At 48.4% G+C, this 144179-nt stretch overlaps 3 protein-coding genes across 6 annotated transcripts; all 3 read right to left on the bottom strand.

Moving 5' to 3' along the window:
* Nucleotides 1-46576: 46576 nt before the first annotated feature.
* LOC122380806 lies at nucleotides 46577-62167 on the bottom strand. Of its 4 annotated transcripts, XM_043364279.1 has the most exons (4): nucleotides 56788-56988; nucleotides 54531-54705; nucleotides 47555-47870; nucleotides 46577-47183 (listed from the first exon to the last, which is right to left on the bottom strand). In XM_043364279.1, the coding sequence occupies exons 3-4, from the start codon at nucleotides 47802-47804 to the stop codon at nucleotides 46957-46959; spliced, it is 477 nt and encodes a 158-aa protein (XP_043220214.1). In that variant the 5' UTR covers nucleotides 47805-47870; nucleotides 54531-54705; nucleotides 56788-56988; the 3' UTR covers nucleotides 46577-46956. The 4 variants fall into 4 exon arrangements, with proteins under 4 accessions (XP_043220214.1, XP_043220215.1, XP_043220217.1 ...); XM_043364280.1 differs by lacking the exons at nucleotides 54531-54705; nucleotides 56788-56988 and adding an exon at nucleotides 61967-62167; XM_043364282.1 differs by lacking the exon at nucleotides 56788-56988 and having other exon boundaries at nucleotides 54531-56049.
* A 12401-nt stretch (nucleotides 62168-74568) lies between these two features.
* On the bottom strand, nucleotides 74569-79703 carry LOC122380801. The gene is made up of 4 exons (XM_043364272.1): nucleotides 79210-79703; nucleotides 78871-78946; nucleotides 75807-78543; nucleotides 74569-75143 (listed from the first exon to the last, which is right to left on the bottom strand). Exons 1-4 carry the CDS (start codon nucleotides 79701-79703, stop codon nucleotides 74569-74571), a joined length of 3882 nt encoding a protein of 1293 aa, XP_043220207.1.
* A 3653-nt stretch (nucleotides 79704-83356) lies between these two features.
* Nucleotides 83357-127108, bottom strand: LOC122380800 (cuticle collagen 2-like). The gene is made up of 2 exons (XM_043364271.1): nucleotides 126824-127108; nucleotides 83357-83539 (listed from the first exon to the last, which is right to left on the bottom strand). The coding sequence occupies exons 1-2, from the start codon at nucleotides 127106-127108 to the stop codon at nucleotides 83357-83359; spliced, it is 468 nt and encodes a 155-aa protein (XP_043220206.1).
* Between the last annotated feature and the right edge of the window lie 17071 nt (nucleotides 127109-144179).

The raw sequence follows: 144179 nt of genomic DNA, 5'->3' as shown, positions 1-144179 counted from the left end.
CAAAAATGTTTTTTTTATTTTGGGGTCAAAATCACAAAATTTCGAAAATCTGAGATAGCAGTTTTGTAGCGCCGTCTTTTGTGACTGCATACTGTGACTGTATTCTTTATGTTGTCTACACGACAACATAGAGAACTTTGAAAATTGCTTGTTAACTGTAGCTTTTGTGAGCATTTCAAGATTTCATGTTTTTTTGCTCATTTTTGATCGAACATGACCTCAGTTTGACCTGAATAACTCCCGACCTAAGGTGACCTAAGACTTGCAATTTTGTGTGAAGGTGTCAAATTGATGGCCGGGAAGATACTGAAGTGCCGTTTTCTTGCTATTCAGGAAAAACCACAGGGGGGGGGGGCATATCCCCCCAACGGGGCGAGGGTTAATCAAATCTATAATTGTTACGGAGCGAGCGAAGCGAGCGGCGTCTTTCCTTAGATTAACGGGAATTTCTGAGTATGAACGGCCGGCCGTGCGGACGCTTTTTTGCTTATATCTCAGCAACCACTTGACCGATTTACATGCGGTAATTTTTGTAGGGTAGCTTCTTTACCACATGCCGAGATATCCCTTTAACACGCGCACCGACGGGGGGGGGGCGGATATCCGCCCCCCCCTGAGGTTTTTCGCGAATAGCGGGAAAACCGCGGCGCGTAGCGCCGCGAAATTTGATACGACTATTTTCTCATCAATTTTACACATGGTGTGCAAGTTTGAACCTCCTACCTTTTAACCCTCGCCGGACCTATTGGTTTTCTACATACGCGCCGGCCGAGGGGGGGGGGGGGCGGGTACGACCCCCCCCCTCGCCGTTTCGCCCCTGGTGGAGCTAGCGCGTCGCGGAAAAAACGAGCGTGTGCGCCGTTACGAGACGCAGAGATTGGTACCCGATTTTAAGGTCCTAGGTCAACCGGTGACCTCTGAGGTCAGGTCAAGTGCCCCAGGGTACGGTTCAGTTTTTGGTGAATAACTTTGCAAAAAACGGCCGCAGAGCCGCGATTTTGGCAGCATCGTGTTCGCCTCGCTAAGGCGCGTCGAATGATATACTTTTTGTCCGGGTTAGGTCAACTTGGGGTGTTGACCTCAGGTCAAGGTCAGGTCAGCACCCCAAGGTCATGAAGTTGGTCGAAAGAGGTCATGTCGCATATCATTCGATTCGGCAGGTATTCCTGAGTCCATTGGTGGCTTTCCCGACTCGCTAGCTCAATTTGATCAAGAGTTATTGACGAAAAACTAATATGACCTTGATGACGTCATAAATGACGTCACGCAAGGTCAACATTGCAAAAGTGACGCATCTAACCTTGCAAGGAGTGCATCAAATCACGATTCTGTGTGCTTGAGATAGTTGGAGATCGTTCCCGGCGCCAGAATAGCAGTTTTCATTTTCCCCCATTGACTTATAATGGTGAGGTCACGAAAATGACCTGACCTCATATGACCTTTAGGAAAAATCCGAGATATACAAGTTGTGAGACTCATAATGGATACTAGATCCTGCAAGTTTCATTTCCCTGTGACATCTCCTCTGGCAGTGAGGGCGTTGCGAAGTTGCGACATCTGAAGACCGTGCAGAGGTTCACTTATGACGTCATAGGTCAGTGACCTGACCTGACCCAAAAATGCGGTTGGTGTCAAAAGATGCGGCTTGGATCAAAGGTCAGGTATGCCAAGTTTCAGCTCTCTATCGCCAGCGTGTTCGGAGCTATCGCGAAAAAAACCCTATGGGGGGGCGGCACCCGCCCCCCCCCCCCTCGGCCGGCGAGGGTTAAGGTCAGGTCACCAGGTCACCTTGAATGACCCAACCTCAAGTTACCTTTTTGCAGCTTTGTCACCGTGCCAGAGCTACAGTAGATGTCGGAGGCCTTTGAAAGTCGCAGGGTGTTATAAGGTCATTAGTAGCTACGATTTGTATATCTCGGAATTTTGATATCGATGACCTAAGGTCAGGTCAATTTCTCGACCTCCCCATTATAAGTCAATGGGGGAAAAATCAATTCCCTGTTTTTACCACTAAAACGGGTCGGAATGGCCCCATAAACCATATATAACCTCATATACGATCAACCTTCGCTACCTTGAGGTCTGTTTTGCTGTTGGGCAGCTGTAAGGTCATGTGACGTCATCAAAGGTCACCAGCGGTTTTTTGACGATAACTCCGTACAGGAACAAGATACAGCCACGCGGATGGTCTCATTGTGTTTAGCTCGTCAAGGCGCAGCGAATGATATACTTGATGACCTCGAGGTCACGTGACCTGAGGTCAACTTTTGACTTTGACCTTTCGAGGTCAACATATATATCATTCGATGCGGATTGACGAGAGGATCACGATGATGCCCTTCGTTTGTTCCTATATTGACTAGTTCGAAAGTTATTCGAGAAAAACTCTCCCTATACCTAGCGCCGCCATTTTGACTTTTTTGACCCCTGTGACGTCATCTTTGACCTGACCTGAAAATGACCTCAGTAAAAATTGTAGACCTTGTCCGTGCGTATCCCTTGCCGTTTACCGCTTGTCGCTATCTTGCTTCGTGCTTCGTTCTCGAGATCTCAGGGGGGGGGGGGGGGGCGGTCATCCGCCCCCCCCCCCCCGTCGGTACGAAGTTGGCGCAGACCCCCGTCGGTGCGCGGGTTAACATTAGCACGTGCATTTGGGAAATGGCTGCGGCCCGCCTCGGCTAATGTTGAAGGTATTTGGGAAACGATTCGGCCCTAGGGCTTTTTGATTTTCCCAGACAAAGTTTTACTGAATATTCTGAGCGGAAGAACCAATTCCAAAGAAGATATTTACGGATTGTGTGTTCACTAACAGCAACAGCAAAAGTGAGCAAAATTAAGTGACTGCGTGTTCACTTACTTTTGCTGTCAACGTGATTAAACTAAACAAGGGTAGATATCGTTCCAATGCCAATGTATTTAATGCTGCAGGACATGGTCAGAGTACTCATTATTACTACATAATGCACGCGAAAAACGAACATTTTAAATGCACGGAGCATCTTAACGAGCCACAATGAAACATTTGATACCTATTGTTCCAGCTGCGATCCAAGACGCGTTTGATTCAGCGTTTCACCTAATTTTCAGTTTTCCTCACGGTTTCTTCACTCCTGCTGGACTTCATATCTTTATTCTAACTTCTGGCGCTTCATCATCTTCATCCTCAGCTTTTTCAAACCCTAAATAAGGGGGACGTAGGGAATTTTATCTTTCATACTCAACGCAGCCCAATAATAAGAAAACACAAAAAATAACCACGGTGACTATAATATGAACATAGTATTGAAAAATATTAACTTAATATTAAGAATATAACATATAATATCAAATGAATAGGTATGATATTAACTGTTGCGCCGGTACGGCCAAGGGTACGGCATGTGGCAAGCATGTGGTAAATCTCTTCCCAACCTTGGGCTGTAAAAATGCATTCACCTCGGTTTTTTGCTACGAACCTCGTGCCTACCGGCACTCGGTCCTCCGCACAAAAACCTCGGTGAATAAAACCCTTGAATAAAACGCATTTTCCCAGCCCCGGTCGGGAATTTAAATTCCTTCTACCAAGTATTGGATTATTCGCGATGCATGTGGGTGACCCCTTATGCACGTGCCACGTGCAAAACGAAGAGGTGTCAGTTTTGTAATTGTTACAATATCTCGGTAACTACTTGGCCGATTGCGCTCAAAGTTGGCATGTAGGTAGGCACCCACTAGGCACTGCATATCAATGTGCCAGAGTTGGGGTGCTGCTGCACGTGCGCACGTGCAGGGGTCGTTTCCAGACCTCGAGAACGGTTTGACCGATTGCGCTCAAATTTGGTACACAGTTAGGGATCGGTTAGTAGGGTGCCGTGCACAAGTCATTTGGGACCCATTTTGCACGCGCGCACGTGCAGGGTGCCGCTTCCAGATCTCGAGAACGGCTGGCCCGATTGTGCCCAAATTTGGCACATCGCTAGAGACCGGTTAGTAGGGTGCCGTGCACAAGTCAGTTGGAGGTACCCCCTCGCAATTTCGCACGTGCAAGGCCCACCCTCTCGCTCGCTCCGTTAGTCGCCCCCAAAAGGCGTTATACTGGTTAATAAATATACTTTGCGGTGCGTTCACTGGGGATTCGAAGTTGTCGAATTTGGGAGAGCCAGTGCGTTATTGCCACGAGCGTGCTCTAATGAAATTCAGCGTGCGTTAATCGAAATCAGTGGCGGATCCAAGGGGGGGGGGTCACATGGGTCATGGCCCCCCCTTGAGGCCCGGGGGCCCAAAGACCTGCCAGGGGCACCACCGGCCTATCAGGGGTATCACAGTCCTGACAGGGGCACCACAGGACCGCCAGGGGCACCACAGGCCTAGCAGGGACACCACGGGCCTGGTGCCCCTGGGCCCTGACAGGACTGTAACGCCCCTGACAAGCCTGAAGTGTCCCCGGCAGGCACGTGGTGCCCCTGACAGGCCTGAGGCGCCCCTGCAAGGCCGGTGGTGCCCCTGGCAGGCCTGTGGTGTCCATGGCAGGCCTGTGGTGCCCTTGCTAGGCCTCTGGTGCCCCTGACAGGCTTGTAATGCCCCTGGAAGGACTGTGGTGCCCCTGGGCCCTGACAAGCCTGAGGTGCCCCTGACAGGCCAGTGGTGCCCTTGCTAGACCTGTGGTGCCCCTGGCAGGCCTCTGGTGCCCCTGACAGGCTTGCGGTGCCCTTGGAAGGACTGTGGTGTCCCTGGGCCCTGACAAGCCTGAGGTGCCCCTGACAGGCCCGTGGTGCCCTTGTTAGGCCTGTGGTGCCCCTGGCAGACCTCTGGTGCCCTTGCTAGGCCGCTGGTGCCCCTGGCAGGCCTCTGGTGCCCTTGCTAGGCCACTGGTACCCCTGCGCCCGGAGAGGACTGGTGCCCCTGAAAAGTCTGAAGTGCCCCTCGGCAGGCCCGTGGTGCCCCTGACAGGCCCAAGGTCCCCCTGCGAGGCCGGTGGTGCCCCTGGCAGACCTCTGGTGCCCCTGGCAGGTCTGTGACGCCCCTGGCAGACCTGTGTTGACTGGTGCCCCTGCTAGGTCGCTGGTGCCCCTCACAGACCTGTGGTGCCCCTGGGCCTTGACAAGCCTGAGATGCCTGGCTATGACAGGCTCGTGGTGCCCCTGATAGACCAGTGGTGCCCTTGCTAGGCCTGTAGTGCCCCTGGCAGGCCTCTGGCGCCCCTGCTACCCCTGCGCCCGGAGAGGACTATGGTGCCCCTGAAAAGCCTGAAGTGCCTCTCGACAGGCCCGTGGTGCCCCTGGGCCCTGACAGGCCCAAGTTACCCCTGCGAGGTCGGTGGTGCTCCTGGCAGGCCTCTGGTGCCCCTGGCAGGTCTGTGGTGCCCCTGGCAGGCCTGTGTTGACTGGTGCCCCTGCTAGGCCGCTGGTGCCCCTCACAGGCCTGCGGTGCCCCTGGAAGGACTGTGGTGCCCCTGCCCCTAGGGGTGCTCATGGGCCCAACAGGCCCGTTGTGCCCCTGACAGGCTTGTCGTGTATACTTGCTAGACCTGTGGTGCCCCTGCTTCCTGGCAGGCCTGTGGTGCCCCTGGCGGGCCTGTGGCGCCCCTACAAGGCCGTAGGTGCCCCTGACAGGTTTGTGGTGTCCCTGGAAGGACTTTGGTGCCCCTGACAAGCCTGAAGTGTCAAGGACAGACCCTTTAGACGCCAGGGTCAAGTTCGTCGGACTGACAACGATTTGCTTACCTGATAACGTTCCTGGTAAGTACTCACTACTCAGCGTCCACAACATATATACACATAGCACATTCATATATACTTACTTACAATTGGTAAATGTGGTTGTGGCTAAGAGTTAAGATACTGACTAAAAATAAAAAATAAAAAGAAAAAACTGAAAATGGGGGCACCACCAAAATGAAGTGGACGAAATCCGTTGAGTTTTTAATTTTGGGTATAGGTAGGGGCACCACTTCGATTCATGACCCTCCCCTTGGAGTTTTCCTGGATCCGCCCCTGATCGAAATTAACGCACGCCTATATTAAACAAATGGATATATTCTCGTTATCGAAATTCGTCAATAATGAGATGATTTATCGCATAACCATACACTTAATGCACAAAAATGATTTAACGTTTCAGAGTGCTGCTATCGTGTAAGCATGCGTTCACAAGTTTCTATATCCCTAAAACCAGACATGTGCATGGATCCGAGAAAATGGATCTGGGATCTGATCCCACGGATCCTGATTTCGGATCCGACGGGATCATAGATCCAGCTCTGTAATTTATCGAGAGATCCGTAGGGATCACAGATCCGAGTCTCATGTTTTGCTTGAGATCCAGTGACATCATAGATCCTCACTTATTTTTTGTCAACACATATATCCCCCCCAAAAAAAACACTTGTTTCAACTCACAAATGTTCTTTTTTAGTGATTTTATGTGATTGCACGTCATAATCCATACTTTTGTATCACTTATTGGCATAAAAACCCTTCAAAGCATGGTTTTGATGTTGTGCATGTTAGGATCCACTCAGATCATAGATCCATGTTCTTAATTTGTCGTTAGATCATATGAGATCATAGATCCAAGATGTATTTTTCACACCGGATCCGGTGGGATCATAGATCCTAACCTGTACTTTGCTTCGAGATCCACTGAGATCATAGATCCGTCACTCGGATCCATGCACATGTCTGCCTAAAACACTAAGCCTCTGTGGCCCCAAAATAAAAGCCCTTTAGCATGGCGATTGCCTGGAATCGCACCTTAAAGCATATATTAATATTTTTAATACCGTAAAGTGGGGCTATTTGAGACAGTGGGGCTATTTGAGACAGTACGGCAGTGGCTTAGTAAAATTGCTGTAAAATTAAAGCCGTTTGATATTTTTGAGCAATTTTTGCTCAAGCTGATGTGGAATTTAACAATGAATTCCATGGATAGGGTTTTTTGAAAATTTTGAAATTTTTTGAAAGAAATTTGGCATTAAATGAGAAATACAGAAAAACCACAACTTAAGTTATACGAAAAGCACCCCTACCTGCAGCTTAACATGGTTGAAGTTTTAAAAACTTTTCAACCAAATCTATCGTAACTATCGTTCTACTTATGGGCTAAGCACATTTTACATGAAGACATTATATATTGTTAGCGGTAGTGACAATTGTGTAACCCGATGCCTCAGAATCCCGATGATACTCACCTCGTCAAACCTCAACGTATACCAAATTCAGCTGATGGTTGTGATGCCAAGGCCCTAAAACAGGTGATATGATGCATCCTAAAAACTTACCGCCATCTGCCTAAGGTGTATCAAACGTTCGACCTAAGGAACACCGATGAATCGGCCATGGGTTCATGGTACTTTTAGCAGCAAGCAATATTTACACATTATAAGGTAATACGACCATCCAGTTTGTGACGATATTAGTTACCTTTATGAATATGTGCAATGTGCATAGAATGTGTTTCATCAGTCACTGACGTGGTCGGTAATCGACCCCGTGTCTACTCTGGTTGACCATAAGCACCATTGAAGGTTATTTATCATACATACATACTGTTAGGTGAGCCTTCAGCATCCGTACTTGATGCAGTGCGGTAACCGGCCATTCGATACAACATGCAGTGATCTAGGAAAATCGGTATAAAATCAAAACCGTTTGACCTTTTTCTGTTATTTCTTCACAGGTTGATGTGCAATGGAACAGTGGATCATGCATATCATTCATTCAACCATTTTGGAAACTGTTTTCCCTTTTTTAATGCATTACGGTGCGTTAAATGCAGTAGCGAGCCTGTCTCAAATAGCCCCACCAACTTTCGGCCTATATGTTTTACGCTGCCAGATATAAACACAACAACTTTATTTGAAAATTTCACTATCGTTTACTAAGAAATAGTACTAGATAATCATCCTGTGAATTTTAGAGCTTAGGATCACATCATATTATGACAGCTCTAGCATAAAGTAATGCAATTTTTTAGCAGACCGAAGTGCTATGTCCAACGAAAAATGAAAAATTTGATTATAAGGGTTATATAACTGTAGTTGAATGAAATACTTTTTGCCAGAAGTATCAAAATCTAATTTCCAATCGCATGGCATTAAAAGAATTATCCCTAGCTTGACCAATTTTCTTCAATATCCTTGCAACTAAAACTGTCTCAAATAGCCCCACACTATGGGGCTATTTGAAACAGGCTTCAATTAGAAAAATAACTTTATTTATGGTTACTAGCTGAACCAAAACTGACCTATCTGAAAGCGGTTACAGAGAACTACGTTTTTGCAATTTACATGCTATAGGAAATATCAACCGTTTTGAAGGGAGAGGCCAAAAACAGTAAAATCCGTTTCAAATAGCCCCACTTTACGGTACACAGTTTCCCTGTCCATAAATAGTTTTAACACACTCGATGAGTGATTAGAGCACTCGTGCGTTAATGCACTCGTTTCACTCGTGCATTAACCAGTGGCGGATCCAAGGGGGGTCACATGGGTCATGGCCCCCCCCTTGAGGCCCGGGGGCCCAAAGACCTGCCAGGGGCACCACCGGCCTATCAAGGGTATCACAGTCCTGACAGCGGCACCACAGGACCGCCAGGGGCACCACAGGCCTAGCAGGGACACCACGGGCCTGGTGCCCCTGGGCCCTGACAGGACTGTAACGCCCCTGACAAGCCTGAAGTGTCCCCGGCAGGCACGTGGTGCCCCTGACAGGCCTGAGGCGTCCCTGCAAGGCCGGTGGTGCCCCTGGCAGGCCTGTGGTGTCCATGGCAGGCCTGTGGTGCCCTTGCTAGGCCTCTGGTGCCCCTGACAGGCTTGTAATGCCCCTGGAAGGACTGTGGTGCCCCTGGGCCCTGACAAGCCTGAGGTGCCCCTGACAGGCCAGTGGTGCCCTTGCTAGGCCTGTGGTGCCCCTGGCAGGCCTCTGGTGCCCCTGACAGGCTTGCGGTGCCCTTGGAAGGACTGTGGTGCCCCTGGGCTCTGACAAGCCTGAGGTGCCCCTGACAGGCCCGTGGTGCCCTTGTTAGGCCTGTGGTGCCCCTGGCAGGCCTCTGGTGCCCTTGCTAGGCCGCTGGTGCCCCTGGCAGACCTCTGGTGCCCTTGCTAGGCCGCTGGTACCCCTGCGCCCGGAGAGGACTGGTGCCCCTGAAAAGTCTGAAGTGCCCCTCGGCAGGCCCGTGGTGCCCCTGACAGGCCCAAGGTGCCCCTGCGAGGCCGGTGGTGCCCCTGGCAGACCTCTGGTGCCCCTGGCAGGTCTTTGGTGCCCCTGGCAGGTCTGTGGCGCCCCTGGCAGACCTGTGTTGACTGGTGCCCCTGCTAGGTCGCTGGTGCCCCTCACAGACCTGTGGTGCCCCTGGGCCTTGACAAGCCTGAGATGCCTGGCTATGACAGGCTCGTGGTGCCCCTGATAGACCAGTGGTGCCCTTGCTAGGCCTGTAGTGCCCCTGGCAGGCCTCTGGTGCCCCTGCTACCCCTGCGCCCGGAGAGGACTATGGTTCCCCTGAAAAGCCTGAAGTGCCTCTCGACAGGCCCGTGGTGCCCCTGGGCCCTGACAGGCCCAAGTTAACCATGCGAGGTCGGTGGTGCTCCTGGCAGGCCTCTGGTGCCCCTGGCAGGTCTGTGGTGCCCCTGGCAGGCCTGTGTTGACTGGTGCCCCTGCTAGGCCGCTGGTGCCCCTCACAGGCCTGCGGTGTCCCTGGAAGGACTGTGGTGCCCCTGCCCCTAGGGGTGCTCATGGGCCCAACAGGCCCGTTGTGCCCCTGACAGGCCTGTCGTGTATACTTGCTAGACCTGTGGTGCCCCTGCTTCCTGGCAGGCCTGTGGTGCCCCTGGCGGGCCTGTGGCGCCCCTACAAGGCCGTAGGTGCCCCTGACAGGTTTGTGGTGTCCCTGGAAGGACTTTGGTGCCCCTGACAAGCCTGAAGTGTCAAGGACAGACCCTTTAGACGCCAGGGTCAAGTTCGTCGGACTGACAACGATTTGCTTACCTGATAACGTTCCTGGTAAGTACTCACTACTCAGCGTCCACAACATATATACACATAGCACATTCATATATACTTGCTTACAATTGGTAAATGTGGTTGTGGCTAAGAGTTAAGATACTGACTAAAAATAAAAAAAATAATAAAAAAACTGAAAATGGGGGCACCACCAAAATGAAGTGGACGAAATCCGTTGAGTTTTTAATTTTGGGTATAGGTAGGGGCACCACTTCGATTCATGACCCTCCCCTTGGAATTTTCCTGGATCCGCCCCTGGCATTAACACACTCGTGCTCTAATCACTCATCTCGTGCGTTAAAACCATTTATGCACGGGAAACCGTGTATTAAGTATAATTAATGTTAGTCTCCACATAACGATTGCCACGCACCGAATTCTGTTTTTATTGAAGGGCTTCACCGAGTTGCACGCCAGTGTGATTGCTTATTTGACCGTTGTCCCTGACAGTGCGCGGTTGAGCAGCACTGTTTGGGCGTCGTCACAATTTGTCGTCCTGTGCGCACCCCTGCCCCGTGCGCCGGTGGCGCCCCCCACGCCGGGCGGCCGGCCGGCGCCCTGCAACAGTGCCCCGGCTCACCCCATCCGCCTCCATTTTGCCGTGCCGCGTGCTTGGTCCGGGCAGCGCGCCGCTCGGAAAGTAGGCCATCGATTCGAGCGGCACCGGCGCCCACAAGCGGGCCGATCCGCCCGTCGGCGGCGCTCTGCTGACTTCCCGCCCGCAGTCGTCCCTCGGGGAGACGCCGCTCCCGAGCCCCTCACAGGTCGCGGAATGTAAGTGGCCGGGTCAGGGCCGAACGGAGGGCAAACGGGGCTGCCACGACTGCCGTACGCGCGGTAGGTCATGTCTGTTTAACGGGGAACTGGTAATGAACGGCGTGGAAAGCCAAACATAGCTAGCAGCTCGAGTGGGAGCGCCTGAGAGGCTGTTATTCGTGGTGCTGGGAAGTTTTTGCAGCCGTGGCGAAAGTGAAGTGAAGCTTAGTCACGTCACGCGCCCGCTGAGTGTCACAACGATGACAAAGCACGAGAGTCAAGTGGGAAAAAGTGGTGTATTGATAGAGATAATGCCACGTTTTCCTTCGCGATCGACAGAGCAAATGTCGCAGTTCACACAACGATCAAAGATGACAAACTTAGATGGATACCGATAAACGTTCCTGGCCATCGGCGCCGTCATCCCGAATGACCAGTCCACCGCAAGAGCTAGTGCACCAGTACGTTTGTTACCAATAGCTTGCTCGGTATACATTGTACATTTATCTGTTGATAGAGCGGGCGGTTGGCCTGCTATCTGAAGCCCGGCAGCCCGATGCGGCCTGGCGCGGTGCCAGCCGGGCCGGTAGCCGGAATATCCTGCCGCTCTACATCCGCCTGCCGCAGTCCAGCGACCGCCCGCGCACTGGCAATGCCCCCGTGACCTTTTACGGAGCTCGCACGAAACTGTCACCTCTGTTGCCATGGCGTGCCACAGGAGTGCTTGTAGCGACCTACTTACACAATCTTTTGTTAGTTGCAAATCTCTGACACTGTGTGACGGGGTCGATTGGACGCCGCTGCAGCTATCATGGACTATCATGGTGCAGGTCGCGATGGTTACGGGCTGGGGAGATCACTGGTGGGGTGAGGTCAGAGGGTTGTTTGTCGATAGTCCTGTCAGCGTCGTGTCACAGCGAGGCGCCAGGCGGCCGCGGCTTGACGCCACACAGCTTTTGCGAAATCATTTTTGCATCCTGTTTTTGTTGCAGAGCGTCTTGCACGCTGCACGCCGACGGGGCGTTCCAAAACCGGTCCTGCTATTTCGGTCGTGGTGGTGGTGGCGGCGGGCGGCCGCTCGCCCCCCGGCTGAGCCCCTGCCCCAAGGTCCGCGCACCGCCGCCGCCGCCGCCGCCCGGCCGATCGACCTCCCCCGGCCCGGCCGCCGCGCCGCCGCCATGTTGGGTAGGCCTCCCAGGACTGGCGGCATTTTTTCCGCTCGGCGCCGGCGCATAGCCATTGGTGGATCAGCGCCGCGCCCATGGGGCTCGCATGGCCATTGGACAGACGCGCAGGCGACCGGCGGCGGCCGCGGCGTCCTGCGCTCCCGGAAAACTGACGCCGTTGCGCCGCTATTCGCCGCTGCTGTGCCGCTGCTCGCCGCGTTTCCCGAGCTGATCGACGTTCGTTAGCGCGGGATATGCACACTGCACAGTGCTTAGTGCACAGCACCACTTGCATCGACGAACTGCAGCCGCGTCGCAGAGCCACGGACGTGGGCGTTCAGACGGCAGGAGTTGCAGTTCATTGCCAGCATGAGTTGGCCATAAAGTGCTCATCACCAGCAGCGCTAATTGTATTTGTTATTTCTGTCGAGCCACACGGTACACTGGCCCGCGGCGTCAGTGAACGAACCCAGTGTATTCGGCGATGAAAGCGTTACCTTGACACAGTTTTGCACTGAGCTCGCGGTCATGTTTGCCTACTTTATCAATTACTGGTTCGTTGTGACCCATACTTCCGATTTCGGCATGGAGAGATAAGCTGGTGTTAGCCTGCATGACGTCAGGTTCGGAGAGGGTGAAGAGAACGGATTGACCCGACTATCAGTCATAAAATTCCATTATCTTGACGGGACGTGCATGCGCCATTAAAATTGCGACCACAACGCATGATCGAGGCGAATTCCTAAAAGTGTGCAATGCGCATGCATGCGGCAGCACGGAAAAATTAATTGATGATTAACTTATTAGATATTACTTAATATACTTATATACGCCGCCGATCATACATCATTAGGCATGTCAATTGCAGATTTTGTTTCAACGCCACCGTTTCCAAATGCCAGTAAACTTAGGTAGGTAGAAATACCAAAAAAAAAAACGTCTTGAAATAACAATAATCTTTTGTGCCAAAACCAGAGCATCTGATACATGGGTGAAGCTTCATGAAACCACCAAAACGCACAAAACTTAACGTTCGAAATACTAAGTCGATATTAGTTCGTCAAAGGTAAGTGCAAAAAAGAAATGTTATTCGATTGACATATCAATGTAGTTAATAGGTCAGATGGAAGGAGGGGATTTTCCTCAAATCAATGAATTATTCACAAAAACGAGGCAAACGTATATCTCAATTATGTTGATTCCTTGCATTTGTTCCTTCCGACTCGAGCTATACTGGGGTAAGGAAGTTATTTTGAACTAATATTTTGATTGCATTGATTAATTTTGTTTACTGGTTTGAACTATGAAAATGCGAAGAGATATGCAAACATCAATGCTGCCAAAGTGAAGATTGAATTGACATTTTGTGTATAATTAAATTTCACAAGCATTTGGAAATGTTTAGGGTAAGGGCGGGTAAGAGGACGCAGGCGACAAGAGTACGCAGCAGCTGTTTCGGTTGCTTAGCAACGCCTCATCAGCGTCATCTCGAGTCCTAGGGAAGCCATGTCTCTCACGCGGCTTCGATGGTGGAAGGTGGGCGCGCTACGGGTTCACTTGTCTTTTTTAGAGGCTTAGACGTGTTTTTCACATCGCTTTTAGACTTTTTGGGGTGCAGGAAAAGGTGTGACCTTCCTCAGGGAGCGGCAATAGAATTTTCATTTTTTCCTATCAAGATACCAGGGGAATCTGGTGTGTGTGTCAAGTCCCAATTGTTTACGCGACGACTGTGGCGCCAGCTCTCAGCCCGCTTTGTGTCTACCGTATGTGTCGGCCATGAGTACGCATTGCCGTGGCGGACAAGAGTACGCAGTTTTCCGAGTGCGTGGTTGTGTTGCATTAATCAACTTAGTGCATCAGGCGTGCAACCCCTCAGCAGATTCACGGGATTGGCCAACAAGGTGGATGACACTCGGGGGGACGCCGAGCAGTTGGGGAAACCACGAAGAGCATCACTGTTTCTGGTAGACCAGGGGGCATTTGCACGACCACAGCGGGGCGCCTCGACTCTGTTAAGAGTGACCGTTTTAGTGGCTGCGGCAATAAAGATAACAATAGTTTAATTACTTGCATGAATGCATCGAATCCAGCGAGTAGGAATGCATACACGTAGTGCGTACTCCACCCGCACGAAGTGCGTACTCTTGTACTGCCTATCGGGCAAGAGTACGCAAATGCAGGGTGTTAGAAAATTGCTTACGGTCACGCTTTAAATTGGACGTAGGCCGCTGTGGTCATGACAGTTTGTGGACAAATGATCAGGCTTTATCGGAATATACTGATCGTAGCCGTAAACCAAAACCGAACGGCGTGAGACGACAAAATGCATTAGGTGCGTACTCTTGTACGGTCCTCCCCTATTTTTATACGTTTACGAAAAGTAATATAAAAAATGCAGCAATCAAACAGCTAGCAAAAGATTAATAATTAATAACTGCATTAACATGCCCATATTTCATCGATGTTCGTAATACATTTTCCTTCATTCGTAGCAGGTGGCCTTTCTATCGACACCCAACAAGGCAGCAGTCATCACCTTGTAGCATTTATCACGGTTCAGTTATCAGTAGTGAGCCTCGTCAGCCGCGTCATCCTGCACAGTGCACATGCTCAGCTATCTTGCTGGTTTCGTTACCCTACGCGCTTCTCTGTTACCGTTTCCGACTTTTTTTTTTCTCTCTCTCTCTCTCTCTCTCTCTCTCTCTCTCTCTCTCTTCTGTTTCTACCTGCCTACTTGGGTACCTTTTTCTGTCTCCACCGTTCCCTTTCTCTGTCTTTATACTGTTTTTTTTTTAATTCTACTTCTGCCACTTATATCTGTCTCTGTCTCATCTGTGCTGTTCTATGCCTCGGCTCTGTCTCTGTATATGTCCTCGTTTCCGTCTCTATTTCTGTCTTTGTCTCTGTATTTTTATTTAACTCTGTTTCCGTCACTGTTTCTCTTTCTCTACTTCTGTCTTTGTCTCTGTATTTTTTTAGCTCTGTTTTCATTACTGTTTCTCTTTCTCTATTTCTTCCTCCATCACTGTCTCCGTCACCATCTCCGTCTCCATATGTGTCCCCATCGTCTCCATCTGTATCTGCATATGTCTCTGCCTATGTTCTATGTCTCTGTCTCTGTTTCCGTCTCCGTCTCCGTCCCCAACCCGTCTCTGTTTCCGTCTCCGTCTCCGTCTCCGTCTCCGTCTCCGTCTCCGTCTCCGTCTCCGTCTCCGTCTCCGTCTCCGTCTCCTCCGAAGCGGCAGGTGACTGACCGGCCGGCTGGCCGGTCACGTGACCCCTAGTGGCCTCGGTCGTCGGACAAAGGAGCAGCGCCCTGCAACAACCGGTTAGAGCCGCGAGCCGCGCCGTGCCGCGCTGCACCGCGCCGAGAACGCCGCGAGTGCTGCGCCGCCGGTCTTTGTCCGAGTGACAGCGCACTGGCGGCGAATGGCGGCGCAGCGGCGACGGACGCGCCGCGCCGGTCTAGCCGCCTTCCTCGATTGTGTGCCTATCTGATGGCATCAACTGGAAACTAGATGTGCCGATACGGTCGCCACGGCAGCCATTTTGCACTGGGGCGTGACGCCGTTGCCAGATTCGCAGAAAGCCGTGCTGTCAGTTGGCTGGCTGGTTCCTTTCACTTTGAGACGCTGCAGTGAGGAACAGAGCCTCTTGTAAAAGGTTTATCGTGACTCGAATTAGACGGCTACAGGAATATTGCGTCATAGAGTCTGAGCTCTTTTTGAAAATTGCTCTGACGGAATGGGTTATCTTCAAAGTGGATTTCAGGTTGTGAAACTGGGCTAGGTATGCACTCTTGGGTGATATGGTGTAGGCTTGTAGGGATTATTCGATGATATGATAGAAGATCATGATAGCAGATTTTGATGTAAGACAGTTTATTAATTTGTAAGGCTATTGATTTTTAGAAACTCTCAAACACTTCCTTACAAAAATGGTCGCTAGCATGCGTCTAAGTGGACTAAAATTTGATGAGCCAGAAATAATGCCACATTTTAGGTAAGCTTTATAAACTGCACAATAAGATTTGAATAGAAATATTTGTGTATATATCATCTCTAACTCACCAAATAAAAAGGTTGCCTTCTTGAAATACAAGGAAGGAAGCAGAAGGAAGTACATAGACAATGAATGGTTGGAAGATTTATGTTATCTGATATATGCTGACCAAAGCTGAGTTTTATATGACTTAGCAGCAGAGGAAATAAGGCATGCCTATAGGCTGAAAAACATGTATTACCATATTATCTGTGGAATGTGGATATTTGTCTCCTTAAATTACGAAAAAAACATAAACACAAAAATGAGACCAAAGGAAAATAATCAGATAGTCAAAGAATGAAAAATGATAAGACATCAATAGTAAAATAATCAAAATAACAAAATAAATACTAACAGCAAACTACAGCAAACAATACACACCCACACCCACATAAATATGCAATTGCTGCTGCAAGAGAAAGGTTTATTTCATTTCCAGACGGCTGATAGCAATCCCATCCTCCTAATCATTATTCTGCATTGTCCTATTGTTCGATAGTTCTCTTTGTGTTTCTACGATCAACATTCGACAACCAACAGCCTATCTTCTCCCAGACTCACGAGCTCCACAGTGCGTCGGTCAGTCTTGAGCTGCATCAACGTTGTCCTCTTGCCCCGTTCGTGGCCTCTGCTTGTCTTTGTGACGTCACAAGTGTTGCCTTGGTGACGTCATAGCGGCCGATGCGGCGTCGGTAGGCCACGTGGTGTGACCGACCAATGACAGGGGTCAAGTGGGGTCAGCAGGTCGTGCGCGGTCGGAACGGGGGGGGGGCGGGGGGTGACATGCCATTGTCACCGTGCCACCCCGGATGGACGGAGACAAAGATGAGTGCCAGAACAGAGACGATGACCTCAGATGGGAGGGCGGGGGGGGGGGGGGAAGTTGCGTGGGGTGACACGGATAGATCGACCCGATTCTGTTGGAAGGGGTCGACCAAGACAGCTGGTGGGCAGAAGTGTTGGCAGATGTCAGGAACTCAGGAATCCATGAACAGGGGAGCCATTAGTTGCAATATAGACACCGGAAGACGGTAACACTGCCAAAGAAAACTCAGAGGCCTTGAGCGAAATCAGCCAGAGACAGAGAGCGTCCTTGTTTACAGTCTTCGGACTTTCCTCCTTTATTGGGTAAGTTTTGCTTCAAAGGGTCGTTAATTGAACAGAATCATGCCACTTCCTTGTTCGTTTACCTGGCCTTCTGGATAAGGAGGGCGCTGGAAAACACGAGGAAAATTCTGACTGTGGCTGTAGTTGTTACCACGGTTACTATTTCCATTTATACTTCACTGTTAATGGAGCATTTTAAGTTGCATTCGTTTTACCAAATGACTGAAGGCTGTTGTACCTAATTAATGCAATTAATCTTTTTTAGCTTTTTCAGGCAAAAGCTTAATTGGTAAGCCGAATAAGCACTAAGCAGTTTAAAATTGAATAAACCGAGTACTCTCAATAAGCGTGTGTAATTTAGCCGTCAATCACACGTGTAGGTTGTATCAAATGTCAAACATTAATTAATAATAACAAAAAATAAAACAACAACACTTCATAAACTGCCTCGCCCTCTTATAACAAATCACCAACGATGCTTGAAATAAAAGAAAAATGCAACTCCGTCAATTGCCTTATTCGTATTCAAAACAATCCTAAAGGCGGTATAAAATGGGAAATAATGTTCTATGCTTTCAAACCGGCAGCGTTGGGCCATTTTTATGCATTGTGCTACCAAATGAAATAAAAACTTGACTTATTATTCTTCCCTGATGGGATGCGTTTAATTAAACTAGTGTTTAATTACAACGTTTATCTAATAAACTTAAACAATACCAATGAATTATGTAGTTAGTTCGTGAGGTAACTTCAGAAGATTCTAAAAATGAGAAACTATTAACATAAGAGCTGAAGATTTGTGTTCAGCGTGTTTTAGCTATCCATCAGACAAAAACAATTGTGTGTGTGAGTTTTCATGCATAACAACCTTTTCATGTTTTTTCAACATATCAGCTTGAGAAAAAACACATAAGGGGGATTGAACTTACATTTAGATACGAAATCTAATTCAACTACTTCATTGTTTTAATAATGGAAAATGCTAGAAAGTACACACGAAAGGAAAAGCAAAACTCTGCCAACAAATTAGAGCATCCTCATCGAATTTAAATTGATTGAATAACGTTTTTGATTTAATTTTAAACGTGCTCGAGATCAAGTAAAATATTTCAATAATCCGCAATCGACACCCATTTATCAGGCGCCACTCGAACACAAAGCGAATACACGATAAGTGATTCTGGCTGGACTGACAATTAAGACTGACACTGGACTAACAATTGCTCTCCGCTGTTCGTCAGATGACTCGGCCGGTCCGTGCCTCCACCCAGTCCTGAAAGCCTTAGCTGTGACGTCTGTCATCTCACAAGTAAGGGTCTCAGGGAATGGGAGGAGGCCGGTAGTGGTGCGATGATCTGTGTTCCTCCTGAAGTCCTCCAAACGCCGCCGCCACCACCACCGTTACATAGCTCGTCACAAAGTCACCGGCACCGCGTCACTCCGCATCGCGGCACGTGCCGGTCGTCGGCCCCACCCACCGTCGCATCGGTGCCGACGCGCCGCCGCCGCCGCCGCTCCACCACGCAGGGCCACGCAGCAGCGGGCGGCGGCCGTTGCACTTGCAGGCGGCCGTCCGCGGCGCTGGGCGCGATCAATATTTGAAGCGGGCGCGGTGAGAAAGGGCGCTGGTCGACGCCGCGCCGCCGCGCGCAGGTCGTCGACCGCCGCCGCCGTTTTTGCGCCGCCGACCGACACAAAAACGACGGGATCGATGCAGGTTTTTGGTGGCGCGCCGCGGGCTCCGGCGTGTCGCCGCTCGGAGACAGGGCCGCCGCCGGAGAGCTCTGAGGACGTGCGCCGGTCCGCCGTCCACCAGCACCTGAAGGAGCGGCTCCACCGGCGCCACGGCCGCCGCGGCCGGGCCGTTGCAGGACCGGTGTCACCGGCCGCCGCCAGGTGTCGGAAACCCGCCCGGTCCACCGCGCTCCTGTTGCAGGTGCCCGGGCGCCCCTCGGCGCCCCGGCGTCGGTGCCACTACGTCGGCCAGCCGTTGAGAGGCCGGCGTGCACTGGTCGTTCTTTGGACCCGGTGGTTCCCGTGGATTGATTGCACGTTATCGGCACTGGCACACGTGGACGACAGGGCCGACAGGGGCTGCGGTCCGGCCGGCCACGGCGCCCCTCCTGTACCGTGCCCCACTGCACACCGCCCGGTGCACACGTCAGAGGCCGACGGTCAAAATGGCGCCACTGCGTCCGCCGGTCGCCGTTTGCCGCCAAATTCCGACAGAGCGGCGGGGCAAAAACGGCGCGGCGGCGGCGGCGGCGGCGGCGGCGGCGAGGGGCGGTGGCCGCCGGTCAGGTCACTGGCCTGGCACGCCAGCCAGTCAGGACGCACGGTGAACACACTGGCCTGGTGGGGTGGCGGCTCCTGTCCGAGGGGATGCCAGTGGGGTGGGTTAGAACGATTTAAGAATTTAGTGAAATAGACCACAGACAGAGTGAGGTGGCTTCCTAGAAGCAGAACCGATAAATACTCAGAAACACGCGAGGTGTTCTGATTCAAGCCTGCTTGATGATATAGATACTCGGTGATAAACGATGATAGAATTATGCAGCACTGCGTAAGAAGCCGAAAATTGAAGACTACGCCCATATCAAAGCTAAATAAGAGTGACGCGTGAACAAAATAATAACAAGTAGTGGAAGCAGGACCGCACTACAAATAATAAAACACTGACTATCTAAGCAAATATATCGATGCAGGCTGGATATTTCAAGTCAAACAACTAAATAAGATACAAGTATGAAACAGCCGAACATTGTAATCACGTTTTGGTATGTGCAATTCATTAGGAATGATTTGCAAAAATTAATGAGTTATCAACCAATACAACCTTCACCACCGGATATAACACCGCTCTAGATGACTCACAGGAAAATCCTGATTAGCAACGTCTTTGTTTCCTTATCAACGAGAGAGTCTGATTCACACTCGATCTTACCCGGTTGGCTCTCCTGGCTGGCCGACTGCCGCCCGATTCACCACTGCACCGCGCGCCGCCGCGGCCGCCGCTCGCCCTCCGCCACTACCCTCCGAGCACTGGAGTGGCGCCGGCCGCCGGCTGCCTTCTCATTGTGCGCCGCGCGCGCGGCTCACTAGGTCAGCGTTTTTGCCGGCACACTCGCTCTCCTTCAGCGATGTTCTTGCAGCTCGCGCCGCGCGGCCGTCTGCAACAGCGCTCGAGCGCCAGTGAGCGGCCGGCCGGCGCGCAGCTGCCGAGTCCGGCCGCCGGCGGCGCCACCGTCGCCGCCCCGTCCGCCCGGAACGGCGAGCTGCCGTTTTTGCGGCTCCGGCAGCGTGCGCGGCCGAAGTGGGTCACTTTTTGCCGGCTGCCACAGATATTGATTTCAATGTTGCGCGCAGAAGAAGCGAGGCCCCGCCCAGCGGCCTCAATCCGCTGACAAGGCCGCCCGGAGAGCCGGGGCCGGATCAGGTCAGCGGGACACGCGCCAGGTCAGGTCACGGGGCCCTCTGCCGCCGTGGGGCGTCGGGAGAGCCGGTCAGGTCACAGCGGATGGCTGGGCTGTCGCCGATGCTTCTCCATGCACAGAAGTGAAAGGGTTTGACCAGTGAAAGGCCCGCCTGCTCAGTGAAAGGAACTCCATTGCATAAGTAGGTAGGTATCGAGCTTTCACTTTTCAGATGCGCACGTTTCAGTTATTCTCATACCATTTTGTGCGGCCAGGCACGCAGTGCAATTGTCATCTAGGATGAAATGTGATCCGTTGCCTAACTAGTGGAATGGTGCGGCAAAATCACGACCTCCTTGCAGGAACTAACTCTCGATACGACCTCCGTTGGTAATCAGCAGAGAATCAGCGTCCCGAGTTGAACCGACGCACTCGTTATGCACGACTCTTGTTGCAGAAGGCGTGGTTGTAATTATTGTACTTACGTGCTACCAACAATGCGATTTATGGATGCAGCTGAGATGATTGGTCCTCAGCTTTGCTTCTGACTGATCGGTCAGCTCAGCATGGCATGACCGGTAGCTAAATCTGATAAATCATGTACATCAGTAACACTAAAGATGACTTGTCACGCTCTGCTGGGTATGAATGATCAAGTGATGTCTCTTGCAGAGTAACTCAGAGCCACTCAATTTTGAATTTAATAGTAGAGTTCATCCTCGGTGCCACATTTACGTCGTATCGCAGATTGTTTATGGTAAGTGCCTACTGCCTATAGTGAAAAGGGTACAGGTATGAAGTGCGAATGCAAGGAAATAAGACAGCAGAAAAAAGGGAACGTGTTGTCAACCGAATGCTTTGTATTCTATTTCTAGGCAAGTATTTGAATTATTTACTTTACAGCTGTATGCATCACATCCAGAATTGACCCTCATGTAATTGCTCCTCCTTCTAGCTAAATATTTATAACTCGCGTTGAATAATTATTGTGGGTTCCCTAACAAGTGTAGTAAAACACAACCATTCTAGATCATTAAGTGCATAAAAGAAATTGCTGACATTTTCTTCAGGCATTGTATACATACTTACTGGATTGTTCAGCTGGAGATATGGGATCGTAGGGTAAACGTTCCTCCCGCAACGTCCAAACCTTGTGAAAATGTAGTACTTTTCTGGCAGGTCAATCATCAAGGGAAGAAACCTAAACAAATATCATTGAAAAAAGAAATATAATTACTGCAGCTCAACATAAAAAGAAACGGAAACCCAGGATGAGTTTGTTTAAGCGCCACCAGAAAACACCAGAAAGCCCTAATAAGAATCATAATCCTCCAGTCAGCGTTCCAGCGCCACCAACAAGTACTAGCAAGCTCTAGACAAGTCACCAGAAACCACCAGTAGCCAGTAGCGGCGGAACACCTTCAATTAAAGGGGGGCACTGCCGACTTTTGGTCCCATTCTTTCCATGCAACGCCCATAGGGCTAATGTTAAAATGCCAAAATCAAAGGGAGGCACGGTGCCCCGGTGCCCTCCCCGTTCCGCCGCCTATGCCAGTAGCCTACAATCATTTGTGAGGTGCACCTTTGACTGGTCACTGGTCTACAATTACATCTCGCATGCTTGATGTTACATTACAAATGTAAACACAGGACTTCCGACGGGTAATGTTATTATTCAAATGTAAAGGAAATCAATAAAGGAAATCAAAAATCCCTCATTTATTTTGAATCTGTTTTTTATTCTATAAAATAAAAAACATTTCCGATTTTTAAGAGTGAATAGGTATTCATCGCTTTGTTTGTGTTCCAGATATCGATCACCACAAATCTCCAAACTGCGTTCCAGCGCTTCCAGCAAAACTTACTAGAAGAACCACCAATAATGAATTTCGACTGGAGGCCCTGGAAGAGGCCCTTATATTAGTTCGAGAAGTTCCTTGGAGGAAATGCTCTCACGACCAACGATGAATTGGGGATACACTGCTCAGAGAAGAGCAGCATTGGATATCGAAATCCGAGGGATATTTGAGGACGCCCATTTAGCGCCTTTAGTACCCCCCCCCCCCCCCTTTCTTACTCTCCATTTCGTATATCTAAAACGGGAGCCAATGAAACTAAGCGTCGTCCCCACCGTTTGCATGTTCTGCGGTACAGCATACCCTAAGGGGCACATTACTAGTGCCATCTAGTGGTGAAGATTAACAACACGGTCACGGTAAAGTTGTTACTCTCTGGCAAATATTGCGAGTTGCTTTCTGTAGAGAAATACAGCGTTAGACTGCATCTATGTATGCGCATCTACAGCTTTGCAAAAAGTAAGGTTATGCTTTCGTTTACAGGTGCACATACAGACATAATGTTTATTAACCCACGCCGTGCTGGTGGTTAGTTTTCTGTGGGATTCCCATCTATCTTGGCTCCTGGGCCACGTAACGACACGCAGTAGGCGGCAATTGAAAGAGCGCTAAAAATAATGGAGTAAATAATTCAGTCATTTTTAGGTCATGTCAAAGGTCATGTCGCCAGAGCTCACCAAAGGTCAAATTTTGTCTATTTCAGCAATTTTCGAAACATCGGCAAATAACTTGGGAACCAATAGAGCTACAGCGCCGCGGAAAAACGCATTCGATAGCCCTTCTAACGATCTTTCCAAAATGTGCTCCCAGATTTGATCTCAGGTTAACGGTGTAGCCTCGACTAGAGGGCAATAACTCCAAAATAGCAATTTTAGGAAAAAGGTTTTTCTGTAATAGCTTTTGGCTCAAGAGAGTCATGACATTACTTTTGCTAGCATCGTGTTCCTCTCGTCAAGACGCGTCGAATAAACTATACGTTGACATTGAAAGGTCATTTTGAAGACATGACCTCAGGTCAAGATCATGACCTGGCCGAAAAGGGTCGTGTTGCATATCAGCCGATTCGTGTCGTCGAGCTGAACATATCTGAGGTGTTTCACCGCTCTAGCACGTCTCTATCACAAATTATAGTATAAAAAACATTGCTGGGGACCTTGCATGACCTGCGATGACCTCAGGGGCGCACAGAGGGGTCACGGTGCAATTTTCCGTTTCAATGTGTCATATTTACCTATAAACTAATGTTTAAAAGTGTTTAGAACGTCATTGGTCCAAAAGAAACGCATTTCATTTTTTTCCTGCCGTTGACTTATAACCCATTTATGCCCAGGAATATTGACCATCATGAAAATCGATGAAATCAAGATATGTTACGCTTCTACCAGGGCCTTGCATGGAATCGAAAATAATTTTTGCCGGCAGCAAAAGTTTTTCGAGAAAAACGTAAAAAACGTGCGTTGCGAAATCGCAACGAAGGGCACACCGGGCGCCATCAGCGTTGCGAAAACGCAACGACGGGCACATCAGACGGACATAAAGTACACTAAACCGCCGTATATGCTAGTTTGTTTTAACATATATTTCACCAACTGTTGAAAAATATTGCTTGAGAATGCGGAACCCACATCCCTCATGCTTTATTACCCGCCTAAGAGCCTCAATGAGGGAGCATAACTTAAGGGTTCGCGAACGGGGAGATGGCAACAAACGGTCATTATCAACAACAATTGTCCATTTAAAGTACCTAGTGGTCGGCACGTACCCTGGGCGGTGCTTTCTTTTTGGAAGTTAGACAGAGCCATTAGCCCATTACCCTATCATATGAGAACCCCAAACTGAAAACAATTTAACCGAGGATTGGGAGTCAGCCAGTGCCTCGCCTAAGCGCCTATCCGCAATACCTTTGTTAACCACCCTCCTAGGAGTAAAGACAAATTCAAATGCAGGGTAGTCGTGCACACTCTTATCAAAAAATGAACCTATCCGGCTTTCACAAATTACCTGCGCAAGGCGTAGAGCGTCATAACAACTCGGCTTAAAGTGTCTCCCAGGACCCATTTTATCACTTTTACACCTAATCCAAAATTTTCATTGTCCCACTCTCAGCGACCTTCACACTTGTAACCTCTTTCTCGAGACAATGCCAGGGCAGACTGGTGATTCGACGCAGTTCACACTTTCCAAGTGTTTCGTCAATCCATCCTTCCCATCTTCAGGATAGTAGAATCCTTCTCCATGCCTCAACCTTTGTTTCGAGCTGGACGGGCAACTAGGTATATCGCATTCGAGCAGCTCCCATAGGAGCACAGGTCTGTAGCCGGATACAGAAAGTGCTTGGGAAGGGGGGGGGGACTGGTTCATGGGTGGCCTGGATGGATGGGCTCAGCCTCAACGATTCACCATGCCCGCTTAGACCAATGTTTTCCCTAATTCCAATAATGCTTCTAGCTCTAAAATGGTCTGATTAGACAAAAGGCCTACTCAGTAAACAAACAAGCAATGCTTCACATCAACCACCTTATCAATCCGTGCAAACTATGAATTCTAAAAATAAACTATTATTTTCCAGACGCCCTCATCACTCCTGCCAAAGGGGTCTGTTGCCCCCCCCCCTCCGAGGGGGCATATCCCATATTTGCCGCTTCTGGGAGTTATCTTTTCTAACGTACGGGCCAGCGGATTGCATCCAGAGAATGACAATGCCTATCTGTCGTCTGATACCAGACTACGTCCCCATTATTTATTACAAAGTAGATCCAATTTTCAAAGTACCTCGCTATCTCTCAGCTCCGTTAGCATCGCCGACCGTTTGATGCAGGTCCTTTTCCTACCATGCGATTTTCAGATGCTCGAAAACCCATTGCTCGAATAGCCCGATAATCTGCGAGAAAAAGAAATGAGTGTTTGATAGCTGTTTAAGTGAGTTAATGTGAAACGTGTCGCAACATTCACGTGCAAATGCACCTTGCACTTTACATACCTATACGTCCCTCACGACTACAAAACGAGAGAGAGAGAGAGAGAGAGAGAGAGAGAGAGAGAGAGAGAGAGAGAGAGAGAGAGAGAGAGAGAGAGAGAGAGAGAGAGAGAGAGAGAGAGGGAAGGAGAGAGAGTTGGGGGAGCGTGGAAGAGAGGGAGGAAGATTGGGGAGAGAAGGAAAGAACCCACAACGTATCTCAAGTGAAGTCTATTTGATGTTCCTATACTTCCGCTGCCCTGCCAATTTGCCCCTCGTTGCGTTTTCGCAACACCCCTGTCTTTCCGATGTGCCCAACGTTGCGTTACCGCAACACGACTGTAGTCATATTTGAAAATAGTCACAAGCCCTATTTGCAGCATAATTTGTTAATAAAATGTATATTCTAGCTATTGTAGGGTTTCTGCAGAATATGTTCACACATTATTCATTACGATATAATTAATCACTAAATCTACTTATTTTGGTTTTCGTGACGTCATCACTGACGGGACCTTCGACTTCCCTCTGGGAGCTCTGGACGGTAAGTTACCGGCCGCACAGACTTGTAACTGCGTAGCATCATGCGCGGATCCATGCTAAACGCGCTGAAACTTGTCTCATCGGTGAGACGCCATTATACAGTTCTCAAGATTTGATCACGTCGATGCTTGCTTGTGTTGCGAAAACGCAACGAAGTGCGTAAATGGGATAATCGAGAGGTCGCCAAATTGACCTCACCCTAGGTCACAGATATCAAATTCTGAGATTAGCATTTTATATATACGGATACTCTTATCAATCTCTGAAAGTTTCAAAGCGATCGTTCAATCGGTGTAGCTACAGCTAGCATTGGAACTTTTTCTTAGTTAAGGTCATTTGACGTGACCTGGTGACCTCACCTGTAACGACCCGAGCCTGAAATTTTCAGAACATGTGCAAAAACATGTATGAGCAGGTTGCCAAAAACGGCGGCGCTGCGCGTGTGATATTCGTGAATAACCTGAGGAGGGGGGGGGGGGGCGTGAAAAGCCCCCCCCCCCCCAGCAGGGCGCTAGTTAATTAACACTCTCTTAAAGGGACTATCCCACCTTTAACATGGGGTTTGAGTTGAGATAGCCAAGTTTGCGGCGAGGTTCAGAAACCACTATCTATCTAGGTTGCAACCCCCGCGGCCTCTTGGTGTTGAAGAAATTCGTTCCCTTCATTTGAAAATGGGCCTTGTGCAAGGCCCTATCTTCAACATGGAGCGACCGTTCGTGTGACGTCACCTCGTTAAGTCATTCTGATTTAAATGGGTTTGTTCGTTGAAAAATCGCTTAAAACTTGGTCTGAACTTTGTTGTGGTGCCTACAGAGTAAAAAGAATCAGCTTTATGACAGTAATGTGGCCTGGGGAAGGAGGTAATTTTGGGCTGTGACGTCACATATTTGAAAGTTTGTGTTTGGAATATGGGAAGCCTAAGATGTTTAATGAAAAATAAATGCCAGAACCGTGTTCCTGGTCATCCAATCTATAAAGTCGGGCACAATTTAACTGGTTTTAACAACATTTTAGAAGGTGGGATAGTCCCTTTAAGTAGCAGCTAGTGGGACCGATTGTTCTTCTGATTACGATTTTATACCCTTCAAGTGTCTCAATTCAAGTAGCAACTGTAAAAAGACGATTTTGTGGTTGGTTCATAGCAGTTTTTCATTTAAACCGAAGGTTGCTATCACCAAGGTGACGTCTCCATCAAACGAATTCGTTACTTACATATATAAAAGGCGTTGGCGTCAAGGGCTCGCATTGAATTTGTTATACGCTTGGCAAATCTATATATATAATGCAATCTATATAATGCAACGCTTGGCAAATCTAAAGTCGCCCAGCCATTGGACGAAAACACGGCACGTTCATTCAATGATTTCTTCTGCTCAGTAGGTGGAAACCTCGCTAGCAAAGTAAATATCAGTGCATGTGCAGGTGAGGTGTTTTTTGGTCCCCCAAGAGTATTATCAACTAGATTCGACCTTCGCCCAGCAACATTGGACGAATTACGCTTAATTATTAGATACTTGAAATCACACACGTCATGTGGGCCAGATAGACTCCCTGCTTTTTTATTCAAGTCTTTCTCTTCCAGGCTTCTTGGATCGCTTCTACGAGTGTTTAACTCATCCATCACCAGCGGTACTTTGCCATCCTGTTGGAAAATAGCGGAAGTAGTTCCCATTTACAAGGGAAAAGGTGACCCAAAGGAGGCGTCTAGCTTTAGACCTATATCCCTTTTAAGCGTCGCTTCCAAAATTCTCGAGAGACTTGTCTCTCTTCAGCTAAGTACGTACCTAGATGACTGCGATGTGTTGTCAGAAAATCAGTTTGGTTTCCGACCACGCTATTCCGTTGAACATGCCCTGATTGCATTGACGGAATCCATCAGGGCTTCTATTGATAAGGGGAACATTTGCATTCTGGTATCGCTAGATCTGAGCAAGGCGTTTGATTGTGTAGATCATCGTATATTGCTAGCGAAACTCTCACACTATGGCATTGAACACCCATGGTTCAAAAGCTATCTTTCTGGTAGGCGCCAGTATGTGAGGGGTTGTAATGATGCGAAGGGTGATGTGCTGTCAGGTGTTCCACAGGGAAGTGTGTTGGGTCCGATGTTGTTTAACTTGTACATGAATGATTTACCCACCGTTGCGTCTGAATCAGGATCAATAATTCAATACGCCGATGACACTCAGGTGATGGTTTCGGGACCACCAAACGAACTAGATACTGTGATTGGTCGCCTTCAGACCCTTCTTCAAAGGCTTGGGGTGTGGTTCTCCCGGAACCGCCTTTCTGTAAATGCTGCCAAATCACAAGTCACTGTTTTTGGCACTAGATGTGTTTTGAAAAAGATTAATTTGAAGAGTGTACATGTATTTGATACTGTGGTACAAGTTAAGCCGTCTCTAATTAGTTTGGGCGTTACTTTAGACAGCTGTCTGACGTGGAGTAGCCATATTGACACTGTCGTTGGCAAATGCATAGGCATGCTGATACGCCTGAGTCACTTGCGTCACATTATGCCCTTGAAAACTATTGCACTGCTTGTTAATTCGTTAGTTCTTCCACATATCCGTTTCTGTGTTTCTGTATGGGGGAATTGTGGCTTGACACAGGGGAAAAGGATATCTAAAATTGTAAAATTTGCTCGGCGTATCACGGGTCGTGAGAGTGCGAATGTGGCATGGCGAAGAGACTTAGCCTTCGAGCATGACATTGCTGCATTGAATATAATTCGTCAGTGTCTGCTTTTTCCGGAGACTACAACACCATTGATATCCTCGCTCTTTATAACTAGAAGATCTGACCGTGAGACAAGACAGTCGGAGAACCTAGATCTGGTTGCTCCGCGAACAGATTTTATGAAATATTCACTGTCATATCATGGCTCTAAATTGTGGAATAGTTTGCCCACTAGAATGAGGAATGCCTCAAAATTTGAACTGAAAAAGTACCTCCTAGCAAAAGCAAACACTGACAACTGATGACCACGTTTCACCCAATGTGTGCGAATGTACTTGTATGTGCCCTGCAGTGTACCGTTAAACGTACCAACCATCACTGTTTACTGCATGAACAACCGTCTTGGAATTGGCAATGTTCCACTGTAACGCCCACCCGATGATCGTGGTTAGTGGAATAAACGATATAATAATAATAATAATACGCGATCTCGATGAATGTTCAATGACACGGCACGGTATTCCCACTGGTGATTGACAAACTGGTTGTGTTTTATAATTACTGGTTTGTACCATCATTTTGAACGGTTCTGGCATATTCCATTCCAGTAACTTACGTAATAAGCGATTTTCATAAGTCTCTTTGTACCTATGCCATGAACGACATGCCCTACCGTACCTTCATACTAAATGGTCTGACATTTTTGCATTTAATGATGTTCTGAGTACGACGCTAACTATAGCGAAGAATGACGCTTCTATACCTATACCTAGTCAACTGACGCACCTTGTTCATACATATACTATTTTTCATCCAAATATGCTATCAGTTATCACTTATCACTCGTAGTTGTTTCCGAACCCTCCAACAACTGAGAGGCCTGTCATCATGCCATCACTTCCTACAAAACCAGTCCAAGCCTTCCACAAAATAAGCTTGTCCTACGTCACTGCATCCTTCGTTGACCTCGCCGCGGCGACTGAGGCCAACGAAAACAGGCTGCTGCAGCTCAGCTGGTCACACGCAGCTGCGTGCTACTGCCGCGCTGTTTTGCTGCAACTCTGAGCCGTCAGAGAGTGACGCCGGTGACCCTGACACGACCGGAGGGGGACGGCCGTGACACGTCACTCCCCCCCCCCTACCGGCCGCTCGCCAGTAACTGTGTCACTGGGCTGCGATGGTTTTTGTTGACCGGCCGAGCGGTGAGCCTCTCGCTCGTCATGGCGCTGCACGCTCTGCACCGCGTGCATGGCAGAAGCGGCGCCAGCCGAGCTGATAGGGGAGGCGATGGACTCAGGGAGATAGGACTCAAAGAGGAAGTGGTCGTTAACATGACGGACGCAAAAACGTCACAAGCATCATTTACATAGCAATGTCTACGAACTAGCTTTGCAGGAAAAAAAAGCTCAGAAAAGAGGTCGAAAAGAGGATTTTGTCCCGAGCTAAGTTCCGCTCCTCGCTGGAGTCGCCTCTGCGGCGTTGGTGAGCAGTGGGGTAAAAACAGCCACCCCCCAAGGCTACACGTCGGCCGGCCGCCGCCACCGCTCGCGCTGGTGAGAGGTGAACAGAACCCAGAACCACGCACCTCAACAGACCTTGGAGAGGCAGGCTGACCCCGCGTGTGATCCCACTCCTACTTCCTGTAGCTCTCTTTACCGCGTGTGTATGTACTTCCTGTAAACACAGCTCTGTAGCACCATTGTGCTCCTGTTGCTGTAGAACCCAGCTAACCCACCCCTTTCTGTTGCTCCATGCTGATACTGCAGTTGCATCCCTGCCTGACCCAGGGCCCCGTCCACTGATTTGGGGACACTGTTCGGGGAACAGACCCCGGTCGGTGGGACTGTCTCCAGGGCGATCTGGTGACTGATAGGGAGCAGGGATGTGTTTGGTTTGCCAGACCATCGTGTTAACTGCAGGCCGAACACATGCACCGCGGCTGTATACAGAACTTCGAGGGCCTTATATGGGTCGGTGTCTCATGATAGGGGTACATTCAGTCTTTCAATCATCAAAACCAAAATTATAAGCGTTTTTCGTGCACTGCTGTTCAATTCCTTTCCGAATAGAAACACACGAATCATGAATACGTTATCAAATATATGAAATGATATATGGAGAGCGTAGTTCCTGATTGAAGTAACAAGGCATGGTTTATCTTAACCCGCGCACCGACGGGGGTCTGTGCCAACTTCGCACCGACGGGGGGGGATGACCGCCCCCCCCCCTGAGATCTCGAGAACGAAGCAAGATAGCGACAAGCGGTAAACGGCATCGGATACGCACGGTCAAGATCTACAATTTTTACAAAGGTCATTTTCAGGTCAGATCAAAGATGACGTCACAGGGGTCGAAAAAGTCAAAATGGCGGCGCTAGATATGGAGAGAGTTTTTCTCGAATAACTTTCGAATTAGTCAAGATAGGAACAAACTAAGGGCATCATCGTGATCCTCTCGTCAATCCGCATCGAATGATATATATGTTGACCTCGAAAGGTCAAGGTCAAAGGTTGACCTCAGGTCACGTGACCTCGAGGTCATCATGTATATCATTCGATGCGTCTTGACGAGCTGAACACAATGAGACCATCCGCGCGGCTGTATCTTGTTCCTGTACGGAGTTATTGGCCAAAAACCTTTGGTGACCTTTGATGACGTCACATGACCTCACAGCTGCCCAACAGCAAAACAGACCTCAAGGTAGTGAAGGTTGATCGTATATGAAGTCATGTATGGTATATGGGGCCATTCCGACCGGTTTTAGTGGTAAAAACAGGGAGTTGATTTTTCCCCCATTGACTTATAATGGGGAGGTCGCGAAATTGACATGACCTTAGGTCACCGATATCAAAATTCCGAAATGAACAAATTGTAGCTACTAATGACCTAATAATACCCTGCGACTTTCAAAGGCCTCCGACATCTACTGTAGCTCTGGCACGGTGACAAATTTGCAAAATGTGACTTGAGGTTGGGTCATTCAAAGTGACCTGGTGACCTGACCTTAAAAGGTAGGAGGTTCAAACTTGCACACCATATGTAAAATTGATGAGGGAATAGTCGTACCAAATTTCGCGGCGCTACGCGCCGCGGTTTTCCCGCTATTCGCGAAAAACCTCGGGGGGGGGGGGCGGATATCCGCCCTCCCCCCGTCGGTGCGCGGGTTAAGCTTTAGTGATGTCAATTTCAGAAAACATATGTCCAATGTCCGTCCAATGTCCAATACTTACGTCGACTGTCCGTCCAAAAATGTCCACGCCGGCCATTTGTCCAAAGATGTCCGACATCTACGCAATAGTTTACATTCAACACCGTTATTTAATTTGGTTTTAATGTATCGTTACCAGCTCAAAAGTGGTATTCATATCGAAAGCTGAGCTTTCTAATAGCCAATCAATGTTAAACACGATTACTTTATAAAAATGTTGAGGTGTAGCAAGCGATTGTCCAAAGTTGTCCAAAGCCTGTTGTCATTGTCCAACCAAATTCCAAATTGGACATTGGACAAAATCGGAATTCCGAAGATTCAAGTTCCGATTGACACCACTATTAAGCTTATCTAAAAGTATCATGCACAAGGTCTGGGATTTGACTGAACGAATTTGCATTGCATTATGCCATCCTATCCATCTAGGCCAGCTCTGACCAACAGATGGATCTCGGTGGTATATCGCTGCTCGCGCTGCAGCCTGTCGGACGGCCGGGTCACGATACACAGGGTAAGACCAATATGGACTTCCCCCTACCCCGACCAGGGCCTCGGCCTGTCGGGAGCAAAATTCAAAAAAAAAATGTGCTTCCTAGCAAAAATTTGTTAGAACACCCAATACTGAGGATCGTTTGTTGAGAACTGCAAAAATCTCCGAGTGGTTACCTCACGATTCGTGGTATCGGGGTAACGGCGTATCTTAGAGCTTCCTGGTAACGCACTCGCTACGTCACCGAGACATCAAAGTCACGGAACTGCTGTGACCGTGGCTCTTCTCGTGGGGTATGTTTACGCTCTGGCGCGGTGCCCGTGGCGGGGCCCCCGCAGAGCGCTGGGGCCGGCTGGGTATGCTGGATTCGCTGCTTGGAATTGAGGAAGGAAAGGGAGGGGCATGGACGCATTATGGCGATGCAAGTCGTAGCTGGTCGTAGTATATGTGAGTGGCTAGACGAAAGAGGACATCACATGAGCGAGTCAAATGAAAAAATATAAGTGCTGCCAACTCAAACGCAACTGTAAGTACTTACTTATAGAATGATGCAGACGCATGTATCATGACTTGAGTACCTACCTATTTTTCTCAATCACTATGCCGAAAGATTGAAAATGCAACGCCCCTGGCAAATAAACATATAGATACTGTTGTTATACATAGTACCATATATATAAAACATTATAAATATAAAACACGACTATTAGCAAACATTATTTGAGACTTAAAACTGTAAGCCAAATCGGTACGGCATTTGAAATTCTAGCGCTTTTAGCAAAATAAGCCAGTAATTTTAATTCGCAATAAAGGATTGTCGTTTTCTCTCGCGATTATTGCCCTACTTGCATATAGCAACAAGCATGCATCATTGCTGGGAGTGGCACGTTGGGCATTTAGCCTTAACCCTTTGAGTGGCAGGCTCCTGGATACCCTTAGGCCGCGCTTGACTGGCGTATATTCCATAACGCGGTAGACTAAGGGACTCTACAGAGCCCCCCCCCCCGCTCTTTCCGAAACCTGATTGTTAAAATTCATAAGGCGTCTGATAGTCCTGGGGAAAAACTGTAGAACGAAACTTAATTTTATGGACCTCGAAGTCACTGATGACATCACAGGCCAGGTCAAGGAAAAAATATCAACATTTTAGCACGTTCGCACCTCGGGCTCAGACCGCCGCTTGCCGAGTCACATCAAGCTCAGTTTTTGTTTACATACGGTTAAATGTATGCTGTAGCTACCCTTTGGTTATCCAGCTTGTGCTTCGGATTTGTCAGGTCAAGGCTAGGCCAGGCCAGGCCACAGAAATTTGATATCCTCACATATCATTGGGTTCATTTCGGCAATATATTTCGACATTTATGTCGCCTGTTTCACTCAAAGCCATTTTCAGCCGAATATACCGAACAGGTCAGCATCAGGTAAAAAAGGTCACATTTTCAAGTTGATTTTTTTTCAACGAAAAGATATTTATCAGATGCAGTTTGAGCTCAGAAACAACGATGGTGCTATTGGTTTTGGTGTATGTGTATGTCTATGTCTAAAACGTACTGAAAAATGAATTTGAATTTGAATTTGAATTTGAATCGGCCGAGCATGACGTAACTCTGACACTATGCATTTCCGGCCGACCTATGATAGCTACAAAGTTTTGCTTTGTATCCGAAGAAACGTCTACCCGAATCAGCTAGTCAGCTTAGATCGGCTAGCAAACTTTGAATGCAGTTGGCGAATCAGCATCGGCGAATCAGCATCAGCCAAAAATATATGCCGATGGCAGTGCAAAAGCAACTTTCTTGCTATTCTAAATCCTCATTTTTTATCATTGAACGTAACTGATCGTTTAAAAAAAGCCTCCATAAGTTCGCTTAACCCTATTAGTGGCAGGGGGGGTTGTTTTCATCCACCCCTCAGGTTTTTTTGGGAATATCTCCGAAACCGCTGAAGCTACGATGCTGAAATTTTCTGACTTTTCCTAAAACTAAATTGGGCACATTCCCTGAAAATTTCAAGTTCATAACTTTACCAGGGGCGGCTCCAGAGCACTGGGAATCGGGGGGTCCTATTCGTGAAATGAGTCATTTGGGCGAAGATCACGATGCTGATGTATTATAACTGTATGCACCAGTTTTACGAACAGTGAATGAAAAGTATCATGTGATAACATATACAAAGTTATTGTGCATCCTCTTTTGACACGTTTTTGCTATAATAGGCGGATCCAGGCGTCCAAAAGGGGGGTTATGTTTTACCTCCCAACATAGGTGCCCTGACACCGCCTATGCATGACCAATACAATTGTAGTCGTTCTCTCATAAGAAAATTGTAACATAACAAGACCATTGCCACCCTTTTTAGAAACAGTACCAACAAAAACCTTATTTACTTTACTTTTTGTGTACCCCCAATCTCAATGATCTGTATCCGCCTATGATTTTTGAAAATGCATATTTTTAGGATCCATGTGAATTCCTGGTTCATTCTCTATCGATCGGCAAAAGTTGCGTTAAGATTGGTTCAGAAACCTGGCCGTGATAAACAGTCTAAAATGTATCTGCAATTTGCCCGTTTTTACCCCCCTCTACCCCCCTATTGACATTTTTTAATTTTTATTTTTTTAGAAATGTAGATCACGTTGAGCGAAATCGAATGCCGTTTGAATTTTGAAAATCGGCCCGTTAGATCTCGAGATATCAGGGGGGGTCGTAAACAGCCCCCCCCCCTGCCACTAATAGGGGTAGCCAGGAGCCTGCCACTAATAGGGTTAATGAGAAATAAAAATATTCATTCTAATTGCGGCAACGAAACATCCATGCACCGAGAAGTGACACTTCACCATGTTGATGTATTGTTCAGAATCTATCTTTGGAAGAAAATAATGCTGCGCAATTCTATTTAATATTTAGCACAGCTGTCTAATCATTGACTTTGTTCTGATTTTGAGTGCATTTTTTGAATGATTAAATAGCACATCCGGGCATTGCTCATCATTTACAGGGGCTCGTATATCACTTCCTTGGTGATTGTTACTCAAGTGGTGATGACATGATTATCAAAATATATTAACAAAATTTTTAAGTAAATCATCTAGCATGGGAATTTCATTATAAATACCGTTGGAATAGGAAAGTGCAGACAGAAAAGAGCTAATTAAAGCAGGTCCAATCAGTGTCTGATATCAGTCAGTGCAAAAGACATGGAGATGGTCGATTTGTGGTCAATAATATTAGTAATCATTTCAACCGCTTTTGCTGTAGAAATCTATCCCACCACTACTGACTACTCGTCTAGAAGACTGGGAAAAAATCCCCGGTGCGTAAATTCCCCAAAGTTTCTGTACTCACCAGCAGAAGCGCAGGGGCACCGGCAGGACCAAGATGGGCACGAATCTGGCGAACGCTGGGCGTCTCCCCGGGGCAAGATGGCGGCGGACGCCGGTCGGCCGGCCGGCCGCGCCGCGCGGGTTGCCCTCCCGGATGACCTTGAAATTGCATGGCCTTGCAGCCGGCCGGCGACCGGGGAGGGGAGAGGGAGCTGCGCGCCGGCCAGAGGTGCAAACTGAGACGCCAGGCAGCTGCCCAGATCGGGTGGTGGTAGTATACAGGTGCTGATGGGACTCGTGCGCAGGGGTCTTGGGTCGGATTACTGTTCAGTGATGCTGAGGGTGGACTTTGAACTACCCACCCTGCGCCGCGCCGGTCCGACGGCTGGGCCAGACGAGAGCGAATCGTTTTAGTGTCATCGTTTTAAGGGATGATCTCCTAATTCTCTACGTCATTTCTTGCTTCTTAAGCACCTGACATAACTTTAAATTGACCTAATAATTTTGATTTTTCTCGTGTTTTTTTCTCTAAAAAATATGATACATTGGACTCAATTCAATGTGAAGGTAATTTAGTGGCATCAATTGTAACCAGTAGCTTACGTATAGCTTAGCAGCTAATCTAACTTACATTGTATTGCGAATTACCACTAGGTTATCACCATCGAATCGAATAGTTCATTTGCTGTATTGTGTTTTAGAATTTAGCATGTTCCATACATTCCTCGCCAAAAAGTTCGGTCTAAAATGTTACACTCGTCACCTGCAAGCTCCACACGGCCACAACTTCCGCCCTGGATCATTGTTGAGTGCATTGAGGAGCGGAAGTGAAGAGAGAGAGAGAGAGAGAGAGAGAGAGAGAGAGAGAGAGAGAGAGAGAGAGAGAGAGAGAGAGAGAGGAGTGAGGGTGGGTAGTGAGGGAGCTGTTTTGTTTAGTATGTTTGAGGTGGCAGCCAGCCACCGCCATAGTTAGGCAGGGCAAGCTGCATGCTGGGAGCGCAATTCGGGTCTGCCTGAGCTATTTCAGGCCGCTGAGAGTTTAATGGTTCGAGTTCACTTCCCAGTAGAGGTGTGGGTTTTTAGGGAGACAATGAACAGCTTACATGTGAATTGTGGATGGTAATGTGCTATTTAACGATTTGCCGTTAATGGCAAATAGATAACGACTGTGCAGTAAGCACATATTGATATTGCAGAGTACCTGTCAGTGAGATAAAACAGCGTCAGATAATAACAGCCCGCTTCATATAAATGAGGTAAAATCATCAGAACTGATACAGAGTGCATGATATTTACTAAGACACATCCTTCAAAAATTCATACACCCATAAGCCATTGCCAACAAAAGGCAAATACAATGTGTTTTAACGTTCAAAGGAAAATAATAAATATACATTTACGTTAAATGAGATATTACTGAAATCATTAATGGGTATCCTGGACTTTCCTTGCTCTTTTCTTGATTTATGTAGTATTATATCGGTGTTACCGAACTTCTTCTTCCGTTTGTTCCTGTTCCCTTATTAACCCTCGCCCCGTGGGGGGGGGGCAATTTGCCCTTCCCCCTGTGGTGTTTCCTGAATAGCAAAAAAACGGCGGCGCGCAGCGCCACTAGAAGTTCAGTACCTTCCCGGGCATCAATTTGACACCTCAGCAAAATTTCAAGTCTTAGGTCACCTTAGGTCAGGAGTTACTGAGGTCAAACTGAGTTCATGTTCGAGCAAAAATGAGCAAAAAACATGAAATCTTTAAACACTCACAAAAGCTACAGTTTACAAGCAATTTCACAGTTCTTTATGCGGTCATATAAAGAAATGACAGCTCTACAAAACTGCTGGCTCGGATTTTCAAAATTTTGGGATTTCGACCCCTAAAAATAAAAAATGATTTTTTTAGCGAAACGCAAAAAAAATACCTGAAGTTTTTCGAATTTCGAAAAAACAGAATATATATGATAGTCCCTGCGCCCTTCTATCTACATACCAAATTTTAGCTTGATACCTCTTTTTTGGCCAAGTTATAGCGAAAAACCTGTTCAAAATTGATGACGTAAAATTGTTTAACTCAATTTTTAGCAATTCTAGACCACGTAGCGCAAACCAAAGACCACCATTAGACTCCCCGTGACGAGCTGCATCGAATCCATACCCATTTTATGCAAAAATATCAAGTTTGAAAGTTTACCTGATTTGACCTAGCCTTGACCTGACCTTCACCAGAACATAACCTAAACTGTCCCCAAAGGCTGCCTGACCCACATAGTCGCATTTGCCATGTAAAATGGACCATAAAACATGCACCACATGATATTTTCATATTGTGACCCTCAGTGACCTGGCCTCTGTGACCTGACCTGGTATCAGTGACCTCAAATAGCAAAATATGTGTTTGACGAACACATCGATGATTTTCAAGGACATGCATTTTACTCGATTTTAGAACGCATTTCTTGAAATGCCTGTAAACGGTGAAAATTCGACATTTGACCTGACCTGTGGCGTCATCGGTTTGACCGAGGTCAAAGAAATTGGGTCACAACGGATAGCTCCGTTGGGGCTATCCAACACCGTTTGCTGTTTGTCGCTATGTTGCGTGGTTCTCGAGACCTTCGGGGGGGGGGGGGCAATGCCCTCCCCCTCCCCTCCCAACAGGGTGCGTTGCTCGGCAGACCCTAACCGGGCGCGGGTTAAATATGTATAGCATTGGTCATTTATGCCACTCTGGAATTAGCATGTATCTATATTACCGTATTTATTTTACCACTTTGCTTAAAGTACAAGCTGAATCTCGAGTCCACTTCCTTGAATGTCATGGCGATGTTCAAAACATGGAATAAATAAATCTGTCTTTCGGTGCTTGAACAAACACTATGCCCCATAGCCTGACGGCTGACCGCATTTCATTATTAAAACTTTATTTCCTAAGCCCACAACTTATCTGAATTATACTTCCCATAAAAACGTACAAATAGTTTTACAAATGCTCCCAGGCTGCTCTAGCCACATTTTTAATGCCAACACAGACTGCTGAAAGGTTGAGCCTAAGTCTAACTAAGCCTAACTAAGCCTTGAGCCTAACTAAATATGCCAAATCCCAGCTTGAGAGTTGCAGCAACCAGCGGTGTTTAACAGTTGGTCGCTGTCTGGCCGATCACATGATTATGCTAAACATTTAGCATTAACAATTACTGGCATAGTGGCTTTGGAGCTGATTCTGATCCTTTGCAGAAAAGCGACTGTTCGCAGATGAAATTAGCCCCTCTTGCACCTTGATGAAATAACCCATAAAGGTTATCGATTGTCAAAGAAAAGAGCATAACAGTATAAACTACGAAACAACGCTTGAATACGATTGCAAAAATATGAAAATTGATTTTGGCAAACATGGGTAATGTGCAGAAATACATGGCAGTTGTGCGACCATCAATTGTTTTCTTACGACACAATTTCGATGTTATTGGAAATCTGGAGTTGAATCATTATCTTTACAAAAAAAGTAGTTGTATCTACATGGCCTTCAATAAGGCATCATACTCGACAAGTCCACAATGTCTTTAATGCATAAGCAATAGGCATGCATCAGCAGACTGGTTATTAATTCACCTTTTTTGGATTGATTCGATCATTGATTCATTTGATTTTTTTCGATTCCATCGCCGTTAGATTCCGTCAAAAGAAAAATGGTAAATCGATTCCTTTTGATTCAGGGAATAAAACAAAAACAAAAAAAGGAATAATTCACGTTTGATTCAGTCAAATGTTATTGAACGATGCTTTTTCGGTTCGATATTTAACCCGCGCCCTGCTGGGGGGGGGGGGTGTTTGAACACCCCCCCTTGTGGTTTTTCGCGAATCGCCGCCGTTTTTGGTACACCTTATCATACATTAATTCTACACATGTTGTGAAAATTACAGACCAAGGTCATTCAAGGTCAGGTCACCAGGTCACTTGAAGTGACCTCACCTCATCAAACGTTTCAATGTCTGTCATAGCTACACCGAGTGACCGATCGCTTTGAAACTTTCAGCGATTGCTAAGAGCAATAGCATGTACAAAATGTATATCTCAGAATGTTGATATCGATGACCTAAGGTCAGGTCAATTTTGCGACCTCTCCATTATAAGTCAATGGGAGAAAATTGAAATGCGCCTCTTTTGGACGAAAGACATTATAAACACTCCCAAACACTGAATTACAAGTGGTTTAGACACACTGAATATGAAAATGGTGTCCGTGACCCCTGTTTATGCCCTGAGGTCACCTTAGGTCACGAATTGTATCTAATAGTTTTTCGCAAATAACTTTTGATAGAGGCATGCTAGAGCGATGAAAACGCCTTAGATGTGTTCAGCTCGACGATACGGATCGACTGATATGCAACATGACCCTTTCCGGTCAGGTCATGACCTTGACCTGAGGTCAAATTTTCAAGTTGACCTTTCAAGGTCAAGTTATAGTTCATTCGATGCGTCTTGACGAGAGGAACACGATGCCGGTAAAAGTAAGCTCGTACAAGGCTTGGGTCAAAAGTTATTGCAGAAAAACTGTTTCCGAAAAAAATCGGCTATTTTTGCAGTTTTTGCCCCCTGCAGGCAAAACCGTTGACGTTAGGTCAAATCTGAGAAAATTACTCAGAAAGGGCGTTAATAGGGCTATTGAATGCGCTTTTCCGCGGCGCTGTAGCTCTATTGGTTCCAGAGTTATGCGTTGGCTTCTTGGAAATTGTCCACATTCGACCTGGAAATCGGCGAAATTTTGCCTTCAATGACCTCTGGTGACCTGACCTTTGACCTGACCAAAAAATTGACCAAAGTGATTTCCTCATTATTTTTGACGCTCTTTCGAACGCCGCCTTCCGCGTATCGCTACGTGGCCCAGGAGCCGAGTTAGAGGGGGGGGGGGTGTTCAAACACCCCCCCCCCCAGCAGGGCGTGGAAATCCAGGACCCCCAGCCGGGCGCGGGTTAAGAAAAAATCCCTGTTGCAGGAATAGTATCGTATTTTTTATGTTCTTTTTGTTGTCATGCAATTATCATCACATGGCATTAGTGTTAACATTTGTTGATAATGAAGTATATTCACTTCAATTTTTGTTTTTTAAAGCGCATGAATCGTTTTTCTTTTTTATTCAATCAACCCTTATTCCCAATGCGTTTGATTCAGTTATGGCTTGTGCATCGAACAATCCTGACGGTAAATCAAACCTTTTTGATTCAACAAATTTTGTTTGATTTAATCCTATCGATTCAATCACGGGCGAATCAAACACCAGTCTGTGCACCAGTCTGTTATGAACAAGACGACTAGTCACTGACAATGTGACTAATTACCACATAATATATTCCTGCAATTAGAGCCCCGTTTTCTCTTTTGCTTACGTCAATACCAATAGCTTATAGCGTCTAATAGCTTATCTCACAGGAAACCAAGAGCGCAATCATGATTTGGGTTGCTAAATTGGTCAGACAAGGAAGTTTCCGTTGTCGCTATAGCAGCTCCCATCACCATCAATGACTGTTTTGTGTTCACTGTTTACACAAAAGATAACAGGTAATCTGAAGTCGGTCGGCACTGACAGAGCTAGGAAAGTAAGTAGTGTGTAGTCTGCGTTCAGAGCCACCGGAAGGATAACATCTGAATGTTAACCCGCGCCCCGCTGGGCTATTCAGCCATACGTGCCCTGCTGGGGGGGGGGGGGGGGGGAGCAGATTCTGCCCCCCCCATGTCTAACTTCCGAACCGATGGTCGTAGAAAGACGGGGAAAACGGCAATCGAAAGCTCTCAACAAGGCGGATCTTAACCCGCGCCCTGGTGGGGTCTGTTTATAACGCGACCTGGTGGGGGGCTATTTTTTGCCCCCCCCCCTCATATCTCCGAAACTACTGGACGGATCCACAAAATTCAAACGGCGTTCGAAAGGCCTGTCAAATTTGTCGAAGGAAACCTAATTTCATTGACCTCGGGGTCACCGATGACGTCACAGGTCAGGTCAAAGATGAAATGTTTCACCGTTCACGGGTCTTCTAGGGAATGCGCTATAACACCGAGAAAAACGCATTTTGTCGAGAATCAGCGATAGGGCGTCAGTTGCCTAGTAGATATGTTGCTATTAGAGGTCACTGACAATACCAGGTCAGGTCACAGGTCAGGTCACCAAGGGTCACAGGTCAGGACACATGAGCCCAACTTTACTAGGGCTGTGTGATGCATGTTTTATGGCCAATTTTTCATTTCCAACTCAATGGTGTTGGTTGTAAGACTATCAGGTACGGCTTAGGTCACTTTCTGGTGAAGTTCAGGTCAAGGTTTCCGCCGGTCCCGGTTCTTCCCGGTCCCGGTCTTCCGCCATTTCCGCCGGTCCCGTAGCTCAGTTGGTTAGAGCGTTGGACTCCGCGTGGTGAGAGCACGCGTTCCCGGTTATGACAGTCCGGGTTCGAGGCGCGACGGGCGCTCGACATTTATGGGCCTCCTGACAGGTATGGTTGCGGGTGGTGGCAGGCCGTAGCCAGGCGAAGTCAGCGAGGGGACCGGCCGTGCGCGGCTTTGTGCGCACGTTAAACTTTGGACGCTAAATTCTGCCATAGAACTGGAATTGCGCGATCGGAGGGTAGAGGGCAGGGTCATCGCAACAAGCTTTGCTTAGCGGTGGCTCTGTCCTTGTGAATCCTTCCCATCAAAAGGTTCGGACTAAATTTATAAAAAAAAAAGGTCAGGTCAAGGTCAGGCCAAAAAAGGTCAAATTTTAAAGTTGATAGTTTTGCATAAAAATGGGTATTGATTCGATGCAGCTCGTCACGGGGAGTCTAATGGTGGTCTTTGTTTTGCGCTACGGGGTCTAGAATTGCTAAAAATTGAGTTTGAAAATTTGACGTCATCAATTTTGAACAGTTTTTCGCTATAACTTCGCCAAAAAAAGAGGTATCAATCTCAAATTTTGTATGTGGATGGAAGGCGGTAAGGACTATCACATATATTTCGGTTTTGCGAAATTCAAAAAACTTTTTGGATTTTTCGATTATTATATCTAAAAAAAAATATTTTTTTGATTTTTGGGGGTCAAAATCCAAAAATTTTAAAAATCCGAGATAGCAGTTTTGTAGCCCTGTCAATTCTACAGCTTTTATGTCTTTATCATTTTTCTGTATTTGCAAAGCTATAGGCCTGACAGCTCTCCCCGCGAAACCCTTTTTTGGGTCGAAAACGGCAGAACATGACGTCACTCTGACGTCATTTCCGGCCAACCTAGCATAGCCTTTGGAAAATTTTTGGTCACAATGTGTGAAATTGATGTCCGGGAGGGTACTGAAAGTTTGGTGACGATCGGCGCAGCGGTTCTGGAGATATATCGAAAAGTCTGGAGGGGGGGGGGCAAAAAATAGCCCCCCCCCCCACCAGGTCGCGGGTTAAGAGCCAAATTTAATTTGCTTAAGTAGGTCAGAGGTCAGGTCAAGGTCAGGTCAAGGGTACAAAATGCAAGTTTCTTAAGTATCGGCCTTGCACCGTAGTTGCCGAAGAATGGACGGAGACTGATTGCCCAAAACGTGTTCTTAGGCTACCAAGACAATATTCCTTGCATACAATATCATTCAAAGGTCAAGGTCAAGGTCAGGTCAGGTCAGGTCAGGTCACCAAAAACAAAATATAAAAAAGGGCATGTGCGACACATGTTTTATGGGTCATTTTATTCATAGAATTCAATAGGCACACTCAATATGGACCACGTCTGGATGAATTTCAGGTCGCGGTCAGGTCAAGGTCAGGTCAAGTGAGGTCAAATTTTGAAGTTGGTTGTTACGGCCTAAAAAGGTGTCTATCTGATGCAATTTTTCACGGCGAATCGAATTGTGCTATTTTTGTTTCCGTACGAGGTCTAGAACTTCCAAAAAAAAACATTTTTCAAAAATTTTGTGTGTCATGACGTCATAAATTTTTTAATAACTCCCACATTTTGAACTGGTTTTTCTAAAAGTGGTATGTAGGTGCACATAGACCACTTCTCTGACATATATTCCGGTTTTTCGACACACTTAAAATTTTTGATTTTATAAATATTTTCCCAAAAGTCAGTTTTTTTTAAGAAAAAAATGGGCCAAAATCCAACATTTTCAAAAATCGAGATAGCCATTTGATAGACAAAGTAAAATCACGTATAAACTTATTTGTTACGTCTTGATTCCTTTAAAAATGATGATGTTAGCGGCGTTTGAAATTTTGCCGTTTTTGAGGCGAAAATGGCGAACATGACGTCACTAAAACGTCATTTTCTCAAACATTTTCGGACGGATTTCGCTCAAATTTTTAGGGAACGTGTCAAATTGATGTATGATAAGGTACTGACAGTTTGACGTCGCTGACGTAACGCGTTTATAAGTTATTGGCGAAAAACGGGAGGGGGCAGATTCTGCCCCCACCCCCCAGCGGGGCGCGGGTTAATAAAAGAAGTAGGAGTTGGTCGATTGACAATTGACAAATGGTGTCCATATAGCTAGATCAAATATTCATCAATAGCCGGGTTAGTCTCATGTATAAGACGCTAACGACTTGAATGGAAGTGCTTATACTTGACAATTGACATAATATTGCATAGTGGAGATTTTCATAAATTGCATCTTGTAAACACATCAAGATCTTTTATTTAGTTACTTCGAAATCTCAATCAACTATCATCAGTGTCAATGATTCTTTTCGGTCAATTTTCTTCCTCAACCGTTATTATCTTCGCAATTACATTTACCTCAGCCCACATCATACGCCGGTCACCGACTGCTTTTTTTCAAACAAAGGCAATGTCACTTCAACTTAAAAATATGTGTCATGCTCACAGCCCACAGGGCATGACACCAGTGGCATATCGATGCCGCCTTACACAGCCAAGCCGGATCTATGACTCCACTGACCCCTGCACCTCCAGGACGCCGGCGTGATCGCCATGGTAACCGATTCGTTTCCCGGTACCGGCCGTTGAGCGTTCAGTTCAAACTCGGATAAGTCGTCGTCAGTGGCGGGCCGTTGCAGGCCGGATGACCTTGGAGCCGGGGCACGGTACGGGAGGCAGGCCAGAGCCGGGCCGGCGCAGCGAGGGACCACGCTGGTTCGGATGCGGTTACCATACGCCAGGCAGGCTGGTGTGGGCTTGTCTGTACTGGATTAGTCAGGATTTTAGAACAGACAAGGTGGTGGGATAAGGGAACAGGGTTAACTAAAGGAAAAAAAGGAGGTCATTTTTAGATTGGTACACAACGACGATGCGAAGATCATATAGGACTGTGCATATTATGAAGCACCTCTTTGGAAGACGAACACCTACAACGAATACATATAATAAGTAAGACGTGATGTCAAATACATACGTGCTACTTTTGTTCTTCTTTCCTTTTGTTCTGCAAATGCAGGGTATCTATTCTGAATATTTATCATACGCTAGCATTTGGGTCCTTTCAAAAAAGTTGCACTGGCTTCCACAAAACTACTCATTTATCACAATTTGGATTTTTTACATATGATATGAGTCTGAAGAGGAAATATCTTACATGCCCTACAAGACACAGTACCTATGCATCACTGTCTTAAAAAATGTGCGGATATTTTTGTTTCATTGCTCAAGTGTATATCCATAAGTGATGTCAATTAGAGAAAACCTGAATACCGATACCAAACCAAATCCCAACATAAACCACACATATTCCAAATTCCGGGATGGGTGGACTTTAGCGTATTTCGTCTTTCGGTGGACTTGAAAACTACGCATGCTGGGAGGATGACTTATAGATGGCAGCACACGTCAGGTAGGTAGCAAGAAAATATCAACTGGCCGCTGTCCTATGGCGGTTAGTTTTGATGTGGTAGCCGGTCGAATTTGGGTGCAAAAAAGCGTTTTGGTGGACTGTACTTTTAGGTGGACATATTTTTTTTTGTCTTGAGATAACGGTATAAGTGGACATTTTTTTTTTTGCTTTGAAATGTAGTGCATAGGTGGACGTACATTTTTGTTTTTAAATTGCACTTTAAGTTGGCATATTTTTTACGTGCTTTATTACAAGCGAGCCAGCGGAGCGAGCGAAGCAAGCTTTCGTAGAATGGCGGAAAATTCTGAGTAGGAGCAACTTGGCAATGTATTTCAATGCGTCAACGACCAACGTTGAAGTGTACTACACGTGCGCACGTGGAGGGTGCCGCTTCCAGATCTCAGGAACGGCTGGACCGATTGCGCTCAAATTTAGTGCACCGATAGAGACCGGTTAGCTGGGGACCGTGTAAAAGTCAGTTGAGACCTAATTTGCAAGTGCGCACGTGCATGGTGCCGCTTCCAGATCTCAGGAACGGCTGGACCGATTGTGCTCAGATTTGATACACCGATAGCGACCGGTTGGCAGGGTGCCGTGCAAAAGTCAGTTGGAAATACCCCCACTCAGTTTCGCACTTGCAGGGCTCATCCTTTTGCTCGCTCGCGTATCGCCCCGAAAGGCGTCTTACTGGTTCATTAACCCGCTCGGCGTTTTCACGCCCCCCCCCCAGGTTTTCGCTGACATCTCAAAAACGGTTTGGCACAGCTTATTATACGTCTTTTCCGTACAGGCTTTGAAAATTTTAGCTCCAGGTCATCAAAGGTCAGGTCACCAGGTCAAGTTAAGTGACCCAACCCCCGAAAATAAATTCAAACACGCGCCCTGACCATAAGATACACGGCCCCACGGCCCCAGAGTTGGGGGGGGGGCAAGCTGCCCCTACTGCCCCCTCCCCGGTTCCCGCGCCTATGTTTGAGGTCATATTATTCATCATTCGACGCGTCTTGATGAGAGAAATGCAGTGGTGTTTGAAATGTAGACGGGTCCCGCCTCGCCAACCCGGCTCCGACACGCAACCTTCACAGACGAGCTTGTATTCCACAACCGCCACTCGCGCCGGCCAACCAGGACTCTCTGAACATGCGAGCGACAACAAACCGAAGAGACATCGGAAATTAAGGTACTAGGGCTGCAACTAAACAGAAAATAAAGGAACAGCGCCGTAAGTTATTATGACAATATAAAATAAATACTTAAATACGTGAATTAATCAGATATAAAATCGGACAAGTGACATCGCAGAAAACAATAAGAAACAGAAGAGAAGCCGGTACGAAATCAAACGGTGCGAATAAATCGACCGACTATACCCGACCCTCTTAACGAAAAGAAGCGAACATCGGCAACAAGCAACATTAAATTCGGAGATAGCACATATCAAAAGGCAGAAGGCGACGCAACACAACGGCGCGTGGCACTCCGTCCGAGCGCGGCACTCAGGCCACGGCAGTGAGCGGCACTCATGGCAGAGCGCAGCAATCACCACGCTGCGCGCGGCAGCCACCGTCCGAATACGGCACGCTCAACAGCGCGGCGCGCGGCACCCACCGCGTACGCAGCGCTCGGCACAATCACTGCACAGTGCGCGGCGCCATCACTGCAGCGCACGGCACCGCGCAGGTCGCGGCACCCTCGCCGCGGCCACGATCACGGGACCACGGAGGGCCCAGCCACGGGAAGCACGGCCGCAGAGCACGACCGCAGAGCACGGCCGCAGAGCGCGGCCACTGGCAGCTCGGCCGCGGAGCTCAGCAGCGGGCAGCTTGGCCGCAGACGTCGCAACCGTGGAGCACGGCCGCGGACAGCACAGCCACGACAAAACTGTGAACAGAACGCATGAAAATAACCATGTCCTTTAGCACCGCTCAGCACTCCATTGAGACCACGCTGGACAGATTCGCCGATTTGAGGCGCTGGATGGCTGCATGCCATGTCGATCGGCGCGTTCCGTCAACAGAACAGCCAGACGGGCGTCCCCAACCAGCTTGCCACGACATTACTAAACAATTCGCCAGCAACGACCACAGCAAAATCGCAGCAAAAATTATCAGTTAGCAGCTGATCACGCGGCTCACATCACAAACGATGCACGATGAACACATATTTACAAAGACCTTAATTAGGGACAGAATCGGTTAGGCGGTCTCGACGCTCTCTCAGAGCACTGCAGGGCCGGCACCGGAGCTACTGACCTCTGTGCGTCGGTAGACACAGCAGCAGCTTGCCAGCCAGGAACCTCCCGGGCAGCGTCGACCACGCCAGATGGCGCAGGACTCGCCGGAGGAAACTCGTCGCCGGCGGGGTCGGCGGGAGCCGCGAATCGTTCGGCCCCCAATGGCGAGACCGCGACATGTACGAGTCGCCGCCCAGCGCCGCATACCGCGGCGGCGACGGAGACCGCGGACACGGCGGCTGTGCGCCATCGTCAGAGCCGGGCGACATCACTGCAGATCTGGTGACTGACGTGCCATTCGCATTCTTGCACCACTGCTGGGTCAATGTGCATGCCTGTGAATCAAGAGATATAATATCAACGTTTGTTCCAGAACACATCTTTCCATTCATGTAGAACGGATCATAGAGGTCTTATATACATAGAGATGCCCTGACGCTTATTATCCTGCCGTTTCATTGGAGGAATTCAAGTTAGGGAATGTGAGCTGAAACATCGTGCGAGCTTGATTTCACGACTTTTAAGTGACAAATTTAGCTTTACTTTGGATTTATTTCCCCCAAGGAGGTTTCCGAAAACGAAATAAGGTACGACTTTACTGAAATATTTTGACGACAGTGATGGTCGATGACCTTTGAACATCTCATTTTACTCGTTTTCTACCAAGGAGAATGCTGATACCATCGATCACGAGTGTAAAGCAGTCAGACGGCAGAAAATAAAGTGTTTCGACATTGGATGGGCATCTTCATGTAGATAAAATATCTATGGAACGAATGACTTAGAGATAATGCAGGCAATTACACCAGAACAAGAGACACAAAGTAAACAAGCTTATAATTATTCACTGGACCCACCAACGATAAATTCACAACCAGATTGACTAACCAGTCACACTAACGCCTTGACATACCTAGAATGTACTGTACATTGCAACCCGGGTCACATTTTGTTATACGATCTACAAGTTCCGGTGATGAAGTTCGTTCAGCATGTGAATTCAACTACGCAATTTAACCCTCGCCCGCACATGCCACTTTCCCATCCTAGAACGCACATGGGGGGGGGGGGTTGCCACCCCCGCGCCATTTCGTTCCTGCTGGAGATAGAGCTTCGCGGTAAAGACTAAAAAGATTTTTGGGAAGAGACGAATCCAATGATACACAGTTTTACCTTCTCAGGTCAGTCAGTGACCTTCCAGGTCAGGTCAAACTAAAAAATGTTGCTGTTTGGGGTCACCGTTGGATATCAAGTGCGCTGCTTATCATATACCGATGACGCTGACGTATTGTGGTGCCAAGCCAGCAAGAACCTCTTTGTTACACTATCCGACTAGGTTTTGGCTGGCTGAGGCCATTTCAGGTCAAGTTAGGTCAAGGTCACTGATATGTGTTTGTATGTCTGTGGGTTTGTGTGTCTGTACAACCTAGGTCATCTAAAAACATTGCGTTTTAGGCAAGCTGAATTTACTTTTCGTGAAGTTCTTTGACTGTATTTTTGGTAAATGTTCGAGAGAAAACGTACTGTGCCGCGGAGGAGACGGCAGCGATCGGCGGGCTCAGCCGAGCCTCGCCGCCCACGTGGTGTACTGGGGCCCGCGTGGTCATCTGGGGCACATGTGTGCGATGACCGGCCCGACGCGCCGGGCCGGCCGCCGCCGGCCGGCTCGGCAGTTCGCGACGCGACGACGACGGCGACGCGGCTCCGCCGGCGCAACGGCGCCGGCGTCGTACGATACGATTAACGTGCATTGTGTGGTGAATATTCAAGAAATAGACATTCATCAAAGAACTCTTTTGGTCCTCCGGTTAATGAAACGATTCGACCAGATACGCAATAATTAGTGAACTCGACGATTACACGAACACTTTGGTCTGCCGTGCTGGATCAGAGTGAACGATCACGATTCACACGAACATTTTGGTCCTCCGGGCCGGATGTTGAACTAGTGAGTGAATGGACGTACAGTCCGGACGCGAGTGCAGTGAAGGAGTGATGTCAGACGCAAAATCCGACGCGAAATCGAACGCCAGGTCGGACGCAAGGGCGGTCGCACAGTGTGACGCGAAATCTACGCGCAGCTCGCGGACATGCCATACCCGCAGCGAGACCTTCGGCAGCGCAGCGTCGTCCACCATCAGCGCAGCCCGCCGCCGAGCCGCGCTGAGCAAACTCGCAGCGGAGCAGGGCCAGCGAGCGGCCGCGGCAAAGGTGGAGCTGGCACGGCAAGAGGCGGAGACGCAGGCGGAGCGGGCGCGTCGCGAGGCGGAGACGCAGGCGGAACTGGCACGACAGCGGGCAGCTCTCGAAGCTCAACAGCTCGCCGACGAAGCGGAACGCCGTCAGCTGGAGCTGGAGCTGCTCGAGGAGGAGGAGTATGACCACCAGCCATCTGAAGTCGACCGTCAGGCTCTAGCTCGGCCTGCTGCCGCAGCTCCAAGTGAGCCAGCCGCCCAGCTGGGTGAGCCGCTGCAGCCGGGTGACAGGTCCTCACGCACCCGGGACTGGGTGGAGCAGTCCTCCCAGTACGGACAACTGGTGAGCGCGCGGCCATACGACGACCGTCACCAGCAGGAAGCACGACGTCCGCTACAGCCCGTGAGACAGCAAACGACTCCACAGCTGCCTCGAGTGACCCTGGATAAGTTCAGCGGCTCCGCTCTGGAATGGCCGAGATGGATCGCGCTGTTCAGGGCTCTAGTGCACGATCGAGACGACCTGACTGACGTCGAGCGCCTGACCTATCTCCAGGCTCATCTCACCGGGCCGGCCAAGGAATCAGTGCGCGGTATGTTGTGCGACTCTTCTCTGTACGGTGAGGCTATGCGTGAGCTAGAGGAGGAGTTCGGTGACCCTGCACGGGTCATTCACGCGACGATGAAAAAACTGCTCGATTCGCGGCCGGTGAAAGATGGTGATATGTCGGCTGTGACAGAGCTGTCACGTGACCTTCGCACCGCGGTTCGTGTGCTACAGTGCCTTCACTACGACGCGGACATCTCGGCTGCCACCAATGTAACAGCCGTGATCTCCAAGCTTCCTGCTGCGCTGGCTTTGAAATGGGGCGAGCACTCTGTGCACAACGGACTCGTCCGCCCCACGCTCCCCGACCTGGACAGCTGGCTGCGCGGCTACGTGGCTGCTGGGCGTGCGTCCCTGACCCTGACGGGCCACCAGCAATCCAAGGCCGAGGTCAACAGTGGGGAGAGCCGGCAGCGGCGTGTTTACGCGACTGCGCTAGCGCCGGCCGCGCCCCGAGAGGTCGTAAAACCGAAAATTAGTGCAACCAGTAAAACGCCTTTTGGGCGACCAACGGAGCGAGCGAGAGGATGGGCCTTGCACGTGCGAAATTGCGAGGGGTTACCTCCAACTAACTTGTGCACTGCACCCTACTAACCGGTCTTTAGCGATGTGCCAAATTTCAGCGCAATCGGCCTAGCCGTTCTCGAGATCTGGAAGCGGCACACTGCACGTGCGCACGTGCAAGCGGGGTCCAAACTGACTTTTGCACGGCACCCTACTAACTGGTCCCCAGCCGTGTACCAAATTTGAGCGCAATCGGCCCAGCCGTTCTCGAGATCTGGGAGCGCCCCCTGCACGTGCGCACGTGCTGTAGCACCCCAACCTTAACACATGCAGATGAATTATCTGATGGAGACCTAACTGTGTACCGAGTTTCAATTCAATCGGCCCAACCGTTGTGCCGTTATTGAGGTTGCAATTTTGGGGGTTCTTAAAAAATGTCCAACTTTACCACGCGCCACGTGCGGTGGTTGGCAAGAACGCATGGTGGCCATCACACCACAGAACTTTTACGTCCAAGTGACATTCAGTAAAGAGTCCGCTTGTCAATCGGATGTCCCGTTCCTAAGATATTAGCTTTTGAAGAGCGTCCCCACGGCCGGCCGGCCGGCCGGCCGCTCATACTCAGGATTTTCCCTTAATTCAGTATGAGACTCCGCTCGCTTCGCTCGCTCCGTAATAAAGGCAGCGCCGGTCGCGAGTGAGGACGCATGTGTATTCTGTCAGGGGACACATGTCGTAGAGCGCTGTGACAGGTTCCTACAGCTGACAGCGAGCGAGAGAGCAGAGGTTGCCGGTTGTAACGGACTCTGCTTCAATTGTCTTGCGCGAGGTCACATCAGCGCCGCGTGCCCGTCCGGTACAAACTGTGGACACGAGAACTGTGGGAAACGTCACCACACGCTTCTGCACAACGGAGGCCGTGTGTTTCCACGGCGCAGTGCTGCCGGCAGCGCGCCGTCACCAGTGAAACATGTCGGCACTGCGGTGGTCGCGCCACCCTGTAAGGTGCTGCTGCAGACACTGCCGATAACGGTGCATGGTCCTGCTGGGCGCTGCACGACCCACGCGCTTCTCGACCTCGGGAGCCAGGTAACGCTGGTATCCGAAGGCCTGAGCGTCCGTCTCGGCATCTCTGGACCCATTGACAGTTCGGTCCTGAGTACCATAAACGGAAGTGAAAGACTCAGATCACGCCGTGTGTCCTTCGTGATCGAGCCTGTCAGCAGCGGTGGCACACGTCACGAAATACGGAACGCCCAAACGACGCCGACGCTGAGTGTGTCAAATCACGCCATGGACTGGTCACGGGAGAAGGGCAAATGGCCTCATCTCGCTGACCTGGATCTGCCGAGTGCGACTCGAGGTCCAGTAGAAGTACTTCTGGGCGCTGACGTCATAGAACTGATCGTGGCACGTGAGGTGATCGACGGACCACCGGGTGCGCTGTGCGCCGTGAGAACACTGCTCGGCTGGACGGTCACCGGCCGCGCGCCGGACCAGAACCTGCCAGTCAACAAGGACGTGCACCATATCCGTGTCAGCGAGGAAACCCAGGACGCTTCGGAAGTGACTCGATGGCAAAACGTGCCAGGGTCACTGAACTCATCGAACATAGGCAGCCGAGGCTGCTCGGTGGCTGAGGTGGCACCGGGCGAAGAGTGGGGCCAAGGTCGCGCCGTCCTCAGGACCGGCCCGCCACGCCGCCCCGCCCGACAGAGCGCCCGAGAGACGAGGAAACGGCCGAAATGAGAGCACCAGCCTGCGCCATCAGGGGAGCGGAGCCGGCCATAAACCCCAGCCGGTTCTCATCGTGGCTCAGGCTGCTGCGTGTGACAGCGTGGGTGCGCAGGTTCGCTTACAACAGCCGCAGCCGGGCAGCAGCTGATCGGCGGACGGGACCGCTGACTGCTGAAGAGCTGAGAGAAGCTGAGCGCGTCTGGCTGCTCAGCACACAGGCCGAGCATTTCGGCGATGATATCGCCGCTCTCCAGCACGGAAGGCGGCTTCCCCCGAACAGCCAGCTGCACCGGCTTAACCCCTTCCTGGACTCGAGCGGCCTTCTAAGAGTCGGGGGCCAGCTGCGCCACGCTCAGCTAGACTTCAAGGTCAAGCACCGGGTGATTCTACCTGCACGCGGAGACATCACTCGGCTGATAGTCACCGATCGACACAAGAAGCTCTCCCATTCTGGCGCAGAGCACGTTTTGACTCACCTGCGGCACCAATTCTGGGTCATCAGTGGCAGGGCCGCTGCGGAGCGGTACACACCTGCCTGCATGCCGTGCCGGAAACGGTCAGCCCAGCCAGCGCCGACGCCGACGAGTGACCTACAGCCTTCCAAGTGGGCAAGCCGGCCCCGGGCCGCACCTCCGGACGCTCACCACACGGGTGAAGTGACGCGCAGACCCGGCAGACGTGCAGCTCGACGAATTAGCGCTGGTGACAAAGGACAACCTGCCTCGCGGGCACTGGCTATTGGAGCGAGTGGTGACCGTGTTCCCTGGCGCCGACAGCCGAGTGCAGGTGGTCAAAGTGGCCACCGCCACTGGTCGGAAATTCGGAATAGGCGGTCGGTCTCTGGTCTCTGCCGTCTCGAGCGCGACGGTGACGGACAGTAAATGGACTCAGAGTGGTAATGTGCGCGTGTGAGACGACTGAGGTGAGTCGTTTACGACCCCTCTGTGCCGCCGGCGAGTAGTGTCGGAGTCTGGCCATCTATTAGTGTTTACTGCGTCCGCCATTCGCGGTGTTAACGTGTGCGTGTGCGAGAATGAGTCGTTCATTCTGTGCGCCGGTCATTTGTGTTTGGTGTTTAGCCATTAGCCAACAGCTGTGAGCCGTCCGACAGTCGCCAGCGTTCACACTGTCGCAGTGTCGCTCCTAGCTCATTTAGCCGGTTGGTCTTGTACGAGTTAGAAGTTTACAGCCTTAGAGTGTAGCAGTCTTAGATCGGGACCGACGCGCGGCGCAGCCGACGTAGTTTACAGTCTTAGCTTTAGTGGTCGTTTATTGCTGTACGATACAGACAGAGACACTGCCTGCGAGCAGCTGTTTGTTGTTTCGCTAATGTTTTCTCTCTTACGTTTAGAATTTCCGCGAGCGAGGCGAAAATTCGGGCCGGCCATGTTCGAGAGAAAACGTACTGTGCCGTGGAGGAGACGGCAGCGATCGGCGGGCTCAGCCGAGCCTCGCCGCCCACGTGGTGTACTGGGGCCCGCGTGGTCATCTGGGGCACATGTGTGCGATGACCGGCCCGACGCATGCCGGCTCGGCAGTTCGCGACGCGACGACGACGGCGACGCGGCTCCGCCGGCGCAACGGCGCCGGCGTCGTACGATACGATTAACGTGCATTGTGTGGTGAATATTCAAGAAATAGACATTCATCAAAGAAGTCTTTTGGTCCTCCGGTTAATGAAACGATTCGATCAGATACGCAATTATTAGTGAACTTGACGATTACACGAACACTTTGGTCTGCCGTGCTGGATCAGAGTGAACGATCACGATTCACACGAACAGTAAAAGTTTCTCATTTTATGATCTAATTTAATAGGGACACATAAACAATCGGTGCACGCATCAGTATAGTATTAACCTTAAGTATTTACCTACCTTAAGTAAAGGTCACGAAGGTGAAAACAAACTCTGACAAGCGTTATCAAGCATCAGATCAATAAGATCGTGTACCTGTGCCGAGCTGTGCCAGGTCCTGTGCGGTGGCGGTGAGCTGCTGGTCAAGTGCTCCTGCTGGCGTCAGGAACCGTAGCGCCTACTTGACGTCGGAGTCGGCTGCCTGTTGGCCGTGGCCGAGCCGGTGGGTCGCTGACACGGCCAGCCGTAGCGCCGACTGCATTTGACGCTCCTGGCGGCCACACAGACAAAACACTATGACCCAACACAGTGATAGGGCACACGAGGACCGCTGGTGGCAGTGTGACAGAGCAAACACAACCGAAAGTACACAACAGAAAGTACAAAGGATAAATATCTCGATACCTTACGAACTCGCCCTTACGAACAGAGGTACCTTACGATACCTTATAAACCTTATACCTTACCTTATACCTTACCTCGATACCTTACGAACAGAGGTCTCGCCCTCCCGCAAACTTCGTTCCCCAAGGGTCGTGTTTAAGGGGGTTTTGGGGGGTTAAAAGGCCAATATTTTCCCAAATCGGCGTTTTTGGAAGAAATATCGCTATATCTCAGAACTTATAACAGCTAGAACAAATTTTAGGAAGCCATTCAAAAGCTTGGAACAAGCCCAATCGAACCCTATACTTAACTTTTGCTTAACCTGAACCTCTTAAGTCCTGTAGGTCACAAAAGGTCACAAGGTCGCGATTTTACTCATGCAGTTTTTTGCTTATAACTTTTGATCTATTTAAGAGAAAGATAAACGGCAAACGCCATCGTGCTCAGCTTGCTCTTGCGCATCGAATGATATACAATTTTACTAGGTAAGTGTACTTAAGAAGTTAAGCACTACTTAAACACTTACATACTTAAGATGGCCAAAATGCCTAATATTGCATAGCATTCGATTCGTCTCGTCGAGCTGAACACAATGAGCCTACGCTGAAAGCTGTAGCTTAATTAGGTGCAAAGTTATAGGCGAAAACGTTACTTGACCTTAAGGTCATTGGGGGACCCACCCATAAGTTAAGGTCATAAGGCTAAAGTGGGTCTTAATATCATTAAAGGTGACCCATAAGATTAAAAAAATGCTAAAACTGAGCTGAAAACCATTTGGGATTGAGAGACTCTTCAAGCTTTGGCCTATTGACAATACACTAAGAGATCATGACCACAAAATGTCTTTGAATGACCTAGTTAGGCGCGGGAACCGGGGGGGGGGCTAGCGGGGGCTGAGCCCCTCCAACTTTTCGGCTGGGGGGCTCATTATGTATTTGAGCCCCCCCCCCCTCCTCACAGCTGGAGGAATCAAAATCGGAAATCTACCAACATAATTTCATAGATTCATACAGAGGCACAGGAACCGGGGGAGAAGGCAGTGAGGGAAGCTTGCTCCCACAACTCTGGGGCTGTGGGAGCAGTGCCCCACAACTTTTCATGAGACCAGGAACTGTTAGGGCAGCTTGTCCTCCCCAAATTAGGGGTTGTGGGTCACACAGCATGTAAGTTAAAAATCCACCTTCAATTCGTCCAGTTGGAGGGGCTAAAATAAATTAAGAGCCCCCCCCCCCCAGCCAAAAAGTTAGAAGGGCTCAGCCCCCGCTAACCCCCGGTTCCCGCGCCCGGCGCCACTGCCTATAACCTACACTTATAAACATGGTGTTTTCCCCTAAACTGGATTCAGATTGGGATCCTGAACACAAGTACATACTTCAAACAGGTTAGTGCACAACGTAGGGCAGCCCTGCATTTTGTTGAATTGATCAGGAGCCAGAGTACCTTCATCATTAATTGACCCCGAGGCCTGAGATCTTGTAAAGAAATAGCAAGTATTTAGCAAGTATTTAAGCAAGTATTTAAGCAACACAACAAATTTAAGCAATACTTATCATAGCAAGTATTTAAGAAATAGCAAGTATAGCCTAGCCACATTTCAAGGGTAGTCGTAAAGCAGGCGTAACACTTCTTTTAGCAACCAAGGAGAGGTGCTGTAGGTTAGGTTGTAGGTTTTAGGTGGTAGGTTTTAGGTTTTAGGCTGTAGGTTTTAGGCTGTAGGTTGTAGGTTGTAGGTTGTACTGGTTAGGTCAGGTTTGGTTAGGTTTGGTTAGGTCTATTTTGGTTTGGTTTGATTAGAAAGCATCTCTGGGTATAGTGACCAATGACCATCCGGCCCCGCTCCTTGGTTGCAAAAAGAAGTGTGACGCCTGCTAAGTCCGGCCCAAACAATCGCATGGCAAATCTTGGGCAAATCGGTACTATGCAATACCAGTATCCAACAAATAGATGTCTACAAATAATTTCCACTTACCTCACAGACTTCAAAAAGCTCCCAGCACAAAAAAAAAAACACAAAATAGTACCACCCAAAGCTTTATCTCTTCCAAATCCCAACACTGACACCGCCACGCGGTGAGCCGTGCCGCGCCGATAACACCGCAACAAAAAACAGTGTTGTTGCAACTACACAAAACTTCATCATACTCTAATTCACGGGTTTCTAAGATACATAATATAATTAATTTATTTTTACATTTTTTTAAAAATAAAACAAACGTCTATTTTGATCGCTTCACATTCCACAGACCACACTATAAATCATATCATGTTACGTTTTTGCTGCATGCCCGCGCTAGCCCGCGCTGATCAAGGCGTGCGTTTCCGAGCTTCAACACAGAGCCAGCCGATGGTAGCGCCGCCTGTGGCAGATATTGGAACTACGAACCATCAAATTTTTTAGTTTAGAGATAGATGGCGCCTAAGGTGGACAATTTTTGAGTCCACCGAAACAGACTTGTTCTTTCGGATACGTTTACGTCCAGCTAAAAGGTGTTCTGTGCGTTTATTTTTACGTGGACTTTTTGGGTCCACCAAAACAGAATGTCCACAGTAAATCAGAAAAAAATCTTGAAAAGTCCACCTAAACCAGAATTTGGAAAGCATGAAGAAATACCGATACCGAACCAACTTCATAACATGCGGGAAATGCCGACTTTTAGCCAATTTCTCCGCCTCTTATACATAAATGAAGGTTCATAATACCAACAAAATACCAAGTACATTAGGATTGAAATACCAAATACCCTGTTGGTATCGGTTTGGTATCGGTATACCAAAAAGTTGGTATCCGATTGACATCTCTATCTAAGTATCCATTGTACCCGGCTGCTTTCTTTTGTGTGTTAAAATGTACATATTTTGCTCTCAAACTAAAAAGTAAGGCGCAAAGCACTCCTTATCACTTTTCTATTATTCCTCAAATGATTTAACATTAATCATATCATGTTTGTGGTTTGAAACCTTCTTGCACACTTCTTATTTCATATGGTTTTGTCTTTTGACACAAAGATATTGTAGAGCTTGATATGTTGCAGTGTTTTTGGAGAATCATTAATGATGCAAAATAAGTATGTGTATATTATCGTTAGGTACCTATATTTCTTTAAACAATTACCTATGCGAAGCCAAAATTGATATTCACTGATTTAAATGCATATTGGATATGGATTTAAATGTTTAGATCAAATGAAAGCGATTGGAAAAAAATTAAAACCAATACTTAATATAGCAGTGACAGCAAATTATTACTTCATCTCTTACAATAACGGGTTTGTATCTGCCAAGGCAGTTCACAAAGGACAGCAACATTCTACCTTTCACATTAAACGATGTTTTTATCAGTATAAGCTTTGCTACCCACTCTTTGCAATATGTAAGTAAAACATAACGAATATAGCAATGAAATATGTTCATGTTTGTTTGTTTGTTTGTTTTGTTGGGTTAGGCCCTTTCGGTCTGACAAGACCATTGCAGAGCCGGAAGGATGATAGGAATTAGGGGGAGACATTGGTCTGGGCAGGCACCCTAGTGAGTCGCCGGGGCTGAGCCCGTCCAGAGGACAGGCCACCCAGCCCCAAGGCACTCACTGCACCCGGCTACGGGGTGCGCTCCCTCGGGAGCAGCGGTGCCGCTCCAAGGGAGCAGCCCGCATGAGATAAAGTTGCCTGTCCAGCCCGGAGGGTGGTTGCGGCGTGGAGGAGAAGGATTTCAGTATCCTGAGGATAGAAGCACGGAACGGTGATGTTCATGTTTACCAAGCCGTTGGTTTGTTTTTGTTTGTTTTGTTGGGTTAGGCCCTTTCGGTCGTCAAGACCATTGCAGAGCCGGAAGGATGATAGGAATTAGGGGGAGACATTGGTCTGGGCAGGCACCCTAGTGAGTCGCCGGGGCTGAGCCCGTCCAGAGGACAGGCCACCCAGCCCCAAGGCACTCACTGCACCCGGCTACGGGGTGCGCTCCCTCGGGAGCAGCGGTGCCGCTCCAAGGGAGCAGCCCGCATGAGATAAAGTTGCCTGTCCAGCCCGGAAGGGGGTTGCGGCGTGGAGGAGAAGGATTTCAGTATCCTGAGGATAGAAGCACGGAAAGGTGCAAGCCGTTGGTTTTGTTGATCAGCTTGACCCCGATCCCATCTCTCTTTGGATTTCTCGCTCGCGTCTTTGTATGCGATTCTCGTGTGCTCACAAGGCAACTTCTTCAGCCTATCCGGCCTCTAGTCAGGGTCGCAGCGACGAAAAACCATCAGCTCCTGTTTGTCGTCACGTGGCCTAGATGCAGCGAGCCGATTGCAGCGGCGCCCCCGGCCGACGAGGCAGCAACGGAAATCGGCCAAGGCCAACCGGACCCTGCATTGTTATGGGCTCGGTCGGATTAGTTGGCCACCTAGCGGCCGAGAGATGAAGTAGTGGTTAACTAACGTAACGCCAGGTAGCTATGACACGGGACAAGACAGGTGGCGCTGCTAGCTTTCTGAAGGGTGACGTGGAGCCGCTCAGGGATTGGTAATATAATAAGTGAAGCATTCACGAATGAATAATTTAACCCTCACCCCGCTGGGAGCCAATTTGGCCCCTCCTGTGGTTTTTCCTCAATAGCAAGAAAACGGTGGCGCGCAGCGCCGCCAAATTTTCAGTAACTTCCCGGGCATCAATTTGACACCTCCACACAAAATTTCAAGTCTTAGGCCACCTTAGGTCAGGAGTTATTGAGGTCAATGATCTGAGGTCATGTTCGAGCAAAAATGAGCAAAAATATGAGATCTTGAAACGCTCACAAAAGCTACAGTTGCCAAGCAATTTCAAAATTCTTTATATGGTCATGTAGACAAAAGGCGGCGCTACAAAACTGTTATCTCGGATTTTAAGAATTTTGGGATTCTGACCCCTTAAAATTCAGAAAGTTGATTTTTTTAGAAAAAACGCAAAAAATCCCAAAATTGTTTTCCGAATTTAAAAAACGGAATATATGTGATAGTCCCTGCACTATTCTATATATATACCAAATTTCAGATCGATAGCTCCCTTTTTGGCCAAGTTATAGCGAAAAAAAAACTGTTCAAAATTGATGACGTCAAATTCTTGAACTCAACTTTTTAGCAATTCTAGACTTCGTAGCGCAAAACAAAGACCACTATTGAACTCCCCGTGACGAGCTGCATCGAATCGATAGGCACCCATTTTATGCAAAAATATCAACTTTGAAATTTGACCTAATTTGACCTGACCATGAACTGACCTTGACCTGATCTTCACCCGAACATAATCTAAACTGACCCCAAAGGCTGCTTGACCCACATAATCGTGTTTGGCATATAAAATGGATCATAAAACATGCATCACATGATATTTTCATATTGTGACCCTCAGTGACCTGACCTCTGTGACCTGACCTGGTATCAGTGACCTTAGATAGCAAAATATGTGTTTGACGAGCATTTCCCCATCGATGGTTCTCAATGAAAATGAATTTTACTCGATTTTACAACGTATTTCTTGAAATGCCTGTAAACGGTGAAAATTCGACATTTGACCTGACCTGTGACGTCATCGGTTTGACCTAGGTCAATGAAATTGGGTCACAAGGTAGTTCCCTATTGGGCTATCCAACACCGTTTGCCGCTTGTCGCTATGTTGCGTGGTTCTTGAGATCTTAGGGGGCCAAATTGCCCCCCCCCCCCCCGCCCCAGCAGGGCGCGCTGCTCGGCAGACCCCAGTGCAGCGGGGCGCGAGTTAACCTGCTGTATGATCCAGTCGTGCGCTGCTGCTTGCTGGAAATGGGCAACTAATACCTACTAGCCGATAATTGCTTACCGTCAGCGAAAGTTGCTGAGAGACGGGATTCGACTAGTGATGTCAATTGCGGAAAATCGTGATACCGATACTAAACCAAATACCAACAATACCCATGGAGAAATACCGAAACCGAACCGACTTGGGAATATGAGGGAAATACAAACTTTTTACCAAATTCTCAGCCTCTTTTACATTAGAGTGGATTCATAAAAACAACAAAATACCAAATGCGTTCGCCTTGAAATACCAAATACCAAGTTGGCATCGGTTTGGTATCGGTATACCAAAAAGTTGTTATCCGATTGACATCTCTAGATTCGACCATAATTTATTGTGTATTGAATATTGATCCGATATTGTTGACAAGAACAAGACCAGCGACAACACCAATAGATTTTTCGTGGGGCCTAAGAGGAGAGGTCTCCGCGTGTTCTCTAATCCCTACTTCAGGACCAGCTCAGCCTCATGGATCAAATTTCCATCCCTATTCGGGCGCCTCCAGCTGCAGCTGACTGTTATCCTACCTAACTTACAACGGATAAGAGCAGCTCCCACAAGCTATGAACATAGCCCTCCATTGTGACCGTTAAGCAGCTGGACCATCATTTTCATTTACACCGGCAGCTGTGGCATAGCGTCAGTGGTCAACTCCGGTCAATCGGCTTTCTATATAGGTACGCCCATTTCACGGCTCTAAAATTATCCATCCCGTATGAAATATAGCCCAGCCCCTCAAACCAAAACATCGATTTCGATGTAGATACAACTGCCGTCACACTTGTGCGTCGGCAATGTGTGTGTGTGAGCTGTAACTAGAGGTGGCAAAATGTGGACCCGGGGACCCGGTCTATGGAACCGGTCTGGACCCGGATGGGTCCAGACCGGGTCCCCCAAAATATTTGGCCGGGTCCAACCGGGTCCTATCATTTCCCTGTGCTTTATGGTAAATATTAATATCTTTTATGCTTTGGCCAACATAGTCATAGTTGATGCAGTTTCCAGTTCATAAGTCCCAATTCCACTTTTGAATTTTAATATTCCTGCAGATTGGGCTACCTATGCTATAGCATACTGGTCAGTCTTGCTTCAATTTCTTATCTTGTCACCTACAACAGAATAAACAAGTTCTAAGTGCTAGCAATCCAGAAAACATTTCACCAAATGTTTGTACGGATCACTTCCATTCAGTTTGCTGTACAATTACACCTAGCAATATTTTGAGCTGTAGAAATCAAATACCAATAACATATGTAGGTAAGTAGGTATGACTGAAATCCATTTATAAATGGACACAAATCCAATTGAAGCAAGGCTGACCAGTGGCATTCTCACCTGCCTTTTCAAAGACATTGACATACCTACCAAAGTCACTATGCCCACCGGAAATCAGAGTTCATGTTTGATATTCAAATGCATTTCATAACTCAAACAGCTTTGAAATTATTTCTATCACGGCCAGAAGACAACTCATAAAACCAACATGCCCTTGCAGAAATCCATAAAGCTAGAAATGAATCCAAGGCATTCTCCAGAAACCGTAGTATTGACCAGATTTTTAGCCAACTGGCGCCGCATGGTGGCGCTAGCAGAGCGTATTATACATATAGCGCTCTACTAGCGCCATCATACGGCAGCAACTGGCAAAAAACTGAGTCAATACCAATGCCCTTCTCCAAGGCCAATGATTCCGTGTTGATGTGAAAATGGCGCATTTGAGCGTCATATATGCTATGCCTTACGCACGCTAATCTACTGCATAAAGGTTACAATTTTGGAACACGCTCGGGAAGAAATCATGTAAGTCTCAGAACCCTTGGTATTTATTCTTTATCTAGGTACTAACAACAAAATGTAGTTTGTTTTCTGCGTTAATAAATTGGCAGTCATGATCGCAACCTTGCGGTACATAAAAGTTTATTGTCATAACGATTTTGCAGTACTTTAACCCCAACAAAATTTTGCAGTGATTTAACGCCTGTTTTGTCCTTGCATTGCTATCGTGTCGACATTTCTGGCGGACCTCCCAAAGTTTTGATTTATTTTGATTTTGAATGTTTTCTTGTTTGGGGCCTTGGATAGTTGACAATATTTGTAAGGACTAATGAATTTAATTCTAAAAACGAATATCTTTTACCAATAATATTAGAAAAGGTATGTATCAGTATGGTTATCTTGTTCCATGTTGATGTTAGGTTCTGACTCTGGTGAAGGCACTGCTCCATGGATCCCCAGTTCACATCATTTTTAGCAGCTGTAGTAAAAGTGGCTTAGGTTAGCATGAAATTCATTGGTCTACTTACTTCTTATAATCTTAAATATGACCTGAATCTGTTTCTAAAATACAAATTGTGAAGCGAAGTGAAATGACCATGGCATGAGTTTTTTACTTTTCAACACAAGTATGCCCAATTGGAAAGAAACTATTTTCTTCTTGCTATACCTACAAATGTACACAATTTTCATAATGAATTTCGGGAACGGGTCCATCTGGTTCCAACGCAGACCTAGACCGGGTCTGACCGGTTCCGGAAATGTGCCAGTCAGACCGGGTCCGGGTCCGGGTCCCAAAATTTTCCAGTTTTGCCACCTCTAGCTGTAACTCAAAAGCTTACACTGGCCCATACGCAGTGACGAAACTTTTTCAATGTTTCATCATTTATTTGTGTGAGTTGTGACTTATATAATGATATATGTGACGTTGCCAAAGGCGGAACAAATATAATAAAAAGGCGGTAACTCAGACGCCACAGTGATAGCGCCTAAACGTCATCTGACCCACTAAAATTCCTTTCCTCTTTTTATCTGATCGAGCGAATTTACAATTAAATATTTTTTACGCACTGCATCCAAGTTGCATGATCTTCGATAACAGTGGTAAATTTTCACACATTGTGGACGCCACAGAAAAGGGAGACGTGCCACTGGCATCTCTTCGGATTTGCATGTAGACATTATTTGTCACGACAAAGAGACGTGGACGCATGGACGTGGCGCAGCACTTGACATCATTGTTGCGCCAATGACTCCATTTCTGCCCCTCCACCAGTGCCACAGAGGTCCGGCAAAGCCCATTTTTAGTCCGTTTTCAGCCCACTGTCAGCCCGATTTAGCCCCTTTCAGCCCGTTTCAGCCCGTTTTTAGCCCATTTTTAGCTCGTGGAGCTCGCCGCTGTTTGTGTTCCCAATCTGTTGCGATGGCCGTGCGTGTTTTGTAGCTTTCCTCGCCGCTGCAAACTGCTGGCCTGTCAGCGGCGGCCCGTTTTCCCCAGGCGCAGTAGTGACGAGCAATGGCGCAGCGGTGGCAATCGATGACGCTGCGACGAGCATGTGGCGCAGGACACTGGCGCACAAAGACACAGTGACACATTTTGGACTCTGGGACTGAGGTCCAATTATGAGGCATGCTTCACAACCCAAGAAGTTTCTTCATAGACGGTGGTCAATTATTTCTTCCCGATCATGGAAAATGTCAGAAGTGGACATAGTTTTGGCCATCTGAAGACATAGTTTTCAGTGGCCATGCTAAGGCTGAAAAACTTCCACTTCAGGAGCGTTTCGGTGTGTTTCCAGTGAACATGGTCTCTTATTAGTGTGCTTGATATTAATAAAATGCATACCCTATCATCGAACGAACGGCCATGGTCATAGGTGTAGGAACGTTTTCGAAAGTGGGGGGGGGGGGGGGGCAGGCTCCCAGAGGCACAAAACCTCACCTACCCCCAAAATCTATTTTCTTCTCGGATTTCGGCCACTTTATTTTCGCAAACATGCTCAAATTGGAAAAAAAACGTGACAAGAAAAAAAAATCGACCAAAATCTCGGGGAGACTCCCGTCCAGAAATTAAATCTCATGGACGCGTCCCCCTGGCCTCCGCAGCCGCGTTGGCACCAGGAGCGGATCCAGGAAAACTCCAAGGGGAGGGTCATGAATCGAAGTAGTGCCCCTACCTATACCCAAAATTAAAACCTCAACTTATTTCGGCCACTTAATTTTGGTGGTGCCCTATTTTCATTTTTTATTTATTTGTTTTTGCCCTGGCAGGCCTGTGGTGCCCCTAACGGGCCTGTGGTGCCCCTGCTAGGCCGCAGGTGCCCCTGGCAGGTTTGTGGTGCCCTTGGAAGGACTGTGGTGCTCCTTATGAGCCTGAAGTGCCAGCGACAGGCCCATGGTGCCTATGCGAGGCCGGTGGTGCCCCTGCGAGGCCGTGGTGCCCCTGCTAGGCCGCTGGTGCCCCTGGGCCCTGACAGGACCGTGGTGCTCCTGACAAGCCTGAAGTGTCCCCGACAGGCACGTTATGCCCCTGACAGTCCCAAGGTGCCCCTGCGAGGCCAGTGAGTGCCCCTGGCAGGTCTGTGGTGCCCCTGCTAGGCTTCTGGTGCCCCTGACAGGCCTGTGGTGCTCCTGAAAGGACTATGGTGCCCCTGGGCCCTGACAAGCCTGAGGTGCCCCTGACAGGTCTGTGGTGCCCTTGACAGGCCCACTGCGAGGCCGGTGGTGCCCCTGGAAGGCCTTTGGTGCCCCTGGAAAACCTGTGGTGCCAATGACAGGTCTGTGGTGCCCCTGGCACACCAGTGGTGCTCTTGCTAGGCTGATGGTGCTCCTGACAGGCCGGTGGTGCCCCTGTCAGGTCTGTGGTGCCCCTGGTAGGCCTGCGGTGCCCCGGGCCCCAAGGGGGCATGACCCATGTGACCCCACCTTGGATCCGCCACTGGTTGGCACCCATGCGAATTCCAGAAGTATCCAAAAACATTTTTTATCACGAGCGAGCGTGAAACGTGAGAAGTGAAAAGTCAGCAAAAGGTGTGTGTGGGGGGGGGGGCAATTAACATTGCTGGTCCCCATTCGAATGTGGGGGACCATTGCCCCCTGCCCCCCGTTCCTACGCATATGTCAGTAACCGATCAACTAATGCAAGGCCGCCTAACATAAATTGTTAGTTTACGCCGTTTACGCATTCTGCTGCGCCAGTATTGTCTCTCTTTGCAGCGCGCGCTGCCCCTAAGCTGCCACTTATTGCTTCTGACAAAGTTACCTTTCATTGGATGGAGGAAAATTGCACGCAATAACGATGAAGCACAAATGAAAATTTTCATGGAAGGGCAGGCCAGAGGACCGTCAAGTTTGTTCTTCGGGATGATACCTACAAATACATTAAAAATTCTGCAAAAAGTGGGGGGGGGGGCAGTTAACATTACTGGCCCCCCACTATGAAAAGTGGGGGGCCACCGGCCCCTCCGTCCCCCCCCCCCCTGTTCCTACACCTATGGCCATGGTCAGCCGTTAAATCGATCACCACCGACTAGAGGGGTATGCTCGTAAAAGATTTGCTGTTCATCGGCTGTTTAGTAGGGTGACTGGTAGAATGACACATCTATACACCCGTCCGACACCCGTCTCGGGCTGACCTGCTGATCCTGAGGCCGTGAGCCCAGACGGCTATACTTTGTCTTTGGTCGGAGAACTGTTCCTAAATGCTCACACATTGAGGTCACTTGGCCCTTGACTGAGTTGACGGTTCACCCAGCCATCGAGACCAGCCGACGCCACCCCCCCCCCCTCCCCCAACCCCATGCCATGTTCATCAGCCAGGGGTGACCGACCCGCAAACGGCGCGGATGCCGGCCGGCCGGACCGGCACCGTGTTTTGCCTCTAAACACGGTCTGACTCGAGTCACTGGGGACGCCCGACCTGTCAGAGCCGCGCTGTCCAGAACCGGCCAGCGCCGACAAAAAGCGGCCTCTGCTGAGGGACTGGTGCTGCCACCTAGGCAAATCAGCCCGACAAATGCGAGCGGCCGCGTGTGTGCTGCAGCAAAAACTGGGCCTTTGCTCGTTTGCTGAAAAACGTATAGCATCATGTCTTTGTTTTGTAATCGCCGGACAAATGTCATTCTTGACGATGGTAAATGGATGGTCTGACCGGAATAATGCATACGGGAAAGCCACATAATGTCATCCATGGTACTGGCCCAAGTGGCATGATAACGGAAGCGTACAAAAAGTTACTTTTGCCCATCTAAGCCGAACTTTCACATGAGGCCATTGTCAGAATTTCGACTAGCGGGAACATGCGAGCCAGATCGCTGCTAGGTAGCCGATAAGTACCGGAGATGCCGGGAGTAGCCGAAAGATCTCCCAAACCTGCCTGTTTCATCGAATTTAGACCAATTATTTTGTCATCTTGGACGATGCTCTTACTTTGGCGTAAAAATGTCATCCAAACTCTGTGCTGTATTGTTAAATCATAATGTCTGTGAGGGATAATACACTCATGCCCATGCCGAATCACTTGAATGCTCGCTTCTAAAGGTTCTGAAGCTTGTCCGCTCTTCCCTGTTCTGGTGCAGATAAGGTAATGGGCCTTGTAAAGTTACGTGACGAACTGACCTCTTCAAGCATAAGGTTACATTCTTAGTGTGCGACAAGGGACGACAAAACCTAAATTTTGATCATGATGCACACCTTTCTGAATACTTTGGTGGGATTTGCTGGCTATATTTTACCCGCGCTGGGGCAGGGGCGTTTTTACGCTAAATCTATGAGACTACGCGACAATCTCGACGGCGCTTGGGTTACCAGACACTGTTTTTAGGAAGTATAACTCATGGTGCACATTTTCCAAGCATCTTGTAATAATCGCCGATCCAGTTCATTCAAGGTCACGTTGCCAAGTCACGTCATATGACCTATAACCTAAAAATAAGTGTATCCCGGCCAAAACTACACCTTATAGGTACCGAACGATTGGTTTAAACTACATATTTAGCGATCGATAGGGACGAGAAGTTGTATATTGTATAAACTATGATCCTTTTACTGTTTGTTTCGTTTTATATCATTTGATTGATTTGGTTTATCCATCCATATATGTGGCCTGAGGTCAGGCCAACTTCATTATAAACCAATCGGAGAAGATTAAAATTTGATTCCTTTGAACGAAAATCACACTTATCGTTCTAAACGTGCAAAGATGTCAATACTGAAGTGGTTAATTCGACCTGAGTTGTGACACACCTTGGTCCCCTGAGGTCATCATAGGTCATGAAAGGTCACCACCAGTTTTTTGATGCTAATATCTGAAAAAGATGGTAATACCTGTGATGTTTTAAGCTCAACTATTATACATTTCGCCTCATACCGCTCCTTGAAGCTTTTCGCTACATGGTCCAAGACCTCAGACGGTATTGAGCATCGACTTTTTTCCATCTGACCATCGTCATCCCGGCAAAAGCTCATAGGGTTTGTGGGGGTGGGAAGGGGAGGTATGAAACTTCTGTTAAACATTGGAGAACTATTGACCCGCGCATGACTTGGGGGGGGGGGACTCTACAGAGCCCCCTCCCGTTTTTCGGCAATATCTTCTAAACCGTTTGACGGATCAACACGAAACTTGCGGTACCTTCAGCAGGATCGATTTGACACCATATGTCTAAATTCCAATTTTCTAGCTACCATATTAGGCCGGTAAGGACGTCAGAGTGACGTCATGTCGGCCGATTGTGATGCAAAATATTCGATTACGGCAAATGCTCTCAAGAGCTCAGTTTTAAAGCTAGATCCAATTTATTTGCACGAGTAGACTACAAATACACTTAGCTCTCAAATTGTCATCTCGAATTTTCGAAAATTTGAAAATTCTGAAAAATATGTATTTACAACTAAAATAAATTTTGAAAATTTTGAAAAATATGTATTTACAACTACAAAAATATATTTTTGATCAAAAAAAGTTTTTACTTTTTCGCAAATACCGGAACCTGTGTGATAGATAGTACAGATATGCATTCCTGACAGTATGCATACGTACGTATGCATACTGATGAATTACTCAAGCATACTGATGAATTACTCAAGTAAGTTTTAGCCCAATATCTTCAAAAATTGCCAAGTTATTTGCATTGTTGTCAAAATTTTACAAATATATTTTTTTTTTCAAAACCATTTTTCAGCACGTTTTGATGGCTAACTTGATGTATATACTATATATAAAGTTAACTAGCTTATCTTTCATCAAAAATTGATGTTCTTGGTTTCATGACTGTTAGTAAAAAAGTCACTTTTTATATGAGAGGTGAAAAAACATATTTGGGAAAATCTGAGACAGTCTTTCCGAAGAGCTTGTTCCTTGCGCGTCTCTCCATGTTTTTAGATGGAAAGCATACCCCAACCTCAAACTGCTCCGGTTGTTTTTCACAAGAAAACACAATTGTAACGAATAGTGTTTGTCTGTTTCAAACAGCGTGCGGTTGTTTACGTTCGTTTTTTGCGCTTTTTCCAAAAATTATCATTTTTTGACGAAAAGTGTCCTGTAGTTGGGTCGAAAAGTTGGTTATATCTCAAGAGCTTTTTATCAAACTGCGTGAAACTTTTACAAAACACGTCATATTGATATATGAGGTGTGACAAGTTTCATGCTGTTGCTATAAGAACACCGGTGGAGGTTAGATCTGCCCCGCCCCCCCCCCCCACGCGGTCGTGTGCACTTAAACTGACTTGTTCCCAACAACTGTATGCACTATGCATCAAGCTCGACGTATGCCACCAGCGATGTTACCAAACTCGGTATTCCGGACGGTGGACTTTGAGTACCATCGGCTGCGTAAGCGTATTGAAGCGGCCAACATGTTCATTTTTATTATGCGAAGCCCTAGATGGCAAGGTCACATGACTGATCTTGGTTCAGATGCGCCTTACGTAAAATCCGAGTCGTGTTTTAATCCGCGCCCCGTGGGACTAGTCCCGGACCCTGCGAACCGTTGGAGAGAGGTCGTTTTGCCCCCCTCCCCCGAGATCTCGGAAAGTTGCCGAACGATTTTTCCAAATTCAAACGGCGGTCGATAGTTCCACCAGGGAACTACCTTGTGATCAAATTTTATTCACCTAGGTGCATTTGATGACGTCAGAGGTCACGTCAAATGACGCATTGGTGACGTTTTACAGGCCTTCTAAGAAATATGATATAGCATCGAGTGAAAGACATGTTATCGAAAAATCATCAGATATTGTTAAATGAGGTCACTGATATAGGTAAGGTCACAGGAGTCGGGTCACTAAGGACCACAGCATAAGCCCAACTATACTAGGGTTGTGATTACATGTTTTATGGTCAATTTTACATTTCAAATTCAATAGTGTGGGCTGGGCGATCATCAGGACCAGCTGTGGTTGCGTTTTGGTGAAGATCGGGTCAAGGTCAGATAAAAAGGCAAAATTTTAAAATGAATATTTTTGCATAAAAAGGGTGTAGGTTCGATGCAGCTCGTCACGGGGAAGCAAGTGGTGCTCTTGGTTGTACGTAGCGTGGTACAGGGTGTCCACGTCAAAAGTGTACCCAGACTTTTCTCCGTATTTTATCTTAAAAACATCACACTCACAAACAATTGCCCTCGTTTGAGAGTCTAGGCAATGGCAAAACATTTGCTATGCTTTTCAACTGTGTTCGGCACTCTGCTGACCAGCGGGCAGCGCGTGCAGTCTAGAGCAACTGCTCTATATGAGCCCCTTTGCGTCGGGCCACCGCCGGCAGACGGACCGTGGCATGTAAAATCCCACAATGTCCCGTGCACTGGGGATCCTACCGCCTAGAAAAAAGTTCAGACCACATGCCTCTGCAGTCTGCATAGCAAGAAAGTATCGGTTTGGGTGGCAATGAGGCATGGAGGGGCTTTATCGGCCCCTCCTTTTTGGAAGACGACAGGGGAGAGACAAACACAACACCATAACGCTAGAACGCTACGTCTCGGAGGCACTGGAACCATTCTGGCGAGAGCTGAAGCGGAGACGCGGGATCCGTCGCCATGAAGAATGGTTTCAACAGGACGTGGCGCCGCATCACACCGCCAAACGGTCGCTGGAATTCATTGAGGAGCACTTTCCTGACCGCCACATCAGCTTGAAAAGCGCGGTGGAATGGGCTCCCCACTCGCCCGACCTCAGCCCTTTTATATTTCTTCTTGTGGGGCTTTCTCAAGGACTGTGTGTACGCCGGCAATCCAGGGTCGACCCAGGAGCTGAAACACGCCATCAGCGACGATATCCGTCGCCTTCCTTCCCACATGGTCGACAAGACGATCACCCACCTCCAGACGGTGGCCCGACGCAAAGGGGCTCAATACTCATGTAGAACAGTTGTTCTAGACGGCACGCGCTGGTCAGCAGAGCGCCGAGTACAGTTGAAAAGCATAGCATATGTTTTGCCATTGCCTTGGCTGTCAAACGAGGGCAATTGTTCGTGAGTGTGATTGATGTTTTTAAGATAAAATATGGATAAGAGTCTGGGTACACTTTTGACGTGGACACCCGTAAAACGACTAAAAATTGGTCTTAAGAATATTACGTCTGCAATCCTGAGTAATTTTTCTCCACAATCTTGCAAAAAAAATCGGGCTATGCATCTCGGGTTTGGATGACGGCTGGCGACCGTCATCCAAGTTGTTTTGAAGCATATATTCCGTTTTTTTTCTGAAATTTTAACCCTCGCCGGCACAGGCCATTTTGCGTCCTTCGACGGCACAAGGGGGGGGGGGGGGGTTGGTACGACCCCCCTCGCGTTTGGCCCCTGATCGAGCTAGAGCTTCGCGGAAAAAACGAGCGTGTTTCCCGTCACCAGAGGGAGCCGATGATACCCAGTTTTAAGGTCCTAGGTCATCTGGTGACCTTCCAGGTCAGGTCAATGACCCGAAAACCGGGGAAATCGGGACCTGTTAGAAAGTCGTAAAGTGTAGCTGCCATGGGGTTTTCCGGGGTGCTGATCACGAATATCGTGTTAGTTTTGATCAGAGATGATGTCTTTAAGCATTTCGACCAGGTCGGGTCAGGTCAGGTCAACTGGTAGGGGTCGTGACGGGTATTCGTAATACGTGTCAACCGCCTCTGACAGCTTCGTAACATGTTACGAAGGCACCAAAACTACTTCGTAAATGTTCAAATGGTTGCTAAATTCGAATTCAGCTCCAAAAACTAGCCTGGAAACATGTAAAATTCGAAAAAGTGAACCGAGGTCACCAAAGGTCAATGACCTGACCTGACCTTCAGGTGACCTTGACACCCACCCTAATGCATGGGAGCAACATCAAATCACATGTTTGAACGTCTGAAACCACGAAAAGCTTGCAAACGCGCGGCTAATGCGAGCCGACATACGCCGAATCGCGATTCCGACCAAACATGGTCCCGGAAAAGAGGTCACAGGTCAAAGGTCATTTGGGTCAGGGTAATGAAATTTTCAGGGTGCACTGAAAACTTTTTTACCATTTCCTGAAGGGTAAACCCGCCATAGCATGGTAGCTTGACACACAGACGTTTTTTACCACCTTCCAGATGGTAAATTTTACTCTTTCATGAAGAGTAAACTCGCCAGGGAGGGGAAACATGACACACAGACGTTTTTTACCATCTTCTGAATGGTAAACTCTTTTGATTTACTCTTGTCTAGAGTGTAACATTTTTTGGGTTACACTCTTTGAAAGGGTAAATCTTTAACGGAACCCTTTTTTAGGGAGTAACGCATCATCTACTCTGTGCTTTACCCTCCTACAGAGAGTATATTCTTATGGCCTATCCTTTGTCACATGGTAATGTTTACTCTTTCCTTTAGTGTAAACCCCCCAGAGGATGGTAACAGACCCACAGACGCTTCCTTCAGAAGCTTCACGAAGCTTCTGTTAACCGGAGCTCAACAACTAAAAAAAAAAAATGCTTCAAGAGCAACAATGTAGGTATATTTGGCTTCCGTACAAACAATACGAGGGGCACACCAACCATGAACATTGTGAGACTCTTCACTTATTCATACAAATTTATACAAAGCGTTCAGCAATGCACAAGCGGTAAATAAACACCTCGATGCAACTTGAATGCAATTTGAATATGAATACAAGACATTCAGCGCCCTCATATTGGATTAGGCAGAGCGCACAATATTTGAAGTGAGCGACGGCGTTCCTGGGTGGTCGCCCGTCTGTGTGAGATAATGAGACTGGATCACTACAGTGAAAGGCTTTTTCAGTCACCAACAAAATGCATAAACTTGTAGCATCACAACAAAATTAATGTACGTACTCACAACACTAGGCCACGTGGCCGTGCACGGGGTCCTGTTAACCAGGTCAAATTAGCACCACTCAACGGCACGCAATGCTCTAGCACATCGGTACTTACAATAAAATGTCCACAGAGGCTCTATAGGCGATGAACAACACACAAGCACAATCACCAACGGCCACGCCGCGCGGCACCGACACTGCTCACATCCGCTCTCGGAGACCAACGGCCGAAAACTGACGGATGCGCGCGGCCTTCAAACCGCAAACGGCCGATCTCGTTTCTGATTGGCTGATTGTTTCCATTTCAAATATCATCTTCACGAGGGTAAACAAGATCCACGCATGAAACGACTATCTGTACCCGAGTCACGATACCCAGGAGGAAAGAGTTTTCGTGATGTTCTGGATCGCGAGAGTAATATTGATATTTACATGGTAATAATACTCTTCGCTGGCGAATAAGTTCATATTAACCACGTACCGTTACTATGAACATAGTGGTAGCAGCGAGTTACCCTTTCAATATACTATTATCTTGCGGGTTTGATGAAAATGAACTCTCCAGGAGGTAGTAAAAAAGTTTTGAGTGTGGGTGTGATAAATGCGAGGGTACTGAAAGTTTCGTCGCGATCGGCCGCTTTTTACGCGAGTTATTCGCGAAAAACCTTAGGGGGGGGGGGTGCATCAACCCCCCTGTGCCGGCGAGGGTTAATTTTGCTTTGTATTTTTAGGGTATTTTATCAATCAAAATATCTTTTCATTTTTAGTTTCCGGGGTCAAATCCAAGCGTTTCAAAAGTACGAAATACCATTTTTGTAGTTGTTAATTCTACAACTTTTTGTAACTTTCTTTCTCTGTACATTCAAAACTGCAGGCGTGACAGCTCTTGCCGCAAAACTTTTATTCGGGTCTAGAATGGCAGAACATTACGTTATCTTAACCTTTATGGCCAACCAATCATGGCCTCTTGAAACAAAAAATGGCCACAATGTGTGAAATTGATGCTCGGAAGAATCCTGAAAGTTGGTGAGGATACCTGCAATATTTTGAAGAATTCAACAGGAGAAGAGAGGGGCCGTTTCGCCCCCCCCCCCAAACGGGACGCGGGTTAACCTCGCCCATATTAGCGTTTTGCCAGCCGCTGCCACGAACATACAGGGGGTCTGAACATACATAAGAGACCCTTGGACCCTTGTTGGACCCTTCCCCTAGCCATTTGACCCCATAGAGCCAGAGCTTCGCGGAAAATGACATTGTTGACTGTGACGAAAACAGAAATGATAGCCAATTTTAGGGCCTCAAGTGCAATACAAGTCCGACAGAATGAGTTCCTACAGCAAAAGAAGTTCGTTCCAGATGCAACATCACGACATAGCAGAAACCCTGTAAGACATGTTTCCCTCGGGATAGTTATATGATCTCTTCTAGAGGTCTGCACCGGCCGGCTGCAGCCGCGGCTGGCTGCAGCCCCACGGCTGTGGGCCGGGGCGGCTGCAAATATCTCCAAGAACACGGCTACGGCTGTGGCCACGGCTGTGAGATTTCAAGCTCAATCTAAAGTACTCAAATATAAAATTTTAAATCCTTAATCTTACATTCTGATAAGCAGTCTAGCCTGTAAAAATCATGCAAAGGATGCCCAGCAACATTGAAAGTGGTGAAGCCTTTGAAAACCTGTAATGGTTTTATCATTTGCCGTAGGGGAGTTTGCACTCTGGTACAGAATACTAATCATAGGTACTTTTTTAACATATAGCGACGTATATTTAACATGTAAGATCCAATACAATATTGCATCGCAGAATTTTTTTCCACAAACGCGATTTACACGCACGCACACGCACACACGGACACATACACCCATACACACGGAGGAGGTCGGGGCCGTTCCGCCGCCGGTGCCGCTCCCTGACGCGGCCGTCACAGCGCCCCGCCGGCTTCCTCCACACTGACCACTTGGTCGCAAAGGTCTTTGTGCAGGTAGAAGAAGATGTAGCCGTTCCTCTGGTGTCCGGCCTCGCCCAGAACGTCGGCCTCGTCCACACAGCTGACGCGCCGATCGTCGTAGTGGAACCACCTGTCCCTGCCGACGCTGTACACATCCGACACGTAGTGCCCAGAGTGTGTGGCGCTGCCGTAGTGGCTGACGACGCCCACCAGCCGGTAGGTAAAGTCGCCGGCCAGGTCCACTGAGCAGAGAGACTGGCCGTCTTCCACGCAGAGCTCCGATAGGTGTGCCTGCTCCGAGGCGTCGGCCGGCGCTCCCTCCAGCGACCTCATGATGGCTTCCTGGAGCTCGCGGTCTTTGCTCTCGCAGGTCCGCGCCGGTTTGAACTTGGAGTCGGCGTCCAGCACCACCAGCTCGGCCTGCGCTGGCGGCGGCTGCGGCGGCTCGGCACTGGTCGCCGGTGACGGGGGACGCACCGGTGCCGCGGCTCCGGCCGACACCGGCGAGTCGGCGGCGGCGGACTCCGGCAAGCCGGCGGTGGCCGGCACTGGTGACAGTCCACAAAAAAAATATAGGTACCAATTGTTCCTTCATAATCAAGAGCTTGACAGTTTCAGAAAATGCAACATGTTGCATTGTCACATCCCTCTCAAATCAATCTCACCTGGTCATTGGGAGAGCACCTTACAGCTATTAAAGACAAACGTTCAATAATTCTTTCAGGTAATAGAAAAAGAAATCACGCCTAGGTAAAGGCAGGTAAAACTAAAGAATTCATAAAATCTATATTACTATTTGTGGTTGTGGTGTTTCCGACAAAAGTCCGAGTTGGTCTAGTCTTCTATTTCCATTCCAACGGCACCAACACCTCACACGGACCCGTCCTCTCGCCTCCGCCCTCTCTGCCTCACTGCCGCCTCTCACCCCGTCCACACATGGCCAGCAGGCGGCTTCCACCCATGAACAACGTCGCCCTTCTTCCGTCCCTCCACGTGTCTCTGTCGCTAACGAAACAGTACTAATTCAGGCCCACTCGCCGACGCACAACTAAGCTAGAATGACACATTCGAAACACATTCCCCCCTGTTCCTAAAGGAACACATTCACTCAACCGTCTCGCTCGGGATGGGGTCACCGTACAGCTGTGTCGCCCGTCTGCAGCGCGCACCCCTTCTCAGTGTCTCACTATCGTTACACGGTCCACCCCCACCTTCCGCCGGTCCCTCAGCCTCATCCCTGCGGTCACTTGGCGTTTCATTTTCCAAAGCCGAACCTTGGCCTTCGGTGTCCGTTTCCAGTTTCACGTCACCTCGCGTCTCAGTCTGCGGGTCCCCGGCAGGGTCGTTAGTCGGCGCGACCGTCGGGGCCGTCGCCGGGGCCTCAATGGCCAGCCGCCCGGGCGCCCGGACGGTCGGAACCGGACAAGGGACGTCATTGTCCATCTGCCCGTGCTCCTCCTCTGTCGCAATCACTGTCGCGTCATCGACCAGACGATGCCGCACGTTTCGGACGTGCCACGGCACACCGTCCACCTCTATCGTCTGCGGTGAGACGATTTTAGTGACAGTGCCTTCCCTGGACACCGCGGTGCACCGATCACCCCGTTTCCGAATCCACACCGCGTCTCCGAGCTGAAATACGCCAGGCTGGCGGGCAGTCGGAACAGATGTGCCTCCATGTGACTGTACACACAAGTCCCTACCAGCCTGACGGTACACGCCGTGTACGGGGGCCGACGCGATATCACAGCCGTCCTTGGGCGTGACATTATAACGATGCACAGCCTCCGGCACGGTGCAGCCCTGACGGGTGGCCATCACTTTAATGGTGCGGTGGTGGCGCTCGATGATACCATTCCCGCCAGGCTCATATGCTGCGCGGTACCTCAAGTTCACGTCCCATCGCGCCGCGAACGCCTTCAACTCTCGTCCTTTGAACTCCGTCGCGTTACCCATCAAAAGCTCGGCCGGCGCCCCTCGCTCTAAAAAGATGCTTTCTAGCTGCCCGACGATCTCGCTGCCGTCAGAGCGGCGAATCTCGCGCCACATTGCGTACCGCGACGGTCCGCAGTCGATCACGGTCAGGTAGGTCTTGCCGCGAAAATGTGTGACGTCCATGGCCAGCCGCTCCCAGGTACGGTCGACCTCCAGGGTGCCGTGCTTCCACCGCGACGGGGCAGGATCGATGGACGTGCACACCTGGCACGATTTGACGACCGCCCGGACCGCTGACTTTGTCACGGCTCCGCTGCCCAGCTCTCGGCGCGCGTACCACCAAGTACGGCGCACCCCCTGGTGGCCCACGCTCTCATGCACCGCCTGTATGTCCTCTGCACGCGCTGTCCTCACGGCGGCCACCACGCCCACGGCCTCTGGCGGTTTGACCTTCAGCCACTCCCTTGGCACTCTTGTCAGTTCATCGGCTCGGTTATTCGCTGACGGCACAAGTTCTACCGACACGGCAAGACCGTACTCAGTCACCAGCTGCATGAACACTGCCACCCGCCGCCGTATCAGCATTTCAGACTGCGCCTTGGTGCGTAGCCTGGCTCGGCCTGTTAGCGCGTCGGTAAGCCAGCGCTGAACGGTTACGGAGTCCGTGCGCAGATTCAGCCGTCTGAAACCCCACGCCACGGCCATGTTGACACCGTTCAACGCAGCATCCAGCTCAGACAAGTTGATGTGCATGTCGGTGTCCACCTCGGTGCGCAGCCACGCGGCGTCTTCGATCACCTCGCCCGTGTCAGGGTCACTTAGGACCACGCCGCGGGCGATGGCACTGGCGTCAGTCCACACGGTGACAGATTCGCCGGAGACGCACCACTGTCCCCGTGCTGGGTCGTGCTCTGTCACCCGCCGGGCCACGTCAGTGACCTGTTTGAGCAAGTCATTGTCACCGATCGGTGAGTCCCAGTCGTCACTCGCTTTGTTCGCCGTCCTCTTTAGCCAGGCAGCGGCTGGTCGCAGCCACCCAGCAACAGGCATGTGTGACGTCAGCTGACCTGCCCAAGCGAAGACCGCGCGCCTGGTCAACACCTCAGGTGGCTTTGACGGTGTCAGGTCGTCCCGCGTCCATCGCAGTGCGCCGTCGAGGCCCTGCTGCACGCGCAGTCCCAGCATTCTCGCTCCCGCTTCATTTGTCGCGCGCTCCGGCGGCTTGCACTCCAGTCCGTACCTGGCAAAATGCTGCGCTACCTGCTGGGACGAGACGTACGTCTCGTTTACCAACAGGTCATCAGCGTAGGGTAGCACAGCCTTTGCCATATCGGGGTCCTGATCTAATACCTCCCGCACCACTGCTCGCATGACGTCACTCGCAATGCACAGACCGAACCCGACACGCGTCAAAGCATATCTCTGGCCACCAACAATCACTGTCTGGAATGGCCACAGCTCTGGAGCCACGTGTAGCTGCAGAAAGGCCTTCTTCAGATCAATCACAGCAACATTGGCTCCATGACGGCGCCACTTGCGGAGCTGGTCACGGCAAACATCGGCTTCAGCCGTATGGGGCACCAGATGCTCATTTAACTCTCTGTAGTCGAGCACCGGCCTGACCTTGTTCTTGGCCTCCTGAATCGCCACCATGAGCGGGATCAAACCTCGCACCGGTCCATGCTCTCGTTCGTCGTAAGGCTGCAGCCAACCTTCATCTATCCACAACTGCAACTCATCATCGAACTGTCCCTGCGCCTCGGCCGGCACGCGATACTGCGGCACAGTATTTGCGAGCCTCACAGGCTCCTTGCCGTTGGCCCACTTCCACCACACTGTCCACTTCCCTGCACTGAACTTTGCCAGAAAGTCCGCCGTCTCGATCTGTCTGTCCCCCGGACCGCGCGCCTTAACCACAGCGGCAGATGAGCCACTCGATTCAGGCCGAACACCTGCATATTCCGAGCGCTCCTCTCCCGTCACACTGCCGTCCCCGAGCCCCGGGCCGCGCGCCTGAACCACAGCGACAGACATACCACTAGACTCGGCCCGAACACCGGCACACCCCGATCGCTCTTCTCTCGTCACACTGCCGCCCCCGAGTCGCACCTCTCCTGCCCGAACAAACACACCGCCCAGAGCCTCCAATCCGGTCATTCCCAGCAACACATCGACACCCATCAGCCTTTCCGCTACCACCACAGCACGTACCGCAGCTCGGCGGCCTTGTGCTTCCAGTCTCACATCTGCCCTCCCACAGCATCGCACCGCACTACCATTCACTGCTGTCATATTTATCTCACACTGATCCCAGCTGCTCAAACACCCAACAAACACCACCGTTTCCTCGCAGCCCGTGTCCACCAGCGCGTGACACGGCCGTCCGTTGAGCAGCATGATGATCACCGGCGCTCTGCTGCCGGCGCGGTGGGCGGCGGAGGAGACGCTTGCGCTGATGCAGCTCCCCCGCCGCAGCCGTTTGGGCACATCCGGGCGACATGACCCAGCCGGCCACAGGTCCAGCAGCGGATCGGACCCGGCCGTCGAGCCGACCTTGAGATGTCACTGTGATGGGGCGGCGGGCCGCCCGCCGTCGTCGCCGCTGCCGCCGCCGCCACCGGCCCCGCCGCAGTGACCGCTGCCCTGGAGAGCACTGCTCTCGCCCGGTCCAGGACATACTCCAGCGTGAAGCTCTCCCCGAGCCCGTCACGGACCGAGGCCTGCACAGTCTCCGGCAGTCCGTTGACAAAGACGATCGCGATGGCCCTTTCGGGGAGACCACCCATCAGCTCAGCGAGCTGCTGCAGCGCCGCCAGATAGACGTCTGCTGTTTCTCCGGGACGAAGGTGGCGTCTGGTCATCTCGGCCTGTGCTGTGAATGGGTCCATGGCGAAGGCCCTCAGTAGCTTGGCTTTCACACTGGACAGGTGATGGCGAGTCTCCGGAGGCATTCGCGACCACACCGCAAAAGCACCACCGCGCAGCCGAGTCGGCAGCACCGCCATCAACGATACCGCGCGTAGCTCGCACAGGAGAGCAGCCTGCTCCAGCCATTCCACGACGTTCCCAGTTCCGTCAAATTCCGGAATGGTTCTGGCGTCGAACGCCGGCGTCGCCTCCATCACTGCTCTTCCGGTGCCTCCGTCACCAGGCTCAGAGCTCTCACCTGGCATCTTCTCACCGCTTGGACCAGAAAAATGCCGAAATAGCTTGTGGTGTTTCCGACAAAAGTCCGAGTTGGTCTAGTCTTCTATTTCCATTCCAACGGCACCAACACCTCACACGGACCCGTCCTCTCGCCTCCGCCCTCTCTGCCTCACTGCCGCCTCTCACCCCGTCCACACATGGCCAGCAGGCGGCTTCCACCCATGAACAACGTCGCCCTTCTTCCGTCCCTCCACGTGTCTCTGTCGCTAACGAAACAGTACTAATTCAGGCCCACTCGCCGACGCACAACTAAGCTAGAATGACACATTCGAAACACAGTGGTGACGTAGTTTCTGTCTGTTACCGAGGTCGCGACATGGTGCTACGTAGCGCGGGTTACAGGTCAGACCGTCGCACCTGGCGCGCTGAAATTTGCGCAACTTATAGCACAAGGATAGACAACGTGCCTTTGATGGGTCTCAGCTCGATCGGTTCGATAGCGAGCACGTGGCGCTTGCCCAAAAAGAGGAAATTCGCGTCATAGACTTTACATGTATAAATCGGCTTGCAAAATCGGGCAAAAATGGCTAACTTTGCCCGACAAGGGTCCGGTTCCCGTGCAATATCTCGTATTATCTAAAATAACTCTTAGATGTATTTCTGGATTTTCGGCAAGTCCAATTACATAATATAAAACTGGCGATTTATGTTCCAACTGGTGTGTGAGTGGGTTCTGCGACACCTGAGCGAGCGTCATTTCAGCGAACGACATTTGAGCGAAGCCTTTTCAGCGATTATCAATTTAAGCGATTGACTTTTTCAGCGATTGTCAAGTCGGCGAATTCAATCACAGCGATTATCAACTTAAGCGAGGACCAGAATCAGCGAAACCAGATTGAGCGAATATATGGAGGTCAATGGGGGACCAATTGAGCGAACACAGTTACAGCGAAACCGAACGCGACGGAAGTCAATCATTTGCTACTTTTCGGGAAGTCTTGCCCTTGGAATACTCGCTTGGTATGTGTCATGCTTCAAGCTGCGCGCGGCAAATTAAAAATTTGCTTTTTAAGCTTGGAAACCACAAAAATATCTGGCCTCATTCTGCAACCTTGATCTGGAAATGTGGAACGTGAGAGATAGGACGATGGAAGGAATGCCAAGGACCAATTATAAACTCGAGGGATGGCAGTGGCACAGGGGGATCCAGTCTATGTTTCAGGGACCTCACCCAAATATCTGAAAATTCGTACGTTGCTTAGGGCAAGAACAAATTTTACAACATGGGGAACTGATCCAAACTCAAGCGGGGGAATTTCGCGAAAAACAGCACAAGCAATGTGAATCTCTAAACAAACGTTTGGTCATCATTATTGATTGGCAAACAGCAGGGGGGGGGGGTGAAATCGAACCGAAATTTTTGAGAAATGTGGCATTAAATTTGGAGCTTAATGTCTGAACTTTGCACGTGACATCCGCCATCCAGTTCCGGATAACCATGAGAAGTTCGGGAAACATTCGTTGTACGTACGCTCGCAAAAGAAAAAAGAAAAAATTTACACCGTTACGGGACGATGAAGTGTTTCGCTGAAATGACAGTCGCTCAAACTGTAGTCGACGAAATAGATGTCGCTGAAACATAGCTTTCGCCTAAATTGATAATCGCTATATTTGATAATCGCTCAATTTGATATTCGCTAAGTTGCCAGTCGCTGAAAATGGTTCGCTCAAATGACGTTCGCTCAAATGACACTCGCTAAAGTCGCTCGCACCGGTGTGAGTGACCGCTAACAGAAAATGCTGATCAACGAAGCCAATGGAATTAGATTATAAGGGAGCATAAACCTTACTTACGGTTAATTCACATGACGGTGAAAACCCTGAACACGATATTTCTTACGCGAGCTGTTGACTTTACTAATAAAATGACGTCTTAAAATGTAAAAAAATGATACTGTATCTTTGTTTGAGAGCAAGTTTATAACTGCATAGCCTTATTATTCATCAAATATAATTTTTATGGCTGTTTGTAGAGACACAATTGCCACTTTTTTGCTATTGACGTCATTAAAAACTCAAATAAAATTTTTGATTGAAAGAGGCAATTGTGGCTCGCACGTCCTTGGTGATTTGAGCGAAGATTGAAGAAAAATGAAAATCAAATTGGAAAAATCAAAATAGATGAATGTTTTTCTTTCTTGGATGCTCACTAGTGTTTTGATGAATTGCATATCAAATTAGTTTGAGACTTGCTCAGAAGGCTGCTTCAAGCCTGGCATATCACACCCCAGAAAATATGCAAGGTAAGAAAGAAGCAAGTTTTGACTAGACAATCACTGTTTGACAGTCCATCAACTTCAGTTTCATTTTCCATAACATTGATAATGAAAAGCATCAGGGTCTGTTGTTCTGTCCCACAACCATGCTTCAGGATTTGGCATTAGATGTCTACACTGCTAGTGCTTCTATTCTGGTTCGTTGATTATGTTTTCTGTTGATGTAGGTACCTACCTACCCATCTTTCTTAACCCCTTGCAAGGGCTTGTGTAGGCATGCGTTGCGCATCAGGCTTCAGGCCTTCGGCCTGAAGCCAGATACACAACCACTTAACCTATGATGCTTAATGAGCTGGAGAATCTACATATAGCCCATTGCAATGTGCTTTTGGCTACATTTTTTTTTTTAAACTAAAAACAACTTATTATATACCATTTGGTTGCATTTCATTGAAAGTATCCACGGCCGGCTGACGGCTGGCTGCTCACAGTTTGCCACGGCTGTGGGCGGCTGTGGCTGTGGAGCCACGGCTGCGGGGCGGCTAGGCTGCGGAAAATTGCAGCCGTGCAGAACTCTAATCTCTTCCATTGACACAACTGAAGGCTGCACCACAAAAAAAAGATACATCAATCTCCTGACTATGTAGGTACTCCTAGTAAATGGGGCTAGTTTTGACGTTCGGCTGGCCAGATGCAAACGAATGCGTCGGTATACCAATAGGTGACGAGCCGGCCCCTGTCGCGTGTAGCACCCCTGCTAGGTACGGCTCTATGGCGCCTCCAGTACCGCACCCGTGACGCCCCGTGACGCCTTAGCAGCCTCTCTTAGGTGCGTCTCGTCGAATGACTGGCTGCTGCAGAAGCTCCACACCTCGGCGACCGTCGAATGTATAGGAGGTGAGGCAGCGGACTGTACAGTTTGTTGACACACACAGCTATACAACCAACTACCTCACCTCCGGAGAAAGCGGCATCGCCTTCATCCTCGTCCCGGTTCCCCGAGCTGGCCCAAAGAGGCAGCGCGAGGTCTCGGTCATGTTGAATCTCCAGTCTTCTCGTGACCTCGGTCCCCCGAGCTGGGTCACAGGCTCAGCGCGAGGTCCCGGTCATTTTGAATCTTCTGTCTCCTCGTGACCTCGGTCCCCCGAGCTGGGTCACAGGCTCAGCACGGGGTCCCGGTCATGTAGAATCTTCCAGTTTTCTCGTTGTCATTCTCTCCACGAGGCGACACAATAGGAGAGGGGCCTCGCAACAGTCTGACCCAGTTAGCACTCGCGGCGAAAAACACCGGTCGATGCGGCGTCTCCCCACAAACACCAGCACGTTTTTGCGAGTGAAGCGCACGTTTTTGCGACGGACCCGGGCGAAGAACATGGACGCACAGAGACGCTGGCAGGTGACGATCAACAGACCATCTCTGACGTGCCGGGCGTCTCTAACGGCACACACTGGGGGCGGCGCAGGGGCGGAGCCTGCAGTGTGCAGCCGTGGCGCCACGGCATCACGACCCCCTGAGTCACCGCCCCCTGAGTCACGGCTCCTGAGTCACGGAACGTCTCCCCTCGGGCGGCCATCTTGTGCCCCTCCTGAGGTCGTGAATAGTCAAGAAGTCGCTAACGGGACGCTTCAGAAGCGTGGGCGCTGTGAAGTGGGCCATCCCGGACGAAATTCAGCCGCGAGAAATAGCTGAGGGAGATCCAGCATTCAGATCCGGCTGAGAGATCCGCCCGCGAGATCCTGGTTAGAATGGCGAATTGGATTTTTTTAAGCATGAGATTCGGTCACATCCAAAAATAGCTTTGGTGGGTACCTTTGTCGGTTTTACCAGAGTGGAGATGCACCTCACTCACCCGTTTGTCCATTTCGTGTTAGCGCGTACAGTCCAATGGATGCACTCTACTCAGACACAAAGCTCTTAGCTCCCCCTGCCCCACACCAGCAGATTCATTACCAATGGGCACGTAGGTATCACACTCACGCCATCTGATTGCCAATTAGTTCGCGAGCTGCGCACGACCCTACTCCCAGTTCCTCGAACTTGGAGCCCACGCATTGTCCCATGACCAGTAACCACTAGCTGATCCAAGTGGTACCCCCCCCCCCCTCCCCCAGCGCCCAAAATCGACGAAAATTTGCCGTTTTTCTAGAATAAAAAAAGACTTAGCTGTCATTAAGGGTGCGTTTCACGCGTAACGCTATGAGAAACGTTTTTCGTAAATATCTGTTGCATCGTTGCTTCGATTGCCTTCGTTTTTGGATATGTTATGAAGGACGGTAACCTCGTCATCACAGAGTGGTTACCGTTGTTCTGCAATCCACATATACTGAGCAATTGAGACAAACATATTGCAAAATCAAAATTTCAAACGAATAGAACTCAACACCGGATTGTCGTACGACTGTGATTTTTTCAGTTTTGGACTGACGAAGTCAAGGAAAACATTTCCTAGCAAGCCTTTTTTCCAATTTTGTGCTATGTTTTGCATGATACAATTTTCATCTTGCAGTGCATTGCATGAAAGCCATGACAACAATTTCAAAAATGTGGCTGCTAGGAATCATAAAGACATCGATTCTATACACAATCCTGTAGAGTGAATCATCATTGTATGCATCACTATGCAGTTCTATTCATTTGAAAGTCATTGCACAGCTAGTTCATAAAATCGCCGAGAGATGTCTCTGGCTGTATGGCCCGCGCGTTTCGACGGTCCCCTCGGCTCGTCACTCAGCGGCGTTTGTTGACACAGTGTCACACCCATTAGTTACGGCGCTCCGCTGGCGTTCGGCCGCCGTCGAGGTGCTCTGAACCCTCCCTGCTAAGTTTCGCCGTGACCAGACGGGTCGGAGACTCGTCCCACGATCTATCCATGAGCGGCGCCCAGCCAGGCGTCTCCTATCGCGCGCCTCTCACTCTTGATCGGGAGTACGCTGGGAAGAGCTTCTGAGAAACTGACAACTTTGAAAGAAGTCACAAGTTTGTGTCAGTGTGAGTGGTATTACGAACAGCGAACAGGTATATTTTGACAATAGGTATTTGACCTGACCAGGGCAGTCAGAACTGAACATAAATAATGAAAATAACCAGCAATACCTACAAATTCCATGGAGACATAGACCCAAGTGATGTGACGGCGAGACCAAATATCAGTTCGACTGTTATGTCAACACCCTCGCCCTAGCAGGGTATTTTTCATACCCCTCCCCCGGCGTTTCGAAACTAAGCGTCGTAGCTCGCTTCGCAACAAAGAGCAGTCGATTGCTCTCAACGAGTACCTACTCGCGATTGATGGTATATTTTTTACCCTAATTTAATATTTGACCCAGCAGGTCAAATTTCGGGGAAAGCTGTAATTATCCAAATTACTTAACCAATATTGGTGAATCTATGAAAGATAGCGACATGAAACCTTCATGACCGTGTTTCTCAACGAATTGGCAACAAAATAATATATAACCCTCGCCCCGCTGGGGGAGGGGGCCAATTTGCCCCCCCTCCCCTGTGGTTTTTCTTGAATAGCAAGAAAACGGCGGCGTGCAGCGCCGCGAAACTTTCAGTACCTTCCTGGGCATCAATTTAACACCTTCACACAAAATTTCAAGTCTGAGGTCACCTTAGGTCAGGAGTTATTGAGGTCAAACTGAGGTCATGTTCGAGCAAAAATGAGCAAAAAACATTAAATCTTGAAACGCTCACAAAAGCTACAGTTACCAAGCAATTTCAAAGTTCTTTATATGGTCATGTAGACAAAAATCGGCGCTACAAATCTGCAATCTCGGATTTTCAAAATTTTGGGATTTTGACCCCCGAAAATACAAAAAAATATTTGTTTGAGAAAAACGCAAAAAAACAAAAATTTTCCGCATTTCGAAAAAAACGGAATATATGTGATGGTCCCTGCGCTTTTCTACATACATACCAAATTTTAGATCGATACCTTCTTTTTTGGCCAAGTTATAGCGAAAAAACTGCTCAAACATGATGACATCAAATTTTCAAACTCAATTTTTAGCAATTCTAGACCACGTAGCGCAAAACAAAGACCACCATTGAACTCTCCGTGGCGAGCTGCATCGAATCGATACCCATTTTATGCAAAAATATCAACTTTGAACTTTGACCTAATTTGACCTGACCTTGACCTGACCTTCACCAGAACATAGTCTAAACTAAATCCAAAGGTTGCCTGACCCACATAATCGCATTTGGCATACAGTGTGTAACGAAATTATCCGGACATCTATTTTTTCGCTATATCTGCTTGCACAGTTTCTTTTTTAATGTCAGAGGCTGGAAATTGGATGAATGCATACCTCTGGTATCTGCTCTCCACTCAGCAGTGATCTGACCTTGCGAAATGACTCTTGCTCTGAGTAAGAGTTGAGTCGCCGACGGGTTTCATTTGATAGTTTTCGTTTAAGGCAGTGGAGAGAAGGGAATACAGTCTTTCGTTTCGTAATAAGGCTACGTGTTGGTGGCATGGTGGCATGAGCCAGAAGCTGGTCTGTCAGCAGCTGGACATCAGCAGCAGCCAGTAGCACATCTGCCTGAGGCGTAATAAGCTGGGACTTGGTGGCAGACTCAGCCCGGCCTCGATCGCAAAAGGCGCCCTTTGCCAAGTGGTGAGGAGAGTTGTCAAGATAGCATTAGCGACAAGGAAACGGCACTAATTTCCGCATACTGACTCGAATTCTTACCAAGGCATAAAATAGGAGGTCCCACATCATGATTCACCGTTACCCGCCCTTTAGCTTGGTTTTACTGCCCTTCAAACTGGAAAAGACAATGAAATTGACGGGAAAACAACCAGTCCACCACCTTTGGCCTCAGGCCAGGGCGTGTCTACTGGTCGAAGGAAGACATGAATGAGGTGCCCTGGTCGGATGGGAAGCTGATCGAGCTGCGATATCCGTTGAGCCGTCAAATCGGCCATGTGTGGGCTGCCAGAAGCTCGAACGTGCCGGCCGTCGCTGCCGTCAAACATCCGGCCAAAATCCAGACCTGGAGCATGTTCAGCTGCTATGTAATATTCAAGCTGCTCATGACGACACAGAAAACCACTATCAGTGACGAGTATTACCGGCGGAACATCCTGACTAGCGATTGGTTGGAGCCACTCAACCAGACGGCACAGGAGGGCTCGGTTTCTGAACGTGTACCGATGCCTGATTCAAGCCGCGCAGTCTTCTTGCGGGGCGGCGTACCACCTTCAAGTCCCTAGCAGAATGAGAAGTGATGCCGAGAGGACCAATTTTTTTTTCTGGGCTAAAGGGCTATGGCTTGGAAATAGTTCCCATGCAATTCCTCCGATATCTTATGGACTATTGTCCATCAGTAGTCCATCAGGACCCCAGCAGGGCGCGTTGCTCGGCAGACCCCAACGAGGCGCGTGATAATTGATTGCATTTCAGTCAAAATAGCGTCTCTATAGATAGGTTTCTTACGTATCACTTTTGAAGTAATAAAGCTAGGCAAAAACTGCATAATAGCAATTAACAGCATCGTAGTCCTCTCGTAATTTCGCCTCGTAGCATATATGTGTTGACTTCGAAAGAGGTCAAAGGTTGACCTCGGATCACATAACCTTAAGCCTCACACTGGTGGGGGCTAATTTTTGCCCCCCCCCCGTATCTTCGAAACTATTGGACGGATTCGTAAAACTCAAACGGCGTTCGATAGCCCTGTTGCATTGATAAAATTAAGTTCATTGACCTCAGGGTCACTGATGACGTCACAGGTCCGGTCAAAGTTAAAATGTTTCACCGTTCACGGGCCTTCTAGAAAACGCGTTATAACATTGATTAACCCGCGCCCGGCTGGGGGTCCTGGATTTCCACGCCCTGCTGGGGGGGGGGGGGGTGTTTGAACACCCCCCCCCCCTTCTAACTCGGCTCCTGGGCCACGTAGCGATACGCGGAAGGCGGCGTTCGAAAGAGCGTCAAAAATAATGAGGAAATCACTTCGGTCAATTTTTTGGTCAGGTCAAAGGTCAGGTCACCAGAGGTCATTGAAGGCAAATTTTCGCCGATTTCCAGGTCGAATGTCGAAAATTTCCAAGAAGCCAACGCATAACTCGGGAACCAATAGAGCTACAGCGCCGCGGAAAAGCGCATTCGATAGCCCTATTAACGCCCTTTCTGAGTAATTTTCTCAGATTTGACCTAACGTCAACGGTTTTGCCTGCAGGGGGCAAAAACTGCAAAAATAGCCGATTTTCTCGGAAACAGTTTTTCTGCAATAACTTTTGACCCAAGCATTGTACGAGCTTACTTTTACCGGCATCGTGTTCCTCTCGTCAAGACGCATCGAACGAACTATAATTTGACCTTGAAAGGTCAACTTGAAAATTTGACCTCAGGTCAAGGTCATGACCTGACCGGAAAGGGTCATGTTGCATATCAGTCGATCCGTATCGTCGAGCTGAACACATCTAAGGCGTTTTCATCGCTCTAGCATGCCTCTATCAAAAGTTATTTGCGAAAAACTGTTAGATACCATTCGTGACCTAAGATGACCTCAGGGCATAAACAGGGGTCACAGACACCATTTTCATGTTCAGTGTGTCTAAACCACTTGTAATTCAGTGTTTGGGAGTGTTTATAATGTCTTTCGTCCAAAACAGGCGCATTTCAATTTTCTCCCATTGACTTATAATGGTAAGGTCGCAAAATTGACCTGACCTTAGGTCATCGATATCAAAATTCTGAGATATACATTTTGTACATGCTAATGTTCTTAGCAATCGCTGAAAGTTTCAAAGCGATCGGTCACTCGGTGTAGCTATGACAGACATTGAAACTTTTTATGAGGTGAGGTCACTTCGAGTGACCTGGTGACCTGACCTTGAATGACCTTGGTCTGAAATTTTCACAACATGTGTAGAATTGATGTATGATAAGGTGTACCAAAAACGGCGGCGCTCCGCGCCGCCGTTTTTGAGATATTCGCGAAAAACCACAGGGGGGGTGTTCAAACACCCCCCCCCCCAGCAGGGCGCGGGTTAAAAGGCATGTTATCGAAAATCATCGATAAATCGTCGGTTGCCTAGTACAGATGTTGCTAAAAGACGTCACTGATACCAGGTCAGGTCACAGAGGTCAGGTCACCAAGGGTCAACACATGAATCCAACTTAACTAGGGCCGTGTGATTCATGTTTTGCGACCAATTTTTCATTTCCAACTAAGTGGTTTTAGTTAGACGACCATGAGGGACGATTTAGGTTGCTTTCTGGTGGCGGTTAGTTCAAGGTCCCGTAGCTCAGTTGGTTAGAGCGTTGGACTCCGCGTGGTGAGAGCACGCGTTCCCGGTTGTGGCAGTCCGGGTTCGAAGCGCGACGGGCGCTCGACATTTATGGGCCTCCTGACAGGTATGGTTGCGGTTGGTGGCAGGCCGCAGCCAGGCAAAGTCAGCGAGGGGACCGGCCGTGCGCGGCTTTGTGCGCACGTTAAACTTTGGACTCTAAATTCTGCCATAGAACTGGAATTGCGCGATCGGAGGGTAGAGGGCAGGGTCATCGCAACAAGCTTCGCTTAGCGGTGGCTCTGTCCTTGTGAATCCTTCCCATCAAAAATGTTCGGACTAAATTTATAAAAAAAGGTCTGGTAAAAAAGGTCAAATTTCGAAGTTGATACTTTTGCATAAAAAGGGTACCTATTTCGATGTACCTCATCACGGGGAATCAAATCGGTCGCAAAACGTCCTCAACTTTGCGACCGATACCCCCAAACCCGATTACCACACGCTGACGAAGTTTTGTGATAAAATTCGAAAGCTCCGACCCGAACGAATTCTTGGGGGATTGAAGTCCGGATGAACTTATAAGATTCCGAGACATACAAGTTGTAGCTACCAATGGCCTTATTGCATCGTGCACTGCAACTTTCAAAGGACTCAGGCATCTACTGTAGCTCTGAAGAGGTGACAAAATTGCAACAAAAAAAAAATGTTTTATAAAGCATATTCTTCTGTGCCTTCTGATGCGATAGTCCGGCACTATACAGTGTAGCTCATGCTGATAGCTCATGCAATAACCCGAGTTTCGAACATCTAGGATATAACTACTTGAACTGGGTGACCTAAACCTTTGAGATCGGAGTTCCACAATTTCACACACGATGAGAAATTAATGCATGATAACCGAAGGTTTGTTGTCAATAGTTAAAACACTATTTTTTAGAATTGTATCTGAGTTCCCTGACAGTTTGGCAAAAGCTGCCTGAGATCAGTAAGCTATGCCAAGTTTCGCGGCGCTTATACGGGCAAACGAAAACTTGCAAGTTTGACCAAAAAACGCCCCACTTCCCCAAGCGAGGATTAATGAAGCTGACACTATGAATGTGACTGAAGCTGCTTTCCTGTACCTCATTCTGTTAGCCCTTTCATTATTCCGGTCTTTCCCTATCCGTGTGTGTCGGCGCGGGTTCGGCCCAATGTAGTTCGACTGAGTGCCTGACATCTGGTCCTTTCCGTCCGGCCTGACCGGCGCGGTGGACCCGTGCCACTCCTCCCCGAACTAGCGGGGCGCGGATGGGGAGGGGCGGCCCGGCAGTCGAACCCCTCTGCGCTAACAGATGGATGGACAGGGGAAATGTGATACTTGTCCTATGACAACAAACCGGCGTTCAGCGCTAGAGCCATCTACTGGTCTAGAAACGTATCTCTATGTCGGCAAGATCCTCGCCAGGTGGTGTAAAGGTCGCGTGAAACGCACCCTTAAGAAAAGCCTGATTTAAACTGCGCATCAATCAATATCAATCTATATCCTTTTTTTTAGAAACCTTTTGGGGGGATACCCCGCAGCGTCCTAGACCGCCTCTCTGTGTCCGCCTATACCAGCCGAGCAATGGATATTCATGGTCACAGAGCTGCGAAACGGCCGTCAATGGCGGTCTATTCCTGTCATTGTCGGCTAGACGGCGGATACCAGTCATTCTGTGGGATCCGGTCGATGTCTGGCCATGACGTCATCGCATGATCCGGCGTCTGTCTGGCCAGAAAGTGACGTCACTTGACCCTGGCTGGTGACGTCACTATGGCGTTCCGGACCGCCGCCGTCTGTTGGTCGGTCTGTGACCCATGACGTCATCATGTTATTTAGAACACCATCCGTTGGTTGGGCTAGCAACCATGACGTCATTTAGTACCTCAGTCTGTTGATGTGAGATCCTTTGAGACCAGCCAACCCTGGGAATGACTCGGAAATTCTGGAGGCTGGACCATCAGCTGTGATTCTGGCCCCGGCGTCCTGACGGTGGGTACGGGATCTGGCCCGATGACGCAACACCGCTTTTGGCATTGGTGTCGTTGCTCTTGTTGCTAAGCGGAGCAGTTGTTATGAAAAAAAAAACTTCCAGCCCACGTTTCTGCCAAAGCGACCCGAAGAAAGTTTTACATAGCTTCACAGCAGGTACTTGGCAAGAATGAAGTACGATATATGAATAGATGATGTTCGGCCACGAAAACACATTATCGAAGACCACGTTTGTAAAAAAAAAAAACTGCTTAAACTTTATTTGGCAAGACGCTTTATTGCTATTCAGTGATAATTAACGATGCGTGTGTAGGGCATATATGGATTCACGTCGGAGGAATGCACATGAATATGGTTTTTTGCGCAGTGACTGCCCACGTAGCAATATGAGCATTAATTACCGTAGCTACCGCAGCTTATGAAATAGTAATATGAAACTTATTACTAACCTGTGTATGCCGACCTTTTCGCTAATTGACACCAAAGAGGACTTCCTAATCAAAAACGTTTCCTGATGTTATGCAAACATTATTAAACAATCCAATCATACTGCTAATTTGCACCTACGTGACTGGGAACATTCGGATCATTGACTTTTGCCAGGTATTCCCCGCGTTCCAGGAGAGGTCAATGTCATCGATCGACGGTCTCTGAGCGATCTGACCTCGCGACCAGGTCGCCACCGACGTCTCAGCAGTGGGGGCTGCTGATGTGACGATCAATGCCTCATTAAACAGCCGACCTTAGACAGAGAGAGCCAGACGTAGGGCGATCAGCAAGTAGGGTGGGTCGCCGCTCGAATGAGTCGTACGTACACCGAGTAGGTAACCTCATTGAGGAGAAAAGCTGTTCGGTTCGAGAGCCAAATTATACCAAGATGGGAAGGACCGGGACCAAATGAGGGTGTGAGGTCACAATCCGTTGATTTATTGATTATATTCATAATTATATGCTTTATTATATTCAGAACCACTGCAAAAATATGCGTTAAATTTGGCTAAATATGGTGCATGCTTCAGTTATATCAGCCCTTCGGGCAAGCCGTGACAGTCATATTCTAATGGACGCCTCCAGAGTCAGTCGAGGCAGCTCGAACGACTCCTACTCGGACTCCTGGCTCGTTGCCAGGACTCCGAATGACTCTAACTCAGGCTTCGAAACCCTGCGTAAAATAATGAAAATAGTATTGATGAAAAAGCACAGGTTCTGCATACATAGCGCATATTTCTTAACAGCATACAATACAAGCTACAGGAAGTTGGTGAACATTGGTCGCATTTTGCACCTCCAGCCCCACACCGACGCGCGTCCCCCTCATCCCCCCCCCCCCCGGTAGAACATCGGCAACTGTTTACAGCGAGCCAGCGGACTGAGCTGGCGCTACAGCGTCGGCCCACACGACCTTGGTCAGGCTGAAAACAACCCGGCCAGCCCGCCAGCCAGCAAACCGTCGTTGGCTGGGGTGGGAGGTATAGCTTTAACCCAGCTACTGGTATTACACATTACACGAGTGGGGGTAGAACATAATATCGGGGCTTCCTGCAGAACAGGCTAACTGCAAATTACGTCGTGTGGTGTGTGTTTCAGTAAACTACCGAGGCTATTGTAAGGTCGGCCATCTTTGGGGGAAGGGTTAGTCCTTGTGGTAGTCGCGTAAAGCTGAGACAAGAGAGGGTGGAAGATGAAATGTGGAAAGACAGACTCGCACCCAACCAGAGTCACCGTTGACAGGATGACTCAGCTCCGTCCGACCGTCGAGTCGCAGACGAGTCGCTATCGCCTCCACCGCCGCTGTCTGGTTCCCTATCGCCCGCGTCTGGTCCCGCTGTCGCTGCGCCTGTCCTTACCGCCGCCACCGCGAGGGACCCTCGTGGCCACAGCCGCCGCGGCGCGGCGCGGCGCGGGCGGCAGGACCCGTCGTCGGCCGGCGCGCCGCGTCCCGGGCCGTTATCAGCTACCGTCGAGGTCGGTGCGTCGCCTCGGGACGGGCGTTTTTTTTCAGTCGGGTGTCTAAACTGAACCCGCTCGACGGCGGCGGCGACGGCGAGGTATCGAGCGGTGAACCACGCGTGCGCGCCGCAGCGGCTGGGCCACACGCACGCAGCCCGCGACCTAGGACACGCGAGCTGGCCGGGCCGGGCCGGGCCGAGCCGGGCCGGGCCGACCTGCCCCAATGCTGCGCAGTGTGGGACAGGCCCGGCCGGGTCTCACGCAGACGGGCATGGGGGGGGGGAGGGGCGGCGGCGGACAAAGCCCGGCGGTTGAGCGCCAGAGGACTGGGGGGGGGGGGGGGCACCGTGAGGGACAGCACACAGGGCGGGCAAGGGATGCATAGATTGCGTGGTGTGAGTGCGTGATGCGTGCATTCCTCTGTCGTGGGTGATTGGGGATAGCAAGACACCACTGCCTAGGACGGTGGGGAGGGGGGGGGGGCTGAAAGTCACAGAAGCTTTGTCAAGCAAGGCAATAAGTTAGATTCACTCTTAGAAGACGTAGATGGAAAGTTACGCACTTGTAGCATATAGCGTGGCCGTGATGACGCGCAACTTTCAGCTCTTCAGCGGATTATAATTTATCTGTTGCGTGAAATTTTTGACGGCGCATCATTCTTGTTCCGTGGTCGAAGCTGTCTTTCTGTGACTGATGGATTTAGAAGGTACCTACCTGACGACCATATTAATGTGAGAGGAAGTCACAGTTCCTGCTAATAATAAACAATCAAGCTCGCGGACTGAGTATATGCTAAGAAATGTCACACGTTTCAGAGCAGGCACTCATGAGCACATTTTATTTTCGAGACATTTTTCATCTCTAGTCCTAGGCACTTATACGATAGAGGCTCATATGGTTCGATCGGACTCCTAGAACGCCTGGTGCTTTATTATCCAGCTAATGACTTTCGCTGTCCAACGCCCTCCCTCTGTCACCTTTGCTCATTACCCCTTCATCGGCCTCGTCCTTTCTCTCCTTTCAGTTTCAGCCTATATCGGTCTACCGTCCACGCTCTTTTTACTCCACCCTATCACCTTCCATCGTTCCTACCTCCACGTTCCACCTTCTACCATCTTCCGTCCTTCCACAGTCTTTCTTCCAACGCGCTTCACCGTCTTCCTTCCACCTCCGTCCCCCGCCCCCCCCCCCCCACGCAGAGGTCATGGCTCGGCCCGCGGTCTCGCCCCCCTCCCCCCACCCGCCTGACGACAGCGCGGAACAGGACACAGGTGGTGGGTCGGCCCATCAGACCGGACACAGCCATCAGCCGCCGCAGCCACCGCCGGAAATCGCCGGTCGTGGCGGTCACGGAATGGTCACGGGGTGGTCATGGGGTGGTCACGAGGTGGTCACGGGGTGAGTGGTCATGAAATGGTCACGGGATGTGTTTCACGAGATGGATACAACTTACAAGATCGGTATGAAATGGTCACGGGGTGGTCACGGGATAGTTGCGGGTTGGTTCTTGTTAGTATAAGTCACGAGACGGTTACGGAATGGCCATGTGATGGTCACAGGACTGGCCAAAGGTCATGGAATGATCACGGGGTGGTAAAGGGTATGCCACGGCAAGGTTACGAAACAATCACAGGATGGTCACGGATCATCACCGGATGGCTACAACATGGTCACGGGATGATCATGGAATGGTCACGGGATGGTCGCATGTAACCGGATAGTCAAGGATATGGCACATATTTTGCAAGGCAAGGTCACAATAGATTACGGGATGGTCCCACTCACGGCACCCGAGATGATAACGTTTTGGTTCGTGATGCTGTCAGGCCTTCAGCACGGCGAATATCGACACCTCATGTAAGAGCAGTGCGGTGATGATTTTCATAAGTGTTGTGGAAACTCCCCACTCCCCAAACCCCCTCCCTCCAGCCCACAAATGCTGGGGAGTGGTAGCCCACGCGTGTAATATGATGCCAACATGAGCTAGCAAACACTCGTTGCGTCATCGTAGCTTTTATTGCGGCTCGCACAAGGGCAAAGGCACATAGCAACACACCTCGCGACCAAGAAACATTGGTCGTACATGGAACTACCAACATCGGATTATATTTTTACGACAGCAATTCATGCCTAACTGTAAATAACTACGCCGACCTAATGCAGCTCATACAGGTCCACTATACATCACATATCTACACGGACGAAAACACCAGCGGATATCCCCGCCTGGCCCGGCCCAGCCACGCTCACCACTTTATTTGAACTCGACCTGCGGCCCTGAGAACCGCTGAACTGATAATCTACTGGATCGAAATCTCGGCGCCAACGATCCCTGGGGCGGCCCGAGCGGGCCCAAGGCCGTTTCGACCGGGACGCATCCGTTCAGGGTCTCACCCCAACCCCAGCCAGCGCAGCGGCCGCGTGTTCCCGGCGCACCACTTTGAGCCGCACGGCACGGCTTTCAGTTTGAACGGGCGCCGCGGCCCGGCCGCCCCCAGAGCTGCGGGCCGCTACAAAAGGCTCCGCTCGGCGCAGCTGCGTCCCCGGCCGCTCTGAGACACCGGATGCGAGAACACCATGGCGTAAACGGCGCTCAAGGCTGCGGCCGAGCGGCCGGGCGTCGGCGGTCGGCGGTCGCTGCCCCCGGCCAGCCGGAGCGCGAACAAAAAACGACGTCTAGACAGTGGCCGCCGGGCACGCACCAAAAACGGAACGCCAATAGCCGGCCAGGGGCGCGCCCAGGCGGGGAGAGGCGGCCGCTCGGCGGCGAACGGGACACTCCGGTCCGGTCTGTCACAGGTGGGCGTGAGTGTGCAAAATCACGGCGAGGGAGACGGGCCGGCCACGTGGCCCGGCCGGCGCGCCGCATCGCTCGTCCGTCGCCCCACGGCGCCTTCATAACAGATCGATACGGGCCTCGGCGCGGACCACCCCTCCCCGAGAGGGGTGTCTGGGAACGCCTCTGTGAAGGGGAAGGGGTCCGACACAGAGGGGACAGAGAGCATGGCGGCGAGGGCGAACAGAGGGGAGAAATCCGGCGACAAGCGGCCAACATGGCGCGGGTGGCAACAGCGGCGTACGCGGCGGCCGAGCGGCGATCCGCCCCTGCGCGCCGCAGCAAAAACGCCCGCAGGTTACAGTTTTGACAGTGGCAGACATATCCGTTACGCCAGTGTCGGTAGATGGTGTATGTCGCGCACATGGCTGGCGGCGGACACTTGTGGCGGGAGCCGTCGGGGTAATTCGGGCAACTGCGCCCAGACACTTCTAAGCGTGTGGTTAGATCGACCCTAAATGCCAAGAAACCCAGCAACATTGCTTTTTTTTGTTCGAGGTGTTTCAACAAAATTGTACATTGAAGGCAGGCTCTCAAAATTTATTTCTAGATATAAAAATGAGAATCAGGACATGATGAAGATAAACACAATCAAAACAACCATTACTGTTTGAATTTAGGACGGAAAAAGAATAGGTATTTTGGAGGCGCGGGCTGCCGATAAAAATTGCTCATTTAAATGTTTCAGACTCCAAAAGTCGCGTAACAAAAATGATTAGGCATAGAAGAAATTTGCAAACAATCTGAAATCTACTTTCTGGCAAAAATATCCACGAAATATGAGGTTTACTATTGGATTTTACCTAACGGTATAGCAAACTATCTCCAAAAACATGGAAAACAACATCTACTACGTGTGAACTAATTCATTTTGAAACAAATTTTAAATCCAATAGTCCATTGTAATAGCATATTGGCAGAAATACACCAGGGATCACAGCTTCTTTGAAAGGAGATTGATTTCTAGAATGCCAAAAATAGCGGGAACTGTTATTTGTCACTTGCATTGAGGTAGCCAAATGACAGTTATCCTGACAGCTCCAGTATTTCTCTAAATAGTTTGCTGGTTTTGTATCTGCAACGAATTTTCAAAAAACAAAGTAGCATAGCACGTAAAAAGGCAATCATAAATAAGCAGATGTTTGTTTCTGTAAACATCAGTTGTTCAGTTGTATTGTAGCTAGCAGCATCATTAATAGTCCTTAGATCCAACTGAGTAGTAACTTGAAGCAATGTTGAATATAAATGGCAAAAAATTAAATATATTCCGTAAAAGGTTAGCATTAAATCGTTTTTTTTTATACAAAAGAAGGCAATTATGCCAAAGGAGCATTTTTAAAAGATCAGCATATTTGATAACTTCGAACTAATGTGGCCGAATAAATTAGGGCAAAATTCTCACAGTTAATAAACACACAAATCACACTATCGTTAGCACCGCTCACATCACAGGGAGTCGCACCACTGTCGATTATCACCACAATTACTGAAGTGTGACGACGAGTATCGCACGACGAGGCGGGTGGGAGGGGGCGGGTTGGGAGCGGGCGCTCTCCCGTCGGTACCAGCCTCCTCTGCCGCCGGCGGGCTGCGCTGGAGGCACCCCCGGTCTATCCCCTTAGAGTCAAACTTGTGCCCTCTTCACCACAAGTTCGGATCTACGGGTTTAGACAGAGGGCGCGGGCGCGTGCCGCGCTGTCGCCGCCGCCGCAGCCAGTCGCTCACTGCCGCCACTCGCCGCCGCCGACGCGCCGCGCACCACCGGCTCTCGAGCGCGCGCTTTTTGTTGAATTCCGCGCGGCCGGTCCTTCCGTCATTCACTTTTTACCCCCTAGCACAAAGAGGCAACCCTTTGGGGCTCGGGAGCGCGCGCTGCCGGTCTGCCGCGGCGGCCCACGAGCAGACAACGCCGAACCGACGGCGGCCGGCCGGCGCACCGCACCGGCCCGCCGTGCGCATGCGCCGTATCGTCGACCTTTGGCGGCGAATCGGAGCAAAAAAGCGATAACGTGCTGCTGGGTGCGACCGACGCCGGCTCCAGTTTAGGGGGGATGAGGGGGGACGCCAGCACCGAGCGAGACAATACGATACTGATAGGTGACCTTGACCTTGACCTTAATATTGACCCAGCGGTGACCTGTCCTGACCTGAGCCTGGGTCAGGTCACTTGCTGTATTGTATCACCTAACTATTTTCGTTGATACTGGCTCAATGTGGCGTTCAATTATTGCCTAGAAGGCGCCGGTCTTAATCGTTCGTAGGCAGGACTTCGTTGTCATCGTTATACCGAGAGCATGTAGACATAAACAGAAACTGAAATGACCCAGGCCGCAGACTAGACATAGCAGTATGGTATATTTCCAGGATAAATAATGAGTTGACCTTTCTCATTCTGGTGAAACAATCGTACTTCCCTTTACAAAAACAAAACCACAAAAAGTAAGAGAAAATGTTCAATTATTCATTTGAGTAGGACGCACGTTTAGCGGTCGTTCTATGCAGACACAAAGTTTTGTTTTATACACAAGCCTGACATTTTCAATCGTGAAGAAATTCTTCCAAATAACTTGTTACTATGAAAGGTCAATTGATAACTGTCTGCAGTGGAATATACCAAACAGCACATTAATGAAATACGTGTGATTCTCATGAAAACATTAGTACGTTCCATGCGGAACATAAAACCTAGCTTTTCACAATCCCTAAACCAAACATCCCACCACCCTAGAATCCTCCTTCCCCCTCCCCCCCCTATCCCATCACCTCGCCCTTCAATCCGGTCGAATTAGATGATTGCCACCGCAGCGTGGCGTTTCTCCCTATCCGCAGAGCAATTCCGCCGTCTGGGAGCAGACGGCTCCCGGCTCCCGGCTCCCATCGGCGGATCTGCCCGCCGAGGGACACAAAGCGTCAGCAGAGCGCCCCCTCCCCCTCCCCGCCGGGGGAAGCCGGCTCGGTTCGACGGGAGTGGTGACGTCACTCAGATACAAATTTATAAATAGATGGTGTGCTGTTTGCTAATGAGTAGGTCGGTCGCACATTGGCAGATTGGTCTCGTCAGACCGATAGATCCCAATAAAAAGTGTCGTAATGGGAGTCGTAAGTTCTTCGTTTTCTTGATGCAATAGTGGCACAAAAAGTTCATCAACATTCCGACTAATTGCATTAGCGCATGTCTCCTCAGGGTCACGGGGTCATATGAGATGCGGACTTACGATTACACATGAAGCAATACAAATAAAAAACATGAAGGGATACAAATAAAAAGCGGCATGAAGACGAAAAGCTTTTCAACATGCCTTTTACATACTCCATTTTACAAAAAAAGCGCATAGATGGGTTTATAGATGGGTGTAATAAGTAACGCTTATACGGATGCGTTTCAAAGACGGGTTTTATTCATTGCATAACGTGTAAATAATAATGAGCATTGGATATGGCAGCAATATTTAGGTACTAGAACTAGAATCAAACTAAATACAAGTTGCAAAGTCACACGAATGGAGTAATTATACGCCGTTGCCGTATCTCGGTTGCTTTCACCTCACCCGGCCGGAGGTAACAGATCCCTCAGTAAACACCCCAGAAGTACAATTGTCCCGCGGAGACGGACCCTGATTGGTGCATGGTCACCAATCAGCTGTCGCCGCTTACCCTTCCGTCGGGAGGAAAACAAGTGCGTGGGAGGGGCGGCCAATAACAATGTCCTGAGAGGGGTCCTGTCGGCGGCTGGTCCGCCATTGCGGTCTTAGTGGGGAGAGAGAGAGAGAGAGAGAGAGAGAGAGAGAGAGAGAGAGAGAGAGAGAGAGAGAGGGGGGGAGGGAGGGAGGGAGGGAGGGAGGGAGGGAGAGGGAGAGGGAGAGGGAGAGGGAGAAGGAGAGGGAGAGGGGAAGGGAGAGGGAGACTCGGAGAGGGAGAGGGAGGGAGAGAGAGAGGAGGGAGGGGAGAGAGAGGGAGAGGGAGGGAGGGAGGAGAGGGAGGAAGAGAGTAGGGAATCGAAAAGAAAGGAAGGTAGGGAGGGAGGACAGCAAGGAGGGGGGAATTGAGAGAGAGAGAGAGAGAGAGAGAGAGAGAGAGAGAGAGAGAGAGAGAGAGAGAGAGAGAGAGAGAGAGGAGAGAGAGAGAGAGAGAGGAAATAGATAAAGAGAGAGGATTTTAGGAGGAAGAGCGAGTTGACGAATTCACTCGACTGTGATTAGACCACACCCCTCCCCCTCCCTCGACAGAGCAGGCGTCTCGCCGGTCGATATAGCCTGTTGTTGTCTGAGAGGCGCGTGAAGCGTTAACTTGGCACGGTCCCCTCATCTCAGTTATGTTCCAAAGTTTCGGAACTCATCAAGCCTTCCTACCAAAACATGTTGCATCCCATAAATGACAAACAGGGAATCAGTGGAATTTTTCGCCAGACTTGCTAAATCTGCTTTCGCGGAAATTAAGTCAGCTGATGCAGCCTTGAATCTTAACTATGAAGCTTTTTTATTTAAAATTTCATTGACATTTACATTTGACAAGATGTTTCACGAGCTGCAGACAGTGCTGGAGCTGCTCAACTGCTCAGTTGAGAAATATTATCGTTCAGTGATGAGAATGTTTATTTCCCTTTCCGCTAGATGGCAGCAGACACAGAACCATTGGACACCTGGTGGCGAGAGGCCGAACCTCTCACTAGATGGCGTACTCCCGGCCTGTCGCCGAGCTGAGGGCTCCGATCCGATCTATGTATGTATTAGTTAGTGGTGTCAATCGGTTACCAATATTTCGGTATACCGATACCGAACCAATACCGATTCGGTATTCGGTATTATATACCAAAAGCATTTGGTATTTTGTCGGTATCATGAAAATCAACTACTGTCATAAAATATTTGAAAGCATTTTTAATAAACCTTCTGAACTCAAATTTGATTTTGCTAAATGACACTGGATGAAGAAAAATGGCAATCATGACACATTTCTCCCAAATGCATGATGTCCTAACAAATTGGCAAACACATCAACTGTAATATCAAATACATCAGTCTACCAATGTTAAATGGCAACTTATCAGTGTTAGCAAATTCCAATACCATGAGGATAATTATCCTACAAAGAAAGCCAATGTGCAAGACATAAACATGAATTAATGTTTAACTCACTGTATGCTGGAAAACATACTTAAACTACCTTGCTCAAAATTTCCAAAGCATTTATTAGCAACAAATTTGACTTTGTTTTGAGGAGTCTGTGATTGATCTTGACCTTGTCTTCCTCTCCATTTTACTGCAATGCAATTACATTATCCAAAACCCTGTTTTATACAGCACTAGCTTCACCATTATCATATAATATTTAAGGCAGCATTTGTCACTTCATCATCACCCGCATCACCCCACAAATCTTCAACTTCCCTCAACTTCAAAAAGCCTTGTAGTGAGCGATGCTGTCATGATCCTGTGGATAATTTATTTTCTTCAATTAGTGTTCTCTTTCCTGCTCTCTCAACAGATACAGATCGCTAGCAATTTAATCATGAGCACTTATAAAATATAATTGGCTTTTGGCTTGACTCGCACACAGCAGTTTCAAAACTGAACACATCTAAAAACATTTTAATGTCGCAGCTGTGCCAGGTTGAGGAACCGATATAGCTCAAAAACTAATTGAAAATAATTGAACAACTATGTTTTTCTGGTACTTCATTTTTCAGCAAAAGTGGCCTACAACTTTCTTGAATTAATTTTAAGATGTCAAAATTTATACAAGGAATTTTGATTTAAGTGGACTTAAGCAAAAAAGAAAAGAAAAACTTTATTTTATACAGTTTAATCATTAATGCAAATGGCCGCCGCCTGTAAGGCCGCCATTATGGAAGAGATGACACGTGACGTGTGTCAATGCTTCCGTAGAATTATGGACATTTTACTTAGATTTCATCGCGATATCATTACAGTGGTGTCTGCTATCTATCAGTGTGTCTCGTAAGTAATTATTTATCAAGTTTTGTTGTGTTACACATTTGTTTATGAAGAAAAATTGGCTGCGTCAGTATCGTCACCAATCACCATGCTACTTGGGTTTAACTGTAGGTATCATGGGCTTTGTTTACATTAATGGTCTAGCCAGCCCAAGGTGTAGCCCATCATTGTCAATTGGGTCACCACTTTTGGATCATGATACACACTTAACCCTGTCTTGTCCGGACTCGGAATGAATGACTTGAATTGAAAGAAGGTTTGATGGTTCAGGCATGGACAAGGTTCAGGGTTCAAGTTATTTTCTTAACACCTCATGCAGTTGACTTGAATCCACATTCCAGTAAAATAACTGACCTGAATATTTGTTAATAGTTACAAAATAAGTTATAAATGTTTTTTTTTTGGCAATGCAAATAATTAAGAGATTGCCTTATTTGTTTTTGTTACCTTATTTCAAAGTATTAGGTACCTTTCAAGGCTTATCATATGTCTTGAGAAAGTTTGAAGCATTTGTTTGATAATTCCCTGATTTCGGTATCTAGTCGGTATTTCCCCCTGTTTCTGAAAATCGGTTCGGTTTTGGTATACTCTCAGTGGTTTTGGTCGGTATCGGTTTGGTATTGGTTTCCAAAATTTCTGAAATTGACATCACTAGTATTAGTGGTGTCAATCGGAACTTGAATCTTCGGAATTCCGATTTCGTCCAATGTCCAATTCGGAATTCGGTTGGACAATGGCAGCAGGCATTGGACAACTTTGGACAATGGCTTAACCTCAACATTTTTTAAAAAGTAGTCGTGTTTAACATTGATTTGCTATTAGAAAGCTCAGCTTTCGATATGAGTAACACTTTTGAGCTTGTAACGGTACATGAAAAGCAAATTAAATAACAGTGTTGAGTGTAAACTATTGCGTAGGTGTCGGACATCCTTGGACAAATGACTGGCTTGGACATTTTTGGACGGACAATCGCACTGGCGGTCGCAGCCGCTAGCAAAAGGGGGGGGGGGGGGGGCCAAAGTCACACTCGCGGGACATAACATTTATCCGTCACCGGGAGGGGGGGGGGGGGTGATCGGCTATTTTTTTACGTCCACGAGGTGCCGCGCAGTTGGCATTACTTATGCTTCATCCATCTGATTCTTGCGTGAAATCTTTAAGCTCAATTTAAGGCAAAATCACCAGTTCCATTTCCCGTCCCACGGTGCTTCCACCGGTCGGCCCACTGCACCATGACGACGGATCGGTGTAGCATAGGTATACTGGAAGGTCAGGCACGCGGATTCATGACCTTACCACTATAAAACAATTCGGAAAAGTACAGATACCTCTTGCTTTGAACAAGCATGTGAAACCCAGAGAGCATTTTCAGACTATGACATTTACCTACCCATATAACTAGGTAACATACCTAGTTGTGTGGCGGCGGGAGAGAGTAGGTACACCGACCTCTGGAGACCCCCCACAGGTTCCGAGCTTTCAAAATTGGCATCTGAGGGCCGCGCGCGACTCCTGCGGGGCTTCGCAACGGCTCTATTGGGGCTCACTCAACCTGCCTAGTCTTACTGCTAAAAAGACTGGCCCTGAGCCCTAAGGACTTCATCAGTCTCTGCCAGCCCCAGGACCCACACCGGCTCATGGGGTCCCGACGTCGAAATATGAGGGAATCTGCGCCGGACCATCAGGACGTAAAGTAATCTCGATCAGGACCAACGTAAGGCTGTGCCGGAGACTGCGTGAGCCCTGTGATCTTCAGAAACCCACCCATGTATGTTTTCACATAGAGGCCAGTTTAGGGCCCTCAGAGACCAGTACAGGGCCTGCAAACTACAAAGGCCAGTAGTTTGAGACAATCAGTGACCGAGTTGGGCTCTCAGAGGCTAATGTGGGTCATTACAGGCCAACATGGGCCCTCAGAGGTCAGCGTGGGGCCCTAAAAGACCGGCATGAGCCGTCGTTGGACCCCAGAGGCAAGCAGAGGGCCCTCAAAGGCCAAGATGGGCCCTCCTCAGAGGCCAATGCAGGCCCTTAAAGGCCGGCGTCGGGTCTTCAGCAGCCAGTGCGGGGCCCTCATTGGCACCTAAAGGTTCGTCTTGGGACACCACAGACAGAAATAAGGCCACCAGAGACCGGTGTGAGATCCTCAGACGCCGGTTGGGACCCCTGAGGCCGGTTAGGGGCCCTCATAGGCCAGATGTGGGGTCTCAGAGGTTGATGTAGGCTCTTAGCGGCCAACGTGGGCGCTTGACCGCCACTGAAGTTCCCTCAGAGGTCAGTGTAGGACGCTCAAAGACCGGTGTGGGAGCTATATTAATAGCTGGGCGTGGGTTTTTTGAGCCTCGTGACGATCGAATAATTGCCAGGGCCCCATACACCTATATGGGGGCCCATTGGTTGTTTGAGGGGGGGGCAAATTATATGATGGCCCCCTTTATTGACCTTTGGGGGGCATGGCCCTGATGCCCCCCCCCCCCGCGACCGCCACTGTGTACACATTACACACATGCCTCTGAGATTACATACTAGCTCATGCAAACTCTATGCAGGCCCCGGAGTTCCCACGCTAATCCTTAAGAAACCAAGCCGGCATACGGCGTCACCACCGGGCTTCTGAGGTACACAGCACCAACCCATGAGGTCTTACTTTAGTGTCTTAGAGCCAATCTCCTTTAGCAGGGCCCACCCACCTCTGCCGAAGAGGGTCTCATGCCAGCCATTGTTGGGCCTACGAGAGCCTCAAGTAAACCCACGCTGATATTCCATATAAGATCCGGCCATACTCGTGAACCAGTGCCAGCGACGCTGACCGCCAAATTGACAGAATGCGAAACTGAGCCCACTCATGAATGAAATTTACGTCCTTTGATGGCGCAAGAAAGAAAATGAAACATACGAAAAGCTTTTCTAGGACTTTTGTTCGATCTGAAAGGTGGGGCCAAAAGATAGTATGGCCCCACCTTTCAGCACCAAAGGGGGGCCATGGCCCCCGTGGCCCCCCCCCCCCCCCTGGGACCGCCAGTGGACAATCGACGTAAGCATTGGACATTGGACGGACTTTGGACATACGTTTTCTGAAATTGACACCACTAGTATGTATGTACATCGGAATCTCGTTGGCAGCGACCGGGACCAGATGCACGTCAAATCGGCATACCGGGAGCCGGGAGTGCCGTCCCGCCGGAAACTGACCAGTTCTGATCATGGGATTATCTAACTGACGCTGACAGGTCTGGCGGATCAGGGGGGTGGAGGGGTCGGGGTTCGCATGGTTCGCATGGGGTTCGGAATCGAACGATGCCTCGATAAGAAACAAAATTATGCGGTCTCAATAAAACAAGTTTGTTTCAGGGTATGCAGATAGAGGTGACATCCAGAAAGTGATGAGAAATTGAAAAACACTTTATGGTGAGTCAGTCATATCCCCTCCCGCACCCCCCCCCCCCAAGCGCCATCCAACAACAGGTACCCGTCTTACTTTATGAATCCAGCAATGTCTGGCGGCACCAAGACACACACATGGCAGTCGTGAGTCGAGTCGGAGCATTACGCAACGCGGCGTTCGGCGAGGATCCCGCCAGCCGGCTCGCCATCCGTAGCACCGTTACTCGCGAGACCTTGCAGCCAAACTGGTGCTCCATTCGGCGTGACACGGCACAAAACTCGGGCGCAGACTCGAGCACAAAGCGGCAGACTGGCAGACGGAGCAGACGGGCTGGCGGACCCATCGAACCCGTGGGCGAGACAGAACAGACGGACGGAGAGACGGACAGGCAGACGGACAGATGGATAGACGAACAGACGGATGGGCGAACGGACGAATGGACAGACGGAAGGACGGATAGACGGGCCTACAAAATCACAAAATTAAGCGCAGAGAAGTCATCATTCACGATTTGCGAATGAACTGTAATAGACTGACGGATATATATATATATATATATATATATATATATATATATATATATATATATATATATATATACATATATATGTACAATTGAGCGTTTAGATCCATCACTTTCTGAAGACAAAGCAATATGGTAATTCTCACTGTCCCTTCCGGGTGCTATGAGCCACAAGCCCCCCTCCCCCCCCCCCGGCTGCAAAGGTGGCGGCAGCGGCAGTGGCAGTGGCAGCGACGGTGGCAATGGCAGTGGTAGCGGCAGTGGCAGTGGCAGCGGCAGTATAGGCCGCCGGCGTATACTGCCGCTGCCATGGCCGGCCACGAGATCATTGACGATCGGCCTGCACGGCACCACCAGCCGCCCAGATCACTCGGGGCTGTTTGGGACTGCTCTCAGAGATGTTCGAGGTCGCATGTGAAAGCGGTTGGACTGTTCAAAATGGTTCAACAGAGCTGGCAAGAGGGATCGAGGGCTAGACGGTGAGGGCATAGGGTAGACCCAACATCAACTGACCACATCGCCCAGAAATATGAAGAAACAAATGAAATCATGACTGTTTCAAGAAATAAAACAGATTAATTCCTGCCTACGTGATTCGATTGACGCAATTCTCGGCAGTAAAAAACACTATTTACCAACCCACTCGGCTGACCGAAAAACAAAACATGTTTCAACAAATATTTCATGCGCGAAGTGCACTATGAGGAAGCAGCTGCTACCGACCACATTCGTGATCCCTGTTGCCGGGTTATTAGGACTTATGGGCACCGCGGCTGCCGGAATACAAAGCACCGTGAGAGCCCGCGTGGCACGACAGAGCCGCGGTGCCGCCAGGCACGCTAACAACAGCAGCGGCCACGCCACGGCGGGCCCGAACAAAGGCTGTGCCGAGCCCGCGTCAGTGCGAGCGTCGGAGCGTCGGAGCGTGCTCAGAGTCTGCACAGTGCACATGGCAGCAGCGGGCAGAATCACAGACACGCCCGATAGTCGCGGCGCGCTCTGCGTCCAGACGGTGTGGTATCATCAGTGACTGACGTGGGTCACTATCAGTGACTGACGTGGGTCACTATCAGTGACTGACGTGGTTAGGCTGATGTCAGGTCCGGCAGTGCGGCGGCCGCGGCAGCTGCCGGTGTAAGGTCACACGCGACATGGGCCCACCCGACAGACGACGACGCCCGCCGAGGCAGACATGAGTCACTCAGACATCGACATTGGCCCTCGGAGCTGCTATTTCGAGCGTCTTTCTGTACCCCATGACCCCAATTCCAATCTGATGTGACCTTCAGGTCATAGGTCACAGCCTTTGGTTCATGCACACATGCAGTTTTATAGCAGAGCCAATGCCGTTTTCAATTTTCGGCGGCATGACAATTTGGCATGGACCTCTGACCACATGACGTCACACCTGACGGCATTACCACGAATGACGTCACTTGGCGAGAGGGTGCCTGTTGCCAGGCGGCGGCGGGAAGCAGCTTATGGGTGACGACAGCCGCCGGCTGCCCAGGAAATACCGCATTGCACCGGCTAAACGCCGCAGCCAGCCATTTTCGGCGCAGACAACGAACAACACCTGGCACAGCGGAGGCGGAAACAGCCCCGCCACCGACACAAAGCCGAAAATAATTGACTCGGATTTAGTAGTCGTGACCACTTTGTCTGGGCGTTTGCTCGCGCTGGCTGGGCGACATCCTGTGTGGAGGAGCAATGAGCTGAAAATATGGCGCACAGACTGCCCATTATACGGTCACGAGCTGAGCTGAACGGAGGACCACCCATGTCGGACGGCCGTCTCAGGGTCGAGGTCACTCCTCTCCCCTCCCCATCCCCAGCACGACAGTCAAACCATGGACCGCACAGTGGCGTGAGGAGCCCCCCCCCCCCTCCCCCTGAAACTATGACACAGGTGTCGGCAGGTGCCATCGCCGGCGGCGGCAGTCAGCTGACCTTGGGCCTGACCTTGGCGCCCGAGGGCAGCGACCCTGTCATCCGCTCGGTCTGGTGACGTCACGGACGCTCTGTCTGGCCGGCCGGCCGGATATGCAGACCGACATACATACGCCGCGGTACATACAGCTGGGCCCGGCGCATGGCCCGGGCTGCAGCTGAATCAATGCTGGGTGAGCTAATGCCACATTGGAGGGGTGGTTCAAGGGTTCCACGGAAAGAGCCAGTGTTGGAGGGTGGTGTCATAGGGTCAGGCTACCCATGACTGCCGCTGGCGGCGTCTCATTGATCAGTGGGCTCGTGACCCCCATGACCTGGGGCTGGGGAACTGGACCACTGTTACACTGATGGAGGGGTCTTGGCTGGGAAGTGCTGAGACCCGATACACTAGGGAGGGGACAGAATACATAAGTATGTGTCGTCTCAGGTAACATTCTGCAAAGAGCACTCCAACGACCAGAGTCGCGGCTAGTCAGAAAAGAAGTCTTTACATAATTAGCTCGAATTACTGAGATCTTTCCACGGCAGTAAATAATCTATCCTTTGTTAATGCGCATAAGAAACAAACCAATTTATATCAGCAACAGTTCTGCTGCACATCATTTTCTGAGAAACCCACCCCGCCAGTATCGATTAGATCGTTGGGCCCCTGACAGGTCATTCAGCCAGTGTCAGCTCCAGCAGTAGGGGGGGGGGGGGTAGGGGTCACCAAGTACGCCTTCATTCAGCTCCGGGACACAGTTCTCAGAAAGTCAGTCGGACGGGAGAGCTGCGCTTCATAACACAATCAGGGAGAGAGAGAGCTACGCCCCTGACTCTGGCCCAGGAATGACCCGCGATCGATACAGGCTTGGGAATGGACTCGAACTTTTTACAGAGGCAGTGTGACAGAGACTAAAACAGTGGCACAAATGAAACCACTACTTGAAACAGATAATGACGGGCAAATTTCAAAGATAAAAGAGAAAGAAGAAGAAGAAAAAGTGCAGTTAGAAACGGGAACGGAATGCGCGGACCGCTCCTCGCGGTACACCAATGTCGTGACCACTAGCTTCACTGAAAACAATTTCACCCGAAGCTGGCGAATTAAGCGTTGCTCTGCGGGTGGTATATGTGTATTAACTCGCCATGTCCAGATTCTAGCTAGAGGGTAAGCAGACTTGCCTGCCTTATTACTCGTAAATATGCACTGTACCCACAGTCTGCAGTAAGGTAGCTACCCAGCACCGGATATTGTCCCCGCGGGTGTCGAGTCATTGGCACAGCCCTCACTGAAAGAGTTGGAACTACTCGAGGTATCGTAAACGCGTAACCGTGGATGGCGAACCTTTACATAACCTGCCCTGAAGGAGTTGGATCTACTGTTACAACTAGATGGCGCTGTCTCATACAGTTTTGAATTACAACATTTTTTTTTAACTTTTTTTGAACCAATGATATATTGGCACATTGTTTGGCGGTTTTCAAGTGGGGGCGAAAGTACAATTGTTAGGGTGCATCTTTAAAACCTCTGCAATATTCATCACGGGACGATTGGCAACGCTTTTTCTTCCGAAACTACCAAGTGAAGCCATTTTAATTCTTATATAGGTCACGAAAGCAGTGGCGACACATCTTCTTGATTACGGGCGCGGTCTGCATGACTGCCGGTGACTGAGTCATGTCGAAATTTCTATGGGAATTCGATTTGACCTTTCCCACCGATGTGAAACTTTCTAACCGATGTTTTCTAGGTGTGAGATTGCCATAATAAAGATATTTTCCCGCAAATATGGTCAAGCGTGGGAGTTTTTTTTTGGCCCTCGTGACTTGGTCGGCGAAGGGTAGGCGTGGAGGGTAACCCCCTCTCCTAGGGGTTTGTGGGGCGCTGCTGCCAGGTAGGCGTCGATGAATACCTTTCGATGGAGGGGTCGCGAGCCACTGGTGTGCGAATAGTCGTGGATGGTTACTACTCTCCAGAGTGAATTGCGAAAGTGTTATGTCCTAAATTGACTCCTGGGAGGGTGGTTAAAAATGGTTGCGGATAGGGGTACCCGCGAGGCACCGGTTTACTCGCCAGTTTTGGGTGAAATTGTTTTCAGTGTTCAGTTCACGTCATGGAATGCATGCGACTGCGAGTCCCGTCACAACACAATCGGGAACGATAAACAGTCGTTGCACTTGCATTCCACCGAAGGCATTGTCCTCCGCCCAGAGACCCGCCAAGCGTCACTTCAATGCAAAGCCGTCAGTGCCAAATAATTATTTGCATGCATTTCATGGAACCCAGCGACGGGAAAACACGAAGTGGACCAGAAAATGAACAACTGTTAATCCGTTTTCGTTCGCCACAATGCGTTTCTGGGTCGGACTTTTGTGCGCTGAGCTGTGAGCCATTTCCCGGACCTGGGATCGCGGCCTCGCATACCGGGTACTTATGTAGCATCGGATAGCAATTAGTGAAAAATGCGAGCAGATCTCCTGTCCCAACAAGCGCTTAGCATTGGAGGGCGTAATATATGGAGGTTGCACAACATCCACGGGGTTATAATAGTGTCATAACATCTAGAGATTACATATCACACAGCAACACTAGGTATAGAGTTTCGCCATGGATGATATTACACTAAGAAGGAATGAGAAGGTTTCGCTAAGAGGGAATTCAGAGCTTCAAAAGATCCAAGAGGTCATAGAACAACGAGCTGGGAATTCAGCGAGAGAGAGAAAGAAAGAGAGAGAGAGAGAGAGAGAGAGAGAGAGAGAGAGAGAGAGAGAGAGAGAGAGAGAGAGAGAGAAAGAGAGAGAGAGAGAGAGAGGGAGGAAGGGAAGAACAGAGTTGGTCGAAAAACAAACGTCTTAGTCTTAACCCGGCAGGCGGTGGGCCTACCAGCCACCTTCCGCGCGGTGTGGGGGGGGGCACTTTTTTGCCCCCCCCCCCCGTATCTCCTAAAGTACTGGACGGATCCGGAAAATTCAAACGGCGTTCGATAGCCCTGTCAAATTTGTCGAGGGAAACCAAATTTCATTGACCTCGGGGTCACCGATGACGTCACAGGTCAGGTCAAAGATAAAATGTTTCACCGTTCACGGGGCTTCTAGGGAAAGCGCTATAACACCGAGTAAAACGCATTTTGTCGAAAATCAGCGATAAGGCGTCAGTTGTCTAGTACATATGTTGCTATTAGAGGTCACTGGTCATACCAGGTCAGGTCACAGGTCAGGTCACCAAAGGTCACCAAGGGTCACCACATGAGCCCAACTTTACCAAGGTTATGCGATGCATGTTTTATGGCCAGTTTTTCATTTCCAACTCAATGGTGTTGGTTATAAGACCATCAGGTACGGTTTAGGTCAATTTCTGGTGGAGGTCAGGTCAAGGTCAGGTAAAAAAAGGTCAAATTTCAAAGTTGATATTTTTGCATAAAATGGGCATCGATTCGATGCAGCTTGTCACGGGGAGTCTAATAGTGGTCTTTGTTTTGCGCTACGAGGTCTAGAATTGCTAAAAATTGAGTTTGAAAATTTGACGTCATCAATTTTGAACAGTTTTTTCGCTATAACTTGGCCAAAAAAAGAGGTATCGATCTCAAATTTGGTATGTAGATAGAAGGCGGTAGGGGCTATCACATATATTCCGTTTTTTTCGAAATTCAAAAAACTTTTTGGATTTTTAGGCTATTATATTCAAAAAATCTATTTTTTGATTTTTGGGGGTCAAAATCCAAAAAAATTCGAAAAACCGAAATAGTAGTTTTGTAGCCCTCTTAATTCCACACCTTTTATGTCTGAAACATTTTTCTGTATCTCTAAAGCTGTAGGCCTGACAGCTCTTCCCGCGAAACCTTTTTTTGGGTCGAAAATGGCAAAAATGACGTCACTCTGACGTCATTAGCGGCCAACCTATCATAGCCTTTGGAAAAATTTTTGGTCACCATGTGCGCTAGCTGCTCCCGGGAGGGTACTGAAAGTTTGGTGACGATCGGCGCAGAGGTTCTCGAGATATATCGAAAAAACTAAAGGGGGGCAAAAAAATGCCCCCCCCCCACCGCCTGGAAGGTTAAGATGAAGGAATAATAAATAAATCGTGACCTTTGCGTTTTGCTGGAAAACTAATATTTTCTGATATAGGTATGCACATTGCAAAATCCCTAGATCAAGATTGCTACAGCTTGCCAATGCGATAAAGATATCTTGGATTAAACGTTGGCTAGACCCAAACGAGCCCAGCTGGAAGGAGCTCGTAAAGGACCAATTCGAAATATGTCGTGGTACGAACATTTTCCAATGTGAGATTAGCAATTCGCAAATACGTGAAAGGCACCTGCCGAGTTTTTGGGATCAGGCTTTAACAGCGTGGGCACAAATGCGGGATAGAGGAGAGGAGCCAGACAAGATAATGATGCAGGTGCTTTATTTAAACCAGAATTTAAACATCGAACAGTCGCTATCGGCTAGGCAGATTCAGAATATGAAAGAACTTAACGTTGTTCGCGTTAAGGATCTATACAACTTCTCTGCTAAAAGATGGCATACTGCTTTAGAACTGAAAAGAAAATGGAACAATTTAGATATCATGACGTGCAACACTCTTGTGAGCGTTGTGCCGTCATCATGGCGGCAAGTTCAAATGAACACGGAACCGAGATTAAGCTCAGATAAACATCTGGAGACAATGATGACAGTAGGAAGCGTCACAAAATGGGCTTACAAAAAATTGGTTAAGCCTAAACTATTAGAGACATGTCAATGCGAAAACAAATGGAATGTGGAACTAGGCATTACACCTCAATGGAAGAAATGGTTTAAAATCTTGACGGAAAGTACTAAAAATATCGATTTGAGATGGTTTCAGTTTCGACTTGTGCATAAAATACTCCCAACACGTAAAATGTTGAAGATGTTCAAATTAACGGACAACGACCAGTGCGTTTTTTGCAAACAAGCCCAGGAAACGGCAATACATTTATTAGTACGGTGTCCAGTAGTTGAAGTCTTCTGGAACAAAATATGGACGGTGTTCAAGCGCGGTAACATATCATATCGGAATGTTGAACTATTACCTCGAAAAATAATGTTTGGCTCATGTAAAGATAAAGCCCAAGACTTTAATCTGTTCTTGCTCCTGGCCAAATGGTTTATTTGGAAACAAAGTAGGAACGAGAGCATGCTTACGATGCGTTCATACCTGACTCATTTACGACAATATCAAAACGTGCAAGAATGTGTTTATAAAATCAACGGCAGAGTTGAGGAATTTAATACTCTTTGGGAGGCAACCTCAAAAATGATTAAAATCCTCTCACAGGAATCATGAGCAACGATCGCGTCGGGGACGTGAAATGGTCGAGTTTTGTTTCCCCTGTTTAATGTTTCTGCGTGGTAACGAAGCTAGTTACAGGGACAGGCGTGTGGGATGTGCGGCGCCGGTCGTGTGGGACCAGACGCCGGCCCCACACGAGACCGCCGCGCCCAGATCGTATCGTAACCCTCAAGTGCCATGTTCATACTATCGTTATGTTCGTATCTGTTCTAGGTGATAATGTAATAAATGTATAAAAAAAAAGATTGCTACAGCACAACCCAAGATGACGCGTCCATAATGACAGGGCATCCGAGCGATGCACCAACAAGATCACTCTAGTTACCTTTTCAGCTTCACTCGCACGGCACAACATTCCTCAAAGGCAGGCACAACACCCATTCCATGCACCGACCCGGCACGCCAGTTCACGAGAAGTGACACCATCTCGGGGACCGTTCTCCGCCGCGGCCTATCAGATGGGCGAACCGCTGCTCGTTCCCAGAATGTGCAGGTTGATTGGGGAAGTCCGTGAGGTGACGGGCACATTCACATTCCATGTGAACCGTAACACCTGAGCTCGACATGGGGCCACAGGTGGCTAATGTCAGAGAGGTGGACTGAATGTGTCTCTTCAAAAGAGAGGAACGCGAGACATGAGTTGGTGGTGGTCAAGTGAACTATTATGATGACAGGAGGGAGTACTGAAGGAGATAGCGTCTGGATGCGTCTGGGTGAGCTAACCGTGGAGTAACAACGAAAACCAATGAAATGGCATGAGCTTTTACACACTTAGCGTCAAATAGTTCGAAGTAAATTCTGTGAAGCTGCTAGAGCCTAGAGGTAACTTTGCCATTATCATTCAAAAGAAATCTCCTCTGTAGCGCGTGTTTTTGTAAGCTGTACATATTACATGGTTACACATTTACACACATTACAGACACATTACAGATGATGAATAAGACAAGAGTAACAAATTGACAGAGTTAAGCCAATGCAATACAAAATATTGGAGTGTCATTTCATTTCAATATTTGCCCAATAATAAGGCTTCGATAGCGGAAATCATTTTCCAATATTACTTTAATCATAGTAAGTTTATAGTATACGAAATGTCTTGTTGTGTCTTATGCTGTTAATGGTAATTATTTATACTTGTTTTTATCATTAAAGTGCTTGTAAACTCTAATATATTTTATCAAATTCAGAGGCATCTATCGACATCAAACGGATAGCAGTCACATCGGATGACTGTTGGCTCATTGAACGCTTCGGAGAAAAGTTTCTACCTGCTCAAGTTCCATATTTCCTTCTCAGCATTGTCATCTATTCAACTATTTCATATACCACGCCACAAATCACGATAAAACAAACGAACAGTGCAGAGGCAGACAATTACCCCAAAAACTGAAAACCGTGTGCAATGCAATAACAGATCCTCGTCCAAGTGTGGACTTTGGTGGTAAACTGACAGTGGTGATAAACGATTTGGTCTATGTCTGATCATTATGGCGGATTTTGCAAGTTTCTGTTGTGGTCTGTAATGGAAGCTAAAGAACACATGAATCTGAAACATTCAAGCCGGTAACAACAAACGGCCTGATCCGCCAAAATTCCTTTTCTTTCTGTTCTTTGGCCGTTGGCACCTTATTTTTGGTCATTTTCCGACGCACCTGTCCAGTGAGTCAGTCTACCCATTCTTCTCTTGTTTTGTATCCTTGTTGATGTCATTGTCCATGTCCTCGTCCATATCCACATGTATCCGTCTTCGACTCTTCATCTATCTTTGTCCGTGTCTTTATCGTTCATTCGCTTTTGTGTTCCGACCTGCATCCGCCTTTCCCGTCTGCCCTGATCCCTCCCCGTCCGTCTCTTTCCGTCCATTTTCGCCTGACCGCTTTCATCCCTTTCCATCCGTCTTCTTCCGTCTATTTCTGTCTCTGTCCGTCTTCGTAAGTCTTCGTAAGTCTTTGTCACGCGGCCTGTAGCCCGCCGGTTTATTGATTGCGGGGTCGTATGGTCCGCATGGCGCCACCACAGGGCGGGCCCGGCACGTCAGAGGTGGCGTCACGTCAGAGGTGACTGCACGTCAGCCCTGGCTGATGGCACCGGAACGGAGCTCACAGTGCAGGGGCAGAACGGCGCACGGAACTCGCAGTGCAAAAGAGGAACGGCGCACGGAACTCGCAGTGCAGGGGCGGAACGGCGCAGGGAACTTGCAGTCCAGAGACGGGACGGCGTAAGGAACTTACAGTGCAGGGACGGAACGACGCACGGAACTTACAGTGCAGGGACGGAACGGCGCAGGAACTTACAGTGCAGGGACGGAACGGCGCAGGAACTTACAATGCAGGGACGGAACGGTGCACGGAACTTACAGTGCATGGCGGAACGGCGCACGGAACTCACAGTGCAGGGCGGAACGGCGCGTGGAATTTACAGTACAGCAGAGATTGACACAGAGAACGAAGCAAGGATCGGTGTTAACATGGAACAGCATACTTAACGGAACTATACAAACGGAATGCCGCAGGACACGAGAGGCATGTGACATTAGAAGCAAGCAGCATGTAGCAGATGAAGTTATTTATGTACCTTTAGATCTTACATATAGGTATGCGGAATACAGCAGCAAAAACAGACGAGAGTCCATAGTATGCAATGCTAGACCACTTTCGATAATATTTTTCAGTCTTACTCCGCTGGCCCAGTCCTCAGAACTATAGGATTCAGCACCGTCTCATATGCACATACATATGTACAAGTATGTTATATAGAACCTACCTAAAATCGACATATTGATGTGAGTAGAGAATTTGAAATCCGAAGCCAAATTGGTACCACCCAAGTCCTTGGTCCTTGGAAAAATACTTAAAGACGAGCTCACACGCGGTAGCAATACTAATATTTCACCAAAAGTAAGACTCAGTGGCGCGGGAACTGGGGGGGTGGGGGGGGGGCTAGCGGGGACTGAGCCCCTCCAACTTTTCGGCTGGGGGAATTGAAATCGGAAATCTACCAACATAATTTTATAGATTCATACATAGGCGCGGGAACCGGGGGACGTCCAAGCTTTCCCCACTGCCCCAGTGGGGGAAGCTTGCCCCCACAACTCTGCGGCCGTGGGGGCGGTGCCCCAGTACTTTTCATGAGGCCAGGAACCGTTGGGGCAGCTTGTCCTCCCCAAATTAGGGGTTCAGGGTCACAAAGGAAGACAGCATGTAAGTCAAAAATCCACCTCTTTCACTGGCTCGGCAACTCATTTCGCAGATTAAAACCTTCATTCCAGGTCGCCAAAACGGTAGTTTCTTCACTCAGCTAAGACGGAATGCCTCAATTTTTTTGCAAATATTTTCCTTTTTTCGTTGAAAAGGCCAAGGTCTGAAAAATAAGTGGCCTAAAACCGGTGAGAAAACTAAATTTGGGGGTAACCTATGGGTTGATCTCTATTATGGTTCAGCCCCCCCCCCCCCAGTCTGGAAGAAGTTCCCGCGCCCCTGGTTAGACTAAGGGGGATCTAATACATTTGCGAGACATCAGCAAGCTTTCAAAATAAAAATAAAAAATATTGGGCATGAAATGCCAAATCCAACTTGATGTCGGTTTGGTAATAGTGCACAACAACTTTAGTGTCCGATTGACATTTCTACTATCAACCACACATGCAAAGAACTCCATCAGACACAACTGACACCAACTGGCTCCTTATCTCAAACTGTGAGGAGCGCTCCTGGTCACTTCATATATCGCCTGTCCAAGAGCCAATTTCTCACTCAGACAACTTCATGCTCAAGAGACACTCAAATTGATTGGTTAATTCATTTTGTCATGAGAAGAAAGCTTGCTAGAGCCCTTGTTCCGGCTATCACTAACTAAGTAGACCGGCCTGTTCAATGCCACCTGATCACGCCAGGCTAACGACTACCCGGCGACAGCAGTGCAGGCTCTCTGTTGCAAACAATAGCCGGTGAGTTGGTTGCTGAGTTGGGGTCTAGCACCCGGCTGTTCCCCATAGAGACGACACCCGAAGAGTCCACGGCAGTGTGAGGATCCGCGTCCAGCCCTACGTCCAACGCACGTCCAAACCACTCCTCTTTCGCAGCAAATCTACACCCCATCCTCATCCAGCCCACTTCCACGCCCCCTTTCAACTCCAATTTCACAGCCATTGTCCAATCCAATACCACAGTCGGTCCCTGTCCAATGTCCATGGTGACCTCCCCACCTACATTTTACGTGCATCCAACTTTCACAGTAAATTCACCCCAGTTCCAGCGGGCCACACATCCCAGATTTAGACCCATATCCACACACATCCACTCCACATCCATCCAGGGTCACGGCGTTCCACAGGCCCGCACCAGCATCGCACAGGTCCGCCGGTAGGAAAAACGCGCCCAGGACCGAGCCGCCGGGCCATTCTGAGAACAGCCGAGGCAAACGCTCCGGCCTGCTCCGCGCCGATCACCCGTTTGTAACGGCACTGCAGCTCAGTAACGATAAGACTGCCCCTGGCGTCTGCACGCAGTGCTGAGCGTGAAATAGCGTCCGCTGAGTTTCACTGAAATGTAACTGTTATACAAGGAGCGGAGACCAGCCGTGGCTGAAGGCTTATCAGAGTGTCACGCAGTGTACCGGTACTAACGGATCGTGCCAAACCAGCGTGTTGGTTGAAGCAATTAGAGGAGACGATCATCTAGTTACAGGTGTGGTGTGTCGTTTGCGTCGTTATACTCATGTCGGGGTATGGAGGTGATATAATGCGTCCGTTGTTTGTTCTGTAAGGTTAGCCCAATCAGGTGGAATCGCGGAGTTGAACATTTACCGGAGGATTTAATCGGCTGGTTGTTAGAGCAGAGGCAAGAGGCAAGATATGCCATCAACTCAACCACGGAAAAATGGAAAAACGAGATCGTTATTGAAAAGTGTACAAAAAATTATACTGTGAATTAAAAACACTATCATGACAACGCATAGTGCGGTATTTCTCAGTCAAATTCAAAGGGCCACAGTTCGTGGACAGCGCACTGGTGTTTACTTGACTTCATCAACTTGCCCATTCAGAGAGTTTGTGTTATGTCATTCTTAAACCATGCCCTCAGCTAGAAGCAAATGGTAAGGAACCGAATGTAATTTTAACAAGTGTTTTACTGCAAATGATAGCGTCATAATTTAGCCCTATTACTTCAGATAATTCAGCCCCTTGCCAGTTTTTGAGCTATGTACGAAAACAGCTGAAGTATGTAAGCTAGCGACTTGAGATTAGGTGGACATCCAATAGGACTATCGAGCCAATTGCTTTTTAGCGTAAAGATTCATTTGTTGACCCTCCTTGGCCAAGCAGGACGCGGTGCAGCCATCCTGACGGTTTCCTGGCGAGTGCTCGTATTACGTCAGCAAAGTGAACCTTAACCCTAGAACGCCTAGGGGGGGGGGGGTTGTATCAACCCCCCCCCCCCCCTGAGGTTTTTTCGAAGTGCACGCTAAACGGCTTGTCGTAGCGGGCTGAAATTTTCAATACCCTCTGGGGCAACCTTTGCGCATCTTTTGCCGAAAAAAAATTGATCGGGTCATGTCAGGTCACGGAGTTATGACGTCATAAGAGGTACAGCCTCCGGCCGACAGTTACCAAACGTGTGCGCCGAATCCCTAGGTTTTCTGCCGGTGATACCCACATTGTTTGATGGATCATGATGAAACTTCCCATGCATGTTGGGGCAAGCATTGGCTATCGTGTGGTGCAAGAAAATTGACCGGGTCAGGTCAGGTCACGGAGCTATGACGTCACAAGAGGAACAGCGTCCGGTACTATTTTTGAAAAGCGCCCGAACCACTATTTTGCTAATTCTTGTCACCTCAATGGGAATATGCAGCAATATTAGCTTCTACAGGGAGCAAATGGACCTCCCAAATCCAAAAATACAATCAGATTTCAAAAATTTAAATTTTGATTTTTCGAATTTCTGCCGCCGACTGTGACCTTGCCGACTTCCGGCGCTCCCAACGCGCCATTTTTAGAGCTAGGGAAACGAAATACATACCAAACGATAGAGAATTGATCAAGGAACACGATAGTGAAGGTTTCAAGTCGATATCTTCCACCGTTTTGCCGTAATCGCCGCGGAAAGTTGAAAAAGTTTGATTTTTTCGGAAAATTTGACCTTTGACCGGTCATAAGTAGGTCAAATGTTGACCTAGGACCAAAAAATATACCACCAATCGCGAGATCTCGTTGAGAGCAATCCGTTGGTTTTTTCCGCTAAGCTCTACGACCTTCCGTTTCGAAACGCCAGGGGGGGGGTCGTAACAACCCCCCCCCCCTGGTCGTTCGTGTTATGAGAAATGGCCTGGTCGTGCGAGGGTTAACCCTATTCCTGGCGGGGGGCCTCAGGAGCCCCCCCCCCTGAGGTTTTTTTGGGTATTTCTCCCAAACGCTTTGAGCTAGGAAGCTCAAATTTTCTGACTTTTCCTAAAAGGCTTTTACGCAACATTTCTGAAAATTTTGAGTTGATCTGACCTCAGGTCAGGTCACCAGGTCAACCTAAATTTAGGTCATGAAAAAAAGTTTGTCCCCTCACCACAGCAAGAGTTTTCGAGCAAATATGTTCAAACTTCCAGGTTCAAATAAGCTTACCGATATGTGCAACATATGTTTCGGTTTTTGTTATATTCTTGACAGGTCATGACCTGAGGGCACCAATGCTTACCATTACGGTCAATGGGGAAACGATTCAAACTAACATGTTTGGGGTAAAATCAGAAGTTATATTCATGAAACATTCATATCGTCTTCATATAATGAAGAGTACGTTATTGGAGGTGTCATGTCATACCAGGTCACACGAGGTCACTGAGGTCAAATACTATTTTTGCATATACCTTGTACAGAAAAGTATGTTCAAAGTGTTGTTTCCTTCGTTGTAAGTGCTATACTGCTTAGTGAAGCATCTAATACCAAGAAAGTCACCTAATATCCCTTTCTTGATCTAGCCTGACCTTGACCTGAGGTCATGCCAATTTCTCTAGCAAAGTATGTCATGTTGCATATCAATCGAATCGCCAAGTGAGTACAATACTTTGGTATGACTATTTTGTCGTTCACCAATTACATGTTCGAAATGCGATATATACATACATATATATATTTATATATATATATATATACATATATATATATATATATATATATATATATATATATATATATATATATATATATATATATATGTTCCCCTAGTCATGACGTATCGAATGATATGTTACTCGCCTATACTTGCTCAGGTCAGGTCAACCGTGACCTGAGGTCAAAATTGAGAGTAACCTTAGTAGGTCAAAATACAAACCATTTGATTCGCATTTATTTGAGAACTGCAACGGCATTTACCGTTTCAGGCTATCACTAACGGTTCAGAAGTTATTGACGCAAAAGTGATGTTACTAAAAAATACGCTTTTAGATTTTTGACTCCTAGCGCCTCAAATATCAAAAATAGCTGAAATCTGTTGGCAGCTATTCGAAAGGAAATTTCCTCAGCTATCAGCTGCTTCTTTCCGTTTTGCTCTGACTTTCCTAGATACTGAGCTAGACCTCATTCTTTGAAAACTCTGCCAAATCGGAAAATTTTGGCTTTTTGGGGGTCTCAGGGTTTTTTTTTCGTTTTTGATATTAAAAAATGTCTAAAATGTAGTTCACGTTGAGAGCAATCCAATGCCGCTTACCGGATCAAAATCCGTCCATTAGTTTCCGAGATCTCAGGGGGGGGGAGGCCGAATCGGCCCCCCGCCAGTTTCTTGTCCCGGCGGAGCCCGCCAGGAACAGGGTCAACACCGTCCAGAAATGTGACAACTTAGTATGTTGGTAGAGCGCTGGACTCCGCGTCGTGAGAGCACGCGTTCCCGGTTATAACAGTCCAGGTTCGAACCGCGACGGGCGCTTGACATTTATGGGCCTCCTGAGTCCTGACAGGTATGGATGCGGTTGACTAGCAGGCCGTATCCAGGCGAAGTCAGTGAGGGGACCGGCCGTGCGCGGCTATGTGCGCACGTTGAACTTTGTACTCTAAATTCTGCCATAGATCTGGAATTGCGTGCTCGGAGGGTAGAGGGCAGGGTCACCGCAACAAGCTTCGCTTAGCGGTGGCTCTGTCCTTGTGAATCCTTTCTATCAAAAGGTTCGGACTAAATTTATAAAAAATAATTAAAATTAAAAAAGTTCGCAGCACCCTCAGTGGCAGAAAATCTTTGGCAGGACTATAAAATTTGCAATAAGTAGAAAGCTTCCGGGTTCCCAAAGGCTCTATATCCCGGATTACCGGAGTTCAGATCGACCACGTGACCTAATAATTATCGGTCAATGTGGAAATATGAAGTTGTTTTGGCGCTGCAGTTCATCACTATTGCAAGCATATGGAATCATGATTTCGTTCACTCCTGGCAAGGCTAAGGTTTTGCATTGTGGACCTGATGACCTCATATATACACTAATGAGTAATGTCACACATTAGCATGACATTGTGACGTTGTGCGTGATGTCATATATGAGGTCACATAAAACTAAGGTCACTGGAGGTCATTGAAGATTTTCGTCAATAATTCCTGATCCCATTGGGCAAGAGAGTTCGAAAAAGTCACCGTTTGACTCCAAAAGGCTTGCCAAATCGAATGATGTGTAGGAAGACTTCATTTGATCAGCTCCGTCACTTTAGTAGCTTTGACCCTTACCCTTAGGTCAGCACTAGTGGTGTCAGTTTCAGAGAAAGTTTGTCCAATGTCCGTCCAATGTCAAAAATCATGTCTCCTTTTGTCCGAAATCTGTCCAAAGCATGATTTTGTCCGACAACTGTTCTAAAGGTGGATATGGAAAATAGTTGTGTTAGTTTCAGAAACTAGAATTTAATGTTATTGATTTGTTTTAAATGGCTTTTTAGTGGCCCTAAATTGCCTGCAATCACCGTAGCTGAGGAATCAATTAACAAATTAAGGTCTAATACGAATACTACATAAAAATGCATTTGTATGATAAGTTGATTTTCCAATTTTGTCCAAAAAATTTGATTTATCCACCGAACTTCAAGGTGGACTTGGGACAAAAACAGACTTCCGAAGATACGAGTTCTGATCGGGACCTGTAGTCGGCACTCGTTCATATTTACCTAACATTAGCATCGCAAACATGCTGCTGCTAAAATCGTGGGTCTGCGGTATTTTTTACGTTTTTTTTTTACTTCCCCCCCCCCCCCCCCACAAAAATGGAGCCCTTCGTTGAGGTTTTTGACCTGACCTCAGAGGTCAACGGTTGCCCTGAGACCTTCAATTCAGCTAGGGCACCAGCTGTTGCGTCTCCTAATGGTGCACAGGCTCGTTTTTTCACGAAGCTCTAGGTCAAATAGGACCAAAGCGCCGCGGCGAGGACTTTCTCACCCCGTCCTCGGCCCGGGCCCACATAGGACATCAAAGATTATGCATTAGTGCATCGATCTCTGTTAGAACTCTGTTGATTACAGAGTTCTAAGGCAAGTGGAACACTTTGGCGCAGTATCTTTTTTAAACAAATTGGATCGAATGTTGGAATGAAAGCTTTGATAGAGCCGGAATCCAAGTTACATAGAGCTCATTCCGCAGGCCTCGATCCCTACTGCCTGATCGGGCAATGCCATATAATTGGGTACATATTTATGGCAAAGTTTAACATAGCCATCACAGCCAGACTCGGCCTCTCCCACTCAACTGACTTTTACCATTATCCCATCAGGAGTCCCATAATACAACTCTCTACCAATCGAGCTAAAGGAAGCCCCTTATCTGGTCAGATTCTGTACAGGGGTGTCTTGGGGCCACAGCACACTATTTTACGTAAAGCTATCCACATTTGAGCTCACTCATTTAGTGCCACCCACCAAGTGCCGCGAATCTGTGAGCGGGCTATGCGGCACAGCCTACCTACAGGCGTTTACAACTAGCGCCATCTATGGACGGGTATTGCTGCCAATACGCAGACTGAATTGACGGACAATCAAACAACCTTCAGAGACATTCAGTGGCGCATTTCATTGGGTTATGCATTGAAAAAGAAAATATATGTTTTCAATTAAGTTTGATGCGTCACGTGCGACACATAGACATGCGCAAACACGTATCACTAATCAGTGAACAATGCACTAATGCAGTTAGCGCAGACATGATGATTTTGTATTGGTTACTTATGGTGAATATCTGAAGAAGCATTTAAATGAATAGCGCTGAAAAATGATTTGTGGATGCCCTTGATATGCATCTTTGAGCATACGCATTTGTGCATTTACTTATGGTAGCTGCGCCCTGGTAGCCGCGTTACTAGAGCCCGAGAAGTCGAAATAGTCACATAAAAACATGGCGTATAGCGAATGCTGCTTCGATTCTGGTGCTGGAAATCATGCTCTGGCATCAGAGTTTCAAACCCACAGAAAGAACTGAAACAGATGTCACACATAGGGACAAGTGGAGCTCTGCAATATCCCAGCCAGCGAATAATTCACGAGACCCCTTGGACGGCTATGTTGGCTTTTCTGCAATACATCTAAAGAAAAAACTGAGGATATCATTTATCAACATTATCTAAGAACGAATTTCATGGCAAATTGTCCCAATATTCCATTGAAAAGATTAAGCAGTTTTGTATAGTGCCAAGTTTTAGGAATTGACGACCAATACGACACCCAAACACCTTCATCGAAGCACAAACGTCCTTTTCAAGACCAATGCAAACCAGAACAAATCAATACAAAGTCCTATGAAAATAATGGTTGGCGCCACTCATCTAAATCGGCCCGTGAGGTAAGGAAGCGAAAAGAGTTTTCAACGACACGTCGTGACGCCTTGCAGTCGAGGCGAGACAGTGCAAGTTATAAAATGGTAGTTGCAATGGGACGCGACGAGAGGATCAGGGACACGTAAGTAGCGACGTGAAGTGTTGTAGCGACTGGCGGGAGTTTGCTAGCATTTCTGATCCCGCTCGGGTCCAGGATTCTCTGACACTTTTAACAATCTAACGGCTCTCCCCGCGCCAAACTTTCCTAAAGTCGACCCCCGTCTCAAGGGGCACGACACAACTCTAGTCTCCCTGCGCGGTAGGTGTTATTTTTTAGACGAACTTAGAATAGATCCAAGCCAAGGCCTTGTTATCCGTCGATGGGAAAGCATGACACAGAGACGCGTGATACTCCACACTTAGGTACGATTGGATCTACACTTAAACAAATTATTCACCCAGTGTGGCAACAAACACCATAAGGTTACTTTTTGGACGAACACAAACGTCTATTCCATTACCGCAAAACAAAATGGAAAATGTTGACGAAGATGTGCACGACTTTGGGTGTGGTGCCTCACGTGTCTTCGCGTGGGGCCCAGTGACTGGCAACATATAGACTTTGATTTATTGTCTTTTTTACAAAAAGAATAGAATACGTGTCAGGCAGTCAGCAGTGAGACAGAGCCTGAACAGCTGAACTGTAATTAACAAATGAAAATAAAACCCAACAAGAATGCAGACATGCTTCATGCTTTTAGTCAAATCATTCAACAAAATAAAAGCTTGTAGTTCAGCGATAGGCGTTATCACAAGTGTATTCGCGGCCATTGGGGCGACGTAAGAAAAGAAGAAACCAACTGGCCCCAAGAACTTTAAATTATCAGTTAGCATGCACCTTTTCCTTGATGTGTAGAGAATTTACCATTATTTGTTACAGAAAATTGCATTTAAAATCTTCCATTTATGCTTTTTTCATCGTTTGCACAATATGTTCTTTTACTAAGCTAGAAACACTAATTAGAAATAGTTCCCGCATCATCAAGAACAATAGGGAAGGCTTGAAGTGAATAAAATAATTTAAACGGTTTTGTAATCTATGTGAGGGCACTTCTAAAATTGCCTGTAGAAATATTGAAGGCAAAAGTTCAACTTTTTCACAAGACGGATGTCTATAAACCTATTTAACTTGTGACAACTCAGCCGGTATTTCGTCGCCTACAGCCCAGCTTTCCCTAGTGACCGATAGAGGCGCTGCTATCGATGTCCGCCCGTGCCGCCTAACGGGACGTAGTAATGAAGCTTGGGCCAAACAAAACATTTTTATTCAAAATAATAGCAATATTTTATACTAGTGGAATATAGATGAGCATTTCCCGTACACTATATAATGGCAAATGCACGCAAGCATGTATCGTTTCAATATTGAGCCATAAATGCAAACATGCCATATTAGAGTCCATGCAAATATAAGTAATAGGTATGCTTATCAAAGTGGATCAGATTCACTCGCTATTGAAGAATGTACGATGAAGCAATATTTAGAGATTGTTTGCGTTTTACTAATGGTTGACACGAGCATGCAAGTATTTTAGCAATTGACGTCGGAAGCCAAGTATATGGGAATGGTCCAATGCGTCACTGCTAGGAGACAGGCATACTGTGAATGGATCCGAATGTTGGATCAGTGATCTCAGTAAGTTCCAAAGCAGACGTTTAGTAAGACTCTGTACTACTATTGAATCAAATATGAAAATATATAATGCACGCATGATCACATATGATCTGGCGACAAAGGAAATGATATAACCGCTGTGTGATCCCACAAGACGCAGCCTGTGTGATCATGATCATGATCCCGAGCAATTTCAGGTTGAATAGCGCCACAAAGCCGCGTATTGTTAACTGCAGTTACATTGGATCCCTGAAAAAGAACCATTGCAAATTGCGAGACGTGTAGCACTTAAATACAAAAATAGCATATTGCTCTGTAAATCCTACACAAATCGGGATCAAATTATGATCTCTCGACGATGAAGCATCTATGATCTCATCGGATCCGAGATCCGTATCTGCAAGGAGCAGATCTCCGATTAATTTTATCAGACGAATGCATAAGTCTGCTGTATTACGAAACAAACTCTGGCTGCTCTTGTCCAGTTAAACACCACTTAATTATCGTAGGGCAAAAGGAAGGTCAAAAACGTTTTTAGCCAGATTTACGTGCACCTGAGTACCTAAACCATTACTCTCAATTCAGATTGACATATGTCGCGAGATGATTTGTTTTGAAAATATAATATTCACAACCTTGCTTCTGAAGAAAATTATGTTTCCACTAGGAATGGAATTCCTGAGTTTCCAGCTCTTTTCAGAACAACCAATATGCCAGAACAACAACCAATGTGTCACTTTATACTGATATTCTTCACTTCGCCTGTCCGCCAAAAAAAAAAAAGAAATCTGTCGATACAAGATGGCCGCCTGCGAGCGCCGGCCGCCATATTGTAGAGAGGCGTCCGTTACTCATCGGCAAACTGTGACATCACAGGGTGATAGCAGCGCAGACGTCTGGCCAGCCAACCACACCGCGGCACCGCCGGTGTCGGATCAGAAAACAAACTTCAAGTGGGCAAACCCGCGTAACGATTCCAAGGCCTCGGCAGACTGTCCTCAGATAAAAAATACCGCCTCGGGTGTCTGCAATCACCCGAGGGGACCTACCTGGTCAAGCTCCACTTCTGTTTGCAGTCATCACAAATACCCGAATCACTTTAACACTGCACTGTCAAGCACTGAGCGTGAACTCACATTCGTCGCGAGCACTCGATCTCCAGGTCGCTGTTGGCCGCTGCTCCTGTCGGCCGGTCGGCTCTTCGACAGAGGTGGCGCACCAGCGGCGGCGGCCGTCGGCGGCAGACAGTTGCAGCGCGCCCTGCAAGGGGCGGGAAAATTCAAACCGAGCCGCGCGCCGCCGGCGGCCGGCTCTCATTGGGCGGAGCGCGCAGGGTAGGGGCGGGGCCTGCTGCTTCCGGGTCAGCGCCGGCGCCGGCGGATCCGGGAGTGGAGTCGCGCCGCGATTCGCCGCGCTGCGGCATTCGCGGCGCGGTTCCGGGATCTGCGCCCGGGCGGCGGCGGCGGCGGACCCGACAGCCGAGAGCGGCACGCCCGCCGCCGCCGCCGCCGCCGCCCGAGCCGCCCGACGCCGGCGCGGCCCCAGACGGCTGGCCCGAGCTGTCAAACATGGCGTCCAACTCTATATGACGTCACCAGGCACCAATGCGCTCGTGCCAGGCGAGGCAACCAGATCGGCGCGGTCAGACAACAGGACATGCGACGAATTAACGGCCGGTTGGCATTCCGCTAACGTATAATCTGAGTTCTACAACAGGCTGCAAATATGCCACCAATTTAGTGGCTTTGTCTGTTAGGTAGAGATTGACAGAACCAACACGGCTAAGGTATGCTTCTGATTCTGATAAATTCGGTATTCGGGCTAAGTCAGGGAACTGGTACCTACACTCTATCACCAAAGAATAATTAAAACTGATATATAGGTAGATATGGAGATATTCTATTCGAATCTTCAAATTATACATACATTTTATACTTTAATGATGCTGACAAAGACCTAAACGAAGTCCTTCAAGATTCAAATGGTCTATCCAAAAGCCTCAGCTAAAAACAAAAGCCGTGAACTGTGATGCCTTCAAGTGGTAAAATCGTATGCGGCGCAAAAAGTCATAAAAAATGGATGGCCGGCAGCGGCAAACCAGAAATGAGAGACATAGAGAGAGAGAGAGAGAGAGAGAGAGAGAGAGAGAGAGAGAGAGAGAGAGAGAGAGAGAGAGAGAGAGAGAGAGAGAGAGACAGAGAGAGAGAGACAGAGACAGAGACAGAGACAGAGACAGAGACAGAGACAGAGACAGAGACAGAGACAGTGACAGTGACAGAGACAGAGACAGAGACAGAGAGAGAGAGAGAGAGAGAGAGGGAGAGAGATGGGGGATGGAGAGGGAGAGGGACAGGGAGAGGGAGAGGGAGAGGGAGATGGCAACTAAGAAAGAATGAATGAAAGAAAGATAGATGGGAGGATAAAGAGGGAAAGAGAGAGAAAGAAGGATCTGGAAGCCATATAAGAGACACCAGATTGGGCCGGCCGTAACTACGGAACGACAGCAACAAAGCCCAACTAACCAAAGATGCCAAAGAGGATTGGAACATAACTATTGACTTCAGACAACGAACAGGACCATAGAACAACTACAGACACGCAGAACCCTAGGCCAACACCAACAAACAGACCATAGCCCAACTGCAGTCTTTAGATAGAACCAGAGCCCAATTACAGACAGTAAACAGAACCAGAACCCAATTTCAGACAACACTGGAAGAGCCAAGTGGCACTTGCAGGGCAAATTCACAGCACCCGAAATCGATGAATGTTTGTCGTTTTTCTAGAAAGGAAAGACTAAAAAAAAATTATCAGGAAAGTCTGTTTTAGACAGTACAGGTACAGCAGTGCAATAGCAGTGCAGTAAATTGTTTTTGGAATTCGGAGAAACCGTCAAGGGGTATGTCTGCCTCAGCATCTGAGACCGCCTTGCTGGATCCGTCTATGACAGACAACAGACAAAGCCAGAGCCTAACTAGACACCAAGTAGGACTTGAGTTCAACTACAGACAGCAGACACGACCAAAGTCCTACTACAAACCAGACATGTGCATGGATCCGAGTGATGGATCTATGATCTCAGTGGATCTCGAAGCAAACTGCAGGTTTGGATCAATGATCCCATCGGATGCGGGGTGAAAAAAATACCCTGGATCTATGATCTCACAGGATCTGATGAAAAGCCAAGAACATGGATCTATGATCTGAGTGTGATCCCACCACGCACAACATTTGAAACCAAGTTTTCAAGTGTTTCTACGTCAATTAGTGCCATACAACTATGGCTTATGATGTGCTATCACATAAATCACTAAATAAGAACGATTTTGAGTTGCAACGAGTGATTTTTTTTTGGGGGGGGATTTCTGTGCTGACAAAAAATAAATGAGGATCTATGATCTCATTTATAAACAAAACCATGAGACTCGGATCTATGATCCCAACGGATCTCTCGATAAATTTAAGAACTGGATCTATGATCCCGACGGATCCGAGATCAGGATACGTGGGTTCAGATCCCAGATCCATTTTTTCGGATCCACGCACATGTCTGCTACAAACAACAGACAAGCTAGAACTCAGCTACAGGCACCAAAATAGAGTCTGCGTCCAAGTGCAGACAACACACGGGACCAAATACCAGCAACAGACAAACGACCAGGTAGAATCCAACTACATACACCTCACACCAGGCGGGACTGGGGCCCATCTACAGACAACAGATAGAACCAGAGTCCGGAGGCAACTACCTATACCAAAGAGCAGTCAGAGCCAAAGCCAATACAGCAGGCAGTGAATGTAGCAAACAGCTACAGGTTACAGTCCGGTCATGTCTCTAGGGCAACTGGATCTAGGGCACACACAGGCCATCCCAAGGCTGGGAGAAGCTTGGTACTTGAGGTGAGCTCTGTGAACGATTCATTTTGAAGAAGCCTGGCCAATAATGGCATTAGAGGTCCAGTTCAAACATGTTTTGTGGAAAAACTTGTCATCATATGATGATAATGAAGAATGGCTTGAATAAGAATGATCATCGATTAGCTAGAGCTCAACATGTAAAATGCAATTCAAAAGTGTAACATTCGAAGAATGAAATTAACGCATTGATGACGAAGGGTCATATCTTGTATCGAGAGTGCATGCTGCTGTGCACTGGGTATTGGGTGCAGAGATTCATTGTTATATAAGACACACATTTTCGCCAGCGAGGCAGGTGCCTTACGCCACAGTACAGACGGAAATGAAGGAACTAAGTACAAATAATTCGGGATGAAGTGGGCTGAATATGCATTGCGTTACTGACGGGGTGCATTGCTTTTGTTAACTCCTAAACGTTGTGTGCAGATATGCTTTGCAGTGTGCGCTATTGATACAGACAAACAAAGAAAGGAAGAAATTGCACAACAAAACGGTCAATAAATGTACATTTAATTTTAATGCTGGCACATAAACTTTTTTATTTCTCTAAAACTACATTCAGGATGAGATGCCTCTTGGGCAATGTAAGAGCCCATGCAGTAATCACCCATGTGCAGGTAGCTGAAAAATAAAAGACAACGAAAGGCAGAGAGAATGAGAAAATAAAAAGGGGAGATAAACTGGGAGAGAAGACAAATAGAGATGGATAGACGGAAAGCAAGAGCAATACCAATGCAGTAAGAAATAGATGGAATGAGAAAAGAGAGAAAGAAAGCCAGAAATTAAAGACTAAGACACATAACCCGCGCCCCGTAGGGCTACCGGCGGACCCTACCACCCGTAGGGGGGGGGGCCGTATCGGCCCCCCCTAAGATCTGGGAAAGTTACCGGCCGATTTTCAAAATTCAAACGGCATTCGATAGCCCCACCCGGGAACTACCTTGTGACCAAATTTCATTGACCTAGGTCAAACCGATGACGTCACAGGTCAGGTCAAAGGTCAGATTTTCACCGTTCACAGGCAATTCAAGAAATGTGCTGTGAAAGCGAGTAAATTGGTAATTTATTGAAAACCATCGATGGTACATTGTTCGTCAAACACATACTTTGCTATCTGAGGTCACTGATACCAGGTCAGGTCACAGCGAGGTCAGGTCACCGGGGGTCACAATATGAATGTGTCGTGTGATACATGTTTTATGGTCCATTTTACATGACAAATGCGATTATGTGGGTTAGGCAGCCTTTGGGGCCAGCCTAGGTCACGTTTTTGTGAAGGTCAGGTCAAGGTCAGGTCAAATTAGGTCAAATTTCAAAGTTGATATTTTTGCATAAAATGGGTATCGATTCGATGCAGCTCGTCACGGGGAGTCTAATGGTGGTCTTCGTTTTGCTCTACGAGTTCTAGAATTGCCAAAAATTGAGTTTGAAAATTTGACGTCATCATTTTTGAACAGTATTTTCGCTATAACTTGGCCAAAAAACGAGGTATCGATCTGAAATTTGGTATGTAGATAGAAGACGGTAGGCACTATCACATATATTCCGGTTGTTTCGAAACTCAAAAAACTTTTTGGATTTTTCGGCGAATATATCCAAAAAAATGCTTTTTTGATTTTTGGGGGTCAAAACTCAAAAATTTCAAAAATTCGAGATAGCAGTTTTGTAGCCCTGTCAATTCTACACCTTTTATGTCTTGATCATTTTTCTGTATCTTCAAAGCTGTAGTCCTGACAGGTCTTCTCGCGAAGGTCTTTTTTCGGTCGAAAATGACAGAACATGACGTCACTCTGACGTCATTTGTGGCCAACCTATCATAGCCGCTGGAAAAAGTTTTGGTCACAATGTGTAAAATTGATGCCCGGAGGGGTCCTGAAAGTTTGGTGGCGATATCTCCAGCCGTTTAGGAGATATCGACCGAAAAGGACAGGGGGGGCCGTTTCGGCCCCCCCCCCCCTACGGGGCGCGGGATAACTGAATGACAAAGAAAGAAGTAAAGGCAGAGAGGAAAGGAAAAGAAAAGAAAACAGAGACAGAGAACAAAAGCGAGAGAGAGAGAGAGAGAGAGAGAGAGAGAGAGAGAGAGAGAGAGAGAGAGAGAGAGAGAGAGAGAGAGAGAGAGAGAGAGAGAGAGAGAGAGAGAAAGAGAGAGACAGACAGACAGACAGACAGACAGACAGACAGACAGACAGACAGACAGACAGACAGAAACAGAGAAAGAAGGGGCATTCGTCTGTCAGATGACCCAGAAAGTACGACTGACAATCCTATAGCCTGACATGCACAATTTAGCTCTCAGAACATTCATGCCATGTACCCGGGCCGGGCTTGCAGACGCAACAGACGACTCTGACATGTAGGTCAGCCGGCTGGTCGGACTGTACTAGAGATGTCAATCGTATAACAACTTTTTGGTATACCGATACCAAACCGATACCAACTTGGTATTTGGTATTTCAATCGTAATGTGTTTGGTATTTTGTTGGTATGATGAACCCTCACTAATGTATAAGAGGCTAAGAAATCGGTAAAAATTTGGTATTTCCCTCATTTTCCCAACTTGGTTTGGTTTCGGTATTTACCCATGGTCTTGGTTGGTATTTGGTTTGGTATCGGTATTCCGATTTTCCGTAATTGACATCACTAGACTGTACCACACAGTCAGCTGCACGGGCCATTGTCAGCTGTCCGACAACAATCGCAGCCATCAGCGGGACCCAGCTGGGGAACACTACCACTGAGGGACGGGCCGACCGTCTGGGTACGCCCCCGAAATGTTTTGTCTGTCGGCTCGACCCAGAACGGCCAGAGTCACAGCCTACATGAGTGCGCCTAGAAGAGAGACGACAAACAAAATACAGCAATCTCAGCTTGGCGTTTAACTGTTCTGTGGCATGATAGGTCACTATTAATATGCGATATTGAAAAAGTAAGTTTAAGATTTTTTCGAATGTTGAACTTCATCCAAGTCCAAACAATAATGCCTATAAACTCCTTCATCAACTTCCCTAGACCCTATTCTACAGCTTTTCGCAGTGTTCACTGCGCTTGTTTACGCTAGCTCTTTTAGCTTTCAAATGCGCAGCGTTCAATCTTCAATTGTTGTCCCTTGCATCCAATTTCTGTTAACTTAAACAGTTTGCTACATCGCCATACACAACTTTACAGGTGGAATAACAAGCTGGCTCTTCCTAGACTTAGTGTCAACAGCCTTCAGCTCAAGTCAATCTATCCAAACTTTATTCAAAAAGAAACACCAAGAAAAGCAGGAAAGAAATCGTTTCTTTGCATGTAAAAAAGTTGTCAATTTTGGACGATGCAGAAGGGAATATGCCCCAAAACTTCAGCTTGGAACCGTATGTGGGCAATGAATGATGCAGAAAGTAATTGGTAAAAACTGGAATTATTTGCTTAGTAAAACGTGATCATAAATCCTCTACAGTCTACATTGAATGACGAAAAAAGTAATTGGTAAGAAACTGGAAGCATCTGCCTAGTAAAAATGGTCATCAATCCTCTAATCTCTAAACGCTGTGACATTCCCCAAAACTACGAACGAAAACCATAGCGAACGAAAACCATAGGAGCTCACCACATCACCTCTTCCGGTCAGAATGTCACCTCAGCTCAGAACCATCACCTATTCCTTTCCCGCAAAGAGCTATCAGACGACCAACCTGAATGCCGGCGCTGGAGGGGACGTATTAGCTACGTTTCCATGACAGGTTTAGATCTAAATCGATTTAGAACTGCGAGGAAAGCCGGCTATTGATAAAATTTTGTACACATAGAGTACAGACAGATACCTAGAGTACAGTTTGAGAGTGCAGACTCGTTGGAAAAAGTAGAAGAGATTTTGTCGGTCCAGCTGTCAGATTCTGAAAGTAGACACAAAGATAGAGGTGGCTCTTCGAACATGGTAGCTGGTGGTGTTTTTATTGTTCCATCGGGAGTTTTAGCGGGCAGGTATGATTCACTCACATGAATCACCTGACCTTTGAACGCCAATCAAACAAATCACCGGCGAGACCTCAGTGGCTGTAGGCAGCAACCCTGCTCGGCATGTGCCGGAGAAATTGCATTAGTTTGATTAAGGAGGCAACTCTACTCACTTTCGAAGCCGTATATCATATATTTTTCCAGTATGATGGTAATGGCGTCATTCGATGGACAAGCCATACTATAATAACGCTTCGTCTGTGCGAGTGCCAATACAGGTAAACGAGTAAATGAGTGGAAAAGGTTAAAACATTAGCGAAGTTATATTTTTTTCAGACACCTTAGCCATGTAAGGTGTTTTTTACAGCCCGAGTCCTAAAGCAGAAACAATTTGGGTTGAGTTCTCAATGAATTAGGTATACAGACAACGCAATATTGAAGCTTATTTGAAGATCTGTTTGCTTACATTATTGGAACTCAAAATGATATACATAATCTAAGGAACAGAAATATGACGTCATCAAACCACAAACGTTGTATTCAACATTAAAGAAAAAATGGATCCAGTTGCTACGAATGTAGTGCCACCTCGTACTTACTGAAAATTCTCTCCCCCCCCATGCCCAGTGCTCTGCCACGTGAACTAATGAGCACCTCTCTAGAGCAAAATGCACAAGTTGCTTTGGTTTGTTACGAGCGAGCTAATTGACGTAAAACATCACAATATAACGTACTATTATCGTTACGTTCTAACCCATGAAAAAGCCGCAAAAGTAAACGATGCCTTTATATGCTACTCGCTTCAACCGCGCCCAAGTGGGCGTCTCAGCTTCCTTCGCCATGTTGGGAGGGAGAGCGTCTTTGACCACACCAGATTATCTCGGAAAGTAAAGGAAAACTAGAATGGCCCGGTAGAAAGCAATAGATAGCTCGCTATAAGATCTTTCAGAATAAGACAGGTCGTTTTTCGATCCGGTCATCGCTAAGGTCACTGGAGGTCACCAAAATTAACCCGCGCCCCGTTGGGTCCTGCCGAGCAACGCGCCCAAATGGTTGGGCCCAAATTGGCAAAATGCCCCCCCCCCTAAGATCTCGAGAACCACGCAACATAGCGACAAGCAGCAAACAATGTTAAACCTGAAACAGACTCTTTCAGCAGTCAGGAAATCGCATGCGAGAGCCTATTCGAATACATGGAAGCACGCTCGCATCAATCGCAAGCACCTCCCGCAAGCGATTGCTGCGAGAAGAATTACAATGTATTTGAATAGGCTCTCGCATGCGATTTTCTGAACGCGGAAAGGGTCTGTTTCAGCCTTTAGATAGCCCCAACGGGGAACTACCTTGTGGCCGAATTTCATTGACCTTTGTCAAACCGATGACGGCACAGGTCAGGTCAAAAGTCGAATTTTCACCGTTTACAGGCATTTCAAAAATGTGTTGTAAAATCGAGTAAAATGCATGTCATTAAAAATCATCGATGGGGAATTGTTCGTGAAACATATATTTTGCTATTTGAGGTCACTGATATCAGGTCCGGTCACAGAGCTCAGGTCACTGAGGGTCACAATATGAAAATATTATGTGATGCATGTTTTATGGTCCATTTTACATGACAAATGTGATTAAGTGGGTCAGGCAGCCTTTGAGGCCAAATAAGGTTATGTTCTGGTGAAGGTCAGGTCAAGGTCAGGTCAAACTAGGTCAAATTTCAAACTTGCTATTTTGGCATAAAATGGGGTAACGAACGATTCGATGCAGCTCGTCGCGGAGAGCCTAATGGTGGTCTTACACTGTCTAGAATTGCTAAAAATTGAGTTTGAAAAGTTGATTTCATCAAATTTGAACAGTTGTTTCGCTGTAACTTGCCCAAATAAAGAGGTAACGATCTAAAAAATGGCATGTAGATAGACGAGCTCAGGGACTATCATATATATTCCGTTTTTTTATTCGAAAATGCTTTTGTCTTTTGGGATTTTTTGCTTTTTTATAAAAAAAAAAACATTTATTTCGAGGGGGTCAAAATCACAAAATTTAAAAAATCCAAGATGACAGTTTTGTAGCGCCGTCTTCTCTCTACACGACCACATAAAGATCTTTGAAATTGCTTGTTAGCAGTAGCTTTTGTAATGTGACGTCTTAATAACAGTTGCTTTATTTTTAGTCTTCTAAATGGCTACATTCCTGGCAGTTTTAGAGATAATTGGTTAATGTTTTAGATGAGTAATGCCAGTAAAGTTTACTCTGGCATATATTCTTTTTTGTGTGAAAATTTTGCGAAAGTTCAAAAATATCCCAGGAAAGTATTGAGAAATAACCGTAGCTCACTATCTTTAAAAGTCTAAACTTGGCCGAAAATGAATGAACATATTTCGGAAACGCTCCTTCTTCAGTTCTTGAATTAACAATATATCACACAGAAAATCACAAATTACTGATTGAATATTCTACCATTATCAATAATTCAAACTCGTTTATCAGTACTTTTTCGACATCTTACACCAAACCAATAACACCATCGTGTTTCTGAGATCAAACTGCATTAGACACCCTTTATGCTGAATAAACGTCAACTTCGAGCCTTGATGAACGTTTTACCTATAAGTGACCTGACCACAGCAATATTCAGCTTAAATGACCTCAGATGACACAGACGACATTGAATTAGAAATATATGGACGAAATGGGCTATAAGACGTGTGTCAGGTAACTCATGCATTATATCTTCCGTGATCTACAAGGTGTCCCACAAGTTCGTTTTAACCTGAATTCTACTTTTAGGCGTTCTCTGGTTTCAAGACACAATGAACATAATTCGTAAATTAGCTTATGTGGTTGTCATGGACTCATGGCAGCTGGCAATATGCTCCACAATGATAGTTGTATCGAGGCCAAACATTTTTGCTATAGAGCCCTGTTCATGTAAAGACGTCTGACGCCGCAACATGTATGTCTCCGAGACGGGTAGTACGTCTTAGTATTTAGTCAGCATGTAGGCAGTGGCGTATCCAGGATCTTGAAAAGGGGGAGGCCAAACCTGCTCAAGGGGCCCCACCCTTTTACCTTAGGGGCCCCAGTAGTGACGCACTTAACCCACGCCCAGGTGCGGTTCTGTGTCACTTTTACCATGTGAGGGAGCCTTTTTAAGCACACTCGGCAATCTAAAAAAGAAAAGAAAAACATGAAAAAGCCATCGACATCGATAGCTCTGTATGAAGTGTAGGTACATACAATTTATTTCAGCAGTAGGCATACAGTTTTTTTTTCTTTGGTCTGTGCCGGGGCCACTAAAGATTATCAAAAACAAAATGTTTTGTCAATTTTTTACGATTGTAACATTTTTCAAAGGGCAGATGTCAATCTCTTAGTGTCTTGCGCTGGTTGAGGGCTGATACCCTTAACTTTAGCAGGGTCCGACTCGGGTTGAGCTCTGATCTAGACTCTGATGGCTCTAAGTCGCCCACATTGGCCTCATTCCGGCATCTGAAGGCTCATTCTGGCCTCGGAAAGCCCAACACCGGCAACAGAGTGAACCACGCTGGCCTGCGGGCCCCATAATGGCCTCAGTAGACCCATGCTATGACTGACCTCATACCCCCCCCCCCGCCGGCTCTTCGGAGTCTTTGAGTCAGTCTGAGGACCCTATACCGCTCTCGAACGCACGCCGGTCCCTAGAACCCCATGATGCCCCCTGAGGGTCCTACGCCGGCCTTTATAAGGGCCACTCCTACCTCAAGGGGCCCAAACATGCATAAGATCTGAAAAGTGGTTGCCGAGGCCCTCGAGGTGGCCTCTAATGGCCCGACGCCAGCCTATGAAGGCCCGCGCTGGCTTCTGAGGGCCCAGCACCAGTCTCTGAAGTCTGAAGTCAGATGACAGATGGCCCCACGCTGGCCGCAGATGGTTCACGCTGGTCACAGAGTGCCCAACACTGGCCTAAAGGGGCTCCGCATTGTCTTCGGAGGGCCCCAAGCTAGTCTCGGTGGCCAATGGGCCTCAATCTGACCTAAGAAAGCCCCATGTCGCTGGGCTACCCCACGCTGGACATAGACGGCCCCATGCTGGACATAGAGGGCAAACACTGGCCTTACAAGGCCTCACACTGGCCTTAGAAGGCCCCACATTGGCCTTAGAAGACACCACAATGGCCTTAGAGGGCCCACGCTGGCCTTAGAGGGCTGAGCGCTGGCTCCTTAAGGCTCTACACCAGCCTCAAAGGATCCCACGCTCAAGTACATGTAAGCTTCTTAATGGCCGCCAAAGCGACCTCTGAGGGCCCACGCTAGCCTCTGGGGGCTCGGCCTTGGCCTCTGAGGGCCTATGAGCGCCATCAAATGGCATTTTAAGATAGTTTGACGCAGTTTGACTTTAGTTATGCTTGGGCCAGTACTTTGGATGAGGCCCTGAAGATATCGTTTCTCTTGGGACACTCAAGCAGGCACGTAGTACGTACCCAGGATTTCGCCCAGGAGGGGGCCGCCTGCTCTCAAAGGGGCCCACGGGTCACCCGGATGCCGCTGTCAACCCAGGCAGGGGCGTTTCCAGAACCTTTCGATGAGGGGATTGGGCACAGTGGGTCCGGTCCCCCCTTGCAGACGGGCCTCTCTGTCCGTCTGTCTGCCTGTTTGTCTAAGTCCTGAGAAAATGTGCAAAATTGGCAGGTAAAAATATCATTTCTTGCTTGAGAAGTATGCATAAAATGCTCGGTATTTTATGAGGAAGTGAAGCGAGCGAGCGCCTCAGAGTCACCTGTGTTAGTCCCTCAGAGGTGTCGGTAAAAGGCTATCAGATGCGCTGGTGTGGGGTCCTCACAGGCGCCGTTGTGAGGGCCTTGGGGCTTAGAGACACTGGTGGGGGCCATCACTTAGGCGTGTGTGGGGCCCTGAAAGTTACTGGTGGCCCTTAAGGGACCCTCAGAGGTCGGTAAGAGGCCCTCAGAGTCGCTGGTAAGTGACCGTCAGATGCGCTGCATAGGGCCCTCGGAGGCGCCGGTGTGGGGGCTCTCAGAGCCGCCGAAGTAGGCCCTTAAAAGGCACTGGTGAGTGGTGTGGGGCCCTTAGAGGTGGCAGTGGAGGCACTCGCAGGCGCCGTTGTGAGGGCCCTCAGAAACACCGGTGTGGGCCGTGGGGCCATAGCAAACGGGTATGAGGCCCTTACAGCTGATCTCTCATTAGCCTTCAAGGACCCTCAGAGGCCGGCAAGGTCCCTCAGAATCTGGCGTGAGGCCCCTCTGGAGATAAGTGTGGCTACAGAAAAGCCCATGGGGTGTTCTCACAAGCCCTGTGGTCTCCTTTCCAGTTGAAGCGTTGCCAGCGCGGGCCCTCTGCCGCCAATTGGCACCGCAGGTCCTCTCGGGCCCGAGGGGACCCTAAACCCTATAACGGACACGTGCCCCCTCGCCCCTGGCCATACCATTGAATCCAAGTGATCACGGGCCGTTCAGGTAATCAGGGGCCTCTCAGATGACCAGGGGCCTTTCAATTGACCAGGGCCTTTCAATTGACCAGGGGTCTTTCAATTGACCAGGGGACCCTCTGATAACCAGGGGACGGTTATACCAGGGGCTTCACGGGTAACTAAGGGCCTTAATGTGACTGCAGGGGCCCTTCATATAACCAGGTACTCCTGGGGTAAACATGGGCCCTTCAGGTGACCAAGGTTTCTTCAGACCACTGGCCAGGGGTCACCCAGGGGATCAGGGGCCCCTCAGGTAGCTAGGGGCCCTTTAGATAGCTAGGGGCCCCTCAGGTAACCAGGGACCCCTCAGATAACCAGGGGTCCCTCATATAACAAGAGGCCCCACTGGTAACCAGGGGCTTCTCAGAAAATCAGGGGCTCTCAGGCAATCACGAGCCCCTTAGGTAATCAGGGGCCCCTCAGGTAAGCAGGGGCACCTCAGGAAACCAGGGGCCCCTCAGGTAACCATGGGCCCCTCAGATAACAAGGGCCACTCAGGTTACCAGGGCCCCCGTAGCCAGGGGCCCCTCAGGTAACCAGGAGTCCTTCAGATAACCAGGGTCCCCTCAGATAACCAGGGGCCCCTCAGATAACCATGGGCCCCTCAGATAACCAGGGGCCACTCAGGTAACCAGGGGCCCCTCAGCTAATCAGGGACCCCTCAGGTGACCAGGGGGACCCTCAGGTGACCAGGGGGACCCTCAGGTAACCAGGGCGCCCCTCAGGGCCCCCATGGCCCCCCTTGGGTACGTCACTGCACTCAAGTGACCCAAAGGGCCCACTTGCATGTTTGATGCCAAAGGGGGAGGCCATGGCCTCTTGGCCTCCCCCCTGGATACGCCACTGCATGTAGGCCATTCGGGACGATTGAAGGTGTCTGTGGCCAACCAGTCTGTAGCCAATGTCGGTCGCTAGCTGAGTGCTCAGTCAGAAAGTGACGCCGATTATTTGTCGGGAGTCAGTCACTGAAAGTTCATCCTCTTTCCAGTCAGCCCTCAGGAGTGAGCCAAGTGCCCAAAACCGTGTGGCGCCAAAGCGGCCGTCAAAAAGGTCAAAGCTTTAGGAAGCTGATAACCTGGCTCTACAAGATGGATTACCAGTTGTGTAAGAACATTTCTTTCGGGGTACAAAACTCAAGGTGACTCAAAGCGCAAGTATGGACTTAAGTTTGGAGGAGAAAATAGTATCCAGAAGGTCGTAAGCCCGTCTTCAAGCAAGACCATCGGCGCACAGGTTAAACTAGAAAAGCTCATAAGTGGCGCTAGGGGACTGTGACAGGCGTCTGTCGCAAGATCACATGCCAAGCAACTCATCGGATCAAAATTTCATAAAAATTTGTTGGGAATTCCGGAATTGGGGCTCGTCGAAGGGAGGCGCTGTCCCAGCCTCCAGGAGCTCACGGCGCATGGCAGGTCAGTGTGGGCTAACTAAGCATTCTACGCTGCAAAACATGGCGTCTGGTATTCAGCAGCTTATATCGATGTGTTTGCCAATTAAACGAGGAGCACATTGAGTGGTTATCAAGATATCAAAACACAATGTACTCCGTTTTACATGTAAATATAATGTGAGAAGGAGCTTTTGAGACACCCTGTAGGCTGACCTAGCCTTGATTTGAAAACAAAATCGAAGTACAAGTTCAGGAGCTTCAGGACATCTAAGGAATGTATTCACGAGTGAATAAACCAAAAATGAGTCAATGTGACTTTTTAGCCGGCGCGGCGGCCAGAGACTAAATTGTGAAAAAGCAGAAATGTTGACAATGTTCTTTGACCAGACCTGTGACGTCATTGGTGACCTCAACGTAAATATAATTAGGTTTCGCTCGACAGTTCTTCCAAGGCTATCAACGGCGTTTAAATTTTGACAATCGACAAATTGTTTTCGGAAATGAGAGGGCGCTGTAGAGCCCCCCCCCCCCATTCAGTCAACTACTGTGCTATGGAAAATACCCCAGTCATGCTCAGGTTAATAAAACGTAGGTCATATGCCATTTATGCAGTTTTTGAAATCAATGACCTTTTTTGCCTTCAGGTTGACCTTGCCAAATGTCGTGCTTAAGTTTAGCACTTATGGAATCGCTTCATTAGCCATTTTGCAGTATCCAAGCGAAAATTGTGTTCAATGTCTTCAACACTGCACTGGTTAGAGTCATGATGTATGTATTTACTTTGTGACAAATTTTGACCACTGAAATCGCATTTATCGGTCACATGGCGACAAAATTCAAATTCAGAATTGCTTCAGATGAGTCTTGGTGAAGTGAAGCATTACCAACGCCGCCTCGCGCGTCTTACAACGATGCTTAGCTGTGGATATAATCTCGGGGCGTTAAACGCCCTAAGTCGAAGTTGTTGGGCTGGAGGCTTAACCCTCGCCCGCACATGCCATTTTCCCATCCTAGAACGCACATAGGGGGGGGGTGGTTGCCACCCCCCGCGCCATTTCGTTCCTGTTGGAGATAGAGCTTAGCGGTAAAGATCAAAAAGATTCTTTGGGAAGAGACGAATCCAATGATACCCAGTTTTACCTTCTCAGGTAAGTCATTGACCTTCCAGGCCAGGTCAAACTAAAAAATGTTGCTGTTTTGGGTCAACGCTGGATATCAAGTGCGCTGCTTATCATATACCGATAACGATGCCGTTTTCTGGTGCCAAGCCAGCTAGAACCTCTTTGTCACACTACCCGCCCAGGTTTTTGCTGCTGAGGTCATTTCAGGTCACGTTAGGTCAAGGTCAATTATATGTGTTTGTATGTCTGTGTGTCTGTGTGTATACTGATGTGTGCACCGATTGTTTATGTGTCCATATTACATGAAATCATGATCTGAGAAGCTTTTACCAAAAATGCGGTCAAAAAACTTCACAAAAAGTAAATTCCGCTTGCCTAAAACGCAATTATCTTAGATGACCTAGGTTGACCTTGACCTTGACCTTGACATCTGTACATCGTCGAACAACATGTTCCATGATAGGTGGGAGGTAAGACTGGCAAAAAAGGCCGAAATCAAGGTGTCAGAAGCTCACAAGGCCCATAGCCAACGCAAGATGTTGAGAATTGGCCATTTGGGCCATGACATGACCTGAAAAACAAGGTCATATCTCCGAAACCAAAAACCACAGAAACTTGAAATTTTCAGTGGACATCAAAAAAGGATAGAGGAGCAGCTATACGAAAAATCAGTCTTCTAGCTCAAAAAATGTTGAGTGCAGAGCAGAAAGACTACCTGGGGGGGGGGGTGGCAACCACCCCCCCCCCCCCCATGTGCGGGCGAGGGTTAATCACAGCCAAGACTCGATAGCACGCAGCGGACCTTTTGGTTTTCTATAGGCCGAAGGTAGTTATAGATTATTACATGCGCCAAAACCAGTATAACGCCTTTTGGGGCGACTAACGGAGCGAGCGAGAGGGTGAGCCTTGCACGTGCGAAATTTCGAGGGGGTACCTCCAGCTGACTTGGGCACGGCACCCTACTAACCGGTCTCTAGCAATGTGCCAAATTTGAGCACAATCGGCCCAGCTGTTCTCGAGATCTGGAAGCGACACCCTGCACGTGCGCACGTGCAAAATGGGTTCCAACTGACTTTTGCACGGCACCTTACTAACCGGTCCCTAACCATGTACCAAATTTGAGCGCCATCGGTCCAGCCATTCTCAAGATCTGGAATCGACCCCTGCACGTGCGCACGTGCAGCAGCACCCCAAAGTGGCACATGGATATGCATTGCCAAGTGGGTGCCTACCTACATGCCAACTTTCAGCGCAATCGGCCAAGTAGTTACCGAGATATTGTAACAATTACAAAAGTGACACCTCTTCGTTTTGCACGTGGCACGTGCATAAGGGGTCACCCACATGCATCGGGAATAGTCCAATACTTGGTAGAAGGAATAAAGCTACCCTACAAAAATTAACGCGTGTAAATCGGTCAAGTGGTTGCTGAGATATAAGCGTCGCAAAATCGTGACCATGGCCGGCCGCTCATACTCAGAAATTTCCGTTAACCCGCGCCCTGCTGGGGGGGGTGTTTGAACACCCCCCCTTGTGGTTTTTCGCGAATATCTCAAAAACGGCGGCGCGGAGCGCCGCCGTTTTTGGTACACCTTATAATACATCAATTCTACACATGTTGTGAAAATTTCAGACCAAGGTCATTCAAGGTCAGGTCACCAGGTCACTTGAAGTGACCTCACCTCATAAAAAGTTTCAATGTCTGTCATAGCTACACCGAGTGACCGATCGCTTTGAAACTTTTAGCGATTGCTAAGAGCAATAGCATGTACAAAATGTATATCTCAGAATTTGGATATCGATGACCTAAGGTCAGGTCAATTTTGCGACCTCCCCATTATAAGTCAATGGGAGAAAATTGAAATGCGCCTCTTTTGGACGAAAGACATTATAAACACTCCCAAACACTGAATTACAAGTGGTTTCGACACACTGAACATGAAAATGGTGTCCGTGACCCCTGTTTATGCCCTGAGGTCATCTTAGGTCACGAATGGTATCTAACAGTTTTTCGCAAATAACTTTTGATAGAGGCATGCTAGAGCGATGAAAACGCCTTAGATGTGTTCAGCTCGACGATACGGATCGACTGATATGCAACATGACCCTTTCCGGTCAGGTCATGACCTTGACCTGAGGTCAAATTTTCAAGTTGACCTTTCAAGGTCAAGTTATAGTTCATTCGATGCGTCTTGAAGAGAGGAACACGATGCCGGTAAAAGTAAGCTCGTACAAGACTTGGGTCAAAAGTTATTGCAGAAAAACTGTTTCCGAAAAAATCGGCTATTTTTGCAGTTTTTGCCCCCTGCAGGCAAAACCGTTGACGTTAGGTCAAATCTGAGAGAATTACTCAGAAAGGGCGTTAATAGGGCTATCGAATGCGCTTTTCCGCGGCGCTGTAGCTCTATTGGTTCTCGAGTTATGCGTTGGCTTCTTGGAAATTGTCGACATTCGACCTGGAAATCGGCGAAATTTTGCCTTCAATGACCTCTGGTGACCTGACCTTTGACCTGACCAAAAAATTGACTGAAGTGATTTCCCAATTATTTTTGACGCTCTTTCGAACGCCGCCTTCCGCGTATCGCTACGTGGCCCAGGAGCCGAGTTAGAAGGGGGGGGTGTTCAAACACCCCCCCCCCCAGCAGGGCGTGGAAATCCAGGACCCCCAGCCGGGCGCGGGTTAAAGGGACCCTCCCACCTTCAAAAAAGTTTATAAATTGGCATGAAAGTGATGTCGCTCGGTTCAGAAAGAGCGAAAACGAATATCTACCAAATTTCATCGAAAAATATTCACCGGTTTTAAAGATATTAGACTT

The sequence above is a fragment of the Amphibalanus amphitrite genome, unplaced genomic scaffold (genome assembly GCF_019059575.1).
Source record: "Amphibalanus amphitrite isolate SeventyFive unplaced genomic scaffold, NRLGWU_Aamphi_draft 000107F_arrow, whole genome shotgun sequence".
NCBI classification, from domain to species: Eukaryota; Metazoa; Arthropoda; class Thecostraca; order Balanomorpha; family Balanidae; genus Amphibalanus; species Amphibalanus amphitrite.
This window is presented reverse-complemented; position numbering and strand designations above follow the sequence as displayed.

Bases quoted from the DNA above. Each gene is read 5' to 3' on its own strand.
- LOC122380800 (XM_043364271.1), bottom strand. From the start codon at position 127,108: ATGTTTGACAGCTCGGGCCAGCCGTCTGGGGCCGCGCCGGCGTCGGGC. The intron at 83,540-126,823 runs GTTTGAATTTTC...TCACGACCTCAG, and splicing joins CGCCGGCGGCGCGCGGCTCG to GAGGGGCACAAGATGGCCGC.
- LOC122380801 (XM_043364272.1), bottom strand. From the start codon at position 79,703: ATGCCAGGTGAGAGCTCTGAGCCTGGTGACGGAGGCACCGGAAGAGCA. The intron at 78,947-79,209 runs GTATGTCCTGGA...CCGCGCCGGCAG, and splicing joins GGGGAGAGCTTCACGCTGGA to CAGAGCGCCGGTGATCATCA. The intron at 75,144-75,806 runs GTGGGGGTGGAC...GACTGTCACCAG, and splicing joins GGCTGAGGGACCGGCGGAAG to TGCCGGCCACCGCCGGCTTG.
- LOC122380806 (XM_043364278.1), bottom strand. From the start codon at position 47,927: ATGAATGGAAAGATGTGTTCTGGAACAAACGTTGATATTATATCTCTT. The intron at 47,184-47,554 runs GTCAGTAGCTCC...TTCTGTTCACAG, and splicing joins GTGTCTACCGACGCACAGAG to TTTTGTCGTGGCTGTGCTGT.